Source organism: Carcharodon carcharias, chromosome 2, assembly GCF_017639515.1.
Source record: "Carcharodon carcharias isolate sCarCar2 chromosome 2, sCarCar2.pri, whole genome shotgun sequence".
NCBI lineage: Eukaryota > Metazoa > Chordata > Chondrichthyes > Lamniformes > Lamnidae > Carcharodon > Carcharodon carcharias.
In genome coordinates this window covers 181,619,033-181,763,211 of record NC_054468.1, presented here as the reverse complement: position 1 = coordinate 181,763,211, position 144,179 = coordinate 181,619,033, and positions in this window count along the sequence as shown.

The window sequence follows — 144,179 nt, the reverse complement described above, 5'->3', positions numbered from 1 at the left end:
ACTGAAGAGTGCTGAACTGAAGATTAAAAGTACAAGAAAGCTGCTAGAATTCATTCTGAAATGCTACAGATCGCACAGGGAAGTTTAAAACACTTTCTGCAATAAATGCTTCACAGATCAGATTGATGACCCCACTGAGCCCTCTTATCCCACCCGTGGATGAGTTTTATTAAAAAGTCTGTTACCGGCCTGCCCGTTGCGCCCGTGCGTCGAGCTGAAGATTGCACAGGTGCCTGAAAATTGGCTTCGATTGCCGAATTATGGGCCGTAACTAGCCCGTTAATTAATGGCGGGTGTGCGTCGCACTTCATCGCACGCTCGCCCAACGAAATATAGCCATGGTGCGCGGTGACCTCAGGACACTTGCCCGATGTCAGTGCGCGTCATTTTATGCGCTGCCGTGTGGGGCTTGTCCCTCCGCACATCACCCTGAAAATTCTGCCCGGAATGAATAATGTAAACATCAAGAGTATTACAGTTGTATTTAGGCACCACAGAGTGGAACAGACTACAAGAAGCCAAGTTGAATTTTATTGCACTTTTTGTAATTTTCTAGTTAGAATGTTTTGTAGGTTACTTCTATAAATTTATGAAAAAGGTTTTTTTTTGGAAAAAAGAAATAACAGGTTCGGGTTTGGGTGTCACAAAAAATCCACTAGCATCAAGGAAAATCGATACGTTAAAGAACACTGGCCATCACCCACATATCTCACAATATAATGACTTGAATTTGTGGAGAGAGGAATAGAGTTAATGGGCAGAATGTTACTGGCCCTGTGGCAGTGGGAACAGAGACAAGGGGTGGGAATATGTATGGACCTGCATCAATTTAGCTTTTTTTAAAATATATTTTTCCTGGGATGTGTACGTTGCTGGCTAGGCCGGCATTTATTTCCCATCCCTAGTTGCCCTTGAGAAGGTGGTAATGAGTCACCTTCTTGAACTGCTGCAGTCCATGTGATGTAGGTACAGCCACAGTGTTGTTAAGAAGGGAGTTCCAGGGTTTGGATTCAATAACAGTGAATGAACAGTAATATAGTTCCAAGTCAGGTTGTTTTGTGGCTTGAAGGGGAATTTGCTGGTGATGGTGTTCCAATGCATCTGCTGGCTTTGTTCTTCTAGGTGGTAGAGGTCACAGCTTTGGGAGGTGCTGTCGAAGAAACCTTGGTGAATTCCTACAGTCCATCTTGTAGATGGTACACACTGCTGCAAGTGGGCATTGGTGGTGGAGGGAGTGAATGTTTGTGGATGTGGTGCCAATCAAGCAGACTGCGTTGTCCTGGATGATGTGAAGATTCTTGAGTGTTGTTGGAGCTGCTCTCATCTAGGCAAGTGGAGAGTTTTTCATCATATTCCCAACTTATGCCTTGTAGATGGTGGACAGTCTTTGGGGAGTCAGGAGGTGAGTTAACTCACCTCTGAATTCCCAACCACTGTCCTACTCTTGTAGCCACAGTATTTATATGGCTGGTCCAGTTCAGTTCCTGGTCAATGGTAACCACCAGGAAGTTGATATTAGGGGATTCAGCGATGGTAATGCCATTGAATGTTAGGGGACGATGGTTAGATTCTTTCTTGTTGGAGATGTTCATTGCACTTGTGTGGCATGAATGAAACTTGCCATTTATCAGCCCAAGAATGAATGTTGTCTAGGTCTTGTTGCAATATGGACACAGATTGATTCTATATCTGAGGAGCTGTGAATGGCACTGAATATTGTGCAATCATCATCATGGCTCCCTGATGCCAACCTGGCATCGAACAGATTTATCAGGTGCAGGCTATGTGTTGGGTGAGGTAGCCAGCTGGCCAGTGACTCCCTGCTCATCTCCACCACATGTTTTTTTTATTCGTTTATGGGATGTGGGCTTCACTGGCTAGCCCAGCATTTATTGCCTATCCCTTGTTGCCCTTGAGAAGGTGGTGATGAGCTGCCTTCTTGAATCGCTGCAGTCCATGTGGTGTAGGTCACCCACAGTGCTGTTAGGAAGGGAGTTCCAGGATTTTGACCCAGCAACAGTGATGGAACGGCAAGATATTTCCAAGTCAAGATGGTGAGTTACTTGGAAGGGAACCTCCAGGTGGTGGTGTTCCTACCTATCTTCTGCCCTTGCTCTTCTCGGTAGTACTGATCGAGGGTGATTTGATCGGCCAGGACTCTTGCCTTTGCAAATGTATTTGGCTGGCCACTGCGTGATTGCATCTGGCCAGCTGCTCAGCCTCCAAGTGGAAGTGCAGTACACTTCCATGGGTCCCACTTTCTGAATGCTCGATGCAAGTAGAAGATTCCACTTGTTAACTCTTTGTCTCTATCCACAGATGCTGCCTGACCTGCTGACTATTAGCTGCATTTTCTGTTTATAATTTTAAATTTCCTGCAACTGCAGTACTTTTCTTTTGGAATAATATAAATTTGTTGCTCTCCGTTTATACCTTGTGTTGAGAATTTTTTTGTGATTGTTCAGAAGAATGCAGACATACAGCAAAAGAAAGGCACTAATGATAACTGAGCAGCAAATGACAGTGTTAGTGAAGGTGCTTTGAGCCACTTGATTGTATACTATGGACATAAGGGTTCTTTAGAGTGGCAGTTCAGGGACTTGGCTAAATGGACTTTATATAAGCACTTGCCATGCTAGTCTTTGATTGGCTGTATTGTTGTTTTAAGGATCATATCCTCACAATCAGTATCTTCCTCCTCGTTAGGCCATTTTTCACACACTCCTCCTCGATTAGACCTCTTTGTGCAGCAGTAAAGGAACATGCAGCTGGTGACTGTGGGCTGGATCGTAAACCCAAAAATTAATGAGTTTGGATTATGTCAAAGGTTATTGTGGAAAATAAACTCATGGGCCAGAATATTGCTGTCGGTGTGTGGGGGTGGGCCCGACACACTGATGCACAAAATGATGCGCGATGATGTTGGGCGTGCGTCCCAACTTCACCATGTGTCATTTAGATATTACGTTCAGCGGGCACATAGTGGAAGCGGCTGCACATGCACCGAATTGTCAATGGCCTATTAAGGCAATTAAGAAGCTAATTAAAGTAGTTAGCAATGCTGCCCGTCTAACCTTAAGGTTGGCGGGCAGGCGAAGAGCCCACGTTTTTCAGGAAACCTCATCCACGGGTGGGATGAGGTTTCCTGAAGGTTTTATAAAATTATTAATTAATTTTTGCACAATTCACAACATGTCCCAGCTCAAATGATACTGTTACATGAGGGAACATGTTTAAATAATTTTTAACTTTATTATATAAAAGCTTTTATTATGAACTTAATCTCCCTGAGGCAGCTCCATGCTTCAGGGGGATAGCTCCATTCTTTCGCATGCATGCGTGAAACAGCACAGGCCCTGACTCTCCTTCCTCCCCCCGCCGCCTGCACAGGTAGCACACTACCAGCCATGCGCCAATTAAGGCCCACCCATGTAAAATGGCGGCATGCAGCCAATCGCGGACAGCGATTAGCTCGACACCTGTCCCCTCCTGCTCCTGCCCAGCCCTCCCGACATAGGTAAGTTTCTGGCCATAGTGTGTGTGCGGTGTGTGGGGGTGGGTAGCATATTGGTGTCGAAAGAAGATTGGCTAACTAACAGAAAACAGAGATAGGCAAAAATGGGTCTTTTTCTGTTTGGCAAGATGCAACGAGTGTTCCACCACAGGGGTCAGTGCTGGGGCCCCAACTTATTACAATTCATATAAATGGCTTGGATGAAGGGACCGAAGATATGGTTGCCAAGTTTGATGATGACACAAAGATAGGTAAGAAAGTAAGTTGTGAAGAGGACATAACGAGGCTACAAAAGGATATAGATAGGTTAAGTGAGTCAGCAAAGATCTGACAAATGGAGTATAATGTGCGAAAATGTGATATTGTCCATTTTGGCAGGAAGAATTAAGAAGAAGCATATTATCTGAATGGTGAGAGATTGCAGAGCCCTGGGATGCAAAAGGATCTGGGAGTCCTAGTGCATGAATCACAAAAGGTTAGCATGCAGGTACAGCAAGTAATTAGGAAAGCTAATAGAATGTTATTGTTTAATGCGAGGGGAATTGATGACAAAAGTAAAGAGATTATGCTTCAGTTATATAACGTAGTGGTGAGACCACATCTGCAGAACTGGGCTGAATTTTCCATTCGTTGGGCAGGCGGAGCTGGCCCAACCGCGGGCGGGTGCGGACCTGGTCGCCACAAGCGATCGGGGCCGCACCGCCATTTTGCGCAGGTGGGCCAATTAAGGCCCGCCCTGCGTGACATCCGTAGGGAAGCGCTATGCACTTCCTGTGCAGGCAGGGGGGGTTCCCTAAAATCAAGAGTGTGCTCTTTCACACATACGCATGAAAGAGCGCACTCAACTCCCTGAGGCTAAGTGCTGCCTCAAGGAGATCGGCTCTACTTTCAACAATATTAAAGATAGAGAAAAAAAAATCCCTTACATGTCCCCTCATGTGACAATGTCACATGAGTTGGGACATGTTCATAATTTCCATAACAATTTTATTAACATCCCACCGGTGAATGAGGTTTCATGTTTTTTCTAGTTGCTGCCGGGGCTCCCGGCCTGCCCACCAACCTTAAGGTTGGACGGGCAGGTCCTTTAATTGCTTAATTGATCCTGTCAATGGCCTCAATTGGCCACTGACAGGTCGGCGGGCCCACAGCTGATTTTGCTGCGCCCCTGCCTTCCTGAAAATTTAAATGGGGCGGGGTGACGTCGGGAGTTCTGCCCGACGTCACTACATGTCATTTTACATGTTGGCGAGCGGTCCCCGCCCCCGCTCGCCGAAGGTAAAATCCTGCCCACTGTGTGCAGCAGTGGTCTTATTTAAGGAAGGATGTAAATGCATTGGAAGCATTTCAGAGAATGTTTACTAGATTAATACCTGGAATGAGTGGGTTGTCTTATGAGGAAACGTTCAACAGGCTAGGCTTGTATCCGCTGGAGTTTAGAAAAGTAAGAGGCAACTTGATTGAAAAATATAAGATCCTGAGGGGTCTTGACAGCGTAGATGTGGAAAAGATGTTTCCCACTGTGGGAGAATTTAGAATTAGCTGTCCCTGTTTAAAAATAAGGGGTTGTGTATTTAAGACAGAGATGAGGAGAATTTTTTTTTGTCAGGGGGCTGTGAGTCTTTGGAACTCTCTTCCTCAAAAGGCAGTGGAAGCAGAGTCTTTGAATATTATTAAGGCAGAGCTAGATAGATTCTTGATAAGCAAGGGGGTGAAAGGTTATTGGCGGTAGGTGGAAATGTAGAGTTGAGGTTACAGTCGGATCAGCTATCATCTTAGTGAATGGCAGAGCAGGCTTGAGTGGCCTACTCCTGCTCCTAGAATTTGAATGTTTTTATGTCAGATGTTAAAAAGCAAAAAATTATGAAACAACAAACCTGCTGATTTCCAATTTTAAAAGAGGTGGGACAAGGATGCACTCGCAGGAGACAGGTTGGGCATTTACATATTATATTGAGTCATTCTATACTTAATTCATGCCGGGGAAGTTTCCCAGGAAAAGGAGGTTTGACGGCAGAATCCATTTTAAAAAATGCCTTTATAGCACTGCTTGTGGGCCAGGAGGAGCAGGAATGTTTCTACCAGGCTAAACAAACAATCCCAGTAAATACCTCCACCCCTTCCCCATATCATCAAGATCTGCCTGCTCCCCTAATGTCACCAGCAGAGGCCCCATCTACCATTGGATACTTGACAAATGTTGGACACAAACACCAGCAAGCAATCCCGACCTCCAACCACTATAGGAACTTTCTGCAGGAGCCAACAGGCATCTCCGATCTGAACCCACCCATATAATCTGGATCCCCTTTACAATCTGATCCCCAGCACGCAGTTGAGATCTCTCCATTTGCAACTGAGATTGCACCCCCCCAAATTTTTCTCACTCGCCCCGTAAACCTCTTTGCCCTTGCAGAACCTGGCCCTGTGAAGCAATTATCCTTCCTATAGGACATGTTCTTCCAGGTTTCCTCACCTCACAAAAGCAACCCGCACAGGACTTGCCTCTAGGCCAATGCCAGCTGAAGTCTATGGCGAAGGAGGAGGCAGCTAGATTATAATTCAGAAGTGATCTTTCCAGATGGCTGATCTTCTGCTCCAAGATGCCAGTCAAATGCTCAGTAACGATCTTGATATTTATCTATTTGGATCAATGTCTTGCCTCTGATGGTGACTGCAGCAAAGGCATTATCAGAGCTGAAGAAGGTAACCTGGTCCCTAGGAAGTCTTTCCATAAGTCTTCCTTCACTGTCAAATGAGCTTGGCATAGGTAATCAATGCAAAATGAAAGTATCTTGGGAGCTGCCTGAGAGGCAGGCATTGATCTGAATAATATTGTGTTGCTCTTCACCAACCAGCTGCGCAATGATTGATGAGAACCACTCTCTGTTCATTTTGGCTATATTATCAATTGGAGGCTGAAAGGCCACATGGGTGCCATCAGTATTCTCCCATACTTATGAAATACTGCAGCACGGCAAATTATATGGCCCCTCATGCAGCCGGTACTGGTCAATGGTAAATTAATTGTAAGTGTTATCTCTCTTGAGTAAAGCATCACCAACTTCTCTGTGGTCTAGGTAAAATCTGTGCCCCTTACAGTTATCCATCACTCCTTAATTTTGAGCCCCAATGTTAGCATATTATTAGTTTCACAATGTCACCTGAGACAGTAAGCTATCCTTACATTAAACATTTTAGTTGTTTATTACAATTATTTACAAAAATATTTCTTGAATTTTTTCACCATGCAGATGCCTTGTGAAAACAAGCTTTTTTTCTGTTAAATTCTAACACTTATACATGTTACCTGAGGTTCTGGTGTCTAAGATATAGATTTCTTCTACAAAATATTATCTTCTGGGAATGGCAGTGGTCTTTCTATCTGAAACGGATTTAGGACAAGCTAAGTCTTTGCCATGGGCTCCCTGACAGTCTAGTTCAGCAAAGGTGAAATTTTCAGTGAGAGGTTGACGTCACCTCCTCTACTCCTCTTCACCATGAGGATGAGAGGAGTAGCTTCGGAAGAATGCACACTAGTTTCTCCAAAGGTCGTGGAAATAGGATTACCAGCAATTATTGGGAGATTGAATTTTTCTGAATCAGAAAAATTCTTAAATCCCTGAGAAAGCCAACCATAGGTCCTTTAGTTGTTCCAAGTTGCAGCCCTATATATTTTGCAATGCAGTCAGTATTGACCTTTCCAGATAATCTGCTGTGATCTCCAATAAACATGCAGTCATTCACTCAATGCTTACACATTGAGTTGAGTGAAATGCCTGAATTTCTTATGTAGTTGGAAAGCTTTCCAAATGTTCCTTTAGCTCACACTTTCTCCAGGCTGCCCTGCAACAAGTTGAAATTCTTTCAGATGCTGGCACACAGCAGGGATGTGAGTTCCATTAATTTCTCAGCCATCTGTTGCACATCTTGCAAGAGATCACACAGAGCCTCTATCTATTTCTGTTCTCCGCTAGGGTTCTTCTCTTCACTGCAGGACCCCTGAGATCATTATCCATTTACTATGCAGTCAGGGGCTAATATGTCTTACGTCTCTAAGCGACTACCTCAGGCTCCACTTTCATTTCCGTATCCTTTGGATCCCGAGTGCTGTATCTCATCATGTGTCAATCCCTCAACTACAATAATGATACGCTTCTGAGTGAGTGTTACTAGGTTACTAAGTGCAGGCGGTGGGGGGGGTGCGGGGGGGAGTGAATGGTTAAGTGAGGTAGAGGGGTCTAGCAGGTCTTGAACTTTAACAGTCTTCTCTGCTTTATCCTGACTTGCATACTCTGGAGGAAAGAAAAATAATTGCTAATTTTTCTATGTTTGAGCAGCATTCTATCTTACATAGCTACTGGGAGACTTGAATGTTCTAACAGGCATTACAGGTTGGGAACAGCTGCCAAGTGATTTCTGGGATAAGGAACACAAATCCATGTAGTGCCCTAAGGCGCAATGCTTGATTAATTTGCTAGAGAACATATCCACATGTTTCTCTATCTTTCAGTTATTTCTCCCTGGCCCCACAAACTTACTGATAATGAGGCTTTTACTAAGCTGTGAAGCCTCTCCATTGCCCAAAACCTCAAATTTACAATTCTTCATAGACCTCCCTCTATCTATGAATTTCCTCCAGCCCCAATAACTCCCACCATGAACGCTTCATTACTTCGGCTAATATCTTTTGTGAATCTTCCTCACCCTTTTCACCCCACCTTTGCAATTTTCCCTTTAAACATCCTTGACTCCAATCTCACTTGCCTCTTTGAAGACCATTCTTTTATCCTATATTTTTGATGGTCATCCCTACAATTTCCATTGGCTCACTATCCATTTTTTCTCCTGTACTTTTGGTGAAGAGTCTTAGGGTATTGTATCTGCACAAAAAGTAACACATAAATGTTGTTACTTCATTTCCTCAGGTATATACATCAGGAAGTGACTATTTCATATCCTGACAATGCTTAGTCCGTCCTAGGCTTTCATTCTTTGTGGCCTGAGGGAATGTTACAAATGCAAAGTTTTTGTTTAGGAACTGTCTGTTTAATTTAAGGTAAAATGAAGTAGTGAAGGGTGGGGGGAGGGTCATGTGACATGCTATGAATCCTGCTTGGCAACAAGTCTAGCTGGCTTGGTTGTTATAGCGACACTGAGGCCCAGATTGATTTATTGGGAAGGAAGTATGTTATATATTGAATGCCTTGTTTAGCTTCCCATCCTTTGCAAGCCAGTGCGTTATGGGATTGTAAAATCCATGTTGTTTTTGTTCTGTTACTGCAATAGAATAAATGAGAGCTGCAATGTTCAGTCACCACCACACCTCCATGAGTATTGATTATTCTTTAAAAAGTTATCGGCCGCACCAATATTAAAACACAATAAAATGCAAGATATTTACATTTGTAGACAAAGGAAGGAGTATCTGTGATGGCTTTCGGTGGACTCTTAATCTTCAAGTCTCACAGGGAAGTATTAGGAATGTCAGGTTTTATAAATGGTTACGTTTTAAACTGTTTATTTAATTTCAAGATAGAATAGAGTTGAGATCTAAAGGGAAGATAATTAACATTTCTACCTGGATACAAGGCCGATATGATTCACGTTGCCATGGAGATGGACTTTGAGGGGGAAGAATCCATAGAAAACTATTGTAGTATCAGGTTGCAGGGTTTCCTAACAGATCTCTGAAAATACACGGTCAGTCTGCGAGAACCTGAGAGAGAACAGAGAGAAAGAGGCAGTCAGCCACTATTGTTCACCACACAGTACAGGTAGGACCTTGTGTTTGGACTGAAGAGACCAAGGTTGTGAGGATTTAAACAAGGCTGGAAAATTTGTTTATCTTTGGCTAGAGGAAGAGATCTCTAGGATAACCCACACCATGAAAATCAGCTTGGGGTGTAGAAGTTACCCAGCTGAAAAATAAAAAGGAAGCAAGGAATCAGAAGCTGAGAATAGCTTTGGACTGGTTCTTGGAGGATGAAGTGTCTAGTTAATCTTCACTGGGATTTGCCAGAGTTTAAACTAACAAGATTTCACAGTGACTTTTGCTGTATTCATATATTCATTGAAAAGTTAATATGGCAATGTCATTGCTGAAGCGTTCCCTGAAAGAGAGGGCCTATCTTGAGTGCCTTGCAATAGTTAACAAAGGTTAATTTAAAGGCAATAGAGAAAAATTGGAAATGGATTTAAAAGTAAGTGTTAAAAAGGCAGAAATTGTTGAGGAATTGGCTCAACATCTGAACCTTGAGGAAGAAAAGATCAATCCAGGTAAAACACAGGTTGAGTTAGCCTGGATTCGATTGCAAATGAAACAAATGGAGTACAAGAAAGAAAGAGAAATGAAAATACTTGAATCCAAAACAGAGGAAAGAGATAAAGAATTAGAAAAAGAAAGGGGAATGTGAAGACTTGAATTAGAATTTAAAAGAGTAAGAGGAAAAGAAAAGAGAGAGGGAAGCTGGAAAATTTGAACTGGATAGACAAAGGCTTCAATTACATGAACAGGGAGTAGAAGAGAGTCTAGACGATGACTATGATAACTCGGGTTTTGATTTGGCAAGGAATATTTGCTTAGTGCCAAAACTCAATGAGGAAGGACTTAAAATATATTTTGTATCACTTGAGAAAATTGCTGCAAAGTTACAATGTCCAAGAGAAATTTGGATGATTTTATTAGTGAGAAAGTGTTGGAGGTATATTCGACCCTTTCAGATGATCAGTCTGTAGATTATCATATGGTTAATGCACATGGGTTAGTTCCAGAAACTCTCAGACAAAAATTTAGAAATCTGAGGAAAAGACAGAATCAGACTTTGTGTAATTTGCTAGAGAAAAAGAAATGGCATTTGATTGATAATAGATAGAAGTTTGAGCAAGATTTTAAAACTTGGAGAGGTGTTGTTAATGGACAAATTTTAAAAACAGCATCCCTTTAGGAATAAGGTCTACCTTAGTTTCTAAAATAAGAGAAGCTGCTGTTATGGCTGATGGTTACAAACTATCCCAAAACACATAGGTGGCAGTCAACTTTTGTTTGCAAACCAACATTTGAGCTGGAGAGAGAAGTGAAGTGATAGTGAACAGAACACTAATTACAATGACTGGCATAGGAGAAGACAGATGCTTATCAGAATGGTAAAAAAAGAGTGTGGGAGATAAGTATGATCTGAAGGGACCAACATGTTGTTTTTGCCATAGGTTAGGGCACGTAAAAGCAGATCGCTGGAAATTAAAAGCTAAGTTGGTGGTGTTTGTCGGAATATCTAGTGTTTTTCCAGAAAATGCAATACAAGTGAATGAAGCTTGTGACACACTGATACCATCTAATGTATTAAAAATGTGTTTAAATTGGAACATAAAAGATTGTGAATTTTATATTTGAGGGTGAAATAACTCCATTTTTGTCTAATGAAAGCACCAAAAAGATTGATATTCTTAGAGATATGGGGTCAGTTCAACTCCTGATGTTAGTAAAATATGTGAATATCTCACCAGAAAGTTCGCTGAATAAAAGAGTATTGATACAGGGCATTGATGGAAATTGTTCACCCGTTCCATTGGGTAGAGTGAGTTTAGGTTGTGCTTTAGTCAGTGCTTTAGACTTTGAAAAACAAATACCTGTCTCCGAATCTGTTGTAAAGAACAATTATCTGACTCAAGAGGTATCTAAGGAAACAAAAACTCAGGCTCCTGAGATTAAATAGACACTGAAACTGCAAACTGACAATGAAAGTAATTGAAGCTGTCTGAAGTAAATTTACTGGCAGAACGTAAACCACAGGTGTCAAGGTAGAATACCACAGTGTCAATCTAGACTGATGGTGAAACAAAGGAAAACAATACTTTTAAAAAATGACTTGGCTGTAACTAATGCTGATACTGTGGAACTATGAAGAAGGATTTGAGTTCTGGAATGTAAACCTTCAGTATGATGATACTGTTGCTCTTATGGTAGAGGAGTTGAGCAAAGTTCATACTGAGTGGGGAAAAGAATTTAAAATAATTTGTGAATTGGCTAGAAGAGTATCATGATCATTGATGTGACCTTAAGAAAATTCTTAAAGCAGCGAAGGAGAACCATAGTTCTGCATTCAAAAAGGAGAACAATTCAATTGTTTGGCTGCTGAGACTTTTTCTTTACAAGCCTGGATAATAAAAATAATCCGACAGCCATGGAAGAAAATGGATATCCAGAATTAAAACTCGAGCAAAGTAGTTCAAAGACTGTAGGCAGGATTTTCCCTGAATTGCACTAAGTCACTCTCAACACACACTCATAAACCCATCACACATCCACAGGGATCTCACACCTCAAGGGACAACAACACTAACTCTCACACACACCCTTACATCACCATCAGGCTCATATCCCCTGGAGCTCGCATCGTCACCCTGTCCATGACTCCTCTCACTACAGAAATATTCCATGCATCCTTATCATCTCCTGCGCTATGTGTCCTGCTCACACACTCATCATCTGTTTCCATGCAGGAGAAACAGGCTCACAACAGGAGGGAAAGGTCCTAGACCAGAGGTGGAGTGGCTGAAATTAGGTCCCTCACTCACTTTGAGGAACATGCCATCGCACTGCCTGGTGAGGCCATGTGACATTCCTGCGGTGACGGTGAGATCGGTGGAGAACACCCATGTGAGTATCCTGTACCAGATCATTTCTCTTCCAACACAACTGTGAGTGCTCTGTCTCCTCTTTTTGACTCTGCTGCCGTGCACTAATTATCTCTACTTTGGTTCACAGGGAGCTCTGCCAAGCGACAAATGCCCTCAGCCAGCCAGTCCCTCAACCCCATCCACATCCTCACCTCCAGCCAAGAGGATATCTCCTCCATTGAAGAGCTGGAAATAAGCAACCATCACCACACCTTCCACCAGCGCAGAAATACATACCTTGGTGGGACCTAGATCTAGAGCAGGCTCAGGTTCACAATTTGGTGGTCACCACACGGATACGTGTCTGCAGCAGGAGGAAACAGATTCAGCTGAGCTCCCCGGCACTCGGAGGACTGCTGGCGAAGAGGCATCTGTGAGGCCCGAGTCAGGTGACAAGCCTCTGGATTTGGCTTTCCGACTCATCTTGGAGAGTTAGCAGAAGGCAGCAGAACATCACGCAGTAGGATCATCTGATGGTTTCCACCATGGCAGATTGCGAATCCTACTGGAGGCAGGCATAAAACTGATTTGCATTCTGCTAATGAGAAGCAAAGTAAGACTGAACGGGAATCATGCCTGATTTACCGTTACGCCGGTGGGAAAACATGCCAATTTGGAATACCTATAAACAAGCAAGACATGCAAAAGTCGAAAATTTCCTTTAGGGCCTTGCTCAAATTATGGACATCCAAGAAGGAGAAGATTCTGGAGGCCTACAGCTACTGGACCCTTGAGGAACACCTGTATTACATGGTGGGTGGATCCTCATGCACACGGCTCTGCATCAGAGCAGCTCTCGGAAGGTGGAAGGTGTCCATGCAGGTGCGCACCAGCCGAACAAAAGACTGGAATGACGTGCAATGACATCAGAACGCATGGCCAATGTCTCTGCGCGTCACTTTGCGCATCGGCATGCAGGGCCTGCCCCCACACGCTGATGAGAAAATTCTGCCCAAGTAAGAAATGCCAACGCTTATATGAATCTTTGAACCCAAATTCAGACCAAGTGGTTAATCTTCTAATTTCTGATAAGTATCTGATTTGAGTTTATCGGGGGTGTAAGTCAAATGGATATAGAAAGAAAGTTGAGTTAAGAAGTTCAACTCAAAGTATAAGCATCTATGTTCATTGTACTTTTAATATCTTTAATATAACTGACTCTTTTGGATAGAGTGGTTATTAGTATTCATATCCTTTGATCTTGTGCAGTGGCATTCTTTTGATTTAAACCATGAACTTTGTGGTTTCATTCTTTTAATAAATACCTGGGTTTTCAGATCCTAAAAAATAAATAAATAAATATTATTGTTCTCTACCAGAACCATAACACTGAGCAAAGTGGAAAGGGTGATATTAGCTGCAATGCATAATGAAAGGCATGGCCATTAGCGTCAAGCAAATTCTCAGTTAAATGAGAGAAAGGACTTTGAAGACTCATAAGTTGGATGTTAAATCCTGTTATATGTTGGTGACGTCACGGTGGTGATGTGTTAAATCGTGTTAGAGTGTTGATGTTGATTGTGCACTGAGCAGATGGGACAAAAGGGAAGAGATTGATAAATATACTGTATGTACTAAGTTAGTTGTTAAAATGTGTGGAATGTTATAAGTTGCAATATTTTCTAAAACTTATCACTTTGATGAAGACTTTTCATGTTTTAAGGGGGAAATGTTACAAATGTGAAGGTTATAGGTTTGTTATACTTTGGGGCTATCTGTTTAAATTAAGGTAAAATGTAGTCGTGAAGGGATCATGTGACCTGCGGTGAATCCCGCCTGGTGAAAAGCCTGGGTGGCTTGTTTGTCATGGGGACAATGAGGACCAGATTGATTTACGGAAAAGAAAGTGCAAGATGTTAAGATCTGCAGACAATGGCAAGCAGATCTGTGATGACTCTGTGTAGACTGTTAGGCTCCAAGTCACACAGCAAGGGATCAGGAATGTCAGGTTTTATAAACGGTTATACTTTAACCTGTATTTAATTTCAAGATAGAATGGAGTTAGGGGTCTAAAGGATAGCTAATTAGCATTTCCACCTGAATACATGGCCCATGTGATTCATGTTACTTGGAGATCGACTCTGAGAGTGGAAAAGCAAACCTTTGTTGTTTCAGTTTACAGGGTTTTCCTAAGAGATTCCTGAACCTCTCAGACATGATCAGCCTGCAAGAGAGAGAGAGAGAAAGACAGAGGGAGGGACAGAGACAGAGAAAGAGAAAGAGGGATAGAGGAAGCCATATTGTTCACCATGCAGAATGTGAGTGTGGGCTCATGCTTGGATTGATAAGACCAAGTTTTGAGGATTTATATGGGGTTGGTAGATTTGCCTACCTTTGGTTAGAGGGCAGGATCTCAAGGGTAACCCTTACCATGAAAGTCAGTTCGGGGATTAGAACTTACCTGGCTGGAAAAGGGAAAAGGAAGCAAGACATTGGAAGTGGCGAGTGGCTCTGTACTGTTCCTTGAGAATAAAGGACCCAATTAAGGAACAATGTAAAGTCTAACCATGGAGGGGGACTTTTGGGCAGTGAAAAAGGTTGATGGGGGAAACTTTTCTGTTGTTTAGAATATAAAGTTGCCTTCTGAAATAGCGCTTAGTCAATGTTGCTTTTAGTTTGTCTGTTACAGTAAAAGTTGTAAAAATCTAAATCTTGACATGTGATCTTTCCAGTCAATCAATGGAAAATCAAATAAATTTTTGAAAGTTACCAGTCTGTACGGAGAACAGAGTAGCAGCCTCAATACTTCTTTGCTGAACATCTTGCTGTTAAAATCTTTGAAGAATCTTATATGTGTCTGATACTACAACTATGTTTATTTCGTGTTTTGATCACTCTGATCACCTATTTTCCATTTTTCTTAGAGCTTTATGTATTCTTCTGTGATTTTCCTCCAAGTTTTTTAGAGCTGATTTTCCCTTACTGGCTCCACCTGGTGTTGTTTTATTAATCTACTAAGATTTCTAAAAACTGTGTTTACTAGTCCTTGGTATGATGTTTTAGCATTATGTCCTCGAAGGAATTCCATTTATCTTTAACTGGTATTTTCTCGGGTGTTACCCTAATTCAATCTTTTCAAGTCCTTTTTTAGGTTAGACAAGCAAAAGTTTATGAGAGCAAATTCTTTATCTTATGGATGAATGAAATCACTAAACACTGCTTATCACATATGGACAAGAGGTGAAGGGTTTTTATACCAAGTGTAAGAAAGGAAGGAGTAAAAGAGCATCAGACATTGCATAATAGAAAGGATCAACTGAGCCTCTAACATAGAGGAAATGCCTGTAAATGAGGAAGAAGTTTGCTGCTTCTAAAAATATAAGAATATCAGTATTTTACTAGACAAAGAGAATGAACAAAATATATAATTAGTTGACGTCTCGAGTCATCATAACCCTTCATGAGGACTCGAAACGTCAACTCTTTTCTTCTCCGCCGATGCTGCCAGACCTGCTGAGTTTTTCCAGGTAATTCTGTTTTTGTTTTGGATTTCCAGCATCCGCAGTTTTTTGTTTTTAAAATATATAATTACACAGTTTCCTCTCAACTGTTACCTTGATACACGCTATTTAAAAAGCACCCAGACAATGTTTTTTGGATTCATTTGTATAGCTATAGGGAAAACTCTAGCTGTGACTAAATATGACCTGTTGTTGCACTTAGATTTGCAAAACTGTATCCATGAAGTCAGCTTCTGACAAAACCAAGGAATTTGGTTCATGTTCATTTACTTACATTTGAATTGGGAGGCAGGATTGGCACTTCAGTCTTAATGTCAGTGCCCTTCAAACTTTCAGTCTATCATCACGAATGTGCCGAGATAGACCCTGTGATAAAAAATTAGGCACAGTTGAGATTTGTGGCAACTGGATCATTCAGTCTCAAAATGACATTTTAAACCATAATACTTAAAGCAAAACATTATTAGCGATGTCACTGAAGGCATATTTAGGGAAATTCCAAGCTTAGCTGGAGCTTTATATTTAAGATTTGAACATTTAAAACATCAATGGGAAAATGAACATATTGGTATTTATCCAGCATTTTATTACATTTCTTATGAGTTTCCACAGGACACTGGGAAACAAGTAGCATCTCATTGAATAAAGAAGCTAGTCTATAAATATTTAAACCAGCATAGATATAGGAAGATTGTGGACATTGTTATTTCTAATTTACGTCTGCAGAACAACAAGCACTTCATATACAGGGAGTGGATTTTGGGCTAAGGTGTAAAAAAGAATAAGATAAAACATCTATTCACTTATCATCCATCCTCAAATATTCTGGAAACAGGCTCTGAACATTGTAGAATTACAAAGGAAACTGAACATAAAACCAGTGCTATAAGAATCCTCATTGCTTTCTTTGCAAAGAATAATAATTAGCTCCTACATAATCCGAATGGGAAACTATCAATATAGAGCATGCAGAGTCAAGCTTTTGCCAGAGCTTCTGTGTTTAAGAATCAAGTGATCTCTACATAGCACTTGGCTGGCTTGTGTAGTTTGGAAATAAAGTCCAGCCAAACCTTCAAGGTAGTTATAGGGAAGAATATATCAAATGAAATTAATTTTTTTGTATATACATCATGCCTCTTTGTCAATTATACTGCAGGCTGCGTTATAGTGCTTCCAGCAGACTGACTGTACAGTAACCTCAATCACTTCTATTCTGTCTCACAAAAGCATTTCCGTATAACATGAAGTTGCCTTAGGCTTAATGAATTTGTACTGAGCCTGGGTCAGAGTCTGAAAACATAATATAATTACACTGCTCTTTCTGCTTTAATTACAGGCAGCAGTAATGCAAATCCAACATTTCTAATATAAAATAAAAACAGAAAATGCTGGAAAAACTCAGCAGGTCTGGCAGCATCTGTGGAGAGAGAAACAGAGTTAATGGGCAGAATTTTACACTGATCGGGCAGGCAAACGCCTGATCTGATCGAACGCGAAATCGCGCAAGATGACCTTGGGTGAGTGTCCCGATGTCACCCTGTGCTCGCGTGATATTTCGGTTGGCGGTTGCGTGCAAAAGTTGGAAGCGGCCATTAAGGTTATTAAAGGTGCAATTGTCTTTGACTTTTCGTGGTTAGTCCAAACTTACGGTTGGCGGACAGGTGAATTGACCAGGCAGACTTTGCATTTTTCATGAAACCACATCCAAGGGCAGGATGAGGTTTCTGTTATTAAATGAAAGAAAAATAAAAATCTGTGGACAGCATTTTCATCATGTATATGTTCAAATGACTGATTGTGATGCTTGGACATTTTTTACCCTGACTCTAAAAGCTTTATTTAATGCTTTTCAGGTCTTCAGCTCCCTGAGGCAGCTCTCTGCCTTCAGGGAGCTTTCTGTCAGCGCTGGCCCCGCGCTGACATCAGCGCCCGCCCTCCTCCTCCCCCCACCCCAGCACCGCTGAGCTTCTGTGCACACTTCATGCTGGTTGGCTGTTAATTGGCCTGCCTTCGTGAAATTGCAGTTGGGGCCGATCGCAGTCGGCAGTCCTTTCCCAGGCTGATCCCAGACCCACCGATTGCGCCCGCCTGCTGACCTAAAAGTTCTTCCCAATGTTTTGAGTCCATGTGACTCTTCTTCAGAATTTCCTTTTCCTTTGTTAACCTCACAAAGGTAACATAACGTGTTATGTTGTAGCATACAGATTTATGAATAGCATCAGGCAAAAGTCATGTTGGAGCTCTGTTGGAAGGGAACAAATTTAATGCAACCATACAATAGTCTGAAGTGAAATCATGGCATCTTAATGCTACACAAATCTATTGTTGCATTCTTCCTGACTCTGACCTCAGATGTATTCCTGTATAACTGGAGAGGGCTGCTATCTAAATTGAAATTGATACTTAGAGATGCATTTAAACTAGCCAATTGGAATGGCTGCTCATGACTTCATTTTGCTTCACTTCAATCGAAAGAAACCAAACAGGCACACAGCAAAAAGAGCAGCTTTAGAGGTCTGATTGATCAGTATATGACTGTCACTCCGTGCTTAGCCTGGGTCACGGGGTCTGTTTACTATGGTCAAATACTGATTTTATAAGGACAGCACAATGGAAAATGAAGATTTTTTTAATGCTAAAGTTTCCTCTTTGGGGCTCAATATAATTGAAGAAGATTCACCTCTGAAATAACAACAAAATTGTAGTTTAATTTAAGAATGGTGGAGTAAATACAGTTCACATCATGTATTAACAAGGTCAAGACATTCCTATTGTCGAACTCAAGGTATAGCCTCCCCTGCTGTCCATAAGGAGTCACGTGATGTTCTTGGAGGCTCCAACCAACACCAACAAGCCCTAAGCAAAGGGAATTGTGGGGGGGAGTGGTGGTGCTCCCTGACGAGGGTCCTGATCGAGCATGTAACATCTGAAAAGCTCTCTGTAATGAAGTTTTTCTGTTTTCATGTTGAAACCTGTCCAGTCCATCAAGTCGGTCCATCTACTCTGCAAATTAAGATGATTTTGCTTGGGTGTGTTAGACCTTTATACCTTTATACAGAGGAAATTTCACATGGCAAACTGCATAACTCTTGCATCATTAAGAAGATTTTCACCCACCATTAGTCAGGAGAGAATTATTTTAATTCATTCTCAGGATATGGGTGTTGCCAGCTAGCACTTACTGTCCAGCCCTACTTGTTCTTGCGAAGGTGGCAGTGTGCCTTTATCTTGAAACAGCAGCTCAAATAGTGAACATTCCCCAGCAATGCTGTTTGATAGGGAGTTCTAGGATTTTGACCCAGTGAAGGAACACCAATATATGTTCAAGTCAGGAATGTGAGTGACTTGGAGGGGGACTGGAAAGTGATTATGTTCCTATGCACCCACTGTCCTTGTCCTTCTAGGTGGTGGAAGTTGCAGAATTGGGAAACGCTGTTGAAAAAACTTTGACAATGTATTCTGAAGATAGGACACACTGCAGCCACAGAGGGAGGGCTTTCTGGCTCTGTTAATTTGCATTTCCATTGGAATAGTTAATGATATAAATTCTGTGTAAAACAGATGTAATCTGTTACAGAGCATGAAAACTGGGGTACAGTGTGCAAGACCAGATGTCTGCAAAAAGAATGGCAAAAAAAACCCTGCAAATATCAAAATGTTTGGCAGCTGATAGTCACTGTTCAAATTCTTCTGGCTTTCCAGATACAGAAACTCCTAGGGCAGGATTTTAGGGTTGTTGGGTGGGCATGGTGGGCGGGCTGCCTCAGTGAGTTGAAGAATTTAAAACCAGGAAATAAGGATGTAAAAATGCAGGAAAAATGTCCACACATTGGACTCACTCACCTAAGCATACAGATAATAAAAATTCTGCCCAAACATTTAAATTTTTAAAATTTGATATTGGAAACCTCATCCCGCCTGTGGATGAAATTTCCTCAAAAATCCGAAGGCCGCTTGGCCGTTTCACCTGCTCGCCGACCATAATGTTGGATGGGCAGCGAAAAATCACTGCTAATTGAAACTTTAATGGCCTTAATAGGCCTCTTAATTGTCGGCAGGCATGCTGCCAACTCTCGCGTGTGCCCGCCGACAAAATATCGTGCCTGTGCGATGGCATTGGGACATTCACTCGATGTTATCGTGCGTTATTTTATGCTCGATTGGGTCCAGAAGTAAAATTCTTCCCCTAGTTGCAATGATATCGGCTAATCCTAACAACTGCTGCAGGTCCCAGGCTACTGGTGAGTAATGTGAGGGAAGGTGATTTCACAGGAAGAAGGGGAAGGGTTGTCAGAAGTAGGGCAGGGGAGGGGATGGGTCCCAGTGGGCCCTCCCTTCCTGATGTCCAGTCCCATCAATCAGGCACTGATTGCCTTTGATTGAGTGGCCTCACACCCTCCACCCTGAGGTGACAGGCTTACCACATAGGTTCACCTATCGTGCACATCGGGTGGTGATTGGCCCACTTGCAGCTGGGTTAATCCTAGCTGCGGCAGAATGAGGCCCCTAAGCGCGCATTAATTGGCTATTTAAGGGCCTCAATTGGAGGTGGGGCAGGAAGGAGAATCATGGTCTGGTAGAGGCTAAAAGGCACACCACCACCCCATTGAGATAAATACCATTCCAGCCTCCAAGCTCGCTTCCAGTGAGAACAGATGATTCCACCCACTGTGTCAAGATCTTAGGTAGGTGAAGGAGAAAATTATTAGAATTGCACCAAAGATATGCAATTTCAGTTATGTGCAAAGGCTAGAGAAACTGGGTTGATCTCCTTAGAGCAGAGAAGGTTACGAGATTTGATAGAAGTATTTAAAATTCACATTAAGGTTCCTCTGGCTTCTAACTGAATAGTATGAATGTAGGATTTTACACTAATACTCTGTACTGTTTTATCCTTGTCCATCAGACTTACTGAAGCATTTGCTTGGCAGATATTTTTTTTTAAACCAGTTTTGGAAGCATTTACTTGACAGCTCTTTTCCTTTTAGTAACATTCCCAACCCTTGACCTGTTAACTGTACTGGGGGCATTGAGACTGCTATGCGGAGGATGATATCTGAAGATTTTCCTTGGAGATGTTTTCGGCCAGTAATGTAATGTGACTGTTTTGTCTCCAGTTGACATCCTCTGTTCAGTGAAAAGTTGGTATTCACCAGGGTCTGAGCAAAATATGGGAAAACTTGAAACTTGCTAAGCAGCTATCTTGACTTCACACAGCAATAGAACATTTAGTTTCAGTTGACATCGAGATAGGAAAAGAGGAAACAAATGGTATCAGCTTATTCCCTGTATAATAAAAGGCCACATGAAAGTACCCTGGCAAAATGGATATGACCTTTCACCATCTAACTACTGCTCAGAGTATCTTGAAATGAAAGTTTTATTGAGCAAAAAGGCTTTGCATTCTTGTTGGATGTAGGATAAAGGAAAACAAAAGAATAAAATCAGCTTTTTAGAAGAGAAGATTAAAAAAATTCCAGATGTTGACAGGTGTGTCTAAGTTCTTGTCGATCTTTTTAGTCACTGGGTCACAGCAAGGTCTTGTTACAACCAGTCTCTGGGTGAGGTCGCCTAATTTGTCAACTTCCTAAATGGGACCACAATTTGATTATGCTGCCCATGAGGAGGAATGAGCTGTCTCTCCTTTATTCAACCCCCTCAGTTGGTCACAACAAGGTCAATTTACAAGGGATCCCTCCCCCCCGTGCATACCTTTTCCTAGTCCAAATTTATTTGTTTTAGAAGAAGCCAATTTAACATGGCTTTACTGAGTCAAAGAAAAATTAAGTTTATTATTTACTAAAACCTGAGAAAAATAATAAAATTGCAACATGCATACACACAGATCAGAAATTAGAAGCTGAGTCCAAATAAAAGTTAAAAAAATACAGATCAGTCTTTGGCTTGTCTGTGAGGTGTAGATGGCAGTACATTATGGCCGTTAAGTTGTGTGATTCTGTTGGGGTTGACTTTGGCAGTTTTGAGGTTGGTTTGGAGGCACTTGTTTCTCCAGGGTGGATGAAAGGCTCTCCTATTTCCTTTATATCATGGCTTCCGCTGAGCTTTGCCTTCAGCAACAGAGAGAGAGAGAGTGTGATCCTTTAGCCTGCAAGCTGCAGGGTGGTGATTCTTGTTCTCCTGCTTGCTGTCATGCGCTCACTGCACACTGCTCTGCAGCTAGCTTTTTAACCCATTTATTCCTGTGTAGTCCAGGAGGAGAAACAGTCATCTTGCATTCATATCAGAACTATTTACACATCCTGAGATATAAATCAACAGAAGATGGATTTTTTGGGTGACTGCGGAGACGTGCAAATCAGTCTTTTGTCTCCGCAACCACAGGAGATTAACATTCAGTCTTTTGCATTTTTCCTAACTCCCTTTCAAGTGTCCCTGCTTGAAGAAGGTCATGACATCTTTTCAGGTGCAACATTCCATGTTCCCTCAGGACAGGTCTGTCAGTATAATCCACATTGACCATTTTCTGGAAAATTCTTCTTTATATCATCAGCCATCTTTTGTTCAGTGCCTTTATTTGCATTTTTTTTAAACACAGGTCTTCCTTTAAAAAGTTAAAATTGCCCATAGGTTATTGGTAACATTAGTCTGCTGTTGTAACAGGCTATCGGCCCTAACAACATCCCCGCTGTAGCACTGAGGACTTGTGCTCCAGAACTAGTCATGCCCTAACCAGCTGTTCCAGCAACAACACTAGCATCTACCTGGAAAAGTGGAAAATTACCTAGGTATGTCCTGTCCTCAAAAAGCTGGACAAATCCAAACTGCCAATTACTGCCCCGTCAATCTATTCTCTGGCTATGGAAAATAAGAGTTGAACTGCAGAGGTCACTTGACAATAAGATTGCATTTAATTATGTAAGGCTCCAAGAAACCCTCACAAAATTGAGGTCAAAGGGTATTACATTCTTCTCTTCAACATAAACATACCAATCGTATGCGAGGATTGGTGAAACAATAATGTAGGTTCTTTATTTGAAGATAAGTCTATATACAATTAAGATTAACTAGGAGGCTAAGTATATAAGATTCCTACTAATGTTGTTTGTAGACTGACAAGTTATTGGATTAATACATCACATCCTGTCGAGGTGGTAGTGATTGACAGCAGTTGAAGATACATACCCCTAAAGGTACATGTACCTCATACCTCAACTTCCCCCTGTTTATTAACTAAAGGTTTACCCTTAGAGAACCAAACTATTTAGATCACAGCAAAATGAAATAACAGTGCCTGAATAAATCATTATGCAAAGCAATAAATTTACAGTCTCTGAAATACATTGGTGGTTTATTTGTCCAACCAGACTTAATTATGGTGATCTTTGCTGGAGGCTGCTGTATGTTCTCAGAATGCTGGTTAGGGGTGCTTATACTGTGTTCTAGTTGCAACAGGATTATTCATTGTTTCTGGTTGTTTTTGTCTTTGTTCTGATACACCATCTGTTTTGTTGCAATGTCATGCCCTTTGGTGTTTGTGCTTGGTGTGATCTTTGTGCTGGGAAAATGCTGATGATCTCTGCTCCACCCCATGTGGCATCAGTTGGGTGTTGTACTCAAACTTTTTGTCTGATGTTCAGGTTGACTAATTTGTGACTCACATGCCAGTTGTGGGCATCTTTCACCTTCCCCTGCTTTTTGATTTAATGCATCACTTACTCCTGGGAGTATCAATGAGTGATAAATGGGGAGGTTTGTCTGCTCTTGTTTGCAAAATAGTAATTTTGCCTTGGTTCTGTAGTATGATGAAGTATGAATATACATATTTGGCTCAAATTATGCAACATGGCCTGTTGGCTGATGATCTGCTTTGCAGAGTTAGTTGATCTTCACCCAGTATAAGCATACGGTTTCCAATGTGGTCTGTGATCCTCATCGTTGTCTTGATGGTACCATGAATGGTGACCAAGGACAGGGCCCTGCATGCTGGTAGGACTTTGAAAACTGGGCCCATGATGTTCACACAAAAGAAAACATCTGGGGTGACCATGGTGAGTTTTTGCAGTGAAACTTGAATGTAATGGATACCAGAGATGGAATCTCCAAGCCATTGTATGCAGTGAGTTTGGCAGTGGTTGGTGAACCACTGTAGGTATTTACATTTCAGTGTTCAAAGATGTTTGTACTTGCACTGGTATCTAGTTTTCCATACAGATTATGCTGACCCAGCACCTGTGGGCATTTAATCTGGACGGAGGCAAGGGCTTTTATTAGCACCAGGTGCTTCAGTGTTCACCGTACTGAATATCTGCGTACATTGTGTGTCGATGGTCTGGTCATCCCTATTGTCAGACTGGACAGCTTGGCTAGACATTTTGTGGATTTTGTCTTTACGTTGTTTGGTATGTGCTCTTGGTTGGTTGGAATGCTGTACCTGTCTGGCCTCTGTTTGTGGCTTCTCGTGATGGTTGAACCACTTGCTTTGGCCTTTGCTTTCTGCATGGATGCTTCCAATGTCCTTTGGTGCCACATGCCTTCCATACAGAGCTAAAAGCTGAGAAATTCCTAGGTGCATATATGAGGCTGCAATGTCAACATTGCTTACTCAGTTTGCTTGCATCAGCTACTGTGCCAATGGGTGGACAAATTACATATAGCCTGCAGACTATGTCTACCCATTCATACAGCTTAGTACTTACATCTGCGTTGTAGTAGTGCCTCCATGGTTGGGTCCTAACATTTGGGATATTCCAGAGGTCTTTTTTGAATGCTTCCATTAGGGTAGATGCTGTCATGATCTCGATTACTCTGTCAACTAGCTCCCCTGCCATAAAATTGTCTCTACATCTACTTATGAGTTGGTCAATGGTCTCTATTGGTTGTTGCCTACAAGACCTGAATTCCAGATGGTTTATTCAGAAGTTGAACTTCACTCTTAATTGATCTTCAAGGGCAGGGTTTTTAGGTCGGCTTGGGGAGCAGCCAGGGAACAGACCGTCAACTGCGTTTTCACGCTGGCTGGCCAATTAACGGCCTGCCAGCATTAAAAATGCTCTGAAAGGCTCAGCACTGCTAGGGGGTTGTTGGGAGGAGGGCAAGCGCTGAAGTCAGCGTGGGCACGTGTGAGCGCTCACAGAAAGCTCCCTGAAGGCAGAGAGCTGCCTCAGGGAGCTGAAGACCTGAATAACCTAAAACAAAGGTGACAGAAACTGGAAAAAAGTGTCCAAGCTTCATAAACAGTCACCTGAAAATGTAGAAAATGAAAATGCTATCAATAGATAATTATTTTTATTTTAATCTATCACAGAAACTTCATCCCGCCCGTGGATGAGGTTTCCTTATAGATACAAAGGCCGTCTGGTTGATTTGCCCACCTGCCAACCGTAATATTGGACAGGCAACGAAAAATCTCTGTTAATTGTGCTGTTAATGAGCTTAATTGTCCTCTTAATTAAACTTGGAAGCGTGCCCGCCAACCGAAATATTGCGCGAGTGCACGATGACATCAGGACGCTCGCCCGATGTCATCACGTGTTATTTTATGCTTGAACAGGTCAGGCACGTGTCTGCCTGCTCAGTGGAAAATTCTGACCAAAGGGTTGACCATATTTTCTGTGGAATTTTAAGATTGTTGTCAGACTGACTTGACGTGTTTAGTCTGTGGAGACCTTCATTGCCTATTGTAGTTTTAATTTTAATGGTTTGTTTTTTCTGGTTCAGAAATATTAAGGTCCAGAAAACATTGATCTACGCATTGCCAAAACAAAATAAATTCAGCTAGGAGACCCGCTGCCTTCCAATTAAGTGTTGGAAATTCTATGGATACGTAGTGGCTTTTTGCAGGGTATTAGCACTGTTTTAAAAAAAAAATTTCAAGGGATGTGGGCATCACTAGCCAGGCCAGCATTTATTGCCCATCCCTAATTGCGCTTGAGAAGGTGGTGGTGAGCAGCTTCTTGAATTGCTGCAGTCCCTGTGATGTAGTTATACCCACAATGCTCTGAGGAAGGGAGTTCCAGGATTTTGACCCAGCAACAGTGAAGAAACGGCAATATAGTTCCAAGTCAGGATGGTATGTGGCCTGAGAGGGAACTTGCTGGTGGTGGATTTCCCATACTTCTGCTGCCATTTTCCTTCTAGGTGGTAGAGGTTGCAGGTTTGGAAGGTGCTGTGGAAGGAGCCTTGGTGAATTGCTGCAGTGCACCTTGTAGATGCTACACATTGTTGCTACTGTGCGCAGTGATGGAGGGAATGAATGTTGGATGGGGTGCCAATCAATCTTTGTCCTGGATGATGTTGAGCTTCTTGTGTTGTTGGAGCTGTGCTCATCCAGGCAAGTCTGCGCCCATATGCAGCAAGACCTGGACAACATTCAGGTTTGTGCTGATAAGTGACAAATAAAATTCACGGCATGCAAGTTCTAGGCAATGATGTCTCCAACAGGAGAGAATCCAACTATCTTCTCTTGACATTCAATGACATTACCATCACTGAATCCCCCCACTATCTACATCCTGAGAGTTACCATTGACCAGAAACTGAACTGGACCAGCCATATAAGTACTGTCGCTACAAGAGCGGGTGAGAGGCTGGGAATTCTGTGACGAGTAACTCATCTCCTGACTCCCCAAAGCCTGTCCACTATCTACGAGGCTCAAGTCAGGAATGCGATGGAATTCTCTCCACTTACCTGGATGACTGCAGCTCCAACCATGCTCAAGAAGCTTGAAATCATCCAGGACAAACCTTATCTGAAACAGAACAGCTGTGCTTGTTTCTCTGATCTGCAGTACATTTAGTGGCCACTACCTTAGTTGGTCATAGGTTACTTCTTGACTTCAGTGGTGGCGTGTTGAGCTCTTTCTGACTTTTCACAGGTTTACTGGAGCTCCGCCCACAAGACAGTGACTTTTGGCATGAAAAGGAATTGCCGGCTTCAAAAGTAAACTAAAACCATGAAAAAGCTTTTTACAGACTTCTTAGGAACATAGGAACAGGAGAAGGCCATTCAGCCCATTGAGCCTGCTCAACCATTCAATATGATCATGGCTGATCGAACACTTCACTGCCTTTTACCCATACTATCCCAATAACCCTTTACATTATTGTTAATTAGAATCTATCAATATCTACCTTAAACATACTCACTAACCGAGCTTCCATTGGCCCTCTGGGGTAGAGAATTCCAAAGATTCACAAACATTTGAGCAAAGAAATTTCTCCTCATCTCGGTCCTAAGTGGTTTCCCCCTTATCTTGTAATTGTGCCCCCTAGTTCTGGTCTCCCCAACTAGGGGAAATGTTTTACCAGCATCGGCCCTGTCTATCCCTTTAATTATTTTGTAGCTTTCAATGAAATCACCTCTCATTCTTTGAAAGTCTAGAGAATTCAGGCCCAGTTTCCCCAATCTCTCTTCATAAAACAGTCCCATCATCCCTGGAACAAGTCTGATGAACCTTTGTTGCAGTCCCTCTATAGCAATAATATCCTTTCTGAGGTAAGGGACTAACACTGCACACAGTGCTACAGGTGTGGCCTAACTAAGATTCTATACAATTGAAGCAAGACTTCACTACTCCTGTGCTCAAATTCTCTTGCAATAAAGGCTAACATTCCATTAGCTTTCCTAATTGTCTGCTGCACCTGCATGTTAGCTTTCAGTGACTTATGGACACCCTGGTCCATTTGTAGATCTACACTTTCTAATCTCTTACCACTTAGGAAATACTCTGCACATCTGTTCCTTCTACCAAAGTGGATAACCTCACATTTTCCACAATATGTTCCATCTACCATGTTCTTGCCCACTAAGTCTGTTCAAATCCTCCTGTAGCTGCTTTACATCTTCCTCACAGCACACATTCCTGCCTAGCTTTGTATCATCTGTGAACTTGGAAATATTATATTTGGTTCCCACATCCAAATCATTCACATATATTGTGAACAGTTGGGGCCTAAGTACTGATCCTTGCAGCACCCGCTAGTCAGAGCCTGCCAACGCGAGAGTAACCTGTTTATTCCAACTCTGTTTTCTGCTTACAAAACAAAAACAGAATTACCTGGAAAAACTCAGCAGGTCTGGCAGCATCGGCGGAGAAGAAAAGAGTTGACGTTTCGAGTCCTCATGACCCTTCGACAGAACTTGAGTTCGAATCCAGGAAAGAGCTGAAATATAAGCTGGTTTAAGGTGTGTGTGTGGGGGGGCGGAGAGATAGAGAGACAGAGAGGTGGAGGGGGTTGGTGTGGTTGTAGCGACAAACAAGCAGTGATAGAAGCAGATCATCAAAAGATGTCAACAACAATAGTACAATAGAACACATAGGTGTTAAAGTTAAAGTTGGTGATATTATCTAAACGAATGTGCTAATTAAGAATGGATGGTAGGGCACTCAAGGTATAGCTCTAGTGGGTTTTTTTTTATTTTATATAATGGAAATAGGTGGGAAAAGGAAAATCTTTATAATTTATTGGGAAAAAAAAAGAAGGGGGAAACAGCTATGCCTGTCTCTTTATGGGGTATGTGGAACATTCCTTGTTGCAGTCCTACTCCGGCCCCCTTCCACAACTCTTTCTCCGGTACATCGATGATTATTTCGGTGCTGCTTCATGCTCTCGTCAGGACTTGGAAAAATTTATTAATTTTGCTTCCAATCTCCACCCCTCCATCATTTTCACGTGGTCCATCTCTGACACTTCCCTTCCCTTCCTTGACCTCTCTGTCTCAATCTCTGGTGATAGACTGTCCACCAATATCCATTACAAACCCACCGACACCCACAGCTATCTCGACTACAGCTCCTCACACCCCACTTCCTGTAAGGACTCCATCCCATTCTCTCAGTTCCTTCGCCTCCGTCGCATCTGTTCCGATGATGCTACATTCAAAAACAGTTCCTCTGACATGTCCTCCTTCTTCCTTAACCGAGGTTTTCCACCCACGGTCGTTGACAGGGCCCTCAACCGTGTCCGGCCCATCTCCCGCGCATCCGCCCTCACTCCTTCTCCTCCCTCCCAGAAACATGATAGGGTCCCCCTTGTCCTCACTTATCACCCCACCAGCCTCCGCATTCAAAGGATCATCCTCCGCCATTTCCGCCAACTCCAGCATGATGCCACTACCAAACACATCTTCCCTTCACCCCCCTTATCGGCATTCCGTAGGGATCGTTCCCTCCAGGACACCCTGGTCCACTCCTCCATCACCCCCTACTCCTCAACCCCCTCCTATGGCACAACCCCTTGCCCACGCAAAAGATGCAACACCTGCCCCTTCACTTCCTCTCTCCTCACCGTCCAAGGACCCAAACACTCCTTTCAAGTGAAGCAGCATTTCACTTGCATTTCCCCCAACTTAGTCTACTGCATTCGTTGCTCCCAATGTGGTCTCCTCTACATTGGAGAGACCAAACGTAAACTGGGCGACCGCTTTGCAGAACACCTGCGGTCTGTCCGCAAGAATGACCCAAACCTCCCTGTCGCTTGCCATTTTAACACTCCACCCTGCTCTCTTGCCCACATGTCTGTCCTTGGCTTGCTGCATTGTTCCAGTGAAGCCCAACGCAAACTGGAGGAACAACACCTCATCTTCCGACTAGGGACTTTACAGCCTTCCGGACTGAATATTGAATTCAACAACTTTAGGTCGTGAGTCCCCTCCCCCATCCCCACCCCCTTTCTGTTTCCCCCTTCTTTTTTTTTCCCAATAAATTATAAAGATTTTCCTTTTCCCACCTATTTCCATTATATAAAATAAAAAAAAACCACTAGAGCTATACCTTGAGTGCCCTACCATCCATTCTTAATTAGCACATTCGTTTAGATAATATCACCAACTTTAACTTTAACACCTATGTGTTCTATTGTACTATTGTTGTTGACATCTTTTGATGATCTGCTTCTATCACTGCTTGTTTGTCGCTACAACCACACCAACCCCCTCCACCTCTCTGTCTCTCTATCTCTCCGCCCCCCCACACACACACCTTAAACCAGCTTATATTTCAGCTCTTTCCTGGACTCGAACTCAAGTTCTGTCGAAGGGTCATGAGGACTCGAAACGTCAACTCTTTTCTTCTCCGCCGATGCTGCCAGACCTGCTGAGTTTTTCCAGGTAATTCTGTTTTTGTTTTGGATTTCCAGCATCCGCAGTTTTTTTGTTTTTATCTCTGTTTTCTGCTTGTTAGCCAATCCTTAACCCATGCCAGTATATTCCTCCTATCCCATTTGCTTTTATTTTGCTAATCAACTTCCTGTGGGGGACTTTATCCTTCAGGCCTTCTGAAAATTCAATTATACTACGTACATCGATTCTCCTTTATCAACTTTGTTAGTAACATCCTCAAAAAAACTCTAATAAATTCATCAAACATGGTTTCCCATTTGCAAATCCATGTTGCCCATGCCCAGTCAGATCATGATTTTCCAAATATCCATTTATCACATCCTTTTTAATAGATTCTAGCATTTCCCCTACTACTGATGTAACAGGTCTGCAGTTTCCTGTTCTCTCTCTCCCTCCCTTCTTAAATGGAGGGATGACATTTGCTACCTTCCAGTCTTCAGGAACCATTCCAGAATCTGTAGAATTTTGAAAAATGATCACCAATGCATCCACTATCTCTATAGCAACCTCTTTCAACACTCTGGGATGCAGAATATTAGGTCCCGGGGACTTACCACCTTTCAGTCCTGTTAATTTCTCCAATATAACCTTCATTCTTATACCAATTTCCTACAACTCCTCATTCTCCCAAGTCCCTTGGATGTCTAAATTTGGGAGGTTTCCTGTATCTTCCTCAGTGAAGACAGATACAAAGTAATCATTTAGCTTTTCTGCTGTTTCTCTATTCCCCTTATGAATTCTCCTGACTCTGCCTGTAATGGATCCACATTTGTCTTAGCCAAATATTTCCTTTTTGCATGCCTATAGAAGCTTTTACAGACTGTTTTTATGTTTTTTTGATAGATTGCATTCATATTCTGTTCTCCCTTTCTTTACCAGTTTCTTGGTCTTCCTTTGCTGCATTCTAAAAACCTCCCAATCCTCAGATTTACTACTACTTCTGGCAACTTTATAAGCCTTTTTTAATTTTATACAATTCTTAACTTCCTTTGTCAGCCACGATTGATTGACTTTGGATTTTTGCACCTTAAAGGAAAGTATAGGTGCTGTAAGCTATGCAATAGTCCTTTGGAGACTATCCATTACTTCTAAATGTATTTTCCCAATCCACCTCAGCCAATTTGTCCCTCATGCCTTCATAATTTGCTTTATTCAACTTTAATACCCTCGCTTCAGAGTGAACAACCTCACTAGCAAACATAAAGTAAAATTCTATCATATTGTGGGCTTTTTCTGGCAGTTGGGAGTTGTTCATGGATGGATTCTTCCCAGCCTAGTCTGCAGTATATTAAGTTCCCCTAACCTTCTTTAGGGTCAGTAAGCAGCAATAATGGAATCTCTCCTGTCTGTGCGTTCTACTTAATGATAGACTTTCCAGAGTCAGCTATTTAATTTATTTTCCTGCTTTAACTTCACAGCAGGTAGACTTGTACTATTTAAGTTCTCCCAGATTTGAACAATCTTACCGGGATCAGGTGCCTGTTGCCTGCAGCAAGGTGCAATCCCAGAACAAAAGTGTGATGCATAGGATTCCTATAGAGCTGCAGAATCACTTCCACATGGTGAGTTCTTTATAATTTTTCACTTCCATACCAGTTCTTTTCTTTTGCTCGATGTGGAAGTGTTAAGACTTGTATTCTGCTCAGTCAAATCTTCAAAACTATGCTACCACCATGTTACATCCTTCACTTTGACGTAAATGTATCAATCGTATACAAGGATTGGTGAAACAATAATATGAGTTCTTTATTTGATGGTAAGATTATACGCAAATAACGTCAACTAGGAGGCTAAGTATATACTTCTGATTCTTACTGCTGCTGCTTGTAGACTGACTCCAAGTCATTGGTTTAATACATCACATCCGGTTGAGGTGATTAACAGCAGTTTACTATATGTTCCCGTAAAGTTGCGTATACCTCATATTGTAACAATGGGAATTGGGGGAATACTCCTCACTGGTTGGAGTAATACCTAGCATAAAGGAGGATGGTTGTGGTTGTTGGATACCAATCATTTCAACCTCAGGACATTGCTGTAGGGGTAGTGCCCAAGGCTCCATTATCTTTCGCTTCCTGCCTCCTTTTATGGTCAAGTTTCCCAAGCCCTGTGAAACCTGATTGGCAATTAAAATGTTTAAATCAGGCTCCCAAATGCACTATGGCAGCCTGATTTAAATATTTTAATGAAGTGTCTTGCCTCTCCTCAGAGGAGCACACATTGAAAGTTGTCACTGTGAAAATGTCAACAGACATGTCCACATCTGTTTGGTGATGCGGTCATAGTTTTTACATTTTGAGGTTTGCCCTGACTGTCAGGAAGGAGGTGGGCAGGAGGTTAATATTGATGTCTTTGCTTTTTTCCCCAATTTTAGCCCCTCTCCTGCTAATGAGACATTAAACTAAGGCCCTTTCTACACTCTCAGATGGATGGGGTATTCCATTACATTCCTCACTTGTACCTTGTAGATTGCAGAAAGGCTTTGGAGAGTTAGAAGATGAGTCACTTGCCTCAGAATACAGAGCCTTTGTCTTGCTCTTGTAGCCACAGTACATCTGAGGCTGGCCAATGATAATCCCCGGGATGTAAATGTTGGGAGATTGAGCCATGGTAAGCAATTGAATGCCAAGGGGAGGTGGTTGGACTCTCTCTTGTTGGAGATGGTCATTGCCTGGCACTTAATTAACACAAAGGTTCCTTGCCACCTATCAGTTCAAGCCTTAATGTTGTCCAGATCATGCTGCATGCAGGCACGAACTGCTTCATCTTCCAATGAGTTGTGAATGGAAATGAACACTGTGCAATCATCTGCAAGATCCACATTTCTGACATTATGATGGAGGGGAGGCCATTGATGAAGCAGCTGAAGATGGTTGGGTCTAGGATACTACCCTGAGGAACTCCTGCAGAAATGTCCTGCACTGAGATGATTGGCCTCCAACAACCACAACCATTTTCCTTTGTGCCAGTATAACTGCAATTTGAGAGGAAAAAGCTGGAATCGGATGTAACGGTATTACAGTTGAATAAAGGCAACTACAGAGGCATGAGTGAGGAGCTGGCCAGAATTGACTGGGATATGAGCCTAGCAGGAAAGACAGTGGAACAGCAATGGCAGGAGTTTCTGGGAGTAATTTGGGAGACACAGCAAAAATTCATCCCTAGGAAGAAGCATACTAAAGGGAAGACAAGGCAACCATGGCTGACAAGGGAAGTCAGGGACAGCATAAAAGCTAAAGAGAAAGCATTCAATGCGGCGAAGAGCCGTGGGAAACCAGAGGATTGGGAAGCCTACAAAGACCAACAGAGGACAATTAAAAAAGAAATAAGGAGGGAGAAGATTAAAGATGAGGGTAAACTAGCCAGTAATATAAAAGAAGATTGCAAGAGTTTTTTTTAGATATATAAAGGGTAAGAGAGATGCAAAAGTGGACATTGGGCTGCTGGAAAATTATGCTGGAGAAGTAGTAGTGGGGAACAAAGAAATCGCGGAGGAACTGAATAGGTACTTTGTGTCAGTCTTAACGGTGGAAGACACGAGTAACATCCCCAAAGTTCAAGAGAGTCGGGAGGCAGAGGTGAGAATGGTGGCCATTACCAAGGAGAAGGTGCTAGGAAAACTGAAAGATCTGAAGGTGGATAAATCACCTGGATCAGATGGATTACACCCCAGAGTTCTGAAGGAGATAGCTGAAGATATAGTGGAGGCATTAGTGGTGATCTTTCAGGAATCACTGGAGTCAGGGAGGGTCCCAGAGGACTGGAAAATCGCTAATGTTTAAGAAGGGAGTGAGACAAAAGATAGGAAATTACAGGCCGATTAGCCTGACTTCGGTCATTGGTAAGATGTTAGAGTTCATTATTAAGGAAGAGATTTCAGAATACTTGGAAGTGCATGGTAAAACAGGGCAAAGTCAGCATGGTTTCATCAAGGGGAGGTCATGCCTGACAAATCTGTTAGAATTCTTTAAGGAGGTAACAAGTAGGTTAGGCAAAGGAGAGCCAATGGATGTTATCTACTTGGACTTCCAGAAGGCTTTTGACAAGATGCCGCACAGGAGGCTGTTCAATAAGATAAGAGCCCATGGTGTTGGAGGCAAGGTACTAGCATGGATAGAAGATTGGCTGTCTGGCAGGAGGCAGAGAGTGGGGATAAGGGGGTCATTCTCAGGATGGCGGCCGATGACTAGTGGAGTTCCGCAGGGGTCAGTGTTGGGACCACAACTTTTCACTTTATACATTAATGATCTAGATGAAGGAACTGAGGGCATCCTGGCTAAGATGATACAAAGATAAGTGGAGGGACAGATAATATTGAGGAGGCAGGAAGACTGCCGAAGGATTTGGACAGTTTAGGAGAATGGGCAAAGAAGTGGCAGATGGAATACAACATGGGGAAGTGTGAGGTCATGCACTTTGGTAAGAAGAATAGAGGCATAGACTATTTTCAAATTGGGGAGAGAATTCATAAATCTGGAGTGCAAAGGGACTTGGGAGTCCTATTCCAGGATTCTCTTAAGGTTAACTTGCAGGTTGAGTTGATAGTTAGGAAGGCAAATGTAATGTTGGCATTTATTTCGAGAGGACTAGAATATAAAAGCAGGGATGTGTTGCTGAGGCTTTATAAGGCTCTGGTCAGACCACATTTAGAATATTGTGAGCAATTTTGGGCCCCGTATCTCAGGAAGGATGTTCTTGCCCTGGAGACGGTCCAGAAGAGGTTCATGAGAACGATCCCAGGAATGAAAGGCTTAACATATGAGAAACGCTTGAAAACTCTGGGTCTATACTCAGTGGGGTTTAGAGGGATGAGGGGGGATCTGATTGAAACTTACAGAATACTGAAAGGCCTGGATAGAGTGGATGTGGGGAAGATGTTTCCATTAGTAGGAGAGACTAGGATCCGAGGGCACAGCCTCAGAGTAAAGGGAAGACCTTTTAGAACAGAGATGAGGAGAAACTTCTTTAGCCAGAGAGTGGTGAATCTATGGAATTCATTGCCACAGAAGGCTGTGGAGGCCAGGTCATTGAGTGTATTTAAGACCGAGATAGATAGGTTCTTGATTGGTAATGGAATCAAAGGTTACGGGAAGAATGGGGTTGAGAAACTTATCAGCCATGATTGAATGGCGGAGCAGACTCAAAGGGGCGAATGGCCTAATTTCTGCTCCTATGTCTTATGAGCTTCTGGTCTTATGCGGCCTATGGATTATTCCCCTAATTCCCATTGACTTGAACTTACTAGGGCTCCTTGGTGTCAGACTCTATTATGCTGCCTTGATGTCAAGGACAGTTACTCTCACCTCACCTCTGCAATTCATCTCTTTTGTCCATGTTTGGACAAAAGCTGTAATGTGGTCTGGAGTTGAGTTGTCTCAGTGGAACTCAAAATAAGTATAAGTGAAAGGATTAGTATTGAGTTAGTGCTGCTTGATAGCACAGTCTATGGTCCCTTCCATCACTTTGCTCATGATGGGGAGTAGACTGATGGAACAGTAATTAGCTGGGTTGGATTTGTCCTGATTTTTCTGGTCAGGACATATCTGGGCAATTTTCCACTTTGTTGGGTATTTTCTAGTATTGTAGCTGTACTAAATCAGCTTGACCGGGGTTGCGGCTAGTTCTGGAGCAGAAGTCTTCAGCACTATAGCTAGGATTTTATTGGGGCCCATAGCCGTTTCTGCATCCAGTTCACTCAACCCTTTCTTGATATCATGTGATAATAAAATCAGAAAATGCTGGAAAAACTCAACAGGTCTGGCAACATCACTGGAAACGGAAACAGAGTTAAGGTTTCAAGTCAAATGTGACTTCTTCGGAACAACAGAACAGTTCTCCCTAACAGATGCCTTGGTTGAAGCTGAGTGATCTGTCCAGTTTTATTCTTATTATGTATTTTCTCGTGGTTTGGTACAACTGAGTCGCTTCCTGGTCCATTTCAGGAGGCAGTTAGAGGCAACTACATTGCTGTGAATCTGAGGTCACATATAGGCCAGAGCAGGTATAAGGATGACAGATTTTCTTACCTAAAGGACTTTAGTGAATCAAATGGGTTTTCATGACAGGTGGTAGTTTCATGGTCACTATTGCTAATACTAGCTTTTTATTCCAGACTTATTTAATTAACTGAATTTACATTCCCCAGCTGCTGTAGTGGGATTTGAACTCCAGGCCTTTGGATTATGGATCCACTGACATAACCACAAAAATCCCACAAATTGAAAAGAGGCATGACATATCAATAATTATAGATTAAATATTATTTAACAAGTCACACTTAAGTCACTGAAACCCTCACGTTGCTACAGATGGTGAATGTGCTGCCATTCCAGATCTTAGATTGGTGCTGAGGGCCTGATTCACTATTGTGTTTGCTGCAGCACATTCTAATCAGAAAACCTGCAAAGTCTGGAGCAAGTTAGCAATGGCAAGATCAGCACATTAGAAGGCAAGACTTAAAGTGTACGTTGTTGATATCGGTTGTGCAAGAAAGTCTGGTCTGTTCAGTAGTTTAATTACTATAAATTTAATGTTTGTCCCAGCATCACACTGCATGACCTGATAATCTACAAAACTGGCTGTCACTGAAAAACTAATTATTTCCCTCCTCTTGCCGACAGTTTAAGGGTAAAGTTTCAAATAATCCCATTTACTTTCCTCACACTCTTTTTTAAGTGCTAATTATGGGCTTTATTAAAACCTATTTACATTCACCTCAATGAGTACATGCATTAAAGCTCCACGACAAAGCACTGCGATTTATGTTAATATTAGCTATCGTTAGTACTGTCAGTTCAGTCCTGACTCAGGGGTTTTGGGATTATACTTAACTCTGATATTTATGAATTTTCAATCATGATGAAAGTGTATCACCTCAAAATCAATATGTCTGGCATTGAGTTTTTCCTTTTAACTCTAATACAGATACCACACTTTTTAGATATCCACACCTAAATCAATCTGCACCGCTGACTGTCGAACACAAATCAGGATTTCAGGAACTCTCTGTCCTCGATTTGTAGTTTATTTGGCTTGTAAAATTACCCCAGTAGAAGGAATGGATTGAAAGAACTCTCCAATCTGTTTTCTATTCATTTTGGGTCAGAGTCTACGGTGTGTTTTGCAGCTTCTCAAAAATATTCTGCAAGCGTTGATCCTGACATAATTCTGATTGTGAAAGAAATCAGAGCAGCTGTAATATTAATGTGGGAAAATGGGAACTTGAGTCAATCCCACCCACTGAGTCTTTGCTCCTAATATTGTGCACTGCACAAGCTCTGCATCAACATTCCTGAAAAGCAAAAAAAAATCACAAGCTGTTGAGTAAGAGCAGAATTATTTGTTATACATTTGCTGGAAAATAGATATAATTTAAACAAAAAAATGAACATGTTGGCACTCTTGTGAAATATTTTTCTTATTCTGGGTGGGTAATGGAAATAAAAGAAACATAAAAGCTTTTCTAAATTATGCAATCAGCTGATAGCTTTTGTTATGGATTTGGTTGTAACAGGCAGGGAGATGGTTAATTGTTTACCACTTTAGATCTTTAATTAGATGCTAAATAGCAATTATAAATCATACAGATGTCAATGGATAGAATATTCCCTTTCCTGCCAATGTTGGATAAGGTTGTGATTAGGCTCCTGACTGATATATTTGTCAGTAATAAGCAATGTGAGAACAACAATTTGAACAGTGCTTCTGTAATATTTGGCTGACACGATAGTGTTGGCTAATGAGTAACTAGGTGATGTCACCCTTTTTTTTAAGGGAACAAAGTGGTACCATGCAAAAGTGATGACAATGCCAGGCGAAAAGGCCAGATTTTGAAAGGAAGGCTTTTTTTAAGTAGCATGGCTTGCTGCTGATCGATTTGAAGCATGAAGTGATGCTGGTGACAGTCACTGCCTCTGAGTCAGTGGATGACATAAACCCACTACTTCATTGACAGGTTACTCACTGCAAATGGCTTAGGCATGGGATCTGATTGTACTCCTGTTAATGCCTTTATTCAGTGTCAAATGAAGACAACAGCCAGTTTTATTAGCTGTAATCTAGTTCAGTGGAACAAATGAGTGATACAGGATAGTATTCTCCTTCTTCTGCTCTGGGAATGTTGGGGTGGGGCTTCCGCTAGTTGCCTCAATACTGCCATGATTCCAAGACATTTTCCAGCATCGATGATTATTAGCAATGCAGGGCAGGCAACTGGATGGACTCTGTAACCAAGAGGGACCCCACTGCTGATGGACTAGACCATTGCCAGCAGTTTTCAGGGAACATTTCTCAGGCGCTCAGTGGTATTGGTTCCTGCTCAATTTCCTACACTTGTTCTCCAGCTACTAGGTCATTTCCTTTGGGCAGCAGATAGTGTCGAGAAATGTCAGTTATGCACCCAAATTCGGACTGATATCATGGATGGGGTAAAACTTCACCAACTTAACACTATCAAGACAGAAATGAGGGGTTAGAAATTGGTGGATGTGTTTTGCCCATGTGTGAATTAGGCACTCAGCATATCATTTTAAAAGTGGAGCAACCTGTGCCTAATTCGCTGGAATTAGAAATGTTGAATATATTGATTAGGGACTAGCTGTCAAAGGACCGCTTTACAAAATTAATCATTCAGGGTTATTCATTGGCTCTTGTTGCTACGTTTATTTTTAATTCATTAAAACCTTTCTGAGGAGACAGGATGAGTAAGCTCCCCCACCCCGACCCCACCTACCTCACTGCCCACTCCAATTTCCCAATTTCCTCTCCCAATCTTACCTGATAGCCCTCTGGCAATGACGTTAATGGCCCAAACGACTGGCAACATCACATTGTCCAGAATAGTTAGGTAAGGATCAAAGCCTAATTTCAGGCTGACCTCTGGCCTCATTTGCTTGGTCTCCACTCACACAGTTATGAGTCTATAACCCCAAAGAATGGAGCATGCTGTTATAGTTCCAGCAAAAACTCTGCACCCAATACCGTGACACCGTCCTCCTTCTTGATTGCTGGCTAGGTAAAAGATGAAGTTGCAAAAAGCTCAGCTTCAAACCATATATCTTATCTCTTAAGACACCCACTTCCACCTCTGCAACATTGCTTGCTTCCATCCACTGCTGCTGAAACCCTTATCAACACCCCTGTTACCTCCAAGCTTGACTTTCAACTACTGTCTGTCTACAGTGTACTACCCTTCATAAAATCCAATGGCAGCAATTTTCAACTTTGCCACCTGGGTGGTAACCTGAATAAGCAAATTGTCTGCCCTTTGTGGAAGACACCCGATTTTCATTCCACTGATTTCAATGAAAATTGCATATGTTTTACAATTGGCATGTGATCCAGCTTCTCCAATGGATTGAATTCAATTTCTGTGTCAATACTTATAAATGCTTTGGTTGCTGTGCCCTACAACTCTACAACCTCTTCCAACCATATTTGTCAGTGTGGCCATCTGCTGTTCTGACCTTGGCTTTATTTTCATGCAACAGCCACCTTTCTAATTCATCACCTATACCACAGTACCACTATGCTTCTGTAAAAGGCCTGAGGCCATTTACGATACCAAAATTGCTTTAACTAAAGATTGTTGCTGAACCACCTTCAAAACGCAAAAGCCATTGGCAGATATACTGACATTGAATATGGAAACAGGAGTAGGCTATTCAACCTGACTGAGGTCAATGGAAATGACAAGGAGGGAGAAGTAAGGAGAGCTGCTGACTCGTTATCAACTGTTTTATATCGTCGCACAATGTCAAAATCTACCCCAGTGATTACTCACTTTCAGCCATGCCAATGTGGAAAAAAAAACGCACAGAAGAAAGGTGTTCTTCCTAAAACTGTAGACAAACTGGGCGAAGCATACATTTCTTAGCAAAGGAGCAAAGTTACCTGAGATGTAATGATGCATAATGAAGTACAGCACAGGAACAAGAAGAAAAATATAAAGTGTTTTATTCATATGAAGAATGTATTTAAGAAAAATAAGTCACATGCTTAATATACTTTAGTTTTTAATAAGTGCCCACAATGGCTTCAAGTTATGCTATATTCTGACTCATAGTTTGCAGCCCAGTTATTACAGGATCAAAATATCTTTCACCCAGAAAACCTTACCGGGCTACTGAATATGAAGGTCAACTCCAATTTTGCCATCATTGAAAGCTTGGCCAGCAGCCAGAACACTGCAATGCATACAATAACTCACAATAACTGCTAGCAAATTAATCATATAATTATTGTGGCAAATCAACAGTCTAGTCCAATGTTATATTGCTAAGTTTATGCTGGAATGAACCTGGTACTCAGAGCATTGCAAAACAAACTTGCCAGTATTAGTTCTGTAAAATAGCATATTCTGCTGGCAGATCACATGAAAAACTCTGGGGAAGGCATCATGTGAATGTGTAGAGGTCTAAATTTGCACAAGTTTCAGAGTGATGTAAAATAAGTCACAACCCAGTGACTCTGCAATGTAACCACAGCAGTTAGCATCAACACAAACATAATGGGCTGAATTTTCAGGCCTTGCTGATGACAGGAACTGAGGCGGATGGGAGCCGAAAGTTACAAGGCTGGCCAGCACACCACTACTCCGACCTGTTCCTGACTGATGCAGGTTCGGGGCCTGGGAAGGATGCCAGCCCCTACAAGGTGGATAGGCAATTGGACTCATTAAGAGCCTTGTTGACCAGGGATTAAAGAGTTGACTGGGATTTTCCAGTCTGCTTCCAGTTTCCTGATGCGATGGTGCAGTCTAACCGCCTGAAGGTGGGCACTCAGCCACATCAGGCTGCAGTGTCAGTGCTCCTGACAGGCCTCTGGGCCCTCCCTGACTGCCTGGGTGGTGGTACAGCCAAAGGCTGTTCTGTAGAGGGGTGTCCCAACCCTCCTCATAATGCTGGCTTTATTGTTGTGTTCTTAATTATTTTTTTAATGAAGTGTCTGTGACGGCACCCTCATGTTGAAGCACCCTCTCAGTTACTTAGCATGCATTGCAGTCAGGTGTTCACTGAAGCAGCAAAGCATCTGATTGATCTTCTAGCCTTGAGAGCCCAGCTGCCAACCTTAACTGGACAGTGAACCTATCTGCCAGCCAAGGGCTTACCCATGTGAAAATCTCTCATCAGTTTCCCAACAGAGGCAGCTCTCAGACCTGAAAATAGTCCCGGCTCCTGTTTCCCATCATTGTGGGGAAAGTTCTGCCCAATTATTCCAAAATTCCTTGGGTTGCTTTGTGCCTATTTTACTAAGATCATAATTAACAGTGACCTTCAGTGCCAACCACAGTGGAATTTATGGGGTCAGTAGTCGGATTTCTCACTAGCATGGGGCAGACATCTCCAAGTAGCAATCCGAATGCATTTCTGGCATTTGCCTGCCCTATGATCATTTACTTTTGGGGGTAAAATTTTTAGTAGCTCGACTTTATAGCAAGTAGGATGGTTTCTCTTTCACTTTCTCTGAAGCAGGCAGTATTTAGAACACGTCCAAATCAGTCCAGGCTCCTAAAGTTCCTTTGTGACTATGGCAAGCTCAAATCATCAGAGATAGTTGTTTGTGTTTTGTGCAGTTCCAACATTCATGTACTATGACATCTGCCTTATATCCATATCAGGACTTGCCCCTTCTCCCTAGATGTAGTTAGATAGGCAGCTTACACCACTACTGATGTAGAGGAGTGAACCCTGTACAGTTCCACCATTGCAAATCTCTGGAACACTGAGATAATGGAAGTTAATGCAGACTAATGATAAAGGTCATGAAAAGCATATGATGTAATGGCCTATTGCTAAGCCTTTAATAATAAGACTATTGTCACACAAAGTTATAACTTAGAAAATTTCAGTGTGATGCATGTGGGTGGGGTGGCTGCTGAACATTGCACCTTTCAGAAACTCACACTAAAGTAGGTGAAGAAAGAAAGAGATCAGGGTGTTCCAGTGCATAGATCTATAAAGATTCATGAGCAATACCATGAACTGATACCTAGAGTGAATAAAATGCTGAGTGCATTCATAGGACAATTCACTATAAAACAAAGGGCAGAATCATCCCAGATTTGCACTAAGTGCGGTACCGGGCGGGTAAAACGAGGTTTAATGCACCAGCCACAATGGCAGCTTTTCACGCCATATCGTCCAAAACTCACTGCATTAGTTATGCTTTCCTGGGGAAAACACTGTTTCCATGGAGGGCGGGCTCTCATTTGCCCACCACACCATCAACTCATTGCTTCATGACGCCAAGAGCCATATTTAAAGTCCAGCCGCGCACACATCTCTGTGCTTCCTGTCCATGACCACTGCTGAGAAAATGTCCATGAAAGACAAAAAGACTGCAGTCCCCAGGTTTAATGATGCAACTCTGAAATGCCATTTGGGCCACCGTGGAAGCCCGCTGTGGTGTGCTCTACCTCAGCTCTGGCCACGGGACAGGCAGCAGCATCACCAATCCAGCATGGCAGGCAGTGGCAGCGCCAATGCCCTGCAAAAGAGGACAACCACCAAGTGCCACTACAGGATGAATGGTCTCATCCTTTCCACCAGGGTAACTCACTTTTCTCATCATTCTCAACTCACATACTTACAAACTCATCACACATCCACAGGGAACTCAAACCTTAAGGGACAACACCACTAACTCTCATACACACTCACATCTCCATCAGGCTCATAACATCTCTAGTTTGTGTCCTCATCCTGTGTATGGCTCCAATCACCACACAAACATTCCATGCAGTGCCATGTGTCCTGCTCACACTCTCTCCATCTGTTTTCATGCAGGAGAAGCCTGCTCACGTCAGCAGGGAGAGGTTCCAGACCAGGGGTGGAATGGCTCACATTAGGCCCCTCACTCACTTTGAGGAGTGTGCCATTGCGCTGACTGGTGACGAAATGGACCGTGCCTGTGGTGGCGGTGAGATCGGTGGCGAGCACCCACCTGAGGATCCTGCACTGCATCATCCATCTCTCAACGGAACTGTGAGTGCTCTCTCTCCTGCTTTTGACTCTGCTGCCGTGCACTAATTATCTCTACCTTTGTTCATAGGATGGACACCCTCAGCCAGCCAGTCCCTCAGCTCCATCCAGGCCCTCACCTCCAGCCAAGAGGACATCCTCAGGTGGAAATAAGCAGCCTGGAAGACCCTTCACAGCGCTTACTCACACCCTGCACCAGCGCAGGGACACACACCTCGGTGGGATGTGGATCTAGAGCTGGTTTGGTTTCACAATTTGGTGGTCACCACATGGACACATATCCGCAGCAGGAGGAGGCAGGTTCAGCTGAGCACCCTGGCACTTGGAGGACTGCTGGGAGGAGACATTTGTGAGATCCGAGTCAGATGATGAACCTCTGATTTAACCTTCCAACTCATCCTAGAGTGTCAGCAGAAGGTGGGGGATATGACGCAGAGCTGTTGAAATCCCTCAACAGAGTAACACATGAGTTGGAGAAGTGCGTCCGTCTGCTCTCTGATGCAGTGGTGCCCATGTGCATGTATGGAGGTCTCCATGGGGAGGATGGTGGATGCCATCGAGACCCTGGTCCAGCAGAATGCGGAGATGTGTGCGGATCTGCTCCATTGTAGGAGCCCTGGGTGAGTTCCTACAGTGGCAATACGAGAGGGAAGCAGTTGGCACCTCGACGACCCTCCAGATGCTCCTTCCCTCAAGGAGTCAGACCGGGCCCTCAGGTGCCCAAAGGGAGGAGGAGAGGCAACTGGATACCCCTGGGTCATCCACTCAGGAACCTCAGAGACTGTCCTCTCCCTCTGAGTCCCCTTTGCCGGTGAGCCCCTCAACCTCATCCTCTGTCACCACAGAGGGAGCAGCTGGCCAACGAGTGATTCCAAAGGGAAAAGTGTGTGTGTGTGTGTGGCAGGGCCTCTCGGAGCCTTGTGCAAGCACTCTCCTATGCAGACTTCATGTATCACACTCACCCCAATGTCCTGAGAATTTTGAATGCTACCAGCTGGGATTCGCTTTCAATTGTCCATCTGAGCTGACCTGCATCGCCTCTCACCCCTGATCACACTCCCGCGCAGCATCTGATCTCGCCAGCCACAACTGTTATTTTGCTTTCGACTTGGACAGCATGGTCTGGATTTCCTTTTTTGTCAGCTCCCCCATCATTTCCCCTCCCCCAGTCACTCATTTCCTTTCCCCCATCACAGTTGACCCCCCAGCACCCTGGCATCTCCTTCCGTCTCCCCTCCTTGACCTACCAGCCACAACCCTCTTCCTTCGGGGATGTCCATGTGAATGTGCGCATTCCCTTCCTTCCTGAAAATTCCATTCTCATCCACATTCACCTCCCCAACCTCCTCCTTCCTACACGCAGGGTCTGTGTCTGCCTCTGAGTCTCCACCAACCACCTTCGCTGAGCCTTCTACTGTTACTGACGAACCCTCACCCTCCCACGCTACCACCTCACTCTGCCCTCGGTCGTTCTCACCATTCCCTCATACCGCACCTTCCCTCAGTTTGCTCACCAGGAGCAGTCATGGACCTATTAGACCCCTCCTTTGCACGTTCACCTGCACATAGCCCCCTTTGCACCCATTACCCCCCGGATTCCCTTCCCATCCTAGAACCCCTCCCCCCAACCCTGGAATCCTTTCCACCTGCTTACCCTTCCCCCCCAACCCAGTCTCCCCTTCGGTCTCCTCCTCCCCCCTTCCTGACTCCTTCCTTCACCCTTACTTCTTCCTACGTACTTGCTCCCTCCCCTCTCCACACTCCTTCCCTTATACCTTCCAGCCCCCTTACACCTACCTCCCCAGTTGTCGTCTTCTCCCCGTTACCGTCTCCTCCCCCATACTCCCTCCCGCTGCCCCGCCCCCAAACCTCAATCTCCCCCGATATCTCTTCCTCTTCCAGTCGATCCTAGACCTTCCTCTCCCACCCCCTTGACAATCATCCATTGTGAGCAGGCCCTCAAAGGTGACTTTCCACTTTCCGTGAGCTGCTTCACGGTGGAGCCATGACCATGAGGATCCACCCAGCATACCCTGGACGTTCCTCCAGGATCCCATTGCTATTGGGCTCCAGCACCTTCTGCTCCTCGGATGTTTGCGGTGCCCTGGCGGTAAGTCCTGACTTCTGCATGTCACACTTGACAGGATGTATTCTGCACCAATATGTTTTCCCGCCAACGTGAGCGGACGATCCAGAATGGTGTTCGGTTGGGGGTGGGGGGGCAGTGGGCAGTTGGATGAGTCCGGCTGGCTGGCCTTATAGTGATAAGCTGATGTATTACAATGCATTTCCTGATGTTCAACGGCGGGGAATGTGGCCCTCCATTGGTGGGCAGAGCGGATGATCGCAAACTGGTTCACGACTTCGTTTGAACAATTTTTGGCCTTCTTGCCATGTTGTTCACTCAGGCCACCGAAGACGCCCAACGCCAAGGGGCACGGATGTTTCGGCCCAAAGTGTACAGTTTTGTTTTTGTACAAGACCTTGGTCAGGCCTCGTTTGCAACACTGTGCCCAATTTTGATCTCCTCGCAAGGTAAGTGAAACAACCTCTCAAATCTGGAAACACCAGGGTCTGAATTTCATGCTTGGCGTGTGTGCCAGGTTGGCAGACCCGGAAGTGGACGTATAACTTGCTCCTGGGTGAGATCACATTTCCAACAAGATTTCATGCTGGGTGGCCGTTTAGGGAACGCCCAGAGTGAAACTCGCCTGCTCAATAGTCGGAAGAGCTGGGTGGGTGCTGGGTCCAATGGCGACCTAGTGGGGGATTTAAAAGCAGCAGAGGCACTCCCTGAAGGCTGCCAGGGGACACTTTGTAGCTTTGGAGTTGTTTCACAAAACCTTTTTTTGAACTGCGATGCCATCTGTACCTGCTGGGCACGTCAGGCTGGAGGGAAAGTACTGTGGGCACTCAGCCACCACCCCCCCCAGCCCTTGGTTCTCAGATGAGTGCCTGAGAATCCTCGTGGAGAAGGTCAGTGCCAGGTGGGACATCCTCTTCTCCAGGGATGGCAAGAGAAGGCCACCGCACCTGACCAAGGAAGAATGGGCAGAGCTGGCAGCTGAGGTCAGCGGCCATGATGTTGTGCAGTGCGCTTGGGTGCAGTGTCGCAAATAGTTCAACAATTTGCTGTGCTTGGCGAGGGTGCGCACTGAGTTGGCATGGATCTGTGTAGAGAAGTGTTAACGGCTGACCGTCCTCCCCGTGGTGCTCAGGGGCGTAAGGGTCTGAGTGCCAACTGCCAATGGAGTTGGTGCCAGCCAAGGCTGAGGGCCAAAACTCAGGTGTGCCCTGCAAGGTGTTCCTCAGCTGGGGCTGGCCAGGCTGCAATGGCCCTGCAGTTAGAAAGTGGATTAATCAATGCTCCTCTGTCCTTTCAGAAGAGGAGAAACCATAACGACATCGAGAGGTCAAGGACAGGCGGAGGCCCCACAAATCTGCTCATATTGATGAGGGGCGAGGTGGATGCCCGATAGATGGAGCGTTGACGCCCAACTTGTTTGACAGGTCGTGGGGAGGCAGGAGTCTCTGCCGAAAGTAAGAGTGCAGTGCACGGATGTGAGAGTGTCGGAGTTTGTAAACATGGTTGTGTTGTCTCATCTGTAATGGAAACCTCCAACCCCATTGTTCATTGAAAGATGATGGCACCATGATGCAGGTCTCCATTATCTCACCAGCCCGCCTAGCATGCACAGTGACAGTGTGATGATGAATACTAATGACCTCTTTTTTTTTGACCTAGAATCGCCATCCAGCCAACCAGGATAGGATACCGATGAGCCACTCTTGGCGCCAGAGGACCTGTGCCCATCAGATGCACCTGCATCACACCCCCACTCTGCACCAAGCAGCAGCGCAGGTACCAGCTGGGCATTAGATCATTGGCTACAAAGCCGGTGCACAGCGGTGAGGGCATAGCACACTCACATGAGGAGCAGACAGAGGCAGAGAATATCCAGGACACAGGCAGTTGGAGAACTGCTGGAGACCAGGACCATGCAGAGTCAGTAGCAGATGACAAGCCGCTCAGCCATCCATTAGGTGGCAAATGCTGGATGTCCAGCGGGATACACCGGAGGATCTGGTGGAGATTCCTGAGAGTTTGCGTGCCATGGTCTATGTCATGGAGGAGCCCATGTGGTGCATGAGTACTGTATTGACCCTCAGCACTGAGTGCACTGCCTCCCCCATTGAGATAGTGACAACTCTCATGGAGGGGCAGCTCCAGGAACAGAATCAGGTGTTCCTGGTATTGCGCCCAGACCTGCAAGCCAATCAATTAATTGATTAAGGGCCTTAATAGGCCGTTTAATTGTCGGCGGGCGCGATGCCGACTCCAGTGTGTGCCCGCCGACCGAAATATTGCGTGAGTGCGTGGTAATGTCGGGACGTCATCGTGCATCATTTTAAGTTTGTTCAGGTTGGGCACGCCCACCCAATGAGGGAAAAATTCTGAGGAAGACTCATATTCGACCAAAAATGTTAACTCTGTTTCTCTTTTCACAGATGCTGACTGACATGCTAAGTATTCTCAGCACTTTCTGTTTTTATTTCAGATATCCAGCATCAGTAGTAGTTTATTTGCATATTAATTATTGAATGGGCTTTGTAATTAGAAACGAACAATGTTAAAATTTGAAATCGTTTAAAAGATCAGGAAAATCTAGCAATTTGCTCAAATCATGAGATTCCCAAACAGCAGGAATTTTTTAAAAAATGTCCGCAGCCCTTAACAACTCTGTCTAAAAATCCATCAGGGGTCATGGCCCACAGTTTGGAAACCGCTGTGTAAGGGCAACCTGGATGCAAGATGGATGGGACAAGACAGATGATGGAAGCTAATAAGGTAGGGTATGGGCCTAATGATGTACTTCAACTTCCTGTGTTTTCACTATGCCCACCAACCCCCCACCAATCACCCCCACCCACCAACTGCTTTATAACACAATGGGTAGAATTTTACTGCCCCTTCTGCCGGCAGGATCTTCTGGTCCTGTTGGCATCAATGAAGTTTTGAATGGCTCGCCACATTTTCTAACGCCACCCCCACACCGCCCCCGCGCCATGATGGGGCCGTAAAGCTTTACAATTGTTCATCGCTGTTTTGGATAAATAAAACAATTTTTTTTATTACTGCTTTATAATGTTTTGTCACTGTTTTATGTCTCTGGTACATACTTATATCCAGTTCTTACACTTGTGGTTAGACATTCTATCATTATTCCTAAATCCAGAGAATTCTGAAATCCAGAAATGCCTCGGTCCCAAGCATTTAGCATTTGAGAGATTACAGTGTATTGATGTTTTAGAAGGTGTGCAGAGGACGGCCGCAAGATTAATTCCCAGTTTGAAGCATTTTAACAGAGTCTAAGAGAACTGGAACTCTACAATTTAGTCATGTCCAAAATGAAGGGTGGTTTGATTGAAGGGAGTAGATTGTTAGTTCCAACTAAATAGGCTAGGGACAACTGGTGGGCTGGGGGAAGGGGGAGTGGGAATTAACATAATCATGTAGATTGTAAACATCTACATCAAGACTAACTTTAAGTGTGGATCTACCCAATTGGTTACTCTGGGCACGAGTATCAGCAGTGCAATTTCCAAGATAGTGAAAAGATGAGAGATAAGTGACAACTTTATTTTGTCTACTGTTTAATCGAAGGGAATCAAACAAACCAATTAGCAACCCCACAGATTTCACTGGATATGTGTCACCAAGCAAATCATTTGAGATCAAGAGAATTTTGTTCAGCATAGGTACCAAGAGATTTGGATCAAAGATGGAATGGAGTTGAGATACGGATCAGCTATGATATAAATGAATAGCAGAGCAGGTTTGAGGGGCTAAATGGCCTCCTTCTTTTCCTATGTTTGATAAAATTCAGTCCAAATCCACCCCCCTACCAAAAAAAAATACAGGACAATTTCCATTTATGGCATCTACAATTCTACAGATGTTGCCACAACTGGGTAATTCATGGACCTCATGCCAGGTATTAACTTTCCTTATATTGTCAGACAGCAATTTACCATTCATAAAAAGTGATTGACCAAATATTGTTTTTAATATGATTATTTCAAGATGAGAGATTGTAATTTTTTGACTGAAAAGTATTCAACTGAAATTCAGATCAGTCTAATGTGAATCATTCCAATAAAATGGAACCTGGAGTTGGAAACAAACATTTAACACCTCACCCCATATTGCCAAAGATAATTATAATATATCAAATTTAAAATATTTTAATCATCACAGTTAAAGACCTCTGCTCTATCTCCCTGAACAATAATGCTTCTAATACTATCGCAAAAAAAAAACAATTTTTTCAGTCAGTGATTTAACTGGGACATATTTAAAGCCATTGTTTTCCTATTCATGGCTCACTTCCGGCCATTTCCTTGACTAATCTGTCCTCTAACAGCAAACTCAAATAATTTCTTCTGAGGTCATACTTTCCACAAGTCTCCTTATTTTTTAACCCTTCCCAACGGCTCTTCTCCAGAACAGCTATGCAATAATATCCCTAAGTGCCAACTTTACCATGCATTTCATTTATGGGTGAGATGGCACAGTTTTAATCAAGTTGCTATGGAACACCAGACTGAGGTAAATCTTTCATCAAGAGCAGATCCGGATAAATTGGAAAAAAATGGAATGTGTTTTTTCTCTACTTCAGTTTAGTGTCAATAATTTAAAAACTATCTATAGAACAGAACATTAGTCCAGGCTATCTCATCTTTCTGACTAAAGAAGAATGTGTGATGGTATTGTAAAAATAAAGGAAATTAGAAGGAAAATATCTATGTAATATAATAGAAACAATTTTTGAACTGTTGAGATTTTTATTTCCTGTGCATGGCAAGTAAAAGCTGGGCAACTAGCTTCAAACAAATTGGTACAACCCCCAAAGAGCTAACTCCTGACAAGTTGTTTTAATCCCATTCATACAGAATAAGTATGGTAAATATGATGTGAGGGAAATTATTGAGGTGTGTAGCCATTGAATACCGAAGGTACTGGGAAAGGTTGCAAAGAAAGGAGATTTACGAAAAGATTTGCAGTTAGTGCTAGGTATGTATGTAAAACACTAAGGCTGCGATTTCCTGGCTTTGTCATGGCGGGACCCACTGCGAGAAATTTGACGACCCAGCCAAAGGTCCATTGACTTTTGAGGCAACCGGACGATCCTGTCGGTGGGTGGGGCTAGAAAACCCTGCCCTACTTCACTTGCATTGGAAAAAAATCAGTTGGAATTACATAAAAGCCTGAAGGAGAAATCCAAATGTTGAAGGCTGCACAAGTTTGGGATATGTTTTAGAGATTCTCTTAGGTACAATGGTGACAGTCATTCCTCTCAGTGAGTTGAACATCTCATTAGTAAGGATGTGTCCATATTCCCCAATAGTATAACAAAACCAAGCCTTGTGTTCTGAACTGGTATAGTGTGTCTTTCACATATGACCTGGTATGATCTTTACCAGTCGATTCAAAAGCAGGCAAACACTTTCTGAAACGAGGCCAGTTATGAATTATTAAGTTATTTTATTACACAGACAACAAGTTAATGTCCCTACCTTACAGCAGTTACTAGGCTTCAAAAAGTACTTAACTAGTTATAAAACAGTTTGGGACAACTTGAGATCATGAGAGGCTTTATATAAATGCAGGTTCTTTCTTCTATAAAAGTCCAAGTACATTCCACTTTCTTGGATCAATCCTACTTTACCGCAAAACCATGGGAAAAATAATTAATGAAATGTCCTTCTCCTTTTCATGTGTGAGGTAATTGTTTTCGGTTTTATCATTCTGGCTATTTCCAACTCCAAGACTAACCTGCTGTAATTTTAGCCTCCACCTCATCCCTACCCACGTGAAATGAATCATCGTCACCACACTGAGTGTGAATGTTTGGCAAAGTATGATGAGATGACGAACTATTTAACATTCCTAGTCATTCTGGATCCTCTTGCTTTCAGTCATGTTCTTTGATGCTTGTAGTCCAGTTAAACATGGCAAATACACTTTGCTTTGAGCATAAAATTTAATAATAACTCCATCTCATACCCCTTCCTGTGAAGGAAAGAAAATGATTTTTAAAATGCTGAAATGTGACAATCAAAAATGTAAATCAAGAGAGGGTGTGTTTGTTGACTCCCTGAGAAAATTATGAATGTTTATGTTAAAAGTGCACATTTTAAACATTTTTGAGAGTTTTCATCCATACTTCCATCAGGATGCTGTCAGGATTCGAGTGGAATCCACTGGGAAAAGGCAAGGATCATTGATTCTGGAATTTTTGTGCCAATCTTTTAAGGGATGTAACCTCGTACCATCCCTTAACAAGGCCTAAGAGTGGAGCTGGTTGAACTGTTTGGATAAGAATTCCCTATGCTGCAGTTCTAGCTTCCCTTACTCAACATGGCAATTGACTGAAGGCTGGTATTTTTGGAAAGAAAGTATACCAGCCTCCAAATGGATGCTACCAAGGTATTCTAAGCCAGAATGTTCTCTAAACCCCTAAGTAAAGGTAAGAGCTTTCCAAACAATACATTCAATCGGGCCTCCTGTACAAGGGACTGGGGAAAGGAAGAATAAAGGGGGGTCTTGAGGTGGACTTGTGTAATCTACCCCCTTTGACACAGGTAACGTGAAGTCGGGCTGTTCAAACAACAGCCCCAAGCCTCCTCAAATTTCTATGTTCTTTTTTATCACACCACTTCCTTCAAAAGAATGTGGCTTAGACCACTTGCTAAAACATGAAAACAAGGATACTAAAAATAGAAAATGCTGGAAATATTCAGCAGAGCAGGCAGCAGCTGGAGAGAGAGAAACAGAATTAGTGTTTCAGCTTGAAGACATTTCATTAGAACTGAGAAAAGTTAAAAATTTAATTGCTTTTATATAAATGAAAGGGGAATGGTGGAAAAAAGAACAAAAGAAGGGGGGTCTGTGACAGGGTGGAAGACAAGAGAGATTAAATGACAAAAACGTTGGTAGTCCAAGACCAAAGTGGGTAATAATGGAATAAGTAAAGATGTGTTTCGAGGAGGCGTGATTGGCAAAATGATGAGCAGCTGCCGTCCGAAAGCATAACCAAGTTAAACTTTCAGGACGATGATCTTTAATCATCGTCATTAACGTTCTTACAAAATGTCATCAACCTGAAATCTGTTTATCTCTCTCTCCACAGATGCTGCCTGAACTGCTGAATATTTCCAGCATTTTCTGATTTTATTTCAGATTTCCAGCATCTGCAGCATGTTGCTTTTGCATTAATGTTTCTTTTTGAACCTTCTTGCCAAATTCCTATCTGAAAGGTAGACCAGCTAAAATAATGCTGTTTAGTTAGGCAAAATTCGCTTCCAAACACCACTGGAAAACAATCATACCTATGACCCTGAACCCCACCATTCTGGGCAGGTGTTCAATTTTCTGGCTGCATGGAGCAGGTTGGCCCTGGAGATGAGCTGATAGCAGTGCTGCATCCTGTGGATTGGTTTCAATCAGCTGAGTGGATAAGAGAGAAGTTTTCTGGAGGACCTTTTTTCATTATTGGTCTTTTTTTTTTGTTGCCCCGGTTCCCAGGAGATTATGTGACGGCAGCAGGTAGAGGTGGAGGGAGAGAGACAGGGTGGGGTAGGATGGTTGGGAGGGGATAAGGATAATAAGGGGATAATCTCTCCCTCCCAGATCCTATCCCCTTGTCCTCACTTATCACCTCACCAGCCTCCGCATTCAAAGGATCATCCTCCGCCATTTCCACCAACTCCAACATGATGCCACCAACAAACACATCTTCCCTTCACCCTCCCTGGTGGCATTCCACAGGGATCGTTCCCTCCAGGACACCCTGGTCCACTCCTCCATCACCCCCTACACCTCAACCCCCTCCCATGGCACCTTCCCATGCAATTGCAGAAGGTGCAACACATGCCCCTTTACTTACCCCCCTCCTCACCGTCCAAGCGCCCAAACACTCCTTTCTAGTGAAGCAGCATTTCACTTGCACTTCCCTCAATTTAGTCTACTGCATTCGCTACTCCCAATGCAGTTTCCTCTACATTGAAGAGACCAAATGCAGACTGGGTGACTGCTTTGCGGAACACCTTCGGTCTGTCCGCAAGCATGACCCAGACCTCCCTGTCACCTGCTATTTCAACACTCCACCCTGCTCTCATGCCCACATGTCCGTCCTTGGCTTGCTGCAATGTTCCAGTGAAGCTCAACGCAAACTGGAGGAACAGCACCTCATCTTCTGACTAGGCACTTTACAGCCTTCTGGACTGAATATTGAGTTCAACAACTTTAGATCAAGAACTCTCTCCTCCATCCCCACCCCCTTCCAATCCCCCTTTTTCCAATAATTTATACATATTTTCTACCTTTTAGCCTATTTCAATCCCTTCCCCCCACCCCACCCCCACTAGGGCTATCTGTACCTTGCTTGTCCTGCTTTCTACCCTTAATGCCACCATTAGCACATTTCTTAGCTAATATCACCACCATCAACACCTCTTCGTCCTTTTGTCTATGACATCTTTTGGCAATCTCCACCTATCACTGGCCCTTTATCCAGCTCTACTTGTCCCACCCCCCCTTAAACCAGCTCATATTTCACCTCTTTTCTATTTTCCTTAGTTCTGATGAAGAGTCATTCAGACTTGAAATGTTAACTATATTCCTCTTCACAGATGCTGTCAGACCTGCTGAGTTTTTCCAGGTATTTTTGTTTTTGTGTTGTGGATAAGAAAGTGTTTAGTAAGGATACTCTGGCATTGTGATGTGGGTCAGGCTTGACAGACCAGCTGGTCTTTTCCTGCCTGTCAATTTAGCCTGTAAGTTAGATGCCCATAGAAATGCTGGGAGAGTCAGCACTTGAACGTACCGGTGCATCAAAGGTCATGGCCTCCAAATTTTTAGGGGGCAAAGCATTTAGGAAGTATTTTAAGAGTTTACTTGAAGCACATCAGTTCAATTATAAGTGCTTTTGGCACACCACCTTTCGCAATCATTTAGAAATAATTTCATTGAATCAAACTTACATTTACATTGATAAAGGCAATGTAATCTGAACCTTGTACAAGCCGAGCACAATGTTTAATGTCATCTCCTAGACAAAGGCTATATTAATGTAAATGTAATAGCTCACTTGTTGTTTTTGGCACTGAAGACGCATGACCTCATCTGATCCTAAAGTTCAGTGGATACCAGAGGGGAGAAAACAGAAGATGATTATATTTTCCCTTGAAGCTGTGTTAGCTTCACACATTGTTTTAAATGTGCCTTCCAAATATTTAAACTCCTAAGTTTCTAAAGTAAATGTTTAAAAAAATTGTTTTTCTTTCAATTTTAACTAGATTCTTCCTCAAAACTGAGTGTTAAGAAAAATCAACTGTTTGGAAATTTAGTTCAGCCTCTGGAGCTCAGATGAACATCTGGGTTTGGGTTCAGCAGTTCTGAAGCTGTGGTTTGCACCATGGTGCAGAAAAAAAGTGAATTACCACAAACATGTTACATGCAACACATATTTTGAAGCCAAACTGAAAAAGAAAGGAAGCATACCGCTTCCTTTATTACGAACAATTTACTTGTTGTGTCGGGTTTTGTACAGCTGCATGCTAAGGGTGTTGGCTTGCATGCCTTTAAGCATGAGATCATAGGCTGAACTACATTTAGGGAAGGAGAATTAACTCTTCCAATGCCAACATTTCTTTCTTTCCTTTAGCTCTTCCTGATAGTGCTATTAAGCAGTCAAAGCTGTATCAACAGTAAATATACACATTTCTGCTGCAAATGAAAGAATATGAAAGAATTGCAAGTGTACAGCAGCTTATCACATCATTCCGAAGTATCTCCATGCTGTGACTTAGTGTTTTACGAAGACCAGCACAGTATCCCTTTTTGGACAGCAAGCGTCCACAACAGCATTGAGATTTACGATGAATGAGCAGCTTATCTGTTTTGGCAGTGGCATTGGCTGAGTGAGAGATGTTGACCAGGACACCTGCAGAATTCCCTTGCTCTTCTTTGAATGATACCATGTGATCTTTAACATCCATCTTAACTGCCAGGACATGGCCTGAGTTAAATCTCTTGTCTGAACGATGACACTTTCACCATTTCCTCAATACCATGCCTGGAATCTCAGCCCAGGTTATGTATATGAAACCTGCTGTGAGGCTTAAACTCACAGAGATTACCAACCATGCTAAACTGATATTTTTAAGTCAGTAGAGTTTGTTGAGCATCAGGCTGAACCTGTTTTGTCAGAATGTTGGAGCAAAGCTCTGGATGACCATGCACAATGTACAGAATTTAAAGGGAACCTGAATCTTGCTATTATCATGAAGCGTATTCACAAGATGTATCAGCATAATGGAAGGCGTTAACATAATGTGTCACGAATTGTGGAATAATTTTCTATTATTTTATGACTGTGAATGATAAGATTGGAGATTAAGGCCACTGCTTAGGGATTGGAAGAAAGGGATTCATTTTAAACATTCCAACCAGAAAATGCAAATGAGTACAATCTCCATAGTTATGCTGGAATCATGCTTTCTGATTAACTCTGATGCAGAGTGCTGGCAGAATGTGTTTGGACATATTGGATGGATTAAGGCCATTACAATATGGAGAAAGGAATGGAATTCAGCACTACACTCTGCAGATGTTAGTTTCAAATTCTTCTGATACTATGAGTTATTTTGGACAATGGCATGTATTAAGCACTGATTTTATAGCAGCCCAGTTCTATATTATGTGTAAAGTCTTTCTTATCAGGTACAGTAATCAGGTCTAACCATCTTCAGCTGTCTCATCAATGACCTTCCCTCCAGCAAAAGGTCAGAAGTGGGGATGTTCGTGGATGATTGCACAATGTTCAGCATCATTCACAACTCCTCAGGTACTGAAGCAGCATGTCTATATGCAGCAAGATCTGGACAACATTCAGGCTTGGGCTGATAAGTGGCAAGTAACATTTGAACACCACAAGTGCCAGGCAAAGATTATCTCCAACAAGAGAGAATCTACCCATCTCTCCTTGACATTCAATGACATTACCATCACTAAATGCCCCACGATCAACATGCTGGGTGTTACCATTGGCTAAAAACTGAACTGGACCAGTCATATAAATACTGTGGCTACAAGAGCAGATCAGAGGCTGGGAATTTTGTGGAGAATAATTTTCCCCCTGGCTCCCCAAAGCCTGTCTACCACCTACAAGGCGCAAGCCAAGAGTGTGATGGAATACTCTCAACTTGCCTGGGTGAGTGCAGTTCCAACAACACTCAAGAAGCCCTATACCATCCAGGACAAAGCAGCCTGCATGATTGGCACTCTATCCACCACAATAAACATTCACTCCTTCCACCACCCCCACCCAGTGGCAGCAGTTTATCCCATCTACAAGATGCACTACAGCAACTCATCCAGGCTCCTTAGACAACAACATCCAAACCACGATTTCTACTACCTAGATGGACAAGGGCAGCAGACACATGGCAACACCACCTCCTGGAAGTTTTCCTCCAAGCCACACACCATCCTAACTTGGAAATATATCGCTGTTCCTTCACTTTCACTGGTTCGATATCCTCGAACTCTCTCCCTAACAGCACTCTGGGCATTCGTACAACACATGGACTGTAGTGGTTCTAGAAGGCACCTCACCACCACCTTCTCAATGTCAATTAGGGAAGGGCAATAAATGCTGGCCTAAACAGCAACACCCACATCCTATGAACGAATATATAAAAAAAGGTACACAGAGTGCCCAATCGGGAGAACCCTCCCCCAAGGTCAAAGGGAGGGTAGCAGGTTTTACTGGGCAATCTCCCCAGGTAGTGGGATGTCACTGGTAAAATGCTGACAATGGTGGGAAGGTGCCTTTGTGTGCTCTTCAATTGGTCATTTAAGGGCCTCACTTAGCCCCTGGATGGGAAGGCCATCTTCCACCTTCTTCACCGCTTATAAACACAAGTTCTCTATATATATTATAGCCTCTAGTAATAGAGAATAAATATGAGGATAATATTCAACTTTGTCACCTGAGTAGTAACCTCGCAGAGCAGGGAACAACCTTCCATTATAAAACTTGCCTGATATTCACCCCATTGACTTCAAAGTCGAAAATCATCCCCATCTATTCTAAACACAGTCAAAATTTGATGTGGTTTTTAAATATACATGAGTAGCGAATATTTTATATTTCAGCAGAGGATTTTGTATTCTTTGCAATTCTAAAACCCCATTCTGAGGAAATGAAGATTTTGAAATCCTGGGTTAGACATTGAAGATTAATCCACAATGGTGAAGATACATGAAGAAGGAAAGGGAATTATAGCACACAGCTGAATCCCCAATTTCATTGTGAAGAAGAACCAAGCTGAGGCCAAGCACTGTCTCAAAAGGATGGAAAATCCAAGAAAGAATCACGCACCAGGATTCTCTTGTGTACCTACTGGCGACCAGTTCAGAACAGAGTCAAGGGAGGCCTAAGAACAGGCACCGCTTTATGGTTTCATTTGGTACAAAGCCAGGAAAAGTAAGGGAGAAAAACTACTTAATAAAGGCTTCCGTATATGAAAAATTTTATTGCATTAAAATCATATGCAAATGCAAACTGACTTTTCCTCTTCTGTGATTTTACTGTGCCTGGTCTGACTATGACATTTACAGCACATGTAAATATGTCAGCATGATACAAATGTAGCCTTTTTAAGCTACATATATGTGGGTCCTTACTTCTGCTGTTGAAAAGTACTCCATTTGGTGGCCCAAATTGTAACTCATGCCATGAGCTGTTTGATCCTAATACTGAAATATTTTTAAGTGACAGCAGGAACAGCAGGAAGACTGAAATGTGATATAAGCAGCTTGACAGGGAATTTTGATGGTGAGTGAACTATTGATATCCATGGAATAAAACTGCATAATGCAATATTAGCATAAAGGCCCATTAATAAGTTTGTGTAAAATTCCTGAGAGTGATAGATTTACTTATTCTAAATGGGCTGATGTATTGGTTAAATTTTTAGCTGGGTAAATTTTGTACAAACATGTTAAAATGGCATTTTTTGGTATGGCATTTCACCCATTAGTTTTAGGTACAGTTGAGTTTTACCTACGTGAAGCACAAGCAAAGATTTCAATAATACAGAACTATCTGAAGTGAGCAGTAGAGCATAAGGACTACATTAATGCCAAATGGCCCTCAGTCTAAAGATCAGATGGTTCACAATTGAACGTCAAAACAGCATGAGCTCCCTAATTAAAATAATGTTATCTGGGACAGCTGGGCTGGCTATGTGATCTATACTGGACTGTTTCAGATTCCAGTGCAATCTCTCAGAAAGAATAAGTTATTATTTGTTTTTATTTGTGTATTTTCTAAAATGTCCTCAATCAGAAAATATGATCTTGTTGTGAGTAGAGGGAGAATTGAGAAGGAGGTAAGGGAATTCTGTCAGGAGGGTATAATCATGAAATTCTGATTGGCATCTACTGACCTATTGTAAAGGGAAGATTGCATGGCTGGACAATATAATCAGCCCATTTGTGAACTGGTTTGTTTGTATTGACCCAGTAAAGTTGTCATACTGCTCAATGGGGACCTCTGCTGGTTATGGCTGACAGAACATGCAAGGATTTTTTATTGCATTTAATGCAAGGGTATGTTTTTTCTTTAATAAAAAGGCTGACTGTGCAATGTTAAAAAATTAAGATTAATAGCACACTGTTGGGTTGTAAAGGGTGCAGCCAATTTGTTTTACTATGAAGTTTTGCCTGGTTTCCTAGATAAATTGTCAATCTAGTACAATTAAAGCCAAAATATTATTCATTTATCACCTTTGTAATAAAAATATTGCTGCTTTTGCTGAAAAAACAGAACATTTAGGCTGCAATAGGGGCACTATAATTTCCATGAAATGGCTATTTTGTGCTTGCATGACATCAAATATACAATAATGTTATCATACGACCTTGGACACTGAATGAATACTAAATTGTTCAAGCAAAATATATTATTGATGTGAAATCTGTCTGGAAATAGTTTGTACTGCAGCAGATTACAAACTTTCCCCAGTGGTCAACAGGGGAGCTTTTGTGTTACAGGCTTTTCCTGGCTATTTCAGGATTTGAGCTTTACCAAGGTGCAAATTCCTTTCCCAGTAAGATCTTTGATTCATGTACAAATCCAATGGGGAAGCGAGCTTCTTAATGTGATTATTTCAGATCACAGACACTGGAGTCTAAGATTAAGGAGTGCACCTTTGACTTTGAGATGGAGATCCTCAAGTCTAAGGCCATGCTGGCTGGTCCTGGCTGCTGCTGTCTTTGGTATGGTTATGCTTTGCAATACTACACTTACTTTAATATAGAATTCAACACTGCATGTTGAAATGCATTGCCTGCAATCTATCATACAGTTGTTTTCTAGCCATGATCATCTATAGCTGTTACAGAAACTGGTGCAGAACATAACATAGCTTTCAGCTTGCAGATAACAACAATTCCTCAGGTAAGCATTCAGAATTTTGAGATATGGCTAGATTAGAAAATGGCTGGAGCACAACTGAGCGTGCAAAAATTTTGCATGTAATATCAGTTGCAATGCGAGTTATGCATTTGAAAAGAAAAAGAATGAGTATTGCACTGTCAATAATTTGTAGTTGTCTTTTGAATACTATAGAAAAATTTACAGGTTACTCTTCTGCTCACCAGCATTGGAACAGGTCAGAAAAGTAAAAACATACTTTAATGTGCATGAGCTACTTTGTTGTATTTTTATTTGTAGTCTTTTTTTCAAGTCCTAAATGTATTTACTAATTATTGATGCCACTGATTAAGTTTTGCATGAATATGAGAATGCACATTGAATTAATATAATTGTGTGGCACAAATCACAACAATAGGAATAACATTCTGAATAAGAAATGTAAAGCAGAATCTTAATGAGGAATTAAGATTCACCCAAAATCAGTATGGACTTTGTAAATTTAGATTTTTGCCATGATTTTAAACTTGCCCCTGTGCAGCCATAATTAATTAAAGAGTAAGATGTTATGCTCATTTTAACAAACCCTGATTTATGAGTGTTAGCCATTGATCAAGCTATTGGTACTCTTGCTTCTGAGCCACAAGATTCTGGGTTAAGTCCTACTCTAGGGCTTGAGTGTAAAATATTTAGGTTGGCACTCCAGTGGAATATGGAGGGAGTGCTGCACTGTTGGAGGTGCAGTCTTTTGAATAAGATGCTAAACCAAGGCTGCATCTAAAGAAGAAGAAGAAGAAGCAACAATGGTACTATTTTGGAGAAGAGCAGGGGAGTTAACCTTGGTGTCCTGATCAATGTTTATCCCTCAATCAACATCACAAAAATACAGGTTATCTGGTCATTATCACATTGCTGTTTGTGGGAGTTCGCTGTTTGCAAATTGGCTACTGTATTCGCTACATTCAGGGCCTCAGAGAGGGGGTGCAGATGGGGCAAACACTGGGGCCTGGGGGCTGGGGGCTGGGGAGTGGAGGGCCTATGCTCAGTGCTTTAAATGGAGTTCTCATTGTCCCTCAGAGTAGGTTCAGAGCTGAAAGACTGGCTTTAAAACATAATTCGAACTGTCAGCCCAACAGTTCCAATTTTGTTTTAAAGTGGATCTTTCAGATGAGTTTCACTAGTTGCTACGCTGTTGCTTCCAGCCTTCAGGCAGCTTCTTGATTTGATTTTTTTTTAAACCCTGCCAGAAAACAACGAAGCTGTCCAAAGATCAGCTGCAGTAGCAGCACAGCAACTGAGAGTGTACTTGGTTGAAAAATGATAAGCGAAATCTCTAATTATTTTAGAGCCAATTGGATGCTGGTGGGGTGGGGGTGGGCCGGAGGTTGGGTGTTGGGGTGGGGCCTGGAGGGAGGTTTTGTTATGGAGGCGGTGTCACTTTTAAGGTTTCGTGCCACAAAATTAAATGTACACACTTTTCAAAATTTTCCTTTGAAGTTAAACCAGCAAAAAAAGAGCAGCCTAAATTTTCATTATGCCCTAAAGTAAACACAATTCTGACATCATGCCTGTGTTGATGGTTTGAGAATCTTGGGCCTCATCAAAATAAATGTAGGAAACCAGAAACTGTGATGGAAAACAGGGTGTTGACTCACTCTTACCCATTTTATTACTGTTGTAAAGTCTGGACATGAAATCTCTATTTGTCACTAAGAAGTTGCTTAAAGAAATGTTTTACAAATCTCTACTCCATCCTAGGTTCACACATCCTGCACCATCCTGTTTAAAATCCAGCAGAAGGTGGTCACATTGTGGGACAATAATTTCTCTTGGGGGGTGGATTCTCGATCATCCATTGTAACATTGGCAAAAAAAAATCTTTGAAATTCCAGAGCGACAGCATAAAGTTCCTTTATACAAACCCAATCCTATGAAATAAGTGCTTCTCAAAATGATTGCTCTCAGGATATTGCTGTCACACTTTTTTTGCTTTTGGAGTTTCTTATTTATTAATTACATTTTTCCACTTAATTTGCCTGTTTCTCTTACACCTCAAACAACAATTGGAATAAAAAAAATACTATTTAGCTAGTACAAATGTATTGCAATATAATATGGAACTTGTGGATCAGCTGTGAATTCATAGTGTATGACACAATTTGTATGACGGCTTCTCAAGGAAGGGAAAACAATCCAGTTCTTCAGTTAAGGCCATCCGGAATTTCTGTACTATGTACCATTCTTCTCTGAAAAATTTGGATCAACAATTCAACCTACATTTTTCCTAAGCTGCTGGGAGATGTCTGATTGGCAACTCCATGGGGATAGCATACAAAGGGCTGATGCCATTTATGGTACATTGTGGGCTGGTGCCAGAGAAGTGAGAATGGTAAAGCTGTATTAGCTATAGAGTTGAATTGTTTTGTAGATGTAGTGATTTCTTTGTAGCCACTTTCCTAACATCAGTTTGTTCCTGTGATTAATTATCCTTAGAGAATCAGCATTGGACCTCGAATTTCACCATTGCTATAGTCACTCTACCTATTGCATGCAGATGTAATGAAAGAAACACAGAGCCTACATTTATACAGCACCTTTCACAATATCCCACATTGCTTTATAGCGAGTCAAATACTTTTGAGTTGTAGTCACTCATATAATGTAGGCAATGTTATCAAATGGCAAAGCAGGCTCCAGGGGCTGAGTGGCTTACTCGTGCTCCTAATAAGTATATTCATATGTCATCCTGAATAGATGAGAGGGGCTGGGCTATATGGCCTTTGTCATCCATAATTATCTTGTGAACATGGCTGGGGTTTCCTTTTTCATTTTTTGCCAGTGCAAGTTTACTATGAGCAGGGTTTGTGGGGCGAAATTGCCAGAACAGGAGTGCATAATGGGCTCATAGTGAACCAGTAACCTGTTTCACACTGCACATGATTCTTAAGAGTCTTTTCCGTTGACTTCAATATTCTCCTTTTTGTCTACTTACCTATTACCCCATTCTATCTTGGTGCTTTTATGAGTTTTTCAAGGAGTTAAACATTCTGATAAAATTGTGTTGTGTGGTAGATACTGAAAATATATTGGAGTGAGAAGTAGTAATCAGCAGAGTCTTCAGGCTTGCTGATCAAGAAAACAGAGATACAATTGTGAACCAGTCAATCTTTGTCCTCTAGCCTCTTTAAAGTTATATTGCATAGAGACATCTGAGAGCTCCAATGCTTCTCACTGACAGTGAAGACTTATGTTGTTCAGTCATTCAACTTTGTTGTTCAGGGGTCATTTGTTCTTTCTACTGATAAAATAGAATCCAAATACACTCCTTATATGAAATAATTATATTGAATAATATCATGCATCCAGGCAGGAAAAAGCCTTCTAATTCCTCTGCAGAATGGAAAAGATCTTGTGCAATTTATCTGGGTTGAAAATATTAAATCTGTCCCACAGATATGAATTTACTGTCATCGTGTTCATATGGTATAATGTGCAGAACATGTTAATGAGGGCCGAGGTGGTGTCCCTTTATCAGTGTTATCGTCTGCGCAGTGTTATAAATAACCAATGGGATATTTTCCTATCAAATTAACAATATTGCACGATACTGTTAAAGTAAAATTTGTACTCTCTGGTTTGTTTAATACCCATGGTGGAATCACCTATTGGGTGCACACAAACTAACACCACATTATAACATTGCTGCTCTTAATATTAATGACACATGCTGCATATATATCAGTCGATAATTGTAACCAGATGCCAACAATGGAAATTATCATTTTATTAGGACCTTTCTGTGATTGTTTGGTGAATTGATTGGTGAATCTTGAAAGGAGAAAAATATCTTGCATGTTTGACAGGGAGGGTTAAGCTGGGGGTTGAGGAGAAATAAAGAGCCCGGAAACAGGGGAAGCACAAGGTCCCGTGATTTCTCTCCCTGCCTATATTACAACAGTGACTATAATTTGAAGGTGTTTCATTGGCTGTAAAGTGCTTTGAGATGCCTGGTGGTCATGAAAAGTTTATATATAAATACAAGCATTTCTTTCTTTTCACTATTATAAACATCATTCTCCCTTGTTGCGGCTAAATTCGAGCTCTTATATCAAATAGCTTAGTCTTTAGTAATTAGGGAATAGAACTTGCCTTTGTGCTAGAGTGTAAAACAGATGACAGTGACTTGACTGTCCTCATTGCAAATCTCCCAATTTTTATTCCCATTCGATTCCCCTGTTTTCAACTATTACAAAAGTCAAGATTTATCCCAGAGTTGTGACCAAATGAAGAGATAGAAAGAAGGATGAGGGGAAGGAGTCCGTGGGGAGAAAGGAGTCCAGGACGAGGAACGGGTCCAGATGGGAGAAGGAGTCTGGGGAGGGAAGGAGTCCAGGGTTGGGGGAAGGAATCCAGAGGTCGAAGCATTCTGGGTGCAGCGGGGGGGTTGGGGGGGGGGTGGGGGGGAGTGGTGGTGGGGTGGTCGCGGGGGGAGGTGGGGGGAAGAAGTTCCGAGTGGGGAAAGAGTTCTGAGGTGGGGAAGAAGTTCTGAGGGGGAAGGAGTAAGTGGGGTGGGGGGCTATGTCCAGGTGAATATGCAAGGGAGAGGTCTGTGGAATCGATAATTACCTCCTGAGGAGTGAAATTAGGACGGGCATGGTAGGGGGCAATGGTGAGAATGAGAGTGGGCAGAGTGAGTTTGTAGGGTGGGAGGGTGAGGGTGCAACTGTGTTGGTAAAAGGGACGGCGAGGGGACCGTGGGGGATAGGAAGGAGGAGTTTGGGGAAGTTAGTGTGGATGGGGATGGGATTTTAGGGAAGGTTGGGAACGTGCACATTCATCTGGACATCCCCGAAAGAAAAGGGTTGTGGTTGGTTGGTGAGGGTGGGGAGGTGGAAAGTGATGCCAGCGTTTTAACAGTTCTGGAGGAAAGGATATGGGTGACTGGAGGAGGGGTAAAGATGGGGGAGCTAAAGAAGAATATTAAATGCATTATGCTTGCAAATCTGAAAGTGAAAGGACACTCGTGGTGGGTGGGAGCAGGTGCTGCTTGGGACAGTGATCGTTGGGTGGGTGGAGATGCAGGTCAGCTCAGATGGACAACTGAAAGATAACCCCAGCAGACAGCATTGAAAACACTCAGGACATTGAGATGAGTGTGAAGGAGGAAGGATCCGAATGTGTGGGACAGTGCTTGCACGAGGCTCTGAAAGACCCTGCCACACACACACACACACACACACACACACACACTACTTCCTCTAGAATCACTTGTGGGTTGGCTGTGTGTAGCTGAACTGCTAGTTGGAGGGGATGCAGTGGGAGGACTCAAGAAGCCTGTAATTGAAGCTCAGAGACAACATTACACAATATTCAGAGAAAGCAAATATATTTTCAGATTATAAAGTGACAAAATGTGTTCACCCATACAACCACTTGTGATCAGAAATACTTAACTTTTCTAGGCCTACCACTTCTTCTAGGTGCTGCCCTTACATCCACAACAAGGGCGGAGACAGCCTGTGCAATAGTTGGCCCTGTTGCCTCTGATGACTTTGGCCTGGAACCTCCAGAGAGCAGAGATCTTGCGGGCCCTGGCTTGCTTTGGCTGTCCTCCTGTGGACCAGCTGCTCCCTCTGCGGTGACAAAGGATAAGGTTGAGGGAGTGACATGTAAGGAGACTTAGAAAGAGCGGACAGCCGCTGAGATTCCTGAGTGGATGACCCAGGGATGTCCAGCTGCCGCCCCTCCTTCTTTACTGTGCCCGAGGGCCCTGGCTTGACTCCTTGAGGGGAAGGAGCGCCTGGAGAGACGTCGAGGTGCCCCATTTACCTCTCACATTGCCACTGCAGGAAGTCACCCATGGCTACCATGATGGAGGGCAGGTCTGCGTGCATTTCTGCGTTCTGCTGGACCAAGGTCTCCAAGGTGTCCGCCAACCTTCCCATGGAGACCTCCGTACATGTACATGTGGGCACCACTTCATCAGAGAGCAAGCGGATGCACTCCTCTGACTCGCGTGCCACTCTGTTGAGGGCTTCCAACAGCTCTGCATGATGCTCCCACGCCTTCTGCTGACTCTCCACGATGAGTTGGAAGGCTGAATCTAGAGTCTCGTCATCTGACTCGGACCTCACAGATGCCTTTTCTCAGCAGACCTCCAAGTGCTGGGGAACTTGGCTGAACATGCCTCCCCCTGCTGCAGACATGTGGGTTTGTGAGTCTATGAGAGTGATGAGAAGAGAGACTTACCCTGGCAGAACAGTTGAGACCATTCATCCTCTTTCGGCACTGGGTGGCTGTCCTCTTCTGCAAGGCGTTGGCGCTGACCACCGCTGTCATCACCTGTTATGCTTGATTATTGGCTTTGCTTTCTGGCCTTCATCCAGAGTGGGGGCAGAGGGCATCACAGTGGGCTCCATGGCATCCAAAAGGTGCTCGAGGGGCGCGTCACTGAATCAGGGGGCTGCAGTCGTCTTGCCTTTCGAGCCATGTCTTCTGTGCAGCAGTCCCGGGCTGGAAGCACTGAGCGATGTGTGTATGGCTGCACTTTAAATATGGCGTCCGGCACGAGGAATCGGTGAGATGATGGCATGGCAGGCGAATGAGAGCCTGCCCATCATCAAAACGCGTGTTTCCCAAGACTGCATGATTAATGAGGTAAGATTGGGACAATATGGTGTGAAAAGTCACCATTGAGGCATGGTGATGGGAGGTGGTGGTGCTGGGGGCGGGGGGGTGGTGGTTGGGGAGGTGGGGGGGGGCGTAAAACGATCATTCTCCCACCCGCTACTACACATTGTGTAAATTTTGGATGATTCTACCCATGGATTACAAAAGCAAGGGTGTTATGTTAAACTTGTATAAAACACTGATTTGGCCTCAACTGCGGTATTGCATCCTGGGGACCACACTTAAGGAAGAATGTGAAGGCGTTAGCCAGAGTGCAGAAAAGATTCACGAGAATGGTTCCAGGGATGAGGAACATCAGTTACTTAGATTGGAAAAGTTAGGACTGCTTTCCTTGAAGAAGAGAAGGTTGAGAGGAGATTTGCAAGAGGTATTCAGAATCATGAGGGGTCTGGACATTGGTGGAAAGGTCGAGAACCAGAGGGCAAATGTTTAAGGTAATTGACAAAAGAAGCAATGGTGACATGAGAATTTTTTTTTTCCATGCAGCGAGTGTTTAGAATCTAAAGTTCACTACCTGAGAGTGTGGTGGACATTTCATCAGCAGACTGTGAAACAAACAGGTGAGAAAAATAATCAGTGCTTGGCTGATTCATTTCACTCTCAAATAATGTCACTGATGGCTTATCAAGATTTTTTATTGTCTGTAGGATAATGAACACTCAAGTAACATCCACATTTAGAACGTGGAAGGGCAGGGTCCCAGTCAGGATGCAAACATAAACACAGATTCAAACTTCCAGCTCCCCTCAGGAAAATTGAAGTCACACAATTTGTGTGAATGCCTCCAAGCCTGCTGGGAATGTAACCTGGGCTACTGAAGGGAGATGTCATTGATGTGGAATGCCAAATCCCTTCTCTCAGGGTTGCAGAAAAGCACCCCCAAAATTTCAAGGTTCTCGACAGGGTAACACATTAGGAAATCTGTTCTTTGACCAGCTTGACAAACAACAGTCTCTTCAACTTTTTAATATAACACTTGCACAACTAATCCTTGCTACTGCATTTTGATTAAGGGTGGCTGCATCCTGGCTACACAGTTCGTCAAACACCAAAATGCTTGTGTGTGCAATCAGAAAGCCCATGGGGATTCACTCGCCTTTTGCTGTAGGAAATGGCAATCTCAACAGCAGCTTGCCGGCACCATGCTCATGACTCAACACTGGCAATATTGCCCTGTCATCCCTGTAAATCTCCACACACAAACAAAAGATTCAATTTCCTCTTGGGCTCCTTAATCCCAAGGGGTTTATGTGCATGCATATTTAGCTTCTAGCCAGTGTTCCTGTAGATCCACCATAGCAATGAGAACATGGGAAAGGGAAGATGATAATGACAAGGGAGAGGAACAGAAAGAGGAGGATCCAGTGTGTTATTTCTTCCTCAGCACTTACAACGATAATGATGGTGAGGAAGTCAAGCATGCAATCTCGGTCATGTTCCCTGTGCAGCTGTGTGATCCTGCCATGTTGTCCTCTTCACAAACCATTTCCCAGTTACCACATTGGCACCTGTTCTCTCTCTTGCAGACACAAGGTCAGATACCTCTGAGAAGAAAGCTGAATTGGAGGCTCAGAACTCATCAGTAGTTCCTGCTTCAGCTTTAGTTGTGTCAGCATCACAGACTAATATCCATATTCCGCCAACATTTGTATGGGTAGCACTAACTAAATCAGGTATGATCTGCTGAAATGGTGGCCATGATAATGAAAACTTTTAAATGGAAATATTCTAAAGATGGGTCTTGAAGATTTCAATTGATGGGGTTGTGACCATTTCCTTCGGCAGCTTGTTCCACACTGGGTTGTCCTTGGGAAGAAAGATTGTTGATACACTGTCTTGGATACAAATGATCTTTGTAGTTTGTGTGGATGGTGTGTTTTGTCATTGCTGGAGGGCTCGGTACTTGTTTCTGTCAATTCCCACCAGCCCATTCCATATTTTATAGAACACTTTTCTCCCTCCTCTGCTGCAGTGATTCCCATTCCAAATCTTTGATCAAGGATGTGACACTGTTGTATTTCCCATACTGATTAATCATTCAACATGTCTTTAGATATCTTATTTATAGTTCTTGCCATATAAGGGCCCCAAATACAAAAAAAGGAGTATTTGAGGAATCTCATACCTACACGTATGGTCTGAAGTCAATTTCCAATGATTTTTTAAAATCATCCATTCGTGGGATGTGGGTGTCATTTGGATAGGCCAACATTTATTTCCCATCCCCTAATTAACCCTTGAGAATGTGGTGGTGAGCTGCCTTCTTGAACTGCCGCAGTCCATGTGGTGTAGGTACACACACACTGCAGTTAGGAAGGGAGTTCCAGGATTTTGATCCAGTGATAGTGAAGGAACGGTGATATATTTCCAAGTCCAGATGGTGATTGGCTTGGTGCAGATCTTCCAGGTGGTGGTGTTCTCGTATCTGCTGCCCTTGACCTTCTAGATGGTAGTGGTCATGGGTTTGGAAGGTACTATCGAAGGAGGATTGGTGAATTACTGCAGTGCATCATGTAGATGGTACATACTGCTGTCACTGTGCACTAGTGGTGGAGGGAATAAATGTTTAACGGGCTGCTTTGTCCTGGATGGTGTCGAACTTCTTGAGTGTTGTTGGAGCTGCACTCACCCAGGCAAGTGGAGAGTATTCCATCACACTCCTGATTTGTGTCTTGTAGATGGTGGATAGACTTTGGAGAGTCACAAGGTGAGTCACTCACTGGAGGAACCCTAGCCTCTGACCTGCTCTTATAGCCACAGTATTTAATGGTTAGTCCAGTTCACTTTCTGCTCAATGGTAATCCCCGGGACGTTGATAGTGGGGGATTCAGTGATTGTAATGCCATTGAATGTCGAGAGTTGATGGTTAGATTCTCTCTTGTTGGAGATGGTCATTGCCTGGCATTTGTGTGACACAAATGTTACTTGCCACTTGTCAGCCCAAGCCTGAATATTGTCCAGGTTTTGCAGCATTTGGACATGGACTGCTTCAGTATCTGAGGAGTTGCAAATGATGCTGAACGTTGTGGAATCATCAGCGAATATCCCTATTTCTGACCTTATGATGGAAGGGAGGTCATTGATGAAGCAGCTGAAGATAGTTGTGCCTAGGACAATAGCCTGAGGAACTCCTGCAATGATGTTCTAGAATGGAGATGATTGACTTCCAACAACCACAACAATCTTCCTTTGTGCTAGGTATAACTCCAACCAGTGGAGAGTCTTCCCCAATTCCCATTGACTCCAGTTTTGCTAGGGCTCCTTGATGCCACACTCTGTCAAATGCTGCCCTGATGTCAAGGGCAGTCACTCGTGTCTCATCTCTGGAGTCCAGCTCTTTTATCCATGTTTGAACGAAGGCTTTAATGAGGTCAGGAGCTGAGTGGCCCTGGTGAAACCCAAACTGGGCAGCAGGGAACAGGTTATTGCTAAGCAAGTGCCGCTTGATAGCACTGTTGATGACCCCTTCCATCACTTTACTGATGACCGAGTGCAGACTGATGGGGTGGCTGGGTTGGATTTGTCCTGCTTTTTGTGTACAGGACATACTTGAGCAACTTCCAACATTGCCGGATAGATGTCAGTGTTGTAGATGTACTGGAACAGCTTGGCTAGGGGCACAGCAAGTTCTGTAGCACAAGTCTTCAGTGCTATTGCTGGAATGTTATCAGGGCCCATAAGACATAGGAGCAAAAATTAGGCCTTTCAGCCCATCGAGTCCGCTCCACCATTCAGTCATGTCTGATAAGTTTCTCAACCCCATTTTCCCGCCTTCTCCCCGTAACCTTTGATCCCCTTACCAATCAAGAACCTATCTATCTCTGTCTTAAATACACTCAATAACTTGGCCTCCACAGCCTTCTGTGGCAATGAATTCCATAGATTCACCACTCTTTGGCTGAAGAAGTTTCTCCTCATCTCTGTCCCATAGCCTTTGGACTTTCCAGTGCCTTCACTGGTTTCTTGATATCACATGGAGTGAATCGAATTGTGCAGCAAAGGTCAGTTGTGGCTCTCATGTCTACAGCTGTCTTTTATGGCAATATCATGGAAGCTTTCTCTTCCTTACCAGGTGCCAATGGAACATGTGTCAGCTTCACTAGATCTGCAGCAGACCCCCAGCTACAAAGTCATAAAGGACCAATTGGTGCTTCTACCCTAGGAAAGCACAAAATGTATTCCAGGGAACAGGAGGTGACAGAATGAAGTACAGTATGCATTGTAGCTTCCAAATAGTGATGAATGTTGAGTCTTTGAGCTTTTGGGATCTAATACCATTACCATTGCTCATTACCATTGAGCAGAAAGTAAACTGGACTAACCATTAAATACTGTGGCTATAAGTGCAGGTCAGAGACTAGGATTCCTCCAGTGAGTGACTCACCTCGGGACTCCCCAAAGCCTGTCCACCATCTACAAGGCACAAATCAGGAGTGTGATGCTATTAGATCAGCCTCCCTACAAGTAATCCTCATCACAATCTACATGCCAATGGTGAAAGAAAGAACTGAATGCCAGAGGAAAGGTGAGACTAGCAGCCCTTTATATCAAAGCAGCATTTTTCTTTTATTCATTCATGGGATTTGAGTGTCACTAGAAAGGCCAGCATTTATTTTCCCTTCCTTCCCTTGAGAAGGTGGTGAGGCACTTCATTGAACTGCTGCAATCCATGTAGAGCAGATACGCTCAAAGTATTATTAAGGAGGATGTCCAGGATTTTGACCCAGAGACAGTGAAGGAACAGTGATATCATTCCCAGTCAGCATGGTGTGTGATTTGGATTGAAACTTGCAGGTAGTGGTCTGCTGCCCTTTTTCTTCTAGATGTTAGAGGTTGTAGGTTTGAAAGGTGCTTTTGAAGGAGCCTTGCTGAGTTACTAAGTACTTGTAGATGGTACAAACTGCTGCTACTGAGGACAGAGGGTCAGAATAGGAGAAAGATGAAGGATTACATTGATAGGTGACCAGAAGCTCGCTGTCATGCTTGTGGACTGAACAGAGGTGTTCTGTAATGTCGTCATCCAACTTACTTTTGGTTTCCCCAATGTAGACGAAATTCCATAGTGAACAGTGAACACAGTATACTAAATTGGAAGAAGTATAAGTAAATCACTGTTTCTCCAGAAGGAATGTTTGGAGCCTTGAATATGAAGAAGGTTAAAGGGCAGGTGTTGTATCTCCTGCGCTTGCATGGAAAGGTGCCATGGAAAGGAGAAGAGATATTGGGGCTGAGTGAGGAGTAGGCCAGGGTGTCACAGAGGAAATCATGCCTTCAAGGGCTAAAAGGGAGGGGGAGATGTGATTCTTGATAATTGATTTGACCAAAGCCAAGTCAGATTCTGCCCTCAGCCATATGTTTATACTTTCAAAGCAGGGATCACTGGATGGGAATTAGGAGCAGGGATCTGATCGACTAGTTTACTTGCATCATCTTAGCCATCATTTACTGTCCTTGTTGAGTTCCACTAACAATATAAACCGGATCAATCATGTGACCTTCCAGGATTATACCACATGATGCATTTCTCCCTGAGCCCTCACAAGAGCCCCATGAAACACTGTCTTTTCTAATCATCCTGTTATATCCTGCTATAGGATATCTGCCCTGTGATTTGCTCAAGGGTACACTTGCCTGTGGACAAAGCTTAATCTTTTGCTCCTATTGCTTAATATTTCTAACTGGGCTTCTTCTCTCTTGAACTGAAAAGACTGAAGGGTGATCTAATAGGTGTCTTTAATATTAGGAAGGGGTTCAAGATGGAAGATTTTAAGAAGATGTTTCTACTTGTGGAGAATCCAAATTTAGGGACCATCAAGATAAGGTAGCTACCAATAAATTCTGGTGGAAATTCAGGAGAAACTCCTTTACCCAAAGAGTGATTAGAATATGGAACTTGTTACCATAGGGAGTAGTTGAGATGAATAGCATAAATTAAACTAAAGGGAAACTAGATTAGTACACGATGTTACAAGGGATAGAAGAATATGCTGATAGGTTCAGATGAAATCAGATGGGGGGAGGCTTGTGTGGAGCAGAGACATAGACCAATGGACTAAATGGTTTGTTTATGTGCTGTAAATTCTATGTAAAAGAAAATCTATTGTTTTGCTTTCACTGAGATGTGCCCTTTTCTTTGGCTCCTAGATATTAAGTGAAGACACTAGCTACCGTGGTGTGTCATGAATGTTGAACTTTACAAGCTGGCTATGTTTTGAAATGTACCTTTAACTCAAAGTAGAACAGAGGATTCTGGATAAACAACTCAACTTGGAGATATGCCCATGTGATCCATTTGCTATAGGGAGAGAAACTCAAATCAAAATCCATTGAAATAGGGTGGTGGTTTCAATGCCTTTTCACAGTATTTCACAGAAAAAAGTATAGCTGCTGTTTTAGAAGTAGAAAAAAAGGAGTTACTGTTGTGGGAAAGCAGGATGAACTGTTTTGCGTTAACAACCAAGCAGGATGCTTGTGAGAGTTTGGCTTCTGTTCAAAAAGGAACAGAATGGACTGAGCTCTTGAGCATTTACAGAATGGGACATGGCCAAGATGTGCCTTGTTGGTGATAATTGGATTAGGAAAATTCTAACGGAGTGGAACAATTGCCGAAGGGCACTGAAAGTTTCAATCTGGTATGGCATGGACAAGTGAAACTGGAGAGCTGGGAGTGACTGTGGGATTGTTCCTGTAATGCTACATATCTGCCATAAATAAGCATTGCATAAAAGTGTTTCATAATCTACTCCTCAGATACTGAAGCAGTTCATGCTCAAATGGAGCAAGACGTGGACAATATCCAGGCTTGGGCTGACATGTGGCAAGTAACATTCACGCCACACAAGTGCCAGGCAATGACCATCTTCAACAAGAGAGAATCTAACCATCACCCCTTGACATTTAATGGCATTATCATCGCTGAATACTCCACTATCAACATCCTATTGGGCTACCGTGGTGCAGAAACTGAACTGGACTAGCAACAAGAGTAGGTCAGAGGCTAGGAATCCTGTGGTGAGTAACTCATCTTGTGACCCCCCCACCCCCCTCCCCAAAGCTTGCCCACCATCAACAAGGCAAAACTCAGAAGTGTGATGGAATACACTCCATTGGATGAGTTCAGCTCCAACAATACACAAGAAGCTTGACGGTATCCAGGACAAAGCAGCCCCCTTGATTGGCACCCCATTCACAAACATTCACTCCCTCCATCATCAATGCTCAGTGACAGCAGTGTGCACCATCTATAAGATGCATTACAGAAACTCTCCAAGGCTCTTTATGCAGCACCCTCCAAACACACGACTGCTACCATCTAGAAGGACAAGAGCAACAGATAGATGGGAACAATATCACCTGGAAGTTCCCCTCCAAGTCACTCACCATCCTGACTTGGAAATATAGTGCTGTTCCTTTACTGCCGCTAGGTCAAAATCCTGGAACTCCCTCCCCAACAGCAGTGTGGGTATATCTGCGCCACATGGACTGCAGCGGTTCAAGAAGGCAGCTCATCACCTCCTTCTCAAGGGCAATTAGGGATGGGCAATAAATGCTGGCGAAGCCAGCAATGTCAATATCCCATAAATGAATAAAAAGCATATATATTTTGGTTATGTTAGGTAGTGAACGCAAAACCTACTTTTTTTCTTTAGTTTGCTGTATTAGTTGATGATTGAGCAAGTTATTGGTCTTTATAGGAACCATAACAGGTGCTACATGATGTTTGTTAAAAAAAAAACAAGGTACTGTAGAGGGAGCTTCATATTATACAACTGCCCCTGCATACTAACACACACAAACCAGAAAAATGGGATGTTTATACAAAATTATTTGCAACGTAATTATAGCTGTCAGTCAAAACTTATTCATCATCAGGAGCTGTTATTGCTCCTAAAGATGTTGATAAGTTTGGCATGGCTTCTTAAGCTAAGTCTTTGCATATTTTCCTTTACATCAATTTAATACAAGGCTTCAGTATTATTGCATTTAATCCTACTGGCATACATAGCAAAGTACATGACATTTTCAAATGATTGAAGCACATCAACTATCGACAAATGCCACTACTTTTAAAAATAGTTTCCATCATCTGGGGAAAAAGGTCTCAGAATTAGCTTCTGAGAATCAATCTGAGATACAAAAGAAAGTGGCTGATTGGATTTGATTCACGAGGCCCGGTATTTCCCCAGACGTTCGTACTGTTACTTTTTTACTTTTATCAGTGAGCTGATTGATCTTAAATGTACTGAGTCAAACAATAATTAAAAGAAAATTGAGGAGTGATGACAGGCTGATCCCAAGACTTCCAGAAAGACTGATGGTTGTTATTTTCTCTATGGCCAGGATTTTTCCCTCGTTGGGTGGGCTTGACAGGAGCAGGCGGGAGCTGTCGGGAAGCCAACTGCTGCCTGCAATTGGGGCCAGACCGCGATTTCACGCTGGCGGGTCAACTAAGGCCCGCCCAGTGTGAAACGCGCGTGGCAGCTCTCGGTGCTGCCTGTGTGGGGAGGGAGAGAATGGCGAGCGCGCAACTTCGTGCATGCACGAGCGTGCGAGCTGGGAAAGCTCCCCAAGGCATAGAGCTGCCTCAGGGAAATGAAGAGTTTAAGAATTAAAAATGAACTATTTTAAATTGTTTAAAAACATGTACCCCCATGAGCAAGGACATGTTCTGTATGAATGTTAAAATTTATATTTTATTTTTAATTGCTGTTGGAAACCTTATCCCGCCCTTATCCAACTGTAAGGTTGGACAGGCAGTGGAAAATAACATTTAATTGGGACTTTAATGGTCTTAATAGGCCTTTTAACTGTTGGCAGGTGCGCTGCCGACTTCCACACATGCCCGGCGTCATTGCGCATCATTTTACGCTTGAGTGAGTCAGGTGTGTGCCTGCCCGCTCACCGAAAAATCCTGCCCAATATTCCTTATTATCGATTTTGACTTCATTCTTTAAAAGGACATGTGATTTTGGATTAATATCCTTCTTTGAATTAAATCTACAAACTCCTACACAAGTGTATGATGAAATAACCTTTCAGTGTTGTAGCCTGCTAGTGATGGTGCCCATGTTAGGACATCTGCCAGATGATCCCAGGGGGTCACCAAGTCTTCAGGCTTCTGTCCCTTTGGAAGCAGCTGTAGTATGCAAGATGTTCTTCAATATATTTTAATCAGAAAGTTTGTTCTTACTGGAAAGTTTTGAGCTGGAAACTTGTTAAAGTGTGACCTTGTTCTCACTGGAATCCTGCTGTGTGCAAATATCCACATGTTCGCAACACATTATTTCAATTTTAAAATAGGACCCAAATGTATGCAAATTAGAGTAAACACATTTTTCTGTATGTTACAAAAAGATCATGCTGTGCATCCAGCCATCCACCTGCTCCTGTAGTCCACTCCATCAAAGGCTTCATCTGAGACCTCTGCAGCAGAATTTGTCTGTGACTCCACCCTCTGGGGAGTTGGCATGCCAGTTACTCTTCGCTCCTTGGCCTGGCTGCAGCCCGCTTGAGCCAGTTGTCAATCCTGAGCCTACACTAGATTCTATACTTTATGGAGGGCCAGGGCAGTATTTAATGGTGATGGGGTGGTTGGGGTGGCGGTTGAGGGTGGGAGGTGTGGGGTGTTGGGTGTGTTGTCTCACCCGCTGGCATGAGAACTTTTAAGGGAAGGCCTGCTAGATTAAGTGTCATTCAGGCACTTAACTGGACAGTGGAAGGGCTTTCCTGGGATCTAAGACCCTGGAGGTGGAAATCCCACCTACTGAGAGCTGCTGACCAGTCAGAGGCCAGCAGCTCCATTGAACAGCAGTGCCATTGGAGAGTTGGTGGCTGTTGCTGTTATGACCCCCACCTGATGCCTAGGATTGTCACCGTATCCCAGGCCGGATGGTGGGGTAGGAGGCGGTTTGGGTGAGGGGGTGGGGGGTGGTTTTAGCAGCAAGGGTGGTGGTAGCTCTCAATGAGTCTCCCCTTCTGGATGCCTTGGTCTGACAATGGATGACACCCACCACTCGCCCCTCCGCCCCCCACCAACCTCAGCCACCCCACCTGCTGCTGGGTTAATAACAGTGGCAGTGGGATGAGGCCCATAAGTGGGCATTAATTGTCCACTTAAGGGTCTCAATGTGAGGTGAGAAGGCCATCAAAAGGCCATCCAAAGGTATTCCCACCGTCGATTTAATTGGGATAGAGATAGGAGGGTAGCAGAAAGGGGAGGGTAGCATAAAAAAAGAGAGTTGGGCAGAAAGCAGGAGTTCCATGGTCACACCATCTTCAGCTTCCACTTCTTAGGATGAGGGTGAGGAAGGAGTTGAAAAGGGACATAAGGCTGTCTCCCACTATCAACCTGGAGAGTCTCTGCTGTGCTAGATGCCATGGGCTGCATTGCCACCCATGATGCAAAGAAACACCTCCTTCAGGGGGCTTAGAGAATGGAGTCATGAACCTCCAGCCAACCGCCCCCACTGACCCCCTATGGTCATCTGCCTCTGCCTGTTATTGTGGACTAGAGGGAGGGCAGAGAGTCAGTGATTGTGTGTCACTGTGCTTTGGAGGATGCTCTGACCAAAGTTGAATAGCTGGAGGGTGTGCAGAGGCAGGGGATGTGGGTGTGATGCTGGCAGCATTAGTGGACATGTGTAGGTGAGGTGCAGTATATGAATGTTCAGAGTAAGTTCTGAGCTGGGTGAATAATGGGGGTGTGGTGTAATGAGATGAGTGAGAGGTAGTTGCTGTGGTGGGCATAAGAGGAAATGTGAGAATGCATTCATTCACCTTGACCACCTGTGTAAAGTCAGTATATTTCATGTTGCATTGCTGCCACATTTACATGGGTCACACTCCAAGCATTAACTGCATTGGGAGCTTCCTTCTGACCCAGTGAAACATTGCCTCCCACCATAGAAGCTGAAGCCTTCAGTGTGGGGTAACTGAACTAGGGAACCCTGTTCCGTATCTGCTGTTGCCGAAATGGTAACAAAAGATTTTCAGTCAGGCATCAAGGCTGGTGTGTAACCTCCCTCTGATAGACAAAGAAGAGCAGGATGCCTGGACCACAAGGGACAATGAGTGTTGTCGGGCCTTCTTGCTTTGCGAAGAGGCTGCAGGCTGCATGGAGATCGGAGTACTATAGTGCAGAAGAAGCCCCTTTACCCAGCACCACAATCAGGGGAATCAGATGGGTACATCAATATTAGTCTGAATTTTATGTTCCCTCACCAGTCTGTTTGTAGGCAGAGTGTGAGCATGAAATAGCACAAATGGACTTCCCACTGCATATTCAATATATCAAGTGTGAAAAAACAATGATGTTGTTGGGAGATAAAATAGTTTGTTGGCTGTGTGTCTTGGGAGATTACAAATAAAATTTTAGAAAGGAAAACTGTCATATATTTGGCATTTCCAGTTAGATTCTTGGGCAATCTCTTTCCACCAGGAACTTGTATGTTTGGGATATAATGTTTTAAATAAATAACAACTGCAATGAGAATAACAATCATTTATGCAATGCAACAACTTAATTACCAATGCTAAATAATAATCTTAAAATATACATTTAATTTTTAAAAATGCTCGTCTGAAGATAGCTTCTGATGAAAGACCATCAATCTGAAACATTAATTTTGTTTCACTCTCCATAGATGCTGCCAAATCTGCCAAGTACTTCCAGCATTTTCTGCTTTTATTTTAGTTTTCCAGCATCAATAGCATTTTGCTTTTGGAGGAACATTAGGAACAAGAGTAAGCTTTTCATCTCCTCGAGCCTGTTCTGCCAGTCAATTAGATCATAGCTGATCTACACCTCAAGTCTATTTACCCATCTTTGATCCATATCCCTTAACACCCTTACCCAACAAAAAAATCCATCTCAGTCTTGAAAGCTCTAATAAGGAGCTTAAGTCTCGGAGTTGTAAGAGCAGTTTTGTATGCCCCAACCTCTCAGCAATTTTACGCTGGGGCGGGCAAGACCTTGGACAGGCTGCCCTCCCGTGACCCAATTGAGACCCTTAAATAGCCAATTATTGACCATTTAAGGGTCATTTCCCACCTAGCCTCAATTTTTAGGCTGGCAGGAAGAGTTCCTGGCTAAGGGGGAAGCCCAAAAATAATCAGGCTCAGGCTTCGGGTGGAAAGTGGTGGGTGCAGGGGGGAGGGGGGACACGCCTCCATCAGAAGCCCCCTTTTAGCTGAGTTCCCCCCCACCCCCCACCTTAAGGTCCAGTAATCACTGGTCTTTCCTCCCCAGCCAGCCTCTCCCCCGATACCCCAATCCCCACTGTCCACCCCCACAGATGTTTCCTACCCTCCTTGCCCTGGGAGCCCCAATACTTATCAATTCCTGGAATTCCAGGACTTTGGCTCCAGGGACTGCACACTGTAAGGACTAGAGAGCTGCTGGCCAATCTGATTGGATGATAGCTCTCTAAGACAGGGCTTCCTCCCAAGTGAGGGGCAGAAGTCCTGTCTGCAGCCAATTAATGCTCATTGGATCATGAAATGGCTGTGGGGCAGGCAATGTTGGTGGGGAACACATCCCTGCTGACTCTTCAGATGGCAGGACAGGAAACCTGCCATTCTTGAAGTCCTGGCCATTGTGTTGTATCCACCTCGATTTGAACAGGTGGGCACAGGTTGTGAATCATGACCCCTGAGCCTGGAAAAAGAGCAGATGCATTTCTAGCCCATAATCATCAGAATGTGCGACACTAAGAATGCTCTGGATAAAAGTCAGTCTCTGTTATTGATCTGAATAGTGATGATGAAAGCAACTAAAAATACAATGCCTGAAATTTCTGTGTTGGTCTTCCTGTTTCCCACTGAACATCAACAAAAGATCAACAGATGTCACACAGAAAGCATGTAAGCACTGTTTACATGTTTTCCAGGGGACTCTGCCAAAGTAACAGCAGCAGTGTAGAAAAATGGTACCTGCAATATGTATGACAATTCCAGTGTGTTGACAAAGTCTTAGCATCATCTTATTATGATTTCTTAAAATTTATTAAATAACACTTAGGGCAGAATTTTCTGCCTGTCGGGCGGGAGGGCCCAACCCAATCGCAGGCGGGCATGGAGCCGATCGCCGCCAGTGATCGGGGCCGCACCGCCATTTTACATGGGTGGGCCTTAATTGGCCCGCCCAGCTTGAGGTCCGCCGGGAAGCGCTATGCGCTCCCTGCGCAGACTGGGGGAATCCCTGAAATCAAGAGTGCGCTCTTTCTTGCATGCGCATGAAAGAGCGCACTCATCTCCCTGAGGCTAAGTGCAGCCTCAGGGAGATCGCCTGGACTTTGAAAAATATTAAAAATAGAAAAAAAAAATTCCCTTACATGTCCCCTCATGTGACAATGTCACATGAGTTGGGACATGTTCATAATTTACAGAACAACTTTATTACAATTTTTAAAACCCTACATTAAACCTCATCCCGCCGGTGGATGAGGTTTCATGTTTTTTCTATTTGCTGTCAGGGCTCCTGGCCTGTCCGCCAACCTTAAGATTGGGTGGGCAGATCCTTTAACTGGTTAATTGATCCTGTCAAAGGCCTCAAGTGGCCATTGACAGATCGGCGGGCCCACAGCAGATTTTGCTGCGCCCCCACCTTCCTGAAAATTTAAATGGGGCGGGGTGACGTCGGGAGTTTCGCTCGATGTCATCCAGCATCATTTTACACATCGGCGAGCGGGCCCTGCCCCCTGCTCGCCGACGGCAAAATTCTGCCCTTAGTTTCCCAGGAAGAGACCTTACCAATTCCAGATGCCAGAACTAATTTCATTACTCAGAATAAAGGGTTGGATTTTAACCAATGATTTGCAAATGGTTTTAATCAATGGTAATATCCTCCCTTAGATTAATTCACTTTAGTGATAGCTTCCACTGGTAATAGCAATATGAGTTCAAGAAGGCTATTAAGAATGGGTCAGTAAAACAACCGACTCAAGTATGGTTTTCACCTTTCAAAGTTATTGAATAAGTTTTTTAGGTAAAGTTATATTAATGCCTCGGCTTGGAACTTGTCCCATGTGGCTGTGAACAGATACTAGCCAACTAGCCAATCTATGTTAAACTGCTAGTACATGCCAGACTCTTACCAGGGAAAAATGGGTCTGCACATGTGCTCTGATTTAATGTTAAGTTACTAAGCTTAACATTAATAGGAAGTCAAGCCTCTGACAAATTTACAAAGATTAAAAATAAAGGGGTGAATTTTCATCTGCAGGGCTCCAAGTGCACAGTATTGCATGCTAGCAAGGCATATACCAGAGATTCAGGCTTGTGGCCTCCATGTTCTCCCATCTATTAAAGAGGAAAATTTACGCTGAAGCTTGAAAGGTTTCTAAGTTCTCCAGCTAATGCTGGAAAAGTAGCGTGAAACCATTTCCTCAACGTGGTCTTACACCTCTTGTTTAAATATGATTCAAGTGGTTCCACATATGCATTAAATTACATAACTTGTACCAATGTGAAACTCTGTTCTATGAATGGCTGACAAGTCTTCCATGTGTCAGAAGACATGTCCTCAACAGGGCAGAATTTGTACTGTCTGTGTCATCTGCACTGTAGGGGAAAGTTTATTTGAGAAAGGTTTCTGTAATTCCCAGAGTCCATTATTAAATGGGAGAAAATAAAACACATACAGGTTTTTAAAAAAAAGTTAGTATAATTTTTTTCCACCACAGAAACGAAATCTAAAATAAGCTCATGCTTCTGGTTACACCAGCAGAACATTTGCTACTCAAATTCCTTCATATTGCTGTAATTCTTAAAGCATCAGTATAGCATGTGTCCATGTTTGGAAATAAAAACAAAGAACAGGAGAATTTTGCAAGCTTTCCGCTGGTCAGTCAGATTTAAAAAAATAGCATATCTGAAAACATCAACTTCTTTGTTCTTTCTACAGATGTTCCCAATAAACTCATAGAGCTACAATTTCCACAGGGATTATGCCAATCTCCTGATGTAACTTCAGCAGTCGGAGAAATGATGTAAATGGCCATTCACACAGTTTCTCTGGAGTTTCTCCTGTAATTGGGCTCTGAGTTCAGGGAAATCGTAACAGAAATTCAAGGCAGTTACATTTGCATTACACCCTTACCCTTCAACCCTGGCAAAAATGAACAAACTGGCAACGGGATATAAATGTAAGAAATAAAGCAAGGTTATGTTGGAAGTTGAAAATAATAAGATTTGGAAATAATCAGCTGGAATAACTTAAACTAAAAACAGGAAATAGGAATAATTTCACAACTGACCTCTAGGTTTTCTATATATTCCATATCACCCAATTCCTCATGCAGGGATACCCCGTTTTAAATAATACATACGAACATGGAAACCACCATTTAAATCAAAACTGCTCCTATCGAAGCAAGTTTTCCCATTTAAGTACATGTAGCATCAGCAGATCTGTTGCCAACCCAAGATTTTCAGCTCTAGTACATAAATAATGTGAACATGATATACACCTTATTTATAAGCCAAGAATAAACAAAACACAGCGTACAAAAATAATGAACACTAACCATGCGGTGGAAGGTGTTATTGGGAGACAGAAGATGGAAGGTTTTCTTCTTTCTCATATTTTTGGTACCTGTACATCTTGGGCAGCAATGGTGAAGTGCAGGTTCAAAGGATGCTTGAATGCATTGTTGCAACTGGTGCTTTTGCTTTTCTTGGTGTAGCCCCCTGTAGCAGCTTTTGACACTTTTAATCTCTCTCCCGACCTTTAAATTTCTTTCCAAAGAAGGGTCAATGTCTTCAAAAATTTTCAGTTCTCCTTAAGTGAGACTGAAAGCCTCCGACATGTGCTGCAATGTTAGTTGCTTGCATGATGATTCTCCCTCCTCTCCTTCACCTTATGATAGAACTGGCTCCTGTTCAAGCTGCATCAGCTCCTTATTGATCAGTGCTTCACAGTGGGACTCCAGCACTTTTTCAATGTTATCTTGGTCCACATCAGAGAATCCAACCCTGTTGCCATCGTCATAATGGGTTGTATTTAATGCAGCCTGTTGTGCTGGGAAACATGGCAGCCGGATCCACTTAATCATGGGAAAGGCCTCACATCAGTCTCCTGGCTGCAGCAAAACCACCCTGATTAAGTGAAAGAGTAGAAAGGTCTGACGTGGAATTCCTGACCATCAGCAAGGGGATATCAATCAGCTCTTTCATGAGCTGACTCACACCCATTATCTATGAGCCCACCACAATTTAGTAGTGGTTCAGGGATTAACTCAGAGCCACATGGCTTTTGTGTGCTCTCAGAATGCTGCCCACCAAACATTCTTGAGGGGGCCCCTCATAGTCAGGCGCTCTGTGCACAATCAAGGGACCGACATCCAGCAGGGATTGGTCAATGAAAGCCACCCCCTTTGCCCTTGCCCCTACCTCCCCTCCACCCTAGTCCCTACAATCCCTCCAAACTGCAACATACACCCTGCCCTCGCTCATCTATAGTTTGGTGTCCCACAATGACCCTGCGCCTCTGTATGGTGCATTATCACCAACAGCCTCTGTTCCTACTAATGATGATGGCAATGATGAGCTGCTGACCTCTGGTTGGCCAGCAGCTCTTGGTGGGTGGGACTTGCGCCTCCAGGGACCTCAATTCCAGGAACTCGCCGGTGGCCACTTAAGTGCCTGAAAGGCACTTGATTCCATCAGGCCCCCCTCACAGAACTGATGGGGGTTCCCCACTGGTTCTCCAACATGGTGGGGGGAAGGGGGTTAAATCCCCGTCAGCCTGACAAAATTCGGGCCTAACTCTTGGCGAACAGATTTAGTTGATTCATTGAAGCCACAGAAATCAGTATGTTAACAGGCATGTTCCTTTGGTTCTGATCCTCAATCCACACATTCAATAATCGTTCCATATTTTCTAACACACTGCATCTAGTACAGGTAATTTTCATAGCGCTGTAGTAACTGAAGGTATAGACTCTCCTGCTGCCTATCAGGTGTCATATGATGTTCTGGGAGGCTCCAACCAATGAGCCCTAAGCGTGGGAAATCCGGGGTTGCGGGGGGCTTCCTGTTGAAGGTCCTGTTCAAGCATGTAGCATCTGAAAAGCTCTCTGTTAGAAAGTTTATCTGTTTCTTGTTGAAACCCGTCTGGTCTGTCAAGTCATTACATTTGGCGAAGAGGATGGGATAGCTCCGACGCTGTTAATGCCTTGTTAACATGAGTACATCGAATCTTAAGAAGAAAGAAAAGACTACTCACCAGTCATGCCATTCTTGGGCAGAATTAGTCCAATGGAAGACTGGAGCCAGTTTGTAGAGTGCATTGGTTTTTATTTTGTAGCAAATGAAAGTACCGCGGAGGAGAAGCAGAAAGCAATCCTTTTGAGTGTATGTGGTAGCAAGACATACAATCTCATCCGCAGCCTGACCAGCCCCGAACGCATCCAATTCTAAGTCCTTTAATGAATTAGTCGTCCTCGTGAAAACTCATTTCCAGCTGAAACCATCCATAATAAAACAGAGGCTTAAGTTTAATTCCAGGGTTAGGGCCTCAGGAGGGTTCATCAAACTATGTAGCAAAGCTGAAGCAGTTGACAGAGCACTGCGACTTCAGAGATACACTTAATGATATGCTGCGGGACCAGTTAGTTTGTGAAGTTCACGACGACGCCATTCAGCGCCATTTACTTGTAGAGGTCGACATCGATTTGAAGCGGGCCCTGGAAATAGCACTCACCTCACAGGTTTTAAAACACATACAACATGGCACTATCCTTCATGTGGGGTGGGAACCTACCGCTGGGCATGGCACGAAGACCAGAGACACAGCAGCTAAGCGAGAAGCAATGTCTGCTGTTAGAAACATGAAAAGGTCTAGAAGAAGCACTTCAGCAACGGCTCCGAGGTTAATTTGTTATAGATGTGGGGATGACCGTGTACTGGAGACCTGTAGATTCAAGGAGGCAGGATGCCATTACTGCCATAAGAAAGGTCATGTAGTAAGGCAATGCAGGGTGAAGCTGAAACAGCCGTAAAGCAGCAAACTGACATGACTGAATTGAAAAGTACAGCAGGACCTGAAACTGCCGATACCGATGTCTATTCTCTGTGTAACGTCACCGCTGTAAAAACTGAACCTATTACTGTCACAATCCAAGTTAAGGGGAAGCCACTAATAATGGAGGTAGATCAGCTGAATGATACAGAAGAGGCATTAGAAGGAAAAGTCGTGGAATTTTCCAAGATGCGAGTGGATAATGAAGCCGTGGATAGCTCAACTACCGAATTAAACCAAGTTAAGATTTTAAGAGAGTCAAATTTGGCTGATTGTGAAATCAAAATGAAGGACAAGGCAAAACTCTGTGGCAAACAGGTAAAGAAAAGAGAGAAGTCAGGTCAGAAAGGCCCATTGGCTTTGTCTGTAGAACCCTCTCCAGAGCCGAGAAGGGTTATTTCCAGCTAGAAAAGGAAGGTTTATCAGTGGTATTTGGATTGAAGAAGTTCGACCAGTGCCTGCATGGATGACATTTCACCATTGTCGGACCTTAAACCGTTAATGGGTTTATTCAGTGAGGTTAAGGCCATTCTGCATCAGCAGGAATACAACATTAGTCTTTGATATTATCTGCATATGCATATACCTTTATGCACTGTTCTGGCTTGCATATTACAAATGCGGATGCACTAAGTCGTCTTCCGTTACCACATAGCATTGTACATGCTCCAGTGCCGCAAGAAGTTGTGCTAGTACTGAATTTCCTTGCCTATGTGTGTGAAGCAAATTAGAAATTGGATGAACAGAGATCCAATTTTGCCAAAAGTCAGAAACCTTGTTTTGCAAAGGTGGTTAGATTCATCTGTATCTGAAGAGATGAGACCATTCCATGCCTGAAAAACAGAGTTATGTTGTCAAGATGGAATCTTGTTGTGGGGATCAAGAGTTGATGTCCCTTCTCAAGGAAGAGAACCAGCCTTATCGGAGCTTCACAGTGTGTATCCAGGCATATCAAAGATGAAAATGCTTGTGCAAAGGTATGTCTGATGGCCAAGCATTGACGGTGACATTGAATGCATGGTCAAGCACTGCCTCCATTATCAGCTACAACAGAAATTACCTGTTTCAGCTCCACTGCATCCATGGGAGTGGCCTGGTCGGCTCTGGGTTAGACAACATATTGATTATGTAGGACCGTTCTTAGGTGTTTTTTTGATCATAGATGCACAATTTAAATGGATGGATGTATACAAAGTCAGATCATCAACATCAAGTGCAACTATAGAAAAACTGCATCATTGTTTTAGCATACATGGCCTACCGGAAATCATCGTTTCTGGTAATGGTACAGACTTTACCAGTATAGAGTTTCAGAGATACATGAATGTGAATGGAATCAGACATATTAAAACAGTCCGATTCCATCCCTCCTCAAATGGTTTAGCTGAGAGAACTGTTCAAACTTTCAAATCTGGAATGAAGAGATTATCAGAAGGTACTCTAGAAACATGACTTTCCCACTTTCTTCTCAGTTATCGTACAACCTACAAGTTTAACACTGTCTGAATTATTGATGAAATACCACGTACGAGGTTAAGTCTGGTTTTTCCAAACTTAGAGGGGAAGGTAGAGGAGAATCAGAGTAATCAAAAATTGAATCATGATATTCATAGCAAAGTTTGCTTATTCACGGTGGGAGACAAAGTATTTGTGTGGACTTTTGGAAGTGGACCTTGTTGGGTTCCTGGAACCATTGTCTCAGTGACTAGTCCCTTATCATTCCAGGTGTAAGTGAAAGATAGAATTGTTCAAAACATGTCGACCATGTTTGTATTAGAGACATTCCAGTAACCAACTATTCCACTTGTGATTAATGTAAAACCATTAATCCCTGAGGTCACCGACCGACCTGGAATAGGCATGCCCGATGGTTTCTGCAGAGCTGCATAACCCTGAACTGTCACTTTCTAATGATGAATCCTGTGCTGCATTATGTCGATCCTGTGGAAGAACTGCAAGTGGTAGAGCTATACTGCTCTAACCGAATAAGGAAAACACCTCAGAGACTTAATCTTTAATCACCTGAAGTTGTATGTAAGTATATGTTGTGGATATTCAGATGTCTCTGTAAATTAAACCTGTAAAAAATCTAAAGGGGGAGGAAATGTAGTAATTGAAGATATAGCCTCTCCTGCTGTCTTTCAGGGGTCACGTGATGTTCTTGGGAGGCTCTGACCAACGAGCCCTAAGCATGGGTAATCCAGGGGGTTGGGCTTCCTGTTGGGAATCCTGTTCGAACATTTAGCATCTGAAAAGCTCTCTGTAATAAAGTTTTTCTGTTTCTTGTTGAAACCTGTCGAGTCCACCAAGTCATTACAAGCGCTTAGAGGAATAACTTGGCCACTAGCCTTTATCTTACCTTGGTTCTTATTGTTGGTGCACACATTCATTGGCAGAAACCCTAGTGAGCTCGATATGGCTGCTGCCTTCTCACCAGTGTCACCCCGTTGTAGCACATCTAATTTCTGTTCCAAAGTAATGGTTTTCCTCTTCCTTTCAAGAGTAGTGGAGTCCTAGACACTCAATGCACATTTGCCAGCCACCTCGCAAACTTTACTCATGTATTTAGGGTAAAATAACAAAGACAAATAAAATAACACCAGCTAATGTATCAGCTAATGTACCTTGGACAATTTGCACATGTGAAGGATCTTGATAGTTGCGCGGCTGCTCAAGCACTCCATGGATATGTGCAGAATGTTGCAAACGTAGAACAGTGGAACAAAAGCCTGCTCAAACATTCTGTGTCAAGTCCAGGATTTTTTTTAACTGCGTCCAACAATGAAGATGCGTATTGTAATTTTGGCCCGCTACTTTATAACTGTGTAAATGGTATGCATAATGAATAAATCAGTAGTAATTTGTTAATTGCTTAATAACAAAACTATGATATTCGAGATTACCTAAAATGGAGTAAGGATGTATTTCTCCAGGCCTCCTACTTCCTCGGCTACTCATCCACCCCTTATCTATTTAACGTCTTGATGCTTCTTTCCATTACTTCATGAGAGTTCCATGATTCCATGCATAATTCTTCTCTGGATTTGTCTGTGTTTGTATTATATATATTTCCCACTTCCCCTTTTTGTAATTGAATAAATATGCCCGTGCATCTTTTATTGTTCAGCTTTGAAGAAAAGTCTGCATTTGAAACATTACTATATCCATTCTACATTTTCATTCCCTACATTACAACAGTGACAATACTTCAAAAGGATCTCTTGCCTGGCAGCCATGAAAAGTGCTATATAAATGCAAGACATTCTTTCTTTCTTTTGCTTCATAAATGTGGACTAATCTGTGTGTTTCCAACATTTCCTATTTTTTTTTCATATTTTCAGCGTCTGGAATATTTTGTTACTGTAAAAATCAAAATGCTCAGAGGTAGTGCTGATAGTACAAGACTGCTGTTATTTCTGATATAACTTGCAAAGAGTGGAAAATGACCTTATGGCTAGACTTTTACATTGTTTTACTGGCGTGTGCTTGATCTGATAGAGCATGAAATCACGCGAGAAGACGTCGGGTGCGTGTCCCGACATCGTCGCGCACTCGGGTGATATTTCGCTCAGCGGGTGCGCGCAGCAGTTGAAAGCCCACCTGCTGACAATTAAATGGGCAATTAAGCCTATTAAGGAGTCAATTGAAAGCAATTTTATGTGGCCCTTTTCCAGTTGGCTGACTAGCTAATCAGCCTTGTGGGCTTCACATTTTTGCTGAAACCTCAATCCAGGTCAGAATGAAATGTCTGGGGCAAAATATAATAAAATAGGATGTCTGGCGACTGATTTCTTTTGAGTCCTGCTGTCAGGTACTGGAATGTGCTGCATAGACACAGTTTGCTGATTTTTTTCTTCTCATTTAATTTGTACAGGTCTGCAGCTCTCTGAGGCAGTTCCGCAGCAGCTGTCTCCCTTCAGGGAGCTCAGTAGAAGCGCCCACCTGCACCGTCACTTTTCTTAGTGCTCGCTCCCTGGCAGCACTGAGCCTTTCTCAGTGCGCCTTTCAGCCTGGCTACCCGTTAATTGGCCAGCCAGCGCGAGATTGCGTTTGGGGGCTGATCACGGCCAGAAGCGCATTTCGCATCTGCTTCCAGGCCCACCGATTGCGTGTGCCCGACGAGCGCAAGATTCAGGCCCATGTCTTCAATGCTAAGGATGGACTGTGGTGAGGAATGTTTCATCTCTTCAAAATTGAGCTTTTCATATCAATAATGAAGTTGGCTAAAATATCTTGTAAATTCTTTACTTTCTGTTTCTAACAGACATTATGTTCAAAACAGCAAACTAGTTAACACCTCAACTAAATGACAATCTGATATAAATGACTTTGCTGGTCTCAACACAACTTTAAACTGCCAGGTTAGAGTGCATGTTCAAAATAAGTGAAGGGACCAAATCATGACACAAGGTTTTTTGCCAGCTGTTTTTCAGTAGATCAGAAGAAAAGTCTGAAACATTCTCACCACAAGACACAAAAACGAATGACATAATGCATTTTAACTTGCCTGCTGTCATTCAGGCTAAACATTTTTTTCCACAAGGAAAGTACCTTTTTAATCCCTTGGCATGCTTTGTTGTCTGAATTTTCAGAATTGTGCATTGTCTACAGAATTGTTGGAGCCTTAATTATATCTCAAGAAACAGAAGAGATCAATTGTCAAAAATAAAGGCAGAATGAAGCCCAAAGAATCTAAATAATGATTGGAGTCAAAATAATACTTTGCTTCTTCACTCATTTATTTATATATCTTTTACAAAGGCTACTATCAGTACTAAATGTGGTAAGCCTGACGGACATGCTGTCCCTGCTGTTTCGTACCTTTGGTGCTGATGAATTGTGGAGCAGTTTTTCACTTGTTAGTTCCATCAGTTCTGCATCCTTCCCTCAAAATTAGCAGAAGGATATTTATTATCCAATTCTAACATTCATCAGTATCAACACCACCAAAAACTGATTAACTGGTCATTAATCTTATTTGCTGTTTGTGGGAACTTACTGTATGTAAATTGGTGTGTAAACTTACCAGTGATTACCAATCAAAAGTAATGTATTTAAGGTTTTGAGGTATTGTGAGGATATTATATGACACTCTATAAATCCAAGTTCTTTCTTTACTGCTATCTCTTTTTCATTTATTTCAGTCTTCATTGTCAATACAGCAATGATAGAAATAACTGTAGAATGTTTAGCTATTTCAAACTAGAAAAACAACATCCAAATCCTAGTGAAATATATACTGTTTAAGGGGGGTGGAACTGGTCCAGCTTCACCTGTTCCACCCCCCTTAAATAGTATATATTTCACCACATTTCAACTTCCCTTTAGCTCTGAAGAAGAGTCATACGGACTCGAAACATTAACTCTGTCTTTCTCTCCACAGATGCTGTCAGACCTGTTGGGTTTTTCCAGCATTTTTGTTTTTATTTCAGATTTCCGGCATCTGCTGTATTTTGCCTTTATCCAAACCCTAGTAATTTTGAAAATTTACAACACATTTTCCAAAGCATTTTCCTTTTTGTGTATTATTTCAGGAACCTCCTTTTCTGTGGATATTTTCTAACCGTTGAGCGGAAAAATTATAAAGAAAGGAAGACTATTTATAGGCATGATTGTGCTTTATCTTGGTACTTATTGCCTAGTGGATGTCCATAGTACCTGGAGAGTTAACTGCAACAACATACAATTTTATAGCATCTGCATAACAGAAAAAAACTTCTCAAAGCACTTTACAGAATCACAGTATATGATGGTCAAGTGAACAGAATAAGCTTAATACATTTTCCTATTTCAAGAATGTTGTTCCACTAAGCAAATATACATATACTATAGCTTGCTGTCATGTAAAATAACTGCACAGCAAGAAGGCAGCTTCAGCTTCTTCATGTGCAAGTTGCTCATGAGAATCTTTTGCATCATCAATTCTGCTGGCACAATTCCCTGTAAGCAAAGATAAATTGTTGCTTTTCTAGTCATGAAGACAACAATATAAAACACTAATATGAAAATGAATGGATTCGACAAATCTTTTATCATTGAAATGGAGACAGTTTTTTTAGTCTCAGTAAGATGTATGATCCTTCAAACCTCAATAGGCTCTTATTATGATAAAGTGATAAAGCAGTGGTTTGACATGAAATATCTCTTGTTGGTCTAGTTTGGTTTGGAAAAGCATCCAATGTTATAGAGATTTTGATGAATATTTCCATATGGTATGATTAGCATAATATGTACGTAGGAAGAAATTTACCTGATTTCTTATGTAAATTAGAATAATCTCCCACCAAATAGCTCCTCTTGTTTCATCTTGGGGTCAGAGTCTAGATGGGTTGCCTTTAGGATTTGCCTGTTAATCTGAGAATGCTACCATTGGCTGTTATCCGTAAAAACCATTGTTTATTTACAGATGTATATACACCTTAGCACTGTACACGTGGTTATACTTCTGCTTCCCACCAAAGCTCAGTCACTTAGACATGTGACATTGCATCACAGTTACATCACGGCCTACTCCTGATCATAAATCATACGTTCATATTAGTAGTTACATCAGTATCAGGTACTCCTGACGTTAACCCTTTATTCTACATCTCCACCCAAGTCTTTATCCCTAACAAATTTTTATCCTCCTACATCTTCCCCCAAAGTCTCAGACTTCACAAGGCTAGTCTCTGTGGTGCCTTGATTAATCTCCCTGATCTGGTCTTGATTTTGTTTTGAGGTTGAGGATGAACTGCACTCTCTTGTTATTCGATAGGAGTGTCTTCCACCTGGGTGCTTGTAGTGTTTCTATTGGCTTCTAGTTCCTTGTCTCCATCCATTATCTTAATAGTATGTCCAAGGTTCCATTGGTTTCCTTTCCATTGAAAGGCTCTTTGGTTCTTTCTGATAATTCTCTGGTTCATCTCAATTCTATAAGATCTCAGTTGTGGAGATCTTTCTATTGCTGTGCCTTCTTTCTGTTGGTCTCATATCCACACTCTCTCCCCAGAATGTCACACTTTCAAGTCTCGTGCTCTGTGCCTGATGTTGAAATTATGAGCTTTATTGTCTTTGTTGCTCCTCATGCTTTCTAACTTTCTCACAATTATCTGAGCTAATGGTCAGTTGTAGCGTTTGTTGCAGAGCTGGAAGTCGTGTTCATAGCTATCTTCCCATCAATAGTTCTGATGGCAAGAACACGGTTTTTAGTGAGGTTCTGTAGTTAAGAAGGGCTAAGTTAATATCTTCGTTCCTTTTCATCAATTCCTTGGTTGTTTGAATTCCTTCTTCTGCTGCTCCGTTCGACTGAGGATATCTAGGTGAAATAGGCACATGCATGAAACCATATTTCTGTGCAAAGTTATGGGACACCTCATTAGCAAACTGAGGACCATTGTCAGATAACACGATGTCCGGGATGTCATGTGTCCCGAAAATTCTTCTTAGTGATGGAGTATCTCCACCATGGTACTTTGCAGTCTACTCATTTCAGATCATGCGGTGTAGTAATCAATGACAATAATGAAAGCTTTGCCTTTGAATTCAAATAATCCCCAGGGGTTGCCATGGCCTTGAAGGAAAAGTGGAGAGTGCCAGTGGTTAGCTCTGCTATTGGCTATTCACTGCACAAGTAAAGCAATCATGATGAATTCTTCAATGGAGTGACTGATGCCTGCCACCAGACTGACTGCTGGGCTCTTGCTCAGCATTTTGCTATTCCCAAGTGACCTTGATTGCTTTTCTGTAGAATGTCTAGTTGAGGTGGTTTAGGGATGACTAGTCTGTCATTAAAAACTAAGGAATCATCAATTTTTGCAAGATATTTTCCCTGTTCAAAGTATTGCTGAAGTACTGGTTTGTTTGGGATGTAACCAGGCCATCCATTCTGGCAATAATCTTTTATTTTGATGCACTTATCATCCTGCTATTGTGCTTATTTAATTTCTTGTAATATCTTCTCAGTGGCTGGTAAATGTTTCGTAATGAGTGAAGTATATGATTCCACTTCCTCAGTAAAATTCAAATCTTCCAGTTTCTGGAATTCTTGACTGCCTCTGCTTTTGTCCGGTACTTCTCTTGAACATACTCAGTAGCTGAAGAATAACTCATAAATCTCAGTCTAAAACGTTAAATTCTAGGGGGCATTTTTGCAATTTCCTTTATATTAGGAATGTTTACCAAGGGTTTGTGGTTTTTAAACCTTAATCCATAGCATAATCAGTGAACTTCTCATGGCTCAAGTGGCTGCTAGTACTTCTTTCCCAAGGGTTGCATACCTTTCTTTCGGTGTCCTTTAGATATCTTGAGATGTAATAAACTGGTCTTCTTTGTCCAATTTTTTGAACTTGATACAGCATGGCACCCAAGCCTGTAGATGATGTGTCCACTGCTACAATTGCTGTCAATTCTGGATTGTAGTGCACTAGAATTTCTAGTGACATTGGGAAATTTTTGATCTTGTCAAAACCATTTTGTTGGTTGACATTCCAGTGCCACTGTTGACCTTGTCTCAACAGCAGTTCTAACATCATTGATTTCTACCAAGTTTGGTAGGAATTTGCCTACTTGGTTGCTCATCCCAAGGAACCTTTCTAATTTTGTGTTTTTTTTAGACTATGGGAACTCTCTAATGATCTTGGTTTTCTGCATGTCGGCCATAATTCCTCAAGCCTACACAATGCGGCCCAAGAATTTTATCATAGGCTCTGCAAATTCACATTAGTCGTTTGATGTCAAGCTTGATTCTTGTAAGACTTTGAGGACTGCTCTCACTCAACTATCATGTTCTTCCCTTGATGAACTGTGTATGAGAATGTCATCCTTTTGCCATATTATTCCTTCCATGCCTTCTAGGGTCTGAGACATTGTACTTTGGAATATGTCAGGTGCAGTAGCAATTCTGAATGGTAACCTATTAAAACAATAATGACCAAATGGGGTGATAAAAGTAGTTAACAATCTGGATTCTTTGCCAGAGGACAACTGCCAAAAGGCACTTCTGGCATTCAATTTTGTGAAGGGGGTGCTTTTTGCTAATTCGGCGAGACTTTCATCCATGATACTGTCGGGTGGATCTCGCACTCCACTGACTTGTTTAATTGAGCCAAATCCACACAGGTTCTAAATAAACCATTAGACTTTGGTACTGTGACGATTCCAGAACACCACTTCATTAGTTTGGTTACTGGAGAGATTGTGAAACATGTGTTCAACCTCTTGACTTTGTCTAAGAGTGTGTGAGGGACCTTCCTTGCCATGAAGAGACACATAGGCTTAGCATCTGCTCTTAGAATTATGTGATATTCTGTTTTCAGCTTTCTTAAGCCTGAAAATAGAGATAGAAATTCATTCCTGAATGCCTCACTAGACTGCTCATCAGCAATTTCACCAACCTTGTAAATCAACCTCAGCTGCAAGCATGATTTTTTGCTCAGCATGATGACTCCTGATTCTTTATCACATAGCAGCGTTCCACAATTTCTTTGTCCTTGTATCTTAATCTTGCCAAGATTCAGCCTGTTACTTTTAGTGCAGTCCTCCTAGACCTTGCAACTGGCTGGCAGATGGCTGTACCATGATATTTTTAAGCCATTTTAAATATCCGATAATACTGAAACACCTTCCTAGCATGAGGTGACCACCAACTTCTAATTCAATTCTCCAATAATTATTTTCTGTGTCGTTAATCTTTCCTAAGAAGGTTTTTAGTTTTTTTTCTGTGCCTCTTCCATTTCTATTTGTTGTTGTTGCCTTTTTCTTCCTATGAGCCATAGGAACTTTGGATCTACAGACTATTTAAAATGTCCAAACTTCCCACAGTCATGGCACTCAGCTTCTCCTGCTGGGCATTCTTCCAGCTTGTATAGGGTTTTCCTCCCACACTAAAAGCATCTCAAGATGGCAGTTGGCATGCTTTTTCTCAATTTCATGGGCTTTTGCTTCATTGTGCTTTATCTTTTTTGTCCAACATATTGAATGAGTTCACTCATTTTTTTCCAAGGGACATTACTTTCCCCATTAACAACCACTCTGTTTAGCTTCCTAAGATTAGTCTGTTGCTTTTTTAAAAGATCTGATAGCGTTTCATCCAAGACCCCAACCATTATATGATCACATATTAATTCATCTCTGAGGATCCCATTGTCGTAATTCTCCTAGACTCTGTACAACTCATTTATAAATGAGTCCATGGACTTGCCTGGCTTTTGCCTCCTCTTATTAAATTTTGCACATTCAATGATCAAATTTTTTTGGATACTGAAGTACAAATCGAGTACCTGCACGACTTTCTCATATGAACTCAAAGTCTCATTAATGCCCAGTCTTACAATAACATCATCTGCTATGGATCCTACTGCGTAGAGTAAAGTACTGACCTGATCCTTCTGGTCCTTCGAATGCAAACCTAAAGCTGTTCCATATCTGGAAAATCACTTCCTCCACTTGTCCCAATGTTGAGGCTGTTGCAAACCTTCGGAATGGACCTGAGAGTAGCAATATAATGTACCAATAGTTTTGTTGTTTGACTGTGATCTGTACTCTCTGCTGTTTGGATTCCAGTTATGGGTGGAATAATTTCAGATTTACATTAAGTGGGGTAGTGGACATGAAAAAAGTCGTTTTACCTGTTGACCATAATGGCAGGTTTCGCGCCATATCATCCCCTTCTCACCTCATAGGAAACATGCCAGATCGCTGGCAGCTGGCCTCTGATTTGCCTGCTATGCCGTTACCTCACCACTTTCTCATGCCAGGCGCCATGTTTAAACTGCAGCCACGTGCACAGTTCTCAATGCTTGCAGCCGAGGACTGCTTCAGTGAAAAAATGCCCCAAAAGCCAAGAAGAATGCAGTTCCCCAATTCAGTGATGCATTCCTGGGACGCCTTCTTGACAGTGTGGAAGACTGTTGCAAAGTCTTCTATCCCTGGTCTGGCTGTAGGTGGTCCATCAGTCTCACCACTCTGGTTGGGAGGTGGTGGAAAAATGCGATCAGTGTCAATGCTGCACACAAGAGGTTGGCCATCCAGTACAAAAAACAGATGCATGATCTCATGCATGCCGCCAGGGTGAGGAAACTATTTTAACACTTTAAACTCACACTTACAAGCCCATCACACATTCACTGACATCTCACTCACTGACAGCTCAAGGGACATCACCATTCACTCTCTCTCACATCTCCATCAGGCCTGTTCTCCTTATCCCATCTATGGCTTCATTCAGCATACACGTCTGGCATCCTTCTCATTTGGCCTGGCATGCGCCTTGCTCACATTCTTTCCATCCATCTTTATGCAGGACAAGATCACGAACAATGAACGGGAGAGGTCCCAAGCCAGGTGTGAAGTGTCGGAATCAAGGTTCTCTCTCTATTTGAGAGCCATGAATTGGAGCTGGCTGGAGAGGGCGTGGACTGTTCCTGCAACAATAGTGAAGTCAGAGGCGAACACCCACGTGAGGATTCTGTACCACATCATCCCTCTCTCAACGCTACTCTGAGTCCACTGTTCTGTGTTCAACGGGCTGCCAAGCAGTAATAATCTCAACTTTCTCTCCTAGGCAAATCTGACATGTCACCCTTGGGCCACATTGACAAAGACCCAGTGCCAAGAGCACCTTGGATGAGGACCCTGAGGGCAGATCATTGAAAATCCATTATGCGCTCACCCACATCCTCCACCAGCACAGAGTCCCCAGTGGGACCAAGATGTAGAGCAGCCTCAGGATTGTGCATTCTGGTGAGAACAGCATACAATCTGTTCCACAGCTGGCAGAGGCAGGGACACCCTTGGCCGCTGGCACTCAGACGGTTGCTGGAGGCAAGGAATATGCAGAGTCTGAGTTAGATGATGAGCATTTGGACTCTATCCTGAATCAGTTGGTGGAGCTGCAAAGACAATCACCAGAATATCAGGAAGGGATGTCTGGTACACTCCTCAGATTGCAACGGACGATGGAGGAGTCCATCTGTCTTCAGTCCAAGGTGATAGTGCTGGCATGTTGATGCACCGAGGTCAACACTGATAGGATGGCAGCTGTCATTGAGACTTTGGCCTAGGACATCGGTCCTGCGCTGCTGCACAGGCTGCACTTCATTGCTGACACCACAGTTGGCCTCCAACAATGTCAATGTGAGAGGAGTGCGGGGCAGCTCGATCTCAACTCCAGCTTCCCCTTCTCCTCATGGAGTCAGTCAGGGGCCATCGGGCAGCCATAGAGAGGAGGACCAGCAGCTCAACACCCTGGGGCCATCCACCCAGGTGACTCGGGGAATATCTGGCTGATCTAAATCCCCTCTTCCTGTGACCCTCGCAGCTCCAGCTCCACAGGCCGATGAGGGTACAACTGGCTCACAGCAGGACACCCAAAGCAGGCTGGAGTCCTCCAGGTTTTGCTCCTCCAGAAAATGTGCACCAAAATCATCGGAGACAGGGTGTTGCAGCCAGCAGGCTGCTTCCACCTCCGCTGTGGATGTTGGGGGAGCACCAAGTCAAAGCGGCAGTGTTAGGAAGGTTAAGAAGATGTAACTGCACAGCCTGGGCACAGGTGTTAATCACTTGTACATAATGTTCACTATTGTAAATAAACTCCCAAGAGTGTCTCCTTGCCTATGGCTCCTTGTTATGATGAACAGTGTTCGTGTCACTCAGATATGAAACCTTGGTTCCTGCACAAGATAAAGGCAAGTGTCTGAGTCCAGAGCCTCTTCCCTGAGCAGTGTGTAACCTTCAGAGCAAAGTGGTTGTCAGGCTTCACACTCACTGGACACATTCGTGATGCCTGCACTTTGATGGTGCTTGTCATTGCTGCCAGAATGTCGGGGCCAGGTGTCACAGAGTTCCGCCAATCTTTCTGTGTGCTCTCAGCACCTTTAATGTAGGCCTGGCCCCCATCTCTTCAGCATCTGTGACCAGTGGTGCTGTGCTCCTGAAGGGGACAGGTGCCGAAAGCTGACAAAGGATCAGGTGCATTTAAAGTTTCATGGCTATGTCTCCATGATATGACCCTGATCACAGAGCGCTAGCAAGCTGCCTTCAGCCATACAGGAGCCAGACATTCACAGAAGCAAGGTGAAGATCTATGGAATGTCCTCACTGCATGTTGTTATCATCCTCCTAGAACCTAGCAACTATTAGGGCCTCTGCTGCATCTCCATGACATGAGCTTGAGCACTGAGGGTATGTGTGCGGCCATCAGCCACACAGGAGTCAAACGTTCACAGAGGCAAAATAAGGATGTCAGGACTGTCCTCATTGCAACTCAATCAATTCCCATGAATCTTGCAGCCATGAGGGCCTCACGAGCACTCCTGCCTCATCTGGCCAGTGCAATGGCTTCATCACTAGCAACTTCGCCTTCGAGGACCTCATCACCATCATCCCCTTCGACGTTCTCCTCATTGGAGGAGACGTATAGCTCTTCCATCTCCACCCATTGAAGCACCAGGTTGTGTAGCATGCAGCAAGCTACACCCTCAGTGGACTATATTGCAGTGCTCACTAGACCTGTTGAGGCACCAGAACCTCATTTTCAAAATGCCAATTGTTTGCTCCACCAAAGTCCGGATTGCGGCACAAGCCTCGTTGTACCTTCACTCTGCTGCAGTCTGAGTCCAGAACATGGGCATCATCAGCCACGTCCTCTGTGGGTAGCCCTTGTCCCCGAAAACCCTGCACCCTCTCTGGACCCTGGAAGATGTCAGGGATCTCAGACCTGCAAAGAATGTAGAAGTCATGACGCTGGGCAGACCTGTAGGATGCATTTGTGGTGGTCGCAGACCAGCTGAATATTCAGCGAGTGGAAGGCCTTGCGGTCGATGTAGTTGACTGCTTGTTCTCATGGAGATCTAAGTGCCACATGAGTGCAGTCGATGGCACTCTGCACCTGTGGAAAACCAGAGATCTGTGCAAATCCCAGAGCTTTTGCTTCCTTGCTTTCCTGATCCTGGGCAAAATGCACTAAGTTCTGTGCCTTCATGAAGATGGTGTCCATAACTACCTGGATGCACTTGTGTGTGGAGGCTTGTGAGATCCCACACAGATCACCTGTAGAGCCCTGGGAGGAGCCACTGGCATAAAAATTGAGCGTCACGATCACTTCCCACCAGATCTCAGTCTCTTAGTCATGTGACATTGCATCACTGTTACATCAGTAGTTACGTCAGCATCAGGTGCTCCTGATGGTAAACCTATACTCTACAGAGACAACAGTTGCACAAAGCGCAAGCTGGAGGAAAATGACCCAGGTTTAAATTTGACATCGGAGCCCAAATTTCTAATATGTCATTTTTTGCTTTTTTGTGCTTTTGTAAATCAGTACGTTGAAATGGTAGGAGTCAGTAAAAATTGATTTAAGTTCCTGCCCAGTTTGGCGGGCTTCCATGTGTGTGTTTTTCTTTGCGACGTCCACTTCTCATTACATCTTGAAAACTGGGTGACAGAAATGACTCACATCCTGGATATGCATGAGATGCATGTTTTGGTGCTAAGGATAAATCAAAGCAAAAATATGTGACTTCATCTGAGTTCATAAGCGGCAATGGAAAACTGTCTCTTAAGGTCAGCAGCATTGATAGAGTTCAACAGGAACAGCAACATGCATTTATTTGACACCTTTAAAATGGGAAGATGGTGGCATGGCGTGCTGGGGCACAGGCTTATGGTCTGAGGACACGGGTTCAAATTCACCCATAGCAGCCGGTGGAATTTAAATTCAATTAATAAAATCTTGAATTGAAAGCTAATCTCAGTAATGGTGACCATGAAAATATCATTGATTGTTGTAAAAACCCATCCAGTTCACTAATATCCTTTAGGGAAGGAAATCTGTCACCCTTACCGGGTCTGGCCTACATGTGATTCTAGTAATGTGATTGACTCTTAATTTCCATCTGAAATGACTGAGCAAGATTTTCAGTTCAAGAGCAGTTAGGGATGGGCAACAAATGCTGGTCTTGTCAGCAAAGCCCACATCCCATAAAAGATTAAATTAAAAATTAAATGGAAAAAAACATCCCAAGACAGTTCGGAATTAGACAAAATGGATGTCAAGCCGAATAAGGTGATATTAGATAGGCTGATCAGAAGCTTGGTCAGAGAGTTAAGCTTTAAGGAGGGTGTAATAAAGGAGAGGCAGATGGAGAGGCTGAGAGATTTAGCCAGGGAGTTTCAGCGCATGAAGATGAAGGCAAGGCTGCCAATTGTAGGATGCTAGGAGTGAGAAACAAATAAGAGGTCAGAGGCAAAGGAATGCAAAGTTCTGTGGGGGAAGGAAAGGATTATTGGGTTAGAGGAGGTTACAGAGATAGGGATTTTCAAGGAATCTAAACAGGAGGATGAGAGTTTTAAATTGGAGGACTGGAGAACTGGGAGCCAAGTAGGTCAGGGAGATGCTATGACACAGCAGTTGGTAAAGGCTGAGTTGTTTAAATCCCAGAGGGAAACTTGAACAACTGTCATAACCTATATTTTCAATTGGTATGTTTGAGATGCAGCTTTGAATTCAGTAATAAGACCACCAAGCCTCGAGTTTTTTTATATAAAACTAAATTAAACATTTATTAATTTAACAACTAATTAAATACATTCACATGTCTACAAATTACCACCATACTAACTTTTAAGCAAATCCCCAAATTAATCACTCCCAGGTGAATCTTCACCAAGGCAACAATAAATCATAGACTTTAAACAGACACCAGGCAGAGCACATTTGACCTTACAAATTCAAAATGAGGTCCCTTGCAATTTGGTTCATTTCTAGACACTGTTGTAGGCTTACAGGCTGGTTAGGTGCTAAATGCCTCTGACCCACACATACAAACTCTTTTCAGCTTATACTTAGCTTTCCCTTTGAATGTAAAGTTTCCATTGTATTACTAGGTTTTTAAAATTTTACCTCTCCTAACAATAAACCCTTTCATTCCACCAATTTTATTAGTAATATAAACACATTGCTTGGCATCTCTCAGCTAGGTGCAAGATTTTACTCCCACTCTTGAAAGCTTTATTCAACAAATGTAAATGTACTTTACCATCTAACTTATTTTTATCTAATTAACATCTCAAACTACTATACACCAAAGTATCAAGAGTAGCTGGCTTGAATCTAATTAAGACACATACATATAGACACAGACCCTACTACAAGTCCAATTTAAAATTAATTTCCAATAGCATTATACACATTAATATCTTCATGACAGAGATCATGGATGGTGAATGCATAGGACTTGATGATTGTCAGGATACAGGCAACAAATTATGGATGAGCTGAAGTTTATGAAAGGTGGGAGTCAGTTAGCAGAACATTAGAAAAGTTGAGTGTCGAGATGACAAAAATATGGATCAGGTAACGGGGAAGAGAGGGAATGGAAGCTATTGCTGAAGATATGAGTACAGGTGGGTAGGTAAGCATTAAAGGAAAAGGTGTGGCGGAATATGTCAAAGGCTGCAAAATGGTTGAGGGACAAATATAATTAGTGCTCAAAGGTCGCAATTAAAGAGGATATTATTTGTGACTTTATGGCCATCTTAGTGCTGTAGCAGAAGCAAAAATCTGAATGTAGTGATCCAAACATGAGAAAGTTAACCATGGATCTGGGAGGCAACAAGTGGTGTTCAACATGGAGAAGTATTGATTCATCAGCTGAGGGGCAGTGTTTGGGTGGTGGTACGTGGTAGACAGCAGAAAGTTTCCTTGCCCATGTTTAACCAGACGCCATGAGAGTTCATTGGGTCCAGAGTCAATATTGAGGACTCCCAGCACAACTCTGTCCAGACGCCATACCACTGTGCTGCCAACTCTGCTGAGACTGCCCTGCCGGTGGGACAGGACCATAAGACATAGGAGCAGAAATTAGGCTTTCGACTCATCAAGTCTGCTCCGCCATTCAATCATGGCTGATAAGTTTCTCAACCCCATTCTCCTGCCTGCTCCCCATAACCTTTGATCCCCTTACCAATCAAGAACGTATCCATCTCGGTCTTAAATACACTCAATGACCTGTCCTCCACAGCCTTCTGTGGCAATGAATTCCATAGATTCACCACTCTCTGGCTAAAGAAGTTTCTCCTCATCTCTGTTCTAAAAGGTCTTCCCTTTACTCTGAGGCTGTGCTCTGGGGTTCTAGTCTCTCCTACTAATGGAAACATCTTCCCCACATCCACTCTATCCAGGCATTTCAGTATTCTGTAAGTTTCAATCAGATCCCCCCTCATCCTTCTAAACTCCATTGAGTATAGACCCAGAGTCCTCAAGCGTTCCTCATATGTTAAGCCTTTCATTCCTGGGATCATTGTCATGAACCTCCTCTGGACCCTCTCCAGGGCAAGAACATCCTTCCTGAGATACGGGGCCCAAAATTGCTCACAATATTCTAAATGTGGTCTGACCAGAGCTTTGTAAAGCCTCAGCAACACATCCCTGCTTTTATATTCTAGTCCTCTCGAAATAAGTACCAACATTGCATTTGCCTTCCTAACTACTGACTCAACCTGTGAGTTAACCTTAAGAGAATCCTGGACTAGGACTCCCAAGTCCCTTTGCACTCCAGATTTCTGAATTCTCTCCCCATTTAGAAAATAGTCTATGCCTCTATTCTTCCTACCAAAGTGCATGACCTCACACTTCCCCACGTTATATTCCATCTGCCACTTCTTTGCCCGTTCTCCTAACCTGTCCAAATCCTTCTGCAGCATCCCTGCCTCCTCAATACTACTTGTCCCACCACCTATCTTTGTATCATCTGCAAACTTAGCCAGAATGCCCTCAGTTCCTTCATCTAGTTCATTAATGTATTAGGTGAAAAGTTGTGGTCCTAACACTGACCCCTGCGGAACTCCACTAGTCACCGGCCGCCATCCTAAGAAGGACCCCCTTATCCCCAATCTCTGCCTCCTTCCAGATAGCCAATCTTCTATCCATGCTAGTACCTTGCCTCTAACACCATGGGCTCTTATCTTACTGAGCAGCCTACTGTGCGGCACCTTGTTAAAGGCCTTTTGGAAGACAAAGTAGATAACATCCATTGGCTCTCCTTTGTCTAACCTACTCGTTACTTCCTCAAAGAATTCTAATAGTTTTGTCAGGCATGACCTCCCCTTGATGAAACCCTGTTGACTTTACCCTATTTTACCATGCACTTCCAAGTATTCTGAAATCTCATTCTTAATAATGGACTCTAACATCTTACCACGACCGAGGTCAGGCTAATCGGCCTGTAATTTCCTATCTTTTGCCTCACTCCCTTCTTAAACAGGGGGATTACATTAGCGATTTTCCAGTCCTCTGGGACTCTCCCTGACTCCAGTGATTCCTGAAAGATCACCACTAACGCCACCACTATCTCTTCAGCTCTCTCCTTCAGAACTCTGGGGTATAATCCATCTGGTCCAGGTGATTTATCCACCTTCAGACCTTTCAGTTTTCCTAACACCTTCTCCTTGTTAATGGCCTCCAAACTCACCTCTGCCCCACAACTCTCTTGAACTTTGGGGCTGTTACTCGTGTCTTCCACCGTGAAGACTGACGCAAAGTACCTATTCAGTTCCTCTGCCATTTCTTTGTTCCCCACTACTACTTCTCCAACATCATTTTCCAGCAGCCCAATGTCCACTTTTGCCTCTCTCTTACCCTTTATATATCTAAAAACACTCTTGCAATCTTCTTTTATATTACTGGCTAGTTTACCCTCATATTTAATCTTCTCCCTCATTTCTCTTTTAGTTGTCTTCTGTTGGTCTTTGTAGGCTTCCCAATCCTCTGGTTTCCCATTGCTCTTCGCCGCATTGTATGCTTTCTCTTTAGCTTTTCTGCTGTCTCTGACTTCCCTTGTCAGCCATGGTTGCCTCATCCTCCGTTTAGTATGCTTCTTTTTCCTAGGGATGAATTTTTGCTGTGTCTCCCAAATTACTCCCAGAAACTCCTGCCATTGCTGTTCCACTGTCTTTCCTGCTAGGCTCATCTCCCAGTCAATTCTGGCCAGCTCCTCCCTCATGCCTTTGTAGTTGCCTTTATTCAACTGTAATACCGTTACATCTGATTCCAGCTTTTTCCTTTCAAATTGCAGGGTAAATTCTATCATATTATGGTTACTTCCTCCTAAGGGTTCCTTCACCTTAAGCTCCCTTATCAAATCTGCCTCATTACACATCACTAAATCTAGAATTGCCTGTTCCCTAGTGGACTCCACCACAAGCTGCTCCAAAAAGCCATCTCATAGACATTCCACAAATTCCTTTTCTTGGGATCCACTACCAACCTGATTTTCCCAGTCTACCTGCATATTGAAATCCCGCATGATCACTATCCAGGACATATCCAGAGATATTGTTGGTGGTGTCTGGGAATTTATCTGTAAGGTAAGATTCCATGAGGATGACTATGTCAGGTTGTTGCTTGATTAGTCTGTGAGACAATTCTCCCAATTTTGGCACAGGCCCCCAGATGTTCATAATTCAGGTTGACAGGTTTGAAGTTGTTGTCTCCAGTGCCTAAGTTGATGCTGGATGGCCCATCTAGTTTCATTCCTCATTGACTTTCTAGCAGTTTGATACAATTTCATGGCTTGCTGGGCCAGTTCAGAGGGCGGTTATGAGTCAACCACATTACTGTGGGTCCAGAATCCAGAGTCACATGTCGGCCAGGTAAGGATGGGAGATTTCCTTCCCTAAAGGATATTTTACAGCAATTGACAATGGTTTTGTGGTCATTATTAGACTTTTAATTCCAGATTCTGTTTTTTGTTTATTAAATTCAAATTCCACAATCTGAGGGTGGAGGAGTTTGAAACCAGGTCCCCAGAGCATTACCCTGAGTCTCTGGATTACTACTACAGTAACAATACCACTACACCATTGCCTCCTCAAATACAAAACATTTGAACTTTAGGGAGTGAATGTTGACAGTCATACTAAGTGGAATGGTCAGAATGGGTGAGAGTAAAGGTTTGGTTGGGAATAAGGGCAGTAGAGAAAATGTAATTGAGCAAATTGAAAGCCGATGAATAATAAAGGCAAATGTTGAGCAATACAGTGCAGGGAAGCCAACGTACATCAGTGCCAGCCCCAAGCCTGTAGAAATGAGGAGAGTTAGTGGGAGAAAGGGCATCCAGCTGTAAGACTACCTGTTACATCCAAATAATGGTTCAAAAGGATATGGGGAAAGGTGATAAACCAGCATTGTGGTGAACCTATGTAATGTGGGAAAAAGCCAGAAGGGGAAAATGATGTTGAACAGAAGGGTAGACAATTAGCAGCTTGAAAGTGCAATTGTAAGTGAAATATGGAAGAGATATTTTTCCAGCCACAGATGCTGGAGTTAATGACAATGGAAGGGGATAGGGGATGTTGGTGGTAAGGAAGACATTTTTACAGAATTTTAATTTTGGGCAGCAAGGACCTGAGCCAATGGGATCCTCTTTAAATATGTAGATTGGGATTTCATGACATCATTATGGCCTGAGCTGATGTTTTTAACTGGACGCAGTTATTATGTCAGTTTGTTGCTCGATTAGTCTGAGACAACTCTCCCAATTTTGGCACAGGCCCCCAGATGCTCATAAGGAGGATTTTGCAGGGTTGACAGGGCTGAGTTTAATGTTGTTGTCTCCAGTGCCTAAGTTGATGCTGGGTGGCCGCAGTGGAGGAGCAGTGACAACTTGACTGTCAGGCCAAACTTACCAGAGGCTGGATGATAGGTCAGAAGAGCCTCAGTTCTCTTCATTTCAGTTCTGGATCTTCTATGGCAGCCTGAAAGGGATGGCTAGAAACTGGAAAGGAAAAGGATTGCCCTATCTTGAATTGCTTCACATCAACACAGCCAGTTCTGCGCATCATTCTCTGAGCTGTGCATCAGGTGATCTGCACTAGACCAGGATAAAACCGCCTGTTCAGCCAAAAATCCAATCGCAATGCATGTGGCCAGTAGGCTGCATAATACTTAATAATTTATGACTCTGGTCAACCCTCAAATAACCATGACCAAAATCACGTTCAGTTCTTATTTTTCTTTCTTTAAGAAAATTAAACTTTTCTGCATTGATTGAACATTTTACTTAAGTAACTTTTACAGCAACAAGCCTTAATACAACAGGACTAATCTTGCTCATCTGAACACCTATGTGTATCAGATTCTAGGGATTAGGGTGAAGAAATTGGACAGAAGATCTCTAACACCAGGCCTCTGATACCTTTGTGTGGATGTAGTGTGGGTGCGAAGCTCCCAATTAAAACAAACATTTAAATATTATGTTCCGTATGTAGAGGTGCTTCTTGTGTCATTTCTGTGGGTTTATGCAGAAGAAGAATAAGTAGAGAAAGTGAATATTAGAACTAACCAGCTATTTTGGATTGGAGGCAGCACAGAGGTTCTGCCAGCAATCGCGTCAGAGCTGCAGCAAGATATGTTTTGAATTTATTGAGGCCAGCAATGAACATGAGAGGGCTGGAGGTCAACTCTGAAAGCGAACCTGCAGAGACTGTCAGCCTCTGGCAGCACAGGTACTTAACTTTCCTGACCCAATCTTGGGTGGCTATCCACTCACTGGTGGCATTCTGAACAGGCAAACGACCCATCACACAAATGAATTGAATCCAGAAATTCAGCCAGTTTAGGTATATTCAAGTTGGGTGCTTTGAAAATGTTTACCTTGCAACCTAGGCTGGGATGAGAAACCTCGGTCCCAGTGTGTGTGCCCTTCCCACTTTATCAGAAGAGAAAGTTAAAATTTAGAGTTGTGGGTAGAGAGCAGCATCTAAGTCTTTGGAGGATTTTTAACAAGCTGTCTGCTCATTTTCCACCAGGCATGCAGAGTTAAAATTGTCCTTCAAGATCCTGCTTGTGTTGTTATCAGAGCTGCACCTGTCTCTCATTTGGCTTCAGGTACTTTAATGTTATTTATTTTTCAACCAATTGACAGAATATCAAAACTGCCAACTAATTCTACTTAAATCATTGCACATATTAAAAGAATTGTCACAGGAAACAATTTTGAGACCATTTATAGCATAATTTCAACAAATAATTGGTGTAAATAACTTTTGTGGCAGGAAGATAGGGCAAACAGAGCGAGATTAAGAATTTTATGGCCCTGGGTGCCAAGAACCTTCTGGAACCTGACTACACTCACCATGCAACCCCATTCCTCCCCCGCCCCAATACATTAAAAACCATTCATTTTGTAACAAATAGTGAATTTGTGTATCCCACTTAGGGCAGCATTTTTGCATAATGGTAATAGCGGACTAACAATCTAGAGGCCCAGGCAAATGTTCTGGAGACATGGGTTCAAATCCGACCACAGGGTTTTGTGGAATTTAAATTTAATTAATTAAAAATAACTGTAATAAAATGCTAGTCCCATTAGTAACAATCATGAATCTATTGGATTGTTGTAAAAACACATCTGTTTACTATATTCCTTCAAAGGGGAAAACCTGCTGTCCTTATCTGGTCTGGCCTACATGTGACCCCAAACCCACAGCAATGTGGTTAACTCTTAACTGCCCTCTGAAATGGCCTGGCAAGCCAGACAGTTCTAGGTGGCTCACTGGCAATTAGGATTGGGCAATAAATGCTGTCAGTGATAAGAACATAAGAACATATGAAATAGGAGCAGGAGTAAGCCATTTAGCCTGTTGAGCACAATTCAATGAAATCATGGCTAATCTTCTCCTTCAACACCATTTCCCTGCACTATCCCTGTGTGTTCACTCACATGATGCTCACATCCTGAGAACAAATTAAAAACAATGCTTGGAGGTTTTGAACCAGTGGTTGTGTGTGCAGTTTTGCTATGTTTATATTATGTTTTACCAGGTACCCAAATTTACATGGAGATCCTGGCATGGGTCCCATATTTGACTGGAGACCCAAGCATGGGCCACATAGGCCAAAGCAGTAAGATGCCAATGGAAGGAAGTCTTTTATGCTGGTTTTCTATCTCAAAGCCTTCTCTGAATTCCATTGCGGCTTTTTTGACATGTTTCTGTGATCCACTTGAGTGAGTGTATTAACATATATTATAATGAGGAATAATGGTGTTTCAGCTTCAAGTTTCCTGCATTTTCACCATAAAACACTTGGGGAAGCCAGACTGAGAATTATAAGACACAGCTGGTGCAGCACAGCTGGAAGTTGAGCCTGATGAGTGTGCAGCAATTTTTTTGACATTCTGCCCGCACAGATCTGAACTTGTTTCTGACAATGCGAGACTACTGGCTGATTTTCAGCCTCCAACCCTCCACCCACAATGAGTGTTCTCAGGGGCAATTCCTTATGAGCATATTGTTGCATGCCTCTATCATTGAGGAGGAGCAGCATAGGATGGAATAGAATGCACTCCACCAGATATTACTCCTATAGAATATGCAAGCAATGTATGTCATATGATGACTTTCCTGAGGAGATGTGTATAAGATTAATGTGTTCCAGCAAAAAGACAGTAGGACAGGCTAGCCACCTGCTTTATGAACAGCCCTTGATTAATTATCTACCAACATTTCTCTCTCCATAACAAAAACAGAAATTGCTGGAAAAATGTAGCAGATCTGGCAGCATCTATGGAGAGAGAAACAGAATTAACAGAGTTCTGAAGAAGAGTCAGATGGACTCAAAACTTTAACTTGGTTTCTCTCTCCACAGATGCTGCCAGATCCGCTGAGTTTTTCCAGCATCCCCTGTTTTTATTTCAGATTTCCAGCATCCATATTATTTTGCTTTTATCTTACTGCTCTCTTCATGGCTGTGGAGTTAACCACTGCACTTAGCTTTATGGCACTACCTCATTTCAGGTAGCTACCTGTACTGGTAATCTAGGGCATCAGTCAGGCTGCAGTTTGGGGATGTGTTTGTCAGGAGACTGATGTACTTAACAAGATAGCTGAGGAATTCACCTCCTTTTACATTCCAGCGAGGCAGCCCTGAGATAGGGTTAGACAGTTCTTCAGGGTTGCTGGATTTCCCAAGGCCCAAGTTGTAATCAATGTCACCACATTGTTTTATGGACTTCCACAGAGATCCTCCTCAATAGGAAGGGGTTCCACCCCCTTAATATACAAATTGAGCTAGACAACATGCCAGATGTATTGTGAAGATATATCCATCTATTGAAATTTCACCCTCCCTGACCTCTTCAGGGAAGAAAATTAGGCTTGCAGGTGCCAAAGTTTGCCCCTATTCCCTTGTTTCCATGGATAAGGACTGCACTTAAAGTTGATCAATCAGCAGTAGATTACTGAAACAACGCTCTAGAAATTTGGTCATCAACAAGATCATTGAGGTGTTATAGGCATGCTTTTTCTGCTTAGTCAGACAGGGAACCACACTTCAGTGTGCTCAAGAATGTATGTCACACATAATTGTAGCCTGTTGTTTGTATCCTTCAAAACTTTGCCATGCAAAAAGGACTAGATTCTGACTTTGTTGAAAAGGCATTCCCAGTTACACTGGAGGCAGAACTGTATGGAGGAGAGCATCAGGATGATCTGCACTCAGACTCTTCAGTGACCAATGCAAAGGCATCAGAGCACACCTTAGCACTGCTATTCTCTTCTGTGTAACACAATGTACCTTTGACACCTGAGCCTTATTTTACAAAGAATTTTGCAGCACAGGAAAAGGCCATTTAGTCCATCAGGTCTATGCCAGTGTTTATGCTCCACGCCAAGAGTCCTTTCACCTTACTTCATCTCATCCTATCAACATATCTCTTTCTTCTCCTCTTTAAAATAAACAGAACTTCCCTCAATCCAATACCTATCTACCGCATGACACGCTTTCAGCCCACTTTGTCCTGTACCACCATGCCTACAATCATTAACTAATTGAAGTCAGCACTAAATATGTACTCCCATCCAAATGACTGTAAGTTCCATCAATAACAAAGCATAATGTCTATACACATGCTATCTTAGTAAAGTGAACATATGTCTACCTACCCTTTTCAAACAACACACTTGCCCTGGATGCCTGTCTTTCACCGTCCCTAGTGATTTTCCTGGCTTCAATCAGGAGGCGGTATCGCTGGAGGTGGTTGACCCTTCATGCTCTACAAGAGTGTCATGGGACTGAGTTGGTCCTCATCTCATAGCAGTATGTTCGTAGTAGGGGGCAGCCACTGGCTGCATCTCTGTAACTATTACCCTGATATGCCTTGTGTAACTTTCAGAGACACAAGGCCAGCCTGCCAGTTACAGCTGTCCTGAGAGATAGAGGTATCAGACAGATGATTCCAGCTGTTACTATTCCCTTGACTTGTGTCTCCACTGATTAGGGGAATGGCTGGTATAATGGCATTTATCAGATCCTGAAGGCTCTGTGAGCCAGCATCATGCACTGTGGTCTCCATGATCTGGAAGCTGGTATCTGGGATATTATTTATCCAGTCCTTTGTTGGTACAAAGCTATAGTTTGTACTTCCACGGAGGTGGAAGTAACCATACCGACTTATATTTATAAAGCACCTTTAATGTAATAAAAGGTCCTAAGGTGTTTCACATGAGCATTATAAAACAAAGTATATCACAAGCCACATAAGAAATATGAGGACAGGTGACCAAAAGCTTGGTCAAGCAGGTAGGTTTTAAGTAGTTTCTTACAGGAGGAAAGGAAGGTAGAGAGGCGGAGAGGAGTAGGGAGGGTAACCCAGAGCATAGGGTCTAGATAACTGATGGCATAGCTACCAATGGTGGAGCGAATAAAATAAAATCAGGCATGCTCAAGAGACCAGAATTAGATGTACACTGATATCTTGCAGGGTTATGGGGCTGGAGGAGATTACAGAGATAGGGTGGGGTGAGGCCATGGAGGGATTTGAAAATAAGGAAGAGAATTTTCAAATCAAGATGTTGCTTGACTGGGAGCCAGCATAGGTCAGCAAGCACAGGAGTACAAGTGATTGGGACTTTGTGCGAGTTAAGACAAGTGCAGCAGTTTATGGAGGGTCGAATGTGGAAGACCTCAGGCAATCTTAATGATGGCGCAAATATTGAAAGCTCATCTCAGGGTCAAATGTGACTCAACGTTGTGAGACAGACTTGCTTAATCTCAGACCATTGCCATGGAGAAGGATGGATTTGGTAGTTCGGGAACAGAGTTTTGAGCAGGGACCAAAAACAATGGTTTGAATGTTCCCAATATTTAATTGGAGAGAATTTCTGCTCATTCTTATTGGATGTTAGATGAGCAGCCCGATAAGTTAGCAACAGTAGCAGAGCTGAGAGAGGTGATACTGAAGTAGAACCTGGAGTTGTCAACGTACATATGCAAACTAAGGCTGTGCTTTCAGATGATGTTGCCGGGAGCAAGATGTAGATGAGAAACAGAAGGGAGCCAAGGGTAGATGGTTAGGGGATACCAGAAATAACAGTGCAGGAGCAGAAGAGAAGTCATTGCAAGAGATTCCCTGGCTATGATTATATAGATAAGAATGAAACCAGGTGAGTGCAGTCTCACCCAGCTGGATGACAGTGGAGAGACTTTGGAGGAGGATGGTGTGGTCAACCGTGTCAAAGGCTGCAGACAGGTTGAAAACGATGAGGAGGGAAAGTTTACCTTTGTCACAGTCACACAGGATGTCATTTGACTTTGATATGAGCTGTTTTGGTACTCCGGTGGGGCTGGAAATCTGATTGGAGGGATTCAAACAGAGAGTTCCAGGAAAGATGGGAATGGATTTGGGAGGTGACAAAATGCCCAAGAACTTTGGAGAGGAAAGGGAGGTTGGAGATGGGATGGTAGTTTTCAAGGACATTGGGGTCAAAGATTAGTTTTTTGAGGAGGTGGGTGATGATGGCAGAAAGGAAAGTGGGAGACCACCTGAAGGGGTGGAAGCACTGACTAGGACCCAGCTGCTTCTTATAGCTGAGGATCTGCTGCAGCTTCCATTGAAGCTGCCATATGTTCAATTGGTGCTTGCAGTGTGCTGCATAAATGAGAGCTGTAGAGAAAATATGGCATGAGTGACAAATCTGGTAGGTTTGCCGCCATGGAGAGCCAGCAGTCTGTGCATTCCGATATTATTTCCCTTGTGGAGGAATTTTGCAGGTCAGAATCTGTGAAATTGTGGCATCTTTTTCTCTTGTGTGCCATATCCCTGCTGCCTTGTTTGATTGTGTATCCCAACTGCTCCTGGAGTAGAAATTCTTGAAAAGTGACACAAAAAGATGGATGAAATATGTAGTGAAGTTAGCAGGGAGCTCAGTGACTGAGTCAAGTACTGTTCTTTACTTCATATTGAGTTCAACAATTTTAGATCATGAACTCTCTCCTCCATCCCCACCCCCTTTCCGATTCCTCCCCCTTTTTTCCAATAATTTATATAGATTTTTCTTTTCCCACCTACTTCTATTATTTTTAAATGTATTTCCATCCTGTTTTATCTCTACCTTTTAGACTTTTTTGATTCCTTCACCCCACCCCACCCCCACTACAGCTATATGTACCTTTCTACCCTTAATTAGCACATTCCTTTAGATAATATCACCACCTTCAACACCTCTTTGTCCTTTTGTCTGTACATCTTTTGGTTATCTCCACCTATCACTGGCCCTCTATCCAGCTCTACTTGTCCCACCCCACCACCGTCACCACCCCCCCACCCTTAAACCAGCTTATATTTCACCTTTCTTCTATTTTTACTTAATTCTGTTAAAGGGTCATTCGGACTCGAAACGTTAACTGTGTTCCTCTCCGCAGATGCTGCCAGACCTGCTGAGTTTTTCCAGGTATTTTTGTTTTTGTTACGGTTCTTTACTTACCTGCTACTTCCCTAACTTGCTGCTGTAGTGTTCAACTAGAACTGCCTTTTTACAAACTGCACTCTAATTTCCATAAACATCAACAGATTACACCCGGTGTACATGAGATTTACATCAATCACTATGCCAGTGGATATGCAAATAAGGCAATAAACAACTAACTACCTCTCCAGAACATTGGAGTGATCACGATCAGTTCAGGTTCCGCCAGGATCATTCAGCTCCTGACCTCATTGCATCCGAGGTTCAAACATGAACAGAACAGCTGTACTCCAGAGATGAGGTGAGAGTGACTGCCCTTGACATCAAGGCAGCATTTGGCCGAGTGTGGCATCAAGGATCCCTAGCAAAACTGGGGTCAATGGGAATCAAGGGGAAAACTCTCCGCTGGTTGGAGTCATAACTGGTGCAAAGAAAGATTGTGGTTTTGGAGGCCAATCATCTCAGTCCCAGGTGCCACTGCAGGAGTTCCTCAGGGTGGTGTCCTCAGCCCAACTATCTTCAGCTGCTACATCAATGGCTTTCCTTCCATTATAATGTCAGAAGTGGGGATGTTCGCTGATGATTGCAAAATGTTCAGCACCATTCGCCACTCCTCAGATGCTGAAACAATCCAAATTCAAATGCAGCAAAACCTGAACAACATTCAGACTTGGACTGACAAGAGGCAAGTAACATTCATGCCACACAAGTGCCAGACAATGACCATCTCCAACAAAAGAGAATCTAATCATTGTCCCTTGACATTCAGTGGCATTACCATCGCTGAATCCCCCGCTATCACCAACCTGGGGGTTACCATTGACCAGAAACTAAACAGGACTTGCCATATAAATACTGTGGCTACAACAGCAGGTCAGAGGCTAGAGATCCGGCGGTGAGTAGCTCACCTCTTGACTCCCCAAAGGCTGTTCACCATCTACAAGGCAGAAGTTAGGAGTGTGATGGAATACTCTCCACTTCCCTGGATGAGTGCAGCTTCAACAGCACTCAAGAAGCTCAACACCATCCAGGACAAAGCAGCCCACTTGATTGACACCATATACAGACAATCACTCCCTCCACTAGTGATGCACAGTGGCAGCATTGTGTACCATCTACAAGATGCATGGCAGAAACTCACCAAGGCTCATTAAACACCACCCTCCAAACCCACGGCGGCTACTATCTGGAGGAACAAGGGTAGCAGATGCATGGGAACACCACCACCTGCAAGTTCCCCTCTAAGCCACTCACCATCCTGATTTGGAAATATATCGCTGTTCCTTCACTGGGTCAAAATCCTGGAACTCCCTTCCTAATAGCACTGTGAGTGTACCTATACCACATGGACTGCAGCAGTTCAATAAGGCAGCTCATCACCACCTACTCAAGGGCAATTAGGGATGGGCAATAAATGCTGACCTAACCAACAATGTCCACATCTTATGAATGAAAAAAAAACTGACAGGTACAAATCCTTGTCCACTGGCATTAAAGCGATGTGATGCACTATGTCAAAATTCTCCAAGGCATTTTGTTTAGGCGCAGGAATAACAGGACTCACTTTATTGTTGTACTTCAGTCAACTGTCTCATATCAGCCTGTCCCTTGCTCAGTGGAGTTAGCAATAGTATGCAGGGATTTAAGAAGGACATCTAGTATGTTTGGTACTTCTTCAGCTCTATGTGGAGGCCAGATGTTAGTTACAGTGATGTAGATTGCAATCGTTCCAGGGTCTGAAAAGGTTTCTGCTTCAATTACACCTTACTGGGTGCCTTTAAGTATCAGTTTTCACGGCTTTGGTACATTGATTCTATATAAGCTAAGCATGTCCACGAGAGACTGAAAGTGACTGTACGCATGCATGCCAAGGCTGATGTCACATTTTTCCCAAGTTGTACAAATAATTAGTGACCTAATCTACCAGGATTTTGGCCAACCATTTTTAAACAAGCCTGACTTGTTTAAATCTGATTTATTTTGCTTTCTTTGAATAGCTATCACAATGATGCAGTACACATTATTAAAAGGAGAAAACTAAGGCTGGCGTCACAGAGCGATGCATTGATGCCACAGCCAGATGACTGGAGATCCAGATCCCTGGGCTAAATTCACATACTATGGAACAGCTCACGATGTTGACCATAAACATCTCAAGGGTAGGGGAAATAGAAGAGGTTACATTACACTGAAGGTGACATAATTTGAGTCAGTCATGAAATATCCTAGTCCTAGTCCTAGCCTTACTTACCTCACTCAGCTAATTGTACAGCAATGAAAGTCATTGTGGTTGACAGTTGCAAAAGTCAGAAAGAAACCCAGTTAACACTTTTTAACTTATTGAACATCATCCTTTCCACACAAGTGCACAGAATTCTCTGTTTTGCCCTTCCTCCTTCCAAATTAATGTGAAACTAATTAAAACTACTTTTTGCTCTTTAGGACTTGGCCAGCTCGGTCAGTAATGGTGCTACTGAGCCACTCTTGGTGATGGACATTGAAGTCCCCCACCCAGAGTACATTCTGCCACCCTCAGTGTTTCTTCCAAGTTTTGTTCAACATGGAGGAGCACTGATTCACTAGCTGAGGAAAGGCGGCACGTGGTAATCAGCAGCAGGTTTCCTTGCCCATATTTGACCTGGTGCCATGAGACTTGAGTGAAGCAGACAATGAATCCACATCTGCTGCTATGTTGCTCACTCATCACCACAAGACTTGTAACAGATAGGTCATGGATGACAGATTATAGAAATATGCTGAACCTGACTTGCAAATGAATTGGATTATAGGAAGGAAGTGTTGATATTCTCAACTCAACTTGTTCATCATGATCTTATGAAAATTAGTGCAGTTTATTTATTAAGCTATTTATTTACTTATGGCTTTGAGGAGCGGGTCAAACCAGGTGAGGGTAGCTATTGGGTCTCCTATACTCGGTATCCAAGGAATCTGTCTACCCTAGTAGGTGAAGACTGATTCAAGACGATAGGAAGGATTGAGATCAATCTAAGGTCCAATTGTCCTGAAGGCGGGTCAGCACCATGTTATGGAATTCATAGAACTCAGCAAGACACAGAAAACATCCTTGTCACCCATTGTATTTGGATCTTTCCGCAGCCTTCTATCCTCGTCTTGCCACTGGATCAAGATAGATCCAGCCAAGAGAGTGAGGCTGATGATGTGCAACTCTTTCTTACTATAATCCAATTCATTTGCAAGTCAGGTTCAGCATATTTCTATAATCTGTCATCCATGACCTATCTGTTACAAGTCTTGTGGTGATGAGTGAGCAACATAGCAGCAGATGTGGATTCATTGGGAGCTGTAACTGTGAACCTGCACCAAGGCGGCTCAGACCATAGGGTCATTTTTTCACTGGAAGGAAGCAGAAGTAGAAAATGCCAGCCCCCTGAGTGACCGAGCAGCCCTTTTAAGGACTACACTGCTCATCTCCGCATTATCAGGGAAGGGGCTAGAAAAGGTGCCTAAACATTGTCTGCTTCACTCAAGTCTCATGGCACCAGGTCAAATATGGGCAAGGAAACCTGCTGCTCATTACCATGTGTTGCCCTCCCTCAGCTGATGAATCAGTGCTCCTCCATGTTGAACAAAACTTGGATGATGCACTGAGGGTGGCAAGGATGCAGAATGTACTCTGGGTGGGGGACTTCAATGTCCATCACAAGAGTGGCTCAGTAGCACCACTACTGACCGAACTGGCCAAGTCCTAAAGGGCATAGCCTCTAGATTGGGTCAGTGACAGGTGGTGAGGGAACCAACAAGAAGAAAAAACATACTTGACCTCATCCTTGCCAACCTGCCTGCCACAGATGCATCTGCCCATGACAGCATCATTAGGAGTGACCACCACACAGTTGTTGTGGAGACGAAGTCCTGCATTCACATTGAGGATACCCTCCATCGTGTTGTGTGGCACTACCACTGTGCAAAATGGGATAGATTTCAACCACATCTGGCAACTCAAGACTGGGCATCCATGAGGTGCTGTGAGCCATCAACAGCAGCAGAATTGTACTTGAACACAATCTGTGACCTCATGGCCCAGCAAATTCCCCACTCCACCATACCATCAAATCAGGGGATCAACCCTGGTTCAATGAAAAGTGCAGGAGGGCATGCCAGGAGCAGCACCAGGCATACCTAAAAATGAGATGTCAACCTGGTGAAGCTATAACACAGGACTACTTGCATGCCAAACAGCATAAGCAGCAAGTAATAGATAGGGCTAAGTGATCCCACAACCAACGGATCAGATCTAAGCTCTGCAGTTCTGTCACATTCAGTCATGAATGGTGGTGGACAATTAAACAATTCACTGGAGGAGGAGGCTCCACAAATATCCGTATCCCCAATGATGGAGGAGCCCAGCACACCAGTGCAAAAGATAAGGCTGAAGCAATTGCTACAATCTTCAGCCAGAAGTATCGAGTGGATGATCCATCTTGGCCTCCTCCGGAGGTCTCCAGCATCTCAGATGCCAGTTTTCAGGCAATTCGATTCACTCTACATGATATCAAGAAATGGCTGAAGGCACTGGATACTGCAAAGGCTATGGGCTCTGAGAATATTCCGACAATAGTACTGAAGACTTGTGCTCCAGAACTTGCCACGCCCCTAGCCAAACTTTACAGTTACAACACTGTCATCTGCCCGACAATGTGGAAAATTGCCCAGGTACGTCCTGTACACAAAAAGCAGGACAAATCCAACCTTACCAATTACTTCCCCATCAGTCTACTCTCCATCATCAGTAAAGTGATGGAAGGGGTCATCAACATTGCCATCAAGCGACACTTGCTTTTCAATAACCTGCTCACTGATGCTCAGTTTAGGTTGAACCCGGGTCACACAGCTCCAGATCTCAATACAGCCTTGGTACAAACATGGACAAAAGAGCTGAGGTCCCAAGGTGAGGTGAGAGTGACTGCCCTTGACATCAGGGCAGCATTTGACTAAGTGTGACATCATGGAGCCCTAGCAAAACTGGAATTTATGGGAATCGGGGGGGAAACTCTCTGCAGGTTGGAGTCATACCTACCACAAAGGAAGATGGTTGTGGTTGTTGGAGGTCAGTCATCTCAACTCCAGGACATCACTGCAGGAGTTCCTCAGGTTAGTGTCCTTAGCGCAACCATCTTCAGCTGCTTCATCAATGACCTTCCTTCCATCATAAGGTCAGAAGTGGGGATGTTTGCTGATGATTGCACAATGCTCAGCACCATTTGCGACTCCTCAGATACTGAAGCAGTCCATGTGCAAATGCAGCAAAACCTGAACAACATCCAGGCTTGGACTGACAAGTGGCAAGTAACATTCACGCCACGCAAGTGCCAGACAATAACCATCTCCAACAAGAGAGAATCTAACCATCACCCCTTGACATTCAATGGCATTACCATCACTGAATCCCCCACTATCATCATCCTGGGGGTTACCATTGACCAGGAACTGAACTGGACTAGCCATATAAACACTGTGGCTACCAGAGATGGTCAGAGAATAGGAATCCTGCAGTGAGTAACTCATCTCTGACTCCCCAAAACCTGTCCTCCATCTACAAGGTGCAGGCCAGGAGTGTGATGGAGTACTCTCCACTTGCCTGGATGAGTACGGCTTCAATGACACTCAAGAAGCTTGATACCATCCAGGACAAAGCAGCCCGTTTTGATTGGCACCCCACCCACAAATATTCACCCCCCCCTACCATCAATGCACAGTAGCAGCAGCATGTACCATCTACAAGATGCACTGTAGGAACTCACCAAGGATCCTTAGACAGCACCTTCCAAACCCACAACCCATTTCGAAGGACAAGGGCAGCAGACACATGGGAAAAGCACCATCTTGAAATTTCCCTCCAAGTCACTCACCAACCCTGACTTGAAAATTTATTGCTGTTCTTTCACTGTCACTGGGTCAAAATCCTGGAACTCCCTCCCTAACAGCACTGTGGGTGCATCAAATGGGCTACAACAGTTCAAGAAAGCAGTTCACCAAAACCTTCTGATGGGCAATAAATACTGGCATAGCTAGTGACACCCACATCGCATGAATGAAAAAGGAAAGGATTCTGCACCTTTGTAGGGATCCCATACACACTGTGCAATCATTTTGAGATTACATCTTGCTCCAGTCAGCAGGCATTGGGTCCCAGTAAAATTGTTCAAACTTGGGGAGTGCTTAATTAGTAAAAGTCTAACTGCTACAAAGTTTGAGCAGGGACAGAAATTAAACAGCAGACTGCAGGTGCTCTCACTTTAAGTATAGCTCCATAGACATGAAAATTCATTACTTCTGAAGATAAATACTGCAGACTGGGCTGGAAAGATTAATCTATCTAGTAATAGCTCATAATAGCCAGGAGAAGCATGTAAAAAAGTTTTTTTCACTACTTGCTTTCATTTTTGATGTCTGCAACCATTTCCCCCCCTAAATTTCTTCTACATGGATGAAGCTTAGAGCTAAAACCAGGAAAATCAGAAAGAGCTCAACAGTGCCACCATATCAGTCAAGCAGTAACCTATGACCAGCTAAGGCAGTGGTCACTAAAGGTACTGCAACTCAGAGCTAAATTAACTGAAGAAGAGCTGGAGGAAAACTGATTGCGGTCAAAAAGCATTAAAAATCCTCTAAAAAGCTTAAAGATGCCTGAAAAAATTTCCAACATTTAATTGAGAGGCAAGGGGTCTCCTATATGAGTTTTCCTTGTTTCGACAATGCGTTGAGCTGTGTTTTCTGGACCTCAATATTTCCAAACCAGATAAACAGCCATACAAATTAAAATTGCATCAAGAAAATGCCCAGCTTTTAACTCTTTACGCAAGCATAGGTAGCACCAGAGGACATTGGAAGTGCAAGTGCCGAAAGCAAAGGCCAAAATGAATGGTTCAATGTTGTGAGAAGCCACAGAGGCCAGACAGGGCCAGCATTCCAACCAAGAACATATACCAAACCACGTCAATACAATAAATGTCTAGCCAAGCTACATGGTCAGATAATGAGGATGACCAGCACATTGGCATACAAAGTGAGCAGACATTCAGGACAACGAACAATAAAATTGTTCGAATAATATTGTTAGGAATTGAAGATAGTTTAAGTAAGTTATATTGGTATTTGTAGGTATTAGGAATGAGTTTTAGCTTTAATGTTTAAATTTGACTTGTACTTCTGTATCTGTGTGCTACAAAAAAGTCAAGTTGAGTTTTAGTTTCACTTTAAAAGGTGCCTGCATTTCTAATGAGATTTTGACTCTAAGAAGAGTTAAGCAAGCACAAGAGTAGTAAAACTGGGCTGTTGCCTAGCAACAGGGTTCCAGAGAGGCAGGCCGTTCCCATAGACACACAGGAGAAATGAGATACAACTGTTTTTGAGTTCAGTATTAAAGACAGCAGCCAGGCAGAAGCAGCCTAGAAGGCTCAGGTAACTAGTCCCAAGCTAAAGTTCATTGAAAGTATCTACCAGGGGAACACTGGAGCAAAAGGGGACAGATAATCAGTCCCAAACTAAAGAAGAAAGTCCCCACGAATCCAGGGGAGTGGAACAGGAGAAAGTTCCAAGCAGACCTTCTAGTCAAAGGAAGGACAGGAACCTGGAAAAGGTCCTGTTAAGTGAATTTAAGTGTGAGGGGCAAAGGAAAGCTCCAAGCTTCAAGCTTAAAGCTTTAAGCTGCAGGAAGCAGAGGCAAAGTGATATAAAGGCTTGTGAGAAGCCAGAATATTCAAAGAGGCAACTGAAGGTCTGTAATTCTTTGCTATGGGGATGTGAAGCAGTGGTATTGTTGACAGCTGAGTCAGTGAGAGAGAGTGCATGGAAGACAGCTTGAATGCATGTGGTGACTCAGGGAAGAGGAACTCCAGACAGAGAATTTGAAACCCTGGAAGTGAACTCTTGCAGAAGATGCCTGAGAGAAAGTGTCAGTTTGGGAGAAGATTCCAAAGCAAGCTCTTAGAGAGTGGAGACCGGAAACCCTCATGTGAAAGACAGAGTTCAGTGAGACTGGCTGGGTCATGGTTTGACAAGCATCTGGGGGAAGTTAAAATGAGCTCCATAGCATCTGTCCAGGGTGGCATCTGTCGCTTGGTTTTAGAGTGTGGTGTGCCTGACTTCAGGTCACCTATTGGTTTACATGGACTTTGTACTTACTGTGAGCATTAGAGTATAAGATAGTTTTTGTAACTTGCATTATCCTTACAAATCTGTATATATCTGTAAACACACAGGGCAGAATTTTACAGCCCCGTTTCGGTGGGGACGGGACCGTAAAATGCGACGGGCAGTTATAAATCCCATTGATGACAGCAGGAATGTAAAATCCCGCTGTCGTAAAATTTTGCCCGTAGTTGTGGGTGAAGGAGTATTGTAATATAGTTCATCTTTTCTTGTTTAATAAATGTTTTATTCTTTTGCCACCATCCAGATTAGATGCCCGTGAGTCAACATAACCTACAAGAAAAGCTGGATACTGGTGCAGGTGCAAACATCCTTCCACTTTGCACATTGAAATATATGTACTCACCGAAGTAGCAAGTGATATTATGATCAGAGATTATATCCTTGGGATCCATTACACTCAAGCGTCGCTACAAAAAGTTGCCAAGGTCACCCCAGATATTTCTTGTTGTGGTACACCACAGGTCCAGTGATCACAGTCCTACCAGCTTGCAGGAACCTGCCCTTGGTCACCATCCATGGTAATGTCAAGAACGTAACAAGGACGAGGGATCACAAAGTGCACCATTGGAAACTCTATACTTACACTGGGAAAAGATCAGCTAGCTGTGCACTGCAGATCATCAACCAATAGGCTACAGAACACTGTTTGAACTGAATACATATACTCATTCCAAACTTCATACTGCGGAACCAATGCTGAATTACTATTCAGCAGAAAAATGCAACAACGTTCCCCAGTTATCACTCGTTGATGCCGCCAGGAGTTGATGATGCATTACTCAAAAAACGGGAAGATGAAAGATGCCCATGACCAGCAGGCAGGTAACTAATTACACAATCTGAATATCGGACAGAAAGTTTGAGTACAACACCCAACTGATGACACCTAAATCCAGCAGAAGTCATTAATATATGCCCAGAACCAAGATCGTATCAAGGATGAACACCAATACTATGAAACAGATGCCAAATCAGAAGAGTACTACAGCCCTAAACACCGAGTAATCCTATTGTGACTAGAACACAGTCTAAGACATAATACAAACAAAGCACTCCTAACCAGCATTCTGAAAATGTACAGTAGTCCCCAACAAAGATCACTATAACTAAAGCTGGATGGATAAGCAAACTGTTGATACATATCAGAGACTTGTACATGCATGGCTCTGTTAAAGTACATTCTGACACAATGTTTTATTTTGCTTTCATGTAAATAGTTTGATTCTTTAGCTGAGAAAAGGGGCATGTTGTGATATGATGTGCATATACCTTCAAGGGCGTGTATCTTAAACTACTGTTGATCATTACTATCTTGACAGGAAATGATGTATTAGTCCCAAGACTTGTCAGCCTGTGAGTAGCAGCGGTAGAAGTCAGATGTACTATACTTAGCTAAAAACAAAAAAACTGCGGATGCTGGAAATCCAAAACAAAAACAAAAACAGAATTACCTGGAAAAACTCAGCAGGTTTGGCAGCATCGGCGGAGAAGAAAAGAGTTGACATTTCGAGTCCTCATGACGGGTCATGAGGACTCGAAACGTCAACTCTTTTCTTCTCCGCCGATGCTGCCAAACCTGCTGAGTTTTTCCAGGTAATTCTGTTTTTGTTTTTGTACTATACTTAGCTCCCAGTGTACATTATCTGTAAATAGCCTTATTTTCTAATAAAGAACACACATTATTGTTTCACCAATCCATGTGTATGATTGGTATGTTCACATTGAATAAAAGGAGAACATAAAATGTTGGCAGTCAGTAGAGAATTGGCTAGGTATAACGTTCAGATCTCCACCCTCAGAGAGACTCGTCTACCTGAGCAGGGTCAACTCAAAGAAATCAGTGGAGGTTATACATTCTTTCCTTGGAAAAGAAGAATGATGTGAAGTTGGCAGAGGCTTTACTGACAAGGTAGTCCATGAAACCTCCCAAGGGCATTAATGATTATCTGGTGTGTTTAAACTCCCCCACACTGAAACAGGCAAGCAACTCTCATCAGTGTGTACGCCCCTACCATGACCAGTGCTGATTAAATCAAGGATAAATTCTATGATGATCTCCTTGAATGCGACTGTGTCAAAGTCAGACAATTAGTTCTTCTTGGTGAGTTCAATGCAAGAGTTTCTGTAGATCATCGGGAGTGGAAAGGGCCATTGTAAAAACAGGATTGGCAGTTGTAACAGCAATGATTTCCTCTTGCTAAAGACATGTGCCCAGCAAGAACTCTTAATCACCAATACAGTTTTCCACCTCCCTGATCACCAGAAGAAGTCTTGGATGCACTCCTATTCTATGCATTGACATTTAGTTGACTATGCCATCACCAGGCGGAGGAACAGGTAGAATATGTGTGTAATGAAAGCCATGTGCGTTGTTGACTGCTGCACTGACCACCATCTTATCGTTTCAAAGCAAATTGTACAAACATACAAGTTAGGAGCAGGAGTAGGCCACTCGGCCCCTCAAGCCTGCTCTGCCATTCAATAAGATCATGGTTGTTCTGAGAGTAACCTCAGCCCCACATACCTGCTTAGCCCAGATAACCCCCTTGATTATCAAGAATCTAACTAGCTCTGCCTGAAAAATGATCAAAGACTCTGCTTCCACTGCCTTTTGAGGATGAGACTTGCAAAGACTCACAACCCTCTGAGAGTAAAAATTTCTCCTCATCTGTCTTAAATGAGTGACCCCTTACTTTTAAACTGTGACCCCTAGTTCTAGATTCTCCCACAAGAAGAAAAATCCTCTCCACATCCACTCTGTCAAGACCCCTCGGGATTTTAAAGCTTTCAATCAAGTTGCCTCTTACTCTTCTAATCGCTAGTGGATACAACCCTAACTTGTCCAAACATTCCTCATAAGACAACCTGCCCATTCCTGGTATTAGTCTAGTAAATCTTCCCTGAACTGCTTCTAACACATTTACATCCTTCCTTAAATAAGGAGACTAACACTGTAAACGGTACTCCAGATGTGGTCTCACTAGTGCCTTGTATAACTGAAGCATTACTTTTGTAATCAATTGTCTTCACAATAAATGATGACATTCCATTTGCTTTTCTAATTACTTGCTGTACCTGCTCACTAGCCTTTTGTGATTCATGCACTAGGATACCCAGATCACTCTGAATGTCAGAGCTCTGCAACCTCTCACCGTTTAGATAATATGCTTCTTTTTATTCTTCCTGCCAAAATAGGCAATTTCACATTTGCCCATATTATACTCGATTTGCCAGATCTTTGCCCACTCAATTAACCTATCTATGTCACATTGTAGCCTCCTTATGTCCTCTTCACAGCTTAATTTCCCATCTATCATTGTATTATCGGCAAATTTAGCAATCATACTTGCAGTCCTTTCAAGTCATTTAGAGAAATTGTAAAAAGTTGAGGCCCGAGCACTGATCCCTGTGGCATACCACTCATTATATCCTGCCAGCCAGAAAAATACACATTTATGGCTATTCTGTTTCCTGTTAGCTATCCAATATTCCATCCATGCCAATATATTACCCACTACACCATAAGCTTTTATTTTTCCTAATAACCTTTGATGTGCCACCTTATCATACGCCTTCTGGAAATCTAAGTACAGTACATCCACCGGTTCCCTTTTATCCACAGCACATGTGACTCCACCAAAGTACTCCAACAAATTGTTTAAACACGATGTCCCCTTCACAAACCATGTTGACTCTGCCTGGTTACCTGAGTTTTTCTAATTGCCCTATAACATTGTTATTAATAACTTCTAACATTTTCCCCATGATGGATGTTAAGCTAACTCACCTGTAGTTTCCAACTTTCTGTCTCCCCCACTTTTAAATAAAGGAATTACATTTACTATTTTCCAATCTAATGGAACCTTCCCCAAATCCAGGAAGTTTTGGAAAATTAAGAGCAATGCATCAACTATCTCACTATCCACTTCTATCAAGACCCTAGGATGAAGTCAGCTGGACCTGAGGATTTGTCAGCCCACAGCTCCAACAATTTGCTTTGTACCACTTCTCTGGTGATTGTAATTTTCTTGAGTTCCTCCTCCCTTCCATTCCCCGATTTACAGTTATTTCTGGGATGTTACTTGTATCCTCTATGGTGAAGACTGATGCAAAATACCAGCTCAATTCATGTGCCATTTCTCTTTATTTTCCATTATTAATTCCCCAGATTCACTTTTTTAACCCTGTTCTTATTTAAATATCTAGAGAAGTTCTTACATCTGTCTTTATTTGTCACACTAACTTCCTCTTATTCTCTAATTTTTCCCTCCTTATTCATCTTTTTGTCATTCTTTCGTGTTCTTTATGTTCTGTCCAATATTCTGACCTGCCATCCATCTTTGCACAAATATATAATTTCTTTTTAAGTTTGATAATGTCTTTAACGCTCTGAGTTAACCACAGATAGTAGGTTCTCCTCTTGGACATTTTCTTTCTCATTGGAATGTATCTAATCTGTGTATTCAGAAATATCCCTTTAAAAGTCTGCAACAGCATCTCTAATCCCTTAACCTCATTTGTCAGTTCAATTTAGATAGCTTTGCTTTCATGCCCTCATTTAAATTTAAAATACTAGTCTTGGAGCCATTCTTCTTTCCCTCAAACTGAATGCAAATTCCAATCATATTATGATCACTGCCACCCAGGGGTGCCTTCACTGAAAGGTTATCAATTAATCCTATCTCATTGCTCAATACCAGGTCTACGAAAGCTTGTTTTCTCATTGGCTCCTGAATGTGCTGTTCTAAGAAACTATCCAGTAAGTATTCTATGAACTCCTCATCTACACTACCTTTGTCCATGTGATTTTTTCCAGTCAATATGTAGGTTAAAATCCCCCATGATTATTGCTGTGCTTTTCTGACAAGCTCCCATTATCTTTTTCTTTATACTCTATCCTACCATGTTGTTACAATTAGGAGGCCTGTACACCTCTCCCACAATTGACTCCTTTATCATTTCTCATCTCAACCCAAACTGCTTCTACATCTTGGTTTCTTGAACTTAGGTCATCCCTCTCTAATGTGCTAATACCATCAGTAATTAACATATCCACTCTTCCATCTTTTCCTAACTTCCTGTCCTTCTTAAATGTCATGTACCCTTCAACACTCAGAACACTCAGGTGCCAATCTATGTCATCCTATAGCCATGTCTCTGTGATGGCTATCAGATTGTATTTATCTATTTCTATTTGTGCTATCAGTTCATTTGTTTTGTTTCGAATGCTACATGTGTTTAGATACAGAGCCTTTAGTTTTGTCCTTTTATTATTTTTGTAACATCTAGCCTTATCTGCTGACTTACTCTTAGATTTGTACTCTCAGTCCCTTCCTGGCACATTCTGTTTATCATTTCCCATATTGGTTCCTTTCTTTCTTGCCTTTTCTCTACTCTTCAGCTTACCACATCTTCGCAAGTTTGATAAAAAAGCAAAATACTAAAACAAAAACAGAAAATGTTGGACAAACTCAGCAGGTCTGACAGCATCTGTAGAGAGAGAAACAAAGTTGATGTTTCGAGTCTGTATGACCCTTATTCAGCGCTACCCACTTGAATGGCTTCCTGGTAGCTCTGAAGTAGGTCATACAGACTCGAAACGTCAACTCTGTTTCTCTCTCCACAGATGCTGCCAGCCCTGCTCAGTTTTCTAGCCTTTCCTGTTTTTGTTTAAGATTTCCAGTGTCTGCAGTATTTTGACCCTGGATGAGACTCAGAATTTAAACAGCACATGCAGTTAAATGTTAAATGTTAAACACAAACAATATTAGATTTTTTGAAAGAGATTAAGATTCTCTCAGCTCACCAAACTCTCACACTCCGTTGAGGTCACACTCCAATAAGATCTATCCCCTAAACACCCTGAGGGCATGAATGTTCAGGAGCATGTCAATGTCTCAATGCCCAAACTGTCAATCATGAAGGAACTTCTCACAGCCAACCTCGAGAGTTGTATTGTACAGCAAAAATAGACACAAGCTATATTGAGGATGATTGGTCGACCTTCCAGGATATAATGTACTCCACTGCTCTAGAGGCCTTTGGCCCTAGCACTCATAAGCATCAAAATTGGTTCAGTAAAACAATGAAGTAATCTAGAACCTACTGAAGGAGAAACATCACCTTTGCAGGGTTTACCCCAGTGACAAGTCATCACTATCTAAGTGCGATGCCTACTGAAACACCCACAAGACTGTTCAATACAAGCTCAGAGACACGTAAGACATTTAGCTGAATCAGAAGGCAAACAACGCTCAGTCACATGCAGACACCAAAGATTGGAAAACATTCTATGATGATCTGAAATCTGTCCATGGGTCCCAATCATGACTGATCCTCTATACCAATGGGTCAATTCTGCTCTCAGAAAAAGCCGAAAAATCTAAAAATATGGGCGGAGCACTTTAACCACATTCTCAATCAGCTTTCATCTATCATTGGAGAAGCAATCAAAAAGTAGCTAAAGGTTGTCATCAACTGCTTTCTTGATGACCCTCCGTTAGAAACGATGAACACAATCAAACTCCTCTCTAGCTGCAAAGTTCCAGGAGCTGATGCTTTCCCAGCTGGTGTCCACTGAACTCTTCCAGTCTCTGTGGGAGCAAGGAACCATCCCACAAGAATACAAAGATGTCTCCACTGTAAAGAATCTGACTCCTCTATATCGCTGGCAAAATCTTCACCAGGATCCTTCTGAAATACTTGGTGCGGCAATTCATCCAGAATCTGCTGCTGGAGAGTTAGAAAAGATCAAGGAGCCAGTGATAAGGTGTTTGCAGTTAGATAGCTTCAGGAGAAATGCTGAGAACGGAACATTGACCTCTAGATCATATTTGTTGACCTGACCAAGGCCTTTGACACAGTCAGCTGTGGAGGCCTTTGGAAAGTAATGGAGAAATTCAGTTGTCCTGACAAATTCATCACAATGGTTCCACAGTTCTATGACAGAATGCTTGCATGTGTCCTGGATAATGGTGAGTCTTCTGACCAATTCCCCATCATTAATGGGGTTAAAATGGGCTGTGTGCTAGTGCCAACCCTTCCAAGCATGTTTTTCTCCACCACACTCTCCAATGCAATCCATGATGGTGACCTTAGCATTGAAGTCAGATATCACATGGATTACCCAGGTTGGCTGCACCTGACACAATCAAATAAAAAAGGGTGCAGCTCCCTTAGAAAACAAGTGCCTATGAGAGGCAGAGAATAAACACAAAAAAAAGGAAATCCCGAGCCAGCAACTTGTCCAAAACTCAATTGTCTGCAGTATCCTGTCCTATATGCAGCAGAACCTTCCGGTGCAAATTGGCCTTCACAGTCACCTATCGATCTACTGGAACCCAGATATTGACCATGGGCACAGAATTTCTGATCTGGGTTGGAACCCCTATTTCTATTTATCCTTTCCTATATTAATACCCTTCTCTCTTGCTATGTCTCTACTCTTTGATTTACCACATCTTTCAAGATTTGATCCCTTGCCACCGCTATTTAGCTAAAGCCCCCTCTATTTTGATAGTTATGTGGCTCACTAGAACATCAGTCCCAGGTTCAGGTGTAGACTGTCCCAACGGTACAGATCCAACTTTCCCCAGTCTTGATGCCAGTGCCCCACGAACCAGAACCCACTTCTCCCACACCAGTCTTTGAGCCACACATTCATCTCTCTAATTTTATGTACCCAATGCCAATTTTCATGTAGCTCAGGTAATAATTCAGAGATTATTATTTAATTTAGTGCCAAGCTCCTCACACTTTCTATGCAGAACCTCTTTCCTAATCTTAACTATATCATTGGGAACTACGTGGACACTGACCACTGCATCATCCCCCTCCCAATGCAAATTCCTCTCCAGCCCCGAGCAAATAGCCAAAACCCTGGCACCAGTGAGACAACAGGGACATCTGGACTCATGCTCTTGACTGTAGAGAACCGTATCTATCCCCCTGACTATGCTGCCTCCTATCACTATCACATTCCTCTTTGATCCCCGTAATTGAAAGGTCTCCTTCACCAAAGTGCCATGGTCAGTCTGCTCATCCATCTTGCAGTCCATCTCCTCATCCGTACAGGTAGCAAGCACTTCACTCCTGTTGGACAAAGTTAAGGGCTGAAGCTCCTCAATAATTACATGCTGGTTCCCCTTACCTGTGTTACTCACAGTCACATCTGCCTGTCCTTTACCATTGACCAACTCTAAAGTTCTGCCCAACACAAGTGGAGCGATTGCCTCCTGGAACAAAGAATGCAATTTTACAGCCCGGTCATGGAGGGGTGGGGGTCGGAAAATGCGGCAAGCCGTTCAAAACTTCGTTGGCTTCAGTGGGACCGGAAAATCCCACCAACAGGAGGGGCCGTAAAATTCCGCCCAAAGTGTCCAGGTAAATTTCCCTCTCCCTGGTGCCCTGCAACTCGGACTCCAGCTCAGCAACCCAGAGCTGAAGTTGCCCAAGCTGCAGACACTTTCTGAAGATATGGTTGTCCAGGATTGCAGTGTATTCCATAGATTCTCACATGGTGCAGTCACAGCACCACCACCAGCCCTACTATTTCTGTCCAACCTTATTTACTTGATTAGTCAATTAGTTAATAATTTACATAGATAAATTAATAGCTTTGAGACAAGGAAGGAAACTAATTCACCACTGGACACTGAAAGAAAGTAGAAAAAGGAGAACCTCTTCTCCTGGTGCACCAAATTCCCACCTGAACCAAACCCCCCCAACTCCTAACTCAATCTACATCTCACTCAGGCATGATGCAACCCTTTCTGTGTATATATTTAAAATCTCTCTGCTTTTATAAAGCCTCTGATAAGTCACTAGCAAGCTCAGCTTTCTGCTACAGTAATTAACACCCAGTGAGGGCAATTACTTGTAGCTGATTGACAGATAACTGCCACTTCAAGCAGCTCCCTGTTTAAATAGGCTATTAAACTAACAATGTTCGAAAGTAAGAAATGATCTCTTAATCTAAATTTAATGTTAAGAAAAGCTTATCAGAAATTCCCACCTGATCCACATTCCCAACTCCTCAACCCACAGTCTCGTGTCCGTGCACCCATTTCTGTTATCACTGTGTTACTGCCTCTTGATTACACTTTCAATCATTTTACTGATGATGGAGCAGTGATTGGGTAGGTCAGCTTTGTTCTGCATTTTGTGGACACGACATAAATGTACAATTTTCTACATTGGCAGGTAAACTCCAGCATTGTCGCTGTACTGGAACAGCTTGGCTGGATGTGTGCAGCTTGTTCTGGCCCACAAATGTGATAGTTTCTATGTTCTCATAGCCCATAGACCTTTGTTTCTGTATCCAGTGCCTTCAGCCATTCCTTGACATCAGGTGGAGTGAATCGAATTGGCTGGAGACTGGCATCCATGAAGCCTATCAGGAGGAGGCCGAGATAGATCATCCACTCAGCACTTATGGCTGAAGATGGTTGCAAATTCTTCAGCCTTGTCTTTAGCAGTGATGTGTTGGGCTCCAGCATCATTAATACTGAAGCTGTCTGTGTCCACATGCAGCAAGACCCAGACAACTTTCAGGTTTGGGTTGATAAGTGGCAAATGATTATCTCCAACAAGAAAAAAACTAGCCATCTCCCTTCGACATTCACCAGCATTACCATTACTGCATCCCCCACCACCAAATTCTTTGGGGTTACCATTGAACAGCCAGATAAATACTGTAGCTATAAGAACAGATCAAAGGCTGGAAATTCTGTGGTGAGTAACTAACCTCCTGACTGCCAAAATCCTGTCTGCCATCCACAAGGCACAAGTCAGGAGTGTAATGGAGCTCCAATAATACTCATGCAGTTCAACATCATCCAAGGCAACTCTGCCCGCTTGATCGGCACCCTATCCACCACCTTACATGTTCACACTCTCTTCTACAAATGCACTGAGAAGCAGTGTGCACCATCTACAAGATGCACTGCAGGAAATCACCAAGGCTCCTTTTGACAGCCCCTGCCAAACCTTGACCTCTACCACCTGGAAGGGCAAGGACAGCAAATGCATGGGAACACCACCAGCTGCAATTCTCCCTCTAAATCACACACCACCCTGATTTGGAACTATATTGGTTTTCTTTCACCGTCCAATCCTTGACTCCCTCCCTAACAGCACTGTGGGTACAGTTACACCACATGGACTGCAACGGTTCAAGAAGGAGGCTCAGCATTACCTTCTCGAGGGCAATTAGGGATGGGCAATAAATCCACGTATTGAGAATAGATTAATAGACAAAAAACAGAGACTAGGGTTAAAAAGGTAATTTTGGCATTGGCAGGTTGTAATTAATGCGCTAACACAAGGATCAGTACTTGGGCCTCAGTTAATTAGAATCTATAAGAATACTTAGATGATGGTGCTAATGGTAACGTATCTATGTTTGCTGACCCTTCAAAGTTAGATGGGAAAGTAAGCTCTAAGGAGGACACTGGGAGGCTGCAAAAGATTTAGACAGGTTAACTTAGTCAGCGAGAATGTAACAGACGGAATATAATGTGCAGAAGTGCAAGAATTTCCAGTTTGGAAAATAATATATAGAAAAGCAGAATACTTTTTAAATGGTTAGAATGTTGATAGGCAGAGGAATCCGTGTGTTCCTACACACAGATCACAAAAAATTTAACACGAGGGTACAGAAAGCAATTAAAAGAGCAAATGGTATGCTGGCATTTATTACAAAGGAATTGGAGCGTATGAGTAAAGACCTTTTACTGCAATTATATAGATCCTGGGGTACTGTGTACAGTTTTGGGCTTCTTTCCTGAGGAAGGATAACCTTGCCTGAGAGGAAGTGCAAGGTAGATTCACGAGACTGATGCCTAGAATGAGAGGATTGTCCTCTGAGAACAGAATGAGTAGATATGACTATATTTCCCAGAGTTTAGAGGAAGGAGAGGTGGTCTCACTGAAACATATAGGGCCTGAACTTCCATGGAGTGACAATCAGAGTCAGATTGCCACTCCGATCCTACTTTCTTACGCTTAATTATTTTCAATACTATCACGCCCGACCTTCTGACTCAGGGTGGGCGAGATCCGGGCAGTGCAGTGCGTCCCTGGTGCCTAGCGTCGAGGGCAGCTCAGTTAGATATAAGGAGGCCACTCCTCCTTTTTTATGGCACTTGCTGCCGTAAACCAGGTAAGTTAAAGGTCCAGCCAAGTTTAAAGGTGTTTGACAGGCCAGGGAAAAGGCAAGTGTATGAGGTAGGTGGGTAAGATTTGAGGAGGGGAAGATTTTGGGAGGTCGGTGGTGGGTTGGATTATGCCTTTGTGGCGGGGTGGTGGGGGGGTCAGGCCTTGCGGGTCGGGTCGGGCCTCGGGGTGGGGTCAGGTTGGGCCTTGGGGTGGGGGGAGGTTTTGGGTCAGTCCTCAGGGTGGGGGTCGGATTGGGCACGGGGAAGGGGTGAAAGTGGGGAGTTGAGCCTTGGCGGGTAGTCGCGGTGGGGGGTGGAAGAGTCTGAGTGAGGGGAGTTCCGTGGCTGGCCAGTTCTGTTGGGGGGAATTCCATGGGGGGGAATCCTGTTTGGGGGGGGAGGGGGCGGTGGGTAATCCATGGGGGAGAATCCTGTGGGTGGGTAGCTTCATGGGGGGTTGTGGGAATTCTGTGGGGGAATCCCTTGTGGCGGGGGATGGTCAGAGGAGTTCTGTTTGGGGAGGTAGTTCCGTGGGGCAGGAGTTCCATGCGGGGCAATCCCGTGAGGCAGGGGGAAATACCATGGGGTGGCAAATCCATGGGGGGTCATCCTGTGGGGGTGGGGAGTCTTTGTGAGGATGGGTAGTCCCCATGGGGGGTAGTCAGGGGCTGGGGCTTGGGGGTGGGGGGGGATGGGTGCAGTCCCATGGGAGGTTGGTCTGGGTCTGTACAAAATACCCAGAAGTTAGAAGTGATTTTAATCCTTCTGACTGTTTCTGGGTAACTATTGATGTAACACAGTCAGAACCATCCAAAGTTTGCAACTTAAATCACAATTTCGGATGGCTCCCAGTGCAGGTCAGTTGCCCAGGGGAAGTTTGCACTTCCCAGGCAATTGCTGTGGAAACCTTATTCGGCAACCTCGGTCAGGGGTGGTGGCGAGGGTGAGGGGGAGGGGAGTGGTTTCCCTAGCGCATCTTTGGGGTATACCCCAGTCACAATGCCCTGGAGCTCAGAAGTAATGGCCCAGAATATTCTTAAGCTGCTTGATGAGGTAGATACTGGGAGGATGTTTCCAGGATCACAACTTCAGACTAGTTGGTTTACCATTAGACTGAGATGATGAATTCAAAGAGTTATGAACCTTTGGAGTTCTCTACTCCAGAGAGCGGTAGATCTTTGGTCGTCGATCATATTCACAACAGAGATTGTCAGATTTTTGGATGCTCATGGAAATGGGGATAGTACAGAAGCTGCAGTAGCAGATCAACAATGGTCTTACTGAATGGTTCAAGGTGTCAAATGGCCAACTCGTGTTCCTGTTGCTAATTCTTTTATGTTCTTATATATAATATAACATAGCAGCTCTTGATCTAATGATGCAATGTTTAAGCAGTTTAGTTATGAATTAATCAATAGCTGTCATGCTGTCTTCAAAATGGTTTGCTATGAATGGACTAGCTTATATAATTTGAGTGATGAGTTATATAAAGATATAGTGAGAAAGTGGAATTTGTTCAACTATATAAAATCTTAACTATATTAAAATAAAACATTGAACTTAATGCTTTGGATAGGCCAAGAAAACTTAACTCTGATGAAAACATCAAGCAACTAAATCTTCGCTTGTGCCTGATAGAATAGTACTGTTGTGCTAGAAAAAGCTCAAAAGCTACATATTTCTAGGATAAAACATTACTAATTTCAAATATGATAATGTAACAATGGAAGTGAACTTTCTTCAGCATTTCTGGTGGATAAGAATGATCCAATTCCAAGAGATTTCTGTACTGAATGCTGAATAACAGAATAAAAATTTTGGAGGAAGTGCCTAAGTAAAGGTTCAAGCCAAATAAAAATTAATGAGGACAACTATTTGAGCAACATAGTTTAATTCAAATGGAAACATTGGACCACAAACCTTAAATGTCCCATTTCCCCTACTACATCATTATCAGCTCAGACTCCCAGCAAATTAAGATGCAAACTATATTCATGCTAAAGGGTACAGGAAAAAGTCTAATGGCACAAAACACTGGGTCATAATCCTGGAACTCCCTCTTTAACAGCACCACATGGACTGCAGTGGTTCAAGAAGGCAGCTCACCATCACATTCACAAGGGCAATTAGGGATGGGCAATAAATGCTGGCCCAGCCAGCAATGCCCACATTCCATTAAATGAACAAAAAAAATGCTACGAGATGCCCCACTCCAGCAAGATTTGGCCTGTAATGACTGTCACTTTAAGATCAGTTTAACTAAGTAGGGATCATGTGATTTGTTCAATCAATGTGTAACTAATGGGGGGGGGGGGGATAAATTCTAGGGAGGGGTTTCCTAGGAAAAAGAAGATGGCTGTACAAGGGGCTGGCTGGATACAAGCAGCCATGGAAGCTCTTGTGTTTAGGCGACGACAGTGTTCAAGATTATATTACTCACTGAGATGCTGCTTTTCTGCTCTACAGAGGAATGGGGTCATTTCCAACCGAAACCTTTAGTCATAATGCAACGTTTTAAGTTTTAATTAGCGAGTGAGAGCCCCAGGGGAATCGATCGCGACATACGCTGTGAAACTTAAACAATTATCAGAGTATTGCAATTTTGGTACGCCCCTAAGTGATAGGCTGCGAGATCAGTTAGTCTGTGGCATCTGTAATGATACCATACAACGTCAGTTGTTAGTGGAAGTCGATATTGATTTCAAACGCATGATGGACATTGCGCTGGCTATGGAAAGTGCTGAGGCAGATGCATTTGAAGTGCAGGGCGCACAAAGTGGCGCCAAATCGGTTGAGGCCACTGGAAAAAGGGAAGCAGTTTCAGTAAGCTATAGAACTAAAATATACACTGGAGGCAGTCAGGGAATGATTCCTAAGGTCCAATGTTATCGCTGTGGGAGTAACCACACTCCTGAATCTTGTTGATTTAAGGACACTGAGTGCCATTATTGTGGGGTAAAAAAGGACATCTGAGGAGCCAATATAGGGCTATGTCCAGGCAGCCGAATAGCCAATCCAACAAAATGTTACAAATACACAGTGTGGAAGATCCTGGTACCAGTAAGTCTGATATTTACTCTCTTACCAATTTCAAGGATGTTAAGCCAGACTCAATCATCGTAATGCTCTGTGTAAATGGGAGCCTCTAAACATGGAACTCGATACAGGCACATCAGTCACTGTGATGGGCGAGAACATTCCAGTATTTGAGAGGGGGTGCCCAACATTTAAATTTAGAGAGCACTTCAGCCAAGCTGAAAATGCACACCGGAGAAGAAATAAAGGTGAGGGGTACCACCAATGTACCTGTAAACTATGGACAGCAGTCTGTCCAGCTACCCATCGTAGTAGTACTGGGTGAAGGACCAAGCCATCTGGACTGAGTGGCTCAAGAAAATAAAGTTAAATTAGGCTGACATTTTCCAGATGAATATGGGACGATTGTCAGAACTGTTAAGAAACTATGACAGTGTTCAAGTTAGGCAAAATTAAGAGCTTAGAAGCCAAATCTACATCAATCCAGAAGCCACCCTAGATTTTTTAGATCAAGACCCGTATCATATGCCCTGAGTGAGAAAGTGGAGGCTGAAATAGAGGTTAAGAGAACAAGGTATTATCCAGCTGGCTCAGTTTTCAGAATGAGCTGCACCCATTGTCCCCATTTTGAAGCCCAAGAAGACTATCCGTATTTGCGGTGATTATAAACAAACTGTCAATCAGACCGCAAAGCTGGACAACTATCCTCTTCAACGAATCAAAGAGGTTTATGCAAAACTGGCTGGGAGCCAGTTATATAACAAGCTGGATATGAGTCACGCTTATCAACAACTTGAGTTGGATGACGGTTCCTGAGGATATGTCCTGATAAACACCCACAAAGGGCTTTTTCAGTACACAAGCCTGCTTTTTGGAATCTCGTCAGCGTGCGCAATATTCCATTCCCAATGGAGAGCCTACCACAGAGGTTGCCATAGGTTGTGATATACCTCGATGATGTACTCATCACAGGGGCCACAGAGGCCGAACATCTGGCAAATTTAGAAGAGGCGTTAAAAAGATTTCAGGAGGCTGGAGTTTGTCACAAGGAAGAAAAGAGTACTTTTCAAGCTGGGGTGTGACTTACCTGGGACACAGGGTCAATGCTCAGGGGCTACACCCTGTCAAGGAGAAAGTCAAGGTCAAAAAAGAAGCGCTTTCCCCCATGAATGTCTGAACTTAAATCGTTTCTAGAAATAGTCAATTATTATGGGTGGTTTTTGCCAACTCTATCCACTGTGCTGGCCTCCTTACACACCCTACTAAAGAGGCACCATCACTGGTTTTGGGGAATTCCTCAGGAAACGACTTTCAACAAGGTGAAGCAATTGCTGCAGTCTTCATGCCTACTTGTACACTTTGACCTATTGAAGGAACTAATACTGACGTGTGATGCCTCTCCATGTGATGTTGGGGCAATATTGTCCCATGAAATGGCTGACAGCTCAAAGGTGAATAGGATATGTGTCAAAAACACTATCAGTAGCTGAAAGTGGCTATTCACAAATCAAAAGAAGGCCTATCAATAGTTTACGGCATCAAAACGTTCCATCAATATCTACACGCGAGACACTTCACTATTGTTTCAGACCACAAGCTGCTGTTGGGCCTTTAAGGAGAACAACGCTACTCCACCAATAGCCTCTGCGAGGATTCAGAGGTGGGCATTAATCCTGGCCGCACATGAGTATACCTTCAAACACCGACCAAGGGTACATATTGTGAATGTGGACACCCTGAGTCACCTGCCCTTGAGAGGAAGTATTACATGTACACCTATTCCTCAAGAAATTGTCTTGGCCTTAAACCTTTTGGATTCGCTACCAGCCTCTGCGGAACAAATCAAAACCTGGGCCTGTCGGGATCCACTGTTATCTGGAGTGCGAGATAAAATCCTTGCGGGATGGGGAAATGAGGCAGTTCAGGTGACATGAAACCCTACTCCCTCCGTAAGCATGAACTTATTTGTCAAGATGGTATTTTGTTATGTGGAGCCTAAGTGGTCGATCCTGTGCCGTGCCTGATGGAACCACACAGTGGCCACCCTGGTATCTCAAATGAAAATGTTAGACAGGAGTTATGTATGGTGGCTCGGAATCAACACTGATATTGAAAACCTGGTAAGGCACTGCCAGTTGCAGCAAAACCTGCCAGCCACAGCTCCACTACAACCTTGGGAATGGCTTGGACGGCCATGGGTCAGCATCCATGTTGATTTATAAGTACAATGTTTCTCCTTGTAATTGATGCACACTCTAAGTGGATAAAAATTTTTGAGGTTAAAACATCAATGGCGACTGTTTTGCAACTCATGGTGCTCCTGAAGTAATTGTGTCCGATAATGGGACAGTGTCATGAGTGCTGAGTTTCAAAACTTCACCACTTAACGGTATAAAACACATGAAGACAAAGCTCCATCACCCAGCATTGAACAGCTTAGCCGAGAGAGCCGTCTAAACTTTTAACTCTGGCATGAGAACAATCCGGTGGATAGTTTATGAACAAGAGTCTCACGTTTTCTGCTGAGTTACCATACCACCCCACACACCACGACAGGTGTTTCTCCTGCTGAACTGTTACTGAAACGTCATCGCAGGAGCTGGTGGTCCTCCAGGAGGTCCCCTCTAGTATAATTCTGGAAAATTTGATCCAGTAGAAGCCTCACAACTTGTCGAACTACGCCACTCATACGAATTCGAAAACCACCACAAAGACTTAATTTATAACTATGGGGTCTATTGTATGTATTGTGTAATTAAGTCCGGGCTAATGACATATGTAATTATTTCTAGAATTGGAAAACTCTTGGTTCAATTGTTATCTGAAAAGATGTGCAAAGGAGTTAAGTGGTGGGGGGAGATGTGATAACTGTCACTTTAAGATCAGTTCAACTGAGTAGGGGGCCATGCGATTTGTTCAACCAATGGGTGGCTAGCACGGGGGAATGAATTCCAGGGAGGGGTTTCCTCGGGAAAATAAGATGTCCGTATGAGGCGCAGGCTGTATATAAGCAGCCACGGAAGCTCTCATGTAAATAAAGTTTGTTTTGGTTGACTAAGAAGCCTCCCAGAGCGTGTTTCTACAGGGCCATTACTTAGAACTTCAATATAAGATTGTCAAACATAAATTGTCAACCTAAGTAAAACAAAAAACATTCAATGATCTTTAAAATGTCTTCAGGCTGCGCATATAAACTTCTGTGCAGATACATTGAATTCAAAACTCTGTTCCTCATTACTATAAAATATTACAGACTATGAAAATGTGCTCACATTAGAATAAAGGAAAAAGCTTTCATGTCTACACCTGTCTTCAAGCTACAACCTCTTCTATGAATCAAGCAGAGATTTGTAGTGAGGTGGACTGCATTTCCTTTGGGAAAGAATCAAAGTATTGTTGTATTTTTGAAGTCATTTCCAAGCCGTAGCTGCTTTTGAAATAAAGACACTTAACCAGTCAAACCAGGCAAGATGTAACAAGTGGAGTGCCACAGCGATCAGTGCTGGAGCCTCAATTATTTACAATCCATATCAATGACTTAGATTACAGGACCAAATGCATGGTTGATAAATTTGCTGATGACACAAAGATAGGTAGGAGAGTTGTTTTGGAGAATAAGTTGTGAAGAGGACATAAGGAGCCTGCAAAAGTATATAGATAGGTTAAGTGAGTGGGCAAAAATGTGGCACATGGAGTATAAAGTGGGAAAATATAAACTTGTCCTCTTTGGCAGGAAGAATAGAAAAGCAGCATAGTATCTAAATGAGGGGTTGCAGAACTCTGTGGTATAGAGGGATTTAGGTGTGCTGGTACATGAATCACAAAAAGTTAGTATGCAGGTACAGCAAGTGATTTGGATTGCAAATGGAATGTTGATGTTAATTGCAAAGGGAATAGGATATAGAAGTGCGGAAGTTTTACTGACAGCTGTATACGGCATTTGTGAGACCACATCAGTGTACTATGTACAGCTTTAGATCCTTATTTAAGAAGGGATATAATTGCATTGGAAGCGGTGCAGAGAAAGTTCATTCAACTGCATTCCTGCAATTAAGGAGTTGTCTTATGAAGAAAGGTTGGACAGGTTGGGCCTGTATCCATTGGAGTTTAGAAGAATGAAAGGTGATATTATTCAAACATATGGGTGGGATTTTACGATTCTGCCATGACAGAACCATAAAATTCCGCCCATTAGATCCTGAGGGGACTTGACAGGGTGGATACTGGAAGGATGTTTCTTCTTTTGGGAGAGGCTAGAACTAGGGGACACAGTTTAAATATCAGGGGTGTCCCATTTAAGATTGGGCTGAGCAGATTTCTTTTCTCTCAGAGTTGTTAGTCTGTGGAATTCTCTCCCCTAGAGAGGAGTGGATGCAGGGTATTTGAATATTTTTAAGGTTGAGTTAGATTTTTGACTGACAAGGGAGTCAAAGATTATTGTGGGGGGTGGAAAGGAAAGTAGAGGCCACAATCAGATCAGTCGTGATCTTATCAAATGGCAGAGCACGTTCGAGGGGCTCAAGTTAGTCCGGCTCCTAATTCATATGTTCGTATTAAATATATCAGAACAAATGGGATTTTCTTTGCTTTATCTAACAAACTCAAGACCCAATTCTGCCTAAGCATCTAAGCACTACACTGTATAAACACCACCAAATAACTTTGTGTCCTAACCCATTTAATGCCTTGACCCTTAAGAAATAACCTGATTTGAACAATGGTAGAAATAAGATTCCTTCAGCTTCCACAAATTCCCAACATCTAGCTAGGGCCTCTTTATCACTAATTAGTTCTCCATATGATTAAGCTGGAGACATGACTGATTATTTATCTCATTTGCTGTTTGTGGGGCACTGCTGTGCACAAATTGGTCTCCATGTTTCTGTATATTACAATGTACGTTGGTCCGCATGCTGTTCATTTCAGAATCCTTCATCCTGATTGGTTGAGTGGTTTTTGTACATTTAAGAAGTACTTTGGGTGTGAAGCACCACAGGACATCATGAGGTTGTGAAAGGCACTATATAACCGCAAGTACTTACTTTCTTCTTTTGCCCTCTGCTTTGCTGTATCTCTTTGTTTCTTCAAAGGTCTCCTCCTTAACCATTTCCTTTGGCAAGCTTTTAACTAGTGAATTCCTGTTTGTTGTTCTTTTCAGTTCTCTTATTATGAAGCACCTTGTACTATGTACAAGTGCAAGTTATTGTGACTTTTACTACTGTATAATTTTACAGTTCATAACTGGCACAAACTGAGTTCACAACATTGCACATAGTTTAGCAGTGAATTAATAATCCCATTTAATAAAAAATCATATAGATGGCAAGTATGAAACATACAAAAGTTTACCCCGGTGCCAGACAGCGTATTTTTCCAAGGTACAGTTAAAGGATACTATTTAGATAGAGCATAGGTGGCTTCTACATACTGTACAATGCTCCATAAAATACAAACATTTAGTATGTCTAAATAATGCAGAAGATATTTTGCCACAGGTTATCTTGGTTGGAGATGAAAAAATAAATCATGACATTAAATAATCCTTTATGTTCATAATCTAATGATTTCTTCTTAGTTGCTGCAGTCAGTCAATGTCACAAAAGTATAATAATTCTCATAATATTATTGTGATTTATTGTAAAAGTAGGTTAACAGTGGGGTTTGGATAGTTTGTGGGTATGGGATTTAATTGAATTGGAGATGGCTGTTCCGGAGGCTTTGACTCATCAGAAGAAGCTAGGTTTGAAATGCTAAATATGTAAAAATAGCTGAAGTCTTAGAATGTAAGATGTGAGGAGAATTTACATTTTTTAGATAAATCAGGTTAGATTGAATTTCAAAGAGATGGTAGGATGTTTACACCTAGCCAGAGAAGCTAGGCCAAGCAGTGTGTTTATTTTTCCCAAAGGTTACTGACAATTGAAGCACCAAGAAAAGTTTTATATTATGGGAAAGTACATTTTCAAAGACATACGAGACAATGGAATTTACAGATTAAAAAGAGGTAAAACGTATATAAGGGGGAATGAAAGGCTATGTTGAGCAGAAGCTTGCCTCAAACGCCTCCAGCATACCTGCATGAGTTTGCTGCATCCAGCCCTTAAAGGTGATAATTGTGCTGGCCTGGTTTTCTAACTTTAAAATCTATTTTTTGTCTGTTGCCTTACAAGGGGATGGATGGAAGTCAGGTTAGATAGACATTTTAGTATGTACTTTGATATTAAGTAACTGGAATTGTGTGGATGTGTTTGACATCTTTTCTTGTTCATAAATATCTTAATTTAGTTTCAAAAAAATCTCTGAAGGTCTTGGTGGACTTATTACTTCTGAATTCAACGTACGCATTTCACAATAAATACACATTACAAAACCATTACGATAGCAGGATCAAGTCTCCCTCGGGAATTTGATCCACCTGGCACACATCATCTGCCACGTCGTAACAGTCAACAAATGGCACCCACTGTTGGTTAGATGTGCTCTTGCCTGTTTAATAATGACGATATTTTGCACGACAAGTTGCTGAAATTGCAGGATGGAAATAATGATCTGAGAGCTGAGTGAGCTGGACAAACAACTGTGTAACAACTCAACCAATCAGGTTGAAGGATTCTGAAATGAACAGCATTAGGACCAAGAAAGAAGTGTAAATTAGAATAGGTGGTTTCAATATTAAAGCAGATAAAGAAAATAATCCAATCTTTCTGTCCCTCTCTTTAAGAGAGAGAAAAAGGAACATAAAGATAAAGTAAAAGAAACTCCAACAATTAAAATCTGAAAGAATGAAACTCCATATTTGCAGTAGTCCATTTTCAGTGTCAGAGGTTGATTGGGAGTAATTAACACTTCTCATGTTGGGTGCTTAAAATTGAAGTCGTCAGGTAAGTTCAATTCTTGTTTTGAATTGTGCAACTGCCCTGATCTGAAGATGCTGTGTCACTTGCAGATAAATAATGGAAAATATTATTAGCCTGTAGCACAATTTTGACAGGAAACTTTGGGCCATTTTGTTTAGTGTCTTAACGTGAGAGCTGACCCAAATATACTTTAAAAAAGCCACTGTATTTTCATTAACAGCTTTAATTACTTTTTCCTTATTAATTGAATTGAAGTTCTATTTGGCTAAAATTGATCGAGTGATAAATGGAGCAGCAATCCAGACTGAGCTTTGATGTTTCACAGTTGTTTTAAAAGCCAGAGAAAATCTTATCAATTGCATGGCAATTATGCACTCAGTTGCAATTTGTAGAAATTCTTAGTACTGGCAGGCTATATTATAAATTAAATCTATAATAATGAGAGCAGCTGTAATGTTTTACTTAATTGAAGCGTTGTAATTATTGTTCAATCGTTTTCTCCAAATTACTCTGTGCTCCAGGAATTCAAACAATGCTCATAAGAGCTGCAGCCACTTCTTTGTCAATGCAAAGCAGTATGTGTGTAGAAACATGCAAGTGATGCCATAACTATGCAACAAGATCTAGGATGGTCTGTTTGAGTCAGTGACTTAACCCACAAAAGATGCCAGACCATCTATTGTAGATAGTCTCACAAGGTTTATTCCTAACACCAGATACATTATAACTCTAGATAAAAACAAAAAAACTGCGGATGCTGGAAATCCAAAACAAAAACAGAATTACCTGGAAAAACTCAGCAGGTCTGGCAGCATCGGCGGAGAAGAAAAGAGTTGACGTTTCGAGTCCTCATGACCCTTCGACAGAACTTCTGTCGAAGGGTCATGAGGACTCGAAACGTCAACACATTATAACTCTAGCCTGATGAGAAGGTGCACTTTTTAAAAAGTGCCTAAATGACCCATTACACTTATCAGGCCTTCATGAGTCTTCTGTTTCAATCTTTTTAATTTTAGGAGAAAAATGATACTCTCAAAGCATGAACAATTAGCTATCCAGGTAGCAGAGCTTAGTACGTGCATTCAAGATCTGCTGAAAGTGCAGCTAAGAGATTAACTTGGATCTGCCAACTGATATTGATTTGCACAGTGTAACTAGGATTGCAGCCTCTCAAGCTTTTAGCTGGACAGACCATTTTCTTTCTGAGGTTGTCAGGACTTCTTTCGAAACCTATTGGATCTCCTTTTGTCAGTTAGTCAGTTACCAGTTAGTCAGGAATAGCAGCTGGCCTGTTCTACTTTTGTGCTCACTGGTTGCAATTTCCTGCTCACTAAGATGAATGAGTCGTAAACTGTGGCTGGTGAGCACAAAGGCAAAGAATTCCAGCCTCTTTTCATGGGGAATTTCCTTGGAGTTCACCCAATCTGCAATGCAACATCAATGGAAAATTGGCGGGAACCCCTTTTAGGTACCTGTCTGGAGTTTGTCTATCTTGCACCAAAGTTAAATTGGCTGATTGAAAGAACATCTGTGGAAATTCTTGTCACATCTTTAGTTAGCTGAAAAATTTGGGATTTAAAGCTAGTCTAATGGTGACCATGAAACCATTGCTGTTTGTCATAAAAACCTATTGGTTTACTCATGTCCTTTAGAGAAGACAGTCTGCTGTCCCTACCCGGACTGGCCTACATATAACTTCAGGCCCACAGCAATGCAGTTGACTCTTAAATGTCCTCTGAAATAGTCCAGCAAACCACTCAGTCATACCAAACACTAGAGAAAAGTCAATAAGGAATGAAACTTGATAGACCATCTGGCATCAGTATAGACACTGGCAAACCCAGCCTTGTTGACTCTGCAAAGTCCTCCTTATTAATATCTGGGGCCTTTGTGCCAAAATTGGGAGAGCTGTCCCACAGATCCACAGACTAGCCAGGAAACAACCTGACAGAGTCATCCTCACTGAATCATACTTCACAGACAATCGTCCAGACACCGCCATCAGCATCCCTGGGTATGCCCTGTCCCACCAGCAGGACAGACCCACCAGAGGTGGCAATACAGTGATATACAGTAGGGAGAGAGTTGCCCTGGGAGTCCCCAACATTGACTCTGGACCCCATGACACCTCATGGCATCAGGTCAAATGGGAACCTCCTGCTGATTAGCACCTACTGCCCTCCCTCAGCTGATGAATCAGTACTCCTCCAATATTGAACATCAATTGGAGGAAGCACTGAAGGTGGCAAGGGCGCAGAATCTATTCTGGGTGGGGCACTTCAATGCCCATCACCAAGAGTGGCTCAGAAGCACCACTATTGACGGGGCTGGCCGAGACCTAAGGGACATAGCTGCTAGGCCTGCAGCAGGTGGTGAGGAAACCAAGAGGCAAAAATATACTTGACCTCATCCTCACAAATCTACCTGGTGCAGGTGCACCTGTCCATAACAGTATTGGTAAGAGTGACCACCACACAATCTTTGTGGAGATGAAGTACTGTCTTCACATTGAGGATACCCTCCATCGTGTTGTGTGGCACTACCACCGTGCTAAACGGGATCAATTTCAAACAGACCCAGCAATTCAAAACTATGCATCCATGAGGCATTGTGGGCCACCAGCAGCAGCCGAGTTGCACTCTATCACGACTTGTAACCTCACGGCCCAGCATATCCCCTATTCGACCATTACCACCAAGCCAGGGGATCAATTCTGGTTCAATGAAGAGTGAAGGAGGGCATGCCAGGAGCAGCACCAGGCATACCTAAAAATAAGGTGTCAACCTACAATACAGGACTACTTGTGTGCCAAACAGTGTAAGAGCAAGCAATTGACAGTTCTAAGCATTCCCACAAGCACTGGATCAGATCTAAGCTCTGCAGTCCTGCTACGTCCAGTCATGAATGGTGGAGGGCAATTAAACAATGAACTGGGGGAGGAGGGTCCAAGCTCCAGATAACCCCAAATATCCCCATTGTCAATGTCGCAGGAGCCCAGCACATCAGTGCAAAAGACAAGGCTGACACATGTGCAAAAATCTTCAACCAGAAGTGCTGGGTGGATGATCCATCTCAGCCTCCTCCTGAGATCCTGAGCATCACAGATGCCAGTCTTCAGCCAATTTGATTCACTCCACATGATATCAAGAAACAGCTGAAGGCACTGGATCCTGCAAAGGTTATGGGCCCTGACAAAATTCTGACAATAGTACTGAAGACTTGTGCTCCAGAACTAGCTATGGCCAAAGCTGTTCCAGTACAGCTGCAACACTGGCATCTA